Here is a 105,541-nt window from a genome sequence, read left to right as displayed (position 1 = left end):
TGGCAGCTTGATATTTGTACAATCTTCTCCACTCCAGTCTAAGCCCTTTCCTGAATCTTTCCCCAACAGAGAGAAATATCAGGAATCAGTGGCTGAACCTTGCACCTCTGCTCACAGTGCTCCCTTTTTTAATATCCACACCCTGGTCTTCTGCCCTTCCTCAACTGTACTCCCATTTGATTTACAGTCTTCTGTGTTGCTCTTTGTCGTTACTTGTCAAGGAGTCATGTTATTTTTCTGTTCTGGTACAAAAGGGCTGCCTTTTCATCTGATTCTCTTGGTGAATCGTATTCCATAAAATCGTTCTGTAAAAGTCTGCAAAAGCTGGGGTGTGAATTGGGAAAAGGTAGAGATACAAAGTTTTATTGAGCAGCATGGGGGTAATTGTGAAATGTTCACAGTTCCATCAGCGCTTGTTCACACATTTCTCCCGTAGATCAGATCCACCCTTGTTCTTGACATACCATCTGATAGATCTATTCCATTCACCCTTGATTTGTCCACGGGACAGCTCTTTGAACACCTCTTCGTATAGTGACCCACGAACAGCCAGCAGACAGAGGTCTCCCATCCCATAACACATCTCATCACTTTCCACAAAAACCACCAACCTGACAATTCCTCAAACTCATGCTGCTTGTTTCTATCTCAGATCTCCTGGAGTGGAAAGCCTCTTCTTGAGATGATTTCAAGATGAAGGTATCACAAAATGCTGGAGTAACTCAGCAGGTCAGGCAGCATCTCTGGAGAGAAGGAATGGGTAACGTTTCGGGTCAAGACCCTTCTTCAGACTGGATTTCAAGATGGGTGATATCCACTCTAGGAGATCTGGGATGTCCTCCTTTTAGAGGAAACCTTGTTGCCCCCCACACTCCACAACACCGTACAGTTGTGGATGATAAACCTGTGTCTCCTTGATTCGTACATCTCCCCCCCTTCCCCAGGCGGTACACATTTAGAGTTCCCCTGGCCCTTATCTTTTACCCCACCAGCCTCCACATCCACGATAACATTCTATGACATTTCCACCAACTTCAACACAATGCCCACCCCAGGTCTTATCTTCATATCGCCTCCCATTTCTGAATTGACAAGAGACCATTTGGCCCCTGCACCCAGGTGCACTCATCCCTCCACACTCACGTATCCCTTTCCACTGCCACTTTCCCCTGTAACCGTAAAATGGATTGGACGCAATTGCCCCAAATGTCTCATCTTCTGCAACGTTTCCTGAAGGTTGGCATGTGTCAAATGCAACAAATGGTGTTTGAGAGAAATAAACAAACTACACACCAGTTAGCCTCACACAATTAGCATTTATTTTGCTGGAATCTGTACATGTGATAACAGCACACTTTGAAAGTTTCAAGGGATTAGATAAAATCAATTCATATTATACTGAACATAGAACAGTACAGCCCAGGAACAGGCCCTTCGGCCCATCATGTCCCTACCAAAATTGATGGCAAGGTAAACTAATCTGCCTGCATGTGATCCACATTCCCCCCTTCCCTGCATATCCACGTGCTTATCTAATTGCCTGTTAGATGCCCTGTTGTATCTGATTCCACAAAACCCAGCAGGGCATTCCAGGCCCCATCACTCTATATAGAAAAAAACCTGCCCCTCATATTAAAACTATACCCTCTAGTCTTAGTCATTTCTACCTGGGGAAAAGGTTTTGACTGTCCACCTGATCTCTGCCTCTCATAGCTTTTCTATACTTTTTTTCAGATTTTCCCTCAATCTCCGAGTCTCCAGAGAAAACAATCCAAGTATGTCCAACCTCACCTCATAGCTCATACTTTCTAATCCAGGTAAACCTTCTCTGCACCCTCTCCAAAGAGCTTCCACATGCTTCCTGTACTGGGGCTATCAGAATTGCACACATTTTTATTTATTCAAGGTTTGACAACCCTGCTGGGAGTTTTTTTTCTAAGCATGTAATTGGTAGGAAAATATGAGCGGGTGCAGTGTATTTGGATGTTCAGATCTTTAATCAAATACCACATTCATGTAGGTATGCAAAAACCAAGCACTGATATTGGCGGAATGAAATCTAATAGGAACCAGTGGGCCGTAGAATGAGGGTGATGGAGTTAAGATGTGTGGAAGACAGTTAGGAAAAGGCTTGCAGTCACATACCAATCAAACTTGCCGTTTCATTTCCCCCTAAAATTGGGTACGTGCACATGAAACACAAGAGACTTGCGTGCAGGTATTGTAAGCAGTTGTAAAGACAAATGGAATGCTGTTTGTTATTGCACAAGATGAGTGTATAAAAGTAAGGATGTTTTAATGCAACATTACAGAGTACATTTCCCCCATCATACTAATTCAGCTAATGTTTTCCCCTCTCACTTAAACCATCTATATGTCTGTGCCGGCCCACTGTGCCTCATCACTTCCTAACCCACCTATCTTTGCATCATCAGATAGCGTCTCTGCAGGACCGTTGGTGCTTTCATCCATTGTTTGCTTTGGACACACTGTTCCTTTTATATACTTGCAGAAGCTCCTTGTATCTGTTTTATATTTACCAATTTTCTCCATTAATCCTGTTCTTATAATTTTTTAAGATGTTTACTTCTGTCTTACAATTTCCCAATCCTCTTATAAATATTCTTCACAACATTACTGTAGACATTTTCTTTCATTTTGAAACTACTTTAGCCAACTGCCATCTCACCATTGTATATGTCATTATTAAAGTTTAGCACACTGGCTTCAGACACAAGTGAACTGGGTACCAGATTCTTCAATGTATTCATCACTCTTTACCAGGAGATGTCATCTCGTGTCACAAGACGTGCCCAATCCTTGAACCCAACCACCAGTCCAATTTTGGATAAAGCCCATATTGCGGCTGTTCCGTTATTGGAAATTCTCCCTTGCAGAATTCACAAATCACCAGTGAAAAAATTGAGATGAAGAATAAAATATGCACTTTTGGAATTATTGTGAAAAAAATATTATATGGTTTCAGCATACACGCAACGCTCCATAATGCAGGGGACACCTGTGATCTGTGAAGGAAAAGGGAATGTCTCTCCAGAGTGCAGAGGATACACAACGGGTCAGGTGGCATCTGTGCAGAGAGAAAGAGTTCATGCTTCTGATTGAATAGCTGTGACAATAAATAAAGATTGTTGGTGCAGAAAGAAACATAGAAACATCGAAAATAGGTGCAGGAGTAGGCCATTCGGCCCTTCGAGCCTGCACCGCCATTCAATATGATCATGGCTGATCATCCAGCTCAGTAGCCTGTACCTGCCTTCTCTCCATACTCCCTGATCCCTTTAGCAAAAAGGGCCACATCTAACTCCCTCTTAAATATAGCCAATGAACTGGCCTCAACTACTTTCTGTGGCAGAGAATTCCACAGACTCACCACTCTCTGTGTGAAGAAATGTTTTCTCATCTCGGTCCTAAAAGACTTCCCCCTTATCCTTAAGCTGTGACCCCTGGTTCTGGACTCCCCCAACATCGGGAACAATCTTCCCGCATCTAGCCTCTCCAACCCCTTAAGAATTTTATATGTGTCTATAAGATCCCCCCTCAGTCTTCTAAATTCCAGCGAGTACAAGCCCAGTCTATCCAGTCTTTCCTCATATGAAAGTCCCGCCATCCCAGGGATCAATCTGGTGAACCTTCTCTGTACTCCCTCTAAGGCAAGAACGTCTTTCCTCAGGTTAGGAGACCAAAACTGCACACAATACTCCAGGTGCGGTCTCACCAAGGACCTGTACAACTGCAGCAGAACCTCCCTGCTCCTAAACTCAAATCCTCTTGCTATGAATGCCAACATACCATTCGCTTTCTTCACTGCCTGCTGCACCTGCATGCTTGCTTTTAATGACTGGTGCACCATGACACCCAGGTCACGTTGCATCTCCCCTTCTCCCAATCGGTCACCATTCAGGTAATACTCTGCTTTCCTGTTCTTGCCGCCAAAGTGGATAACCTCACGTTTATCCACATTATATTGCATCTGCCATGCATTTGCCCACTCGCCTAATCTATCCAAGTCACTCTGCAGCCTCCTAGCATCCTCCTCGCAGCTAACACTGCCACCCAGCTTCGTGTCATCCGCAAACTTAGAGATGTTGCATTCAATTCCCTCGTCCAAATCATTAAGTGAGATAGAGAGAGAGGGACAGCAATAAAAGAGTGTCTTATGGGGCGAGGCCGGGTTTCCATCGTAATAAGCGATTGACAAAGCTATCTGGGCATTTAGAAAGAGAACACAAAGGAACACGTAGAAGCTGCAAATGCAATCCAGAGCTACAGGAAATGGCCACAGACCAGGCCGTGCCCGCAGAGAGAAGAAAACGAGTTCATAATGCAGATGGATTATCTACAGCAGAGCTGACCAGCTTTGACACAAACAAACAAAGTGAGTAAACTGATATTGTTGATTGCAGAGTCTAGCCTGGAAAGCTACACCCATGCACAGTTCCGAGTAAATGGCGGAATGGCACGGAAGAGCAGATCATGGAGTCACAAAGGGAATGGTCCCCTCAGGATGCTGAAAGTGTAGGCAGGTGGAAGATGTGTCTGTTGGTGTACCCGCACTGATGGTAACAGAAGAAAAAAAGGTTGATCCACTGAATGCAGAGACCAGTGGGTGGGAAATGAGGATCAGGGAAAATCTATTCTTGCTCTGCCCAGGGGAAGGAATTAGCAAAGATGGTAATGAAATAGATTCAAAGCTGCCAAGGCCTCTGTCAGCTAAGTTTGAGAATAAGCCATGGTTTGGGAAAAAGGAAGACAGCTAGGAGGCATGTGAAATTTGAGTTCTATGTGGATGCAGGAATCAGCAGCAATGCAGTTGCAAATGCATCGGACGTACTGCTGAGTCGGACTGACCCGAGGACATCTCCACGTAACCCACAGACGCACGGTCAGAGCTGTGGGATATAGCATCGCCTCGCCCCAAAGTTACATTGCCTGATTCACATCACCTGAACCTGACACTGCCACTGGGGGGCGCAGCATCGCTCCTGTTGACACCGGCATTGGAGCTCAGATGGTGACGTTCACCTCTCTTCAACCAGCAGAAAGTGAAGCCAATCATAAGAAAATAGACCGCATAAATTGCAGCCCGAATGGCCAACGCTCTTAGTCCATCCTCGAATAGGTGGATCTCACGCGTGTCTCTCTGGTGTTCATTCACAGCCACACACGTGTATTTCCCTGGCATCCTGGGGTGAAGCAGCTCTCCCACAGTCAGTAGTTTCTCTGGATCATGTGTGACCCTCATCTCACTACTGTTCAGTGCGCTGTTCCCTGGGCCGATCCACGTGATGTTTGCAGGGGGCTTCCCTTCAGCCCTGCACACAAGGGTGTGTTCTCCAGTTCCATTGTCGCTCTCAACAAACAGCTCCAGGATGGTGGATGGGACTTGGAGAAGGAAGAAATTCAATTAAAACTCATTGAATTAATCATTATTGATGCTGTGTGAGGATAGAGTCCATCTGAATGAGGATTGGAAGAAGACACATAGGAGTTTACAGTGAAATATTTGCAGATTTGAGAAGCACGTGGATCTACGAGAAATGGAGGGATATGGATCATGTGTGGGCAGATGATATTAGTTTAACTTACCATTATGTTCTGCACAGACACTGTGGGCCAAAGGGGCTGTTTCTGTGCTGCACTGTTCTATGCTCTAATATTCAGTGAGAGAACAAACAGGATCCTGGAGTGGATGTGAATGAAAGAGACTGATGCAAATACCCCAGGACGGTCTGTGGATCTTTGCAACACAGACCCTGTCACAGATACAGGGTCTGGAGGTTCAGCAGGTGAATGAGGTTCTGAATCTCTGACCCTGCTGCAGGGAGCTCTGTGCATCCTGGCCGGAATCAGTACTGTCTTCCAACCACTAGGGGCAGTGCTGAGCGAGGGCAGCCCAGAGCAAGGAATGGATTGGGCCGATCTCGGCTCCACCTGTCACTGATCTCATGTCCTCTTACAGCTGATCATGTGATTTTATCGTTCACAGCACAATACAGACAGATCTTTCCTTACCCACAACCTCCAGTTTCGTCTCATCCTGAGTCACCGTCTCCTGTGTGGAATTCATGACCCAAACGTGACAGAAATAGTCACTGCTGTCGTTCAGTCTGAGCTCCTTCACTCTGATAGAGGCGTCTCCCTGGTCTAGTTTTCCCACCAGCTCATATCGACCTCCTCCCTTTATAGGGACATTGTAGGGAGGGTTCACAGAGTGATTAAAGACTGTGGACTCTTCCCGTGAACTCCCCTTCATCCAGCGGATCGTGATGGGGCTGGGATTCCTGATCGAGGGACTGAAGGAGCAGGGCAGTGTGGCAGTGCCATTCTTCCTCCCAATCACCATGGATGCTCTGACATTATCACCTTGCATAGAGAAGAGTTTTAAAGTGTGAATGTGATTTAGAAATTGAATACAATAACCACACAGTCTTTATCAATAGTTCATCCATACTTGTGACTTGGAATCTCCATCCCATTCCCACTCTGATCTAGCTGTTCGTGACGTCCTGCACCATTCTAATAAGGGCCAATCTCAAGTAAAGACACCTCAGCTTCAGTCTGGACACGATGGAGCCTTCAAGGCTCCCAGTGAGCCTTGACCTTGAAGACCGGGAACTGGAGAGGAGGATGGAATGAATGAACGAATGAATGAATGAATGAATGAATAGGTTTATTGGCCAAGTATGTGCATATACAAGCAATGTGCCATGGTGCTCTGCTCACAAATGACAACACAAACATACAGTTAACAATTAAGAAGAAAGCATAAACCCATCAAAACAATAAGGATACAACATTACGGTCTAAACATGTGGGTGAAAATAAACCAGAGCAAAAAAGAGGCTACATACTTTGGTTATTGAGTAGAACTACTAGTGGAAAAAAGCTGTTTTTATGTCTGGCTGTGGCTGCTTGGACAGTCCGGAGTTGCCTTACAGAGGGAAGTGCTTCAAAGATTTTGTGGCCAGGGTGAAAGGGGTCAGAGATGATCTTGCCCGCTCGCTTCCTGGCCCTTGCAGTGTACAGTTCATCAATGAGGGGAAGGTTGCAACCAACAACCTTCTCAGCTGTGCGAACGATCCGTTTCTAGCCTCCGGATGTTGTGCTTGGTGGCTGAGCCAAACCAGACCATGATGGAGAAGGTGAGGACAGACTCAATGATAGCAGTATAGAATTGGACCATCATTGCCTGTGGCAGATTGTGTTTCCTTAGTTGCCGCAGGAAGTACATCCTCTGTTGGGCCTTTTTGACTGGAGTCGATGGTGGCCCCCCATTTAAGGTTCCTGGAGATGATGGTTCCAAGGAACTTAAATGACTCCACAGATGTGACTGTGGTGTTGTTGATGGTGTGTGGGGGGAGGGGAGAGGGAGCTCTTCGAAAGTCTACAATTAGTTCCGCTGTCTTAAGAGCATTGAGCTCCAGGTTGTTACGATGGCACCAGGACGCCAGCTGTGTCACTTCCCGTATGTAGGCAGATTCCTCCCCATCCTGGATCAGTCCAATCAGGGTTGTGTCGTCCGCAAACCTGAGGAGCTTGACAGAGGAGTCTATGGAGGTGCAGTCGTTGGTGTAGAGAGAGTAAAGGAGGGAGAATAAAGGCACGGTTAACTGAATCAAGAGGGCTGGGGGCTGGAGTCTTATGGTCTGCACCCTAAGCTCATCTATGGGAGGCACGGTTCATAGGATCATATGTGATAGGTGTAGAATTAGACCATTCAGCCCATCAAGTCTACTCCGCCATTCAATCATGGCTGATCTATCTTTCCTAATCCCATTCTCCTGTCTTCTCATAACCTCTGACAACTGCACTAATCAGGAATTATGTACTAGGGGGGATTGTGCTTATTTATGAAAACTGATATTCTTGCTGATATGTATGCAAAAATGTATTTCACTGTACTTGGTACATGTGATAATAAAGAAACCATTGAACCGAAAATAGACACAAAATGCTGGAGTAGTTCAGCGGGCAGGCAGCATCTCTGGATAGAATGAATGGGTGATGTTTCGGGTTGAGACCCTTCTTCAGAAGAACTGAGACAGTATCGCAGATGTTGTAGAACTCGCCAGTTCTGATACAAACAGCGAGCAAGTCACCCAAAATTGTTCTATTCAAGTTGACCCAATGAACCATTGAGTCAACATTGAATACAACAATTTCTGGTAAATTTCTCGCAGTTTGTATCAGAAGTTCTACAGCAGGTTATTCATCTGCGATACTGACTCCTTTCTCCTCTCTCCACTGACACTGCCTCATCTGCTGGGTGTTTCTTGCATCTCTGACGTGCATTTTGCAGTTCTAATTTATATCTTTGTTTGTGTTCTCTGTCACCAATTTCCTTCCTTAATTTATCAACTAGATAATTTCATCAACAGCAAACCTAGACTCACTCTTTCAGAGATATTTCCTATTTCCGATCCACCGTCTGTCCACCCTCCTATTTCCGATACAACCTCTGAAACTTCAGCTAACTTATTGAAATTGCAATAATCGTTGAGAGAATAACTGATCAATATTCAATTTTTGCTTATCTTCAGTAGAACTGGTTAGTTCTGATAAAAGAGAGAAAAAGTATCATCCAGAATTCTTGAATTCAATGGAGTCTGGAATGAAGCTGTGAGCCCTGTTGTTCAAATTGCATCAGACTGGTTATAAGGAAGTCACAAAAAATAGTCAGAGGGGGAATTGCAATGAGGATTAAAATTACAAGCAACAGAAAGCTCAGGATTAACCATGCAGATTGAATAAAAGATTTTCCCTCGTTCCCCCACCCATCAACTGCATTTAGTATAAGAAAATAACTGCGGATGCTGGTACGAATCGATTTATTCACAAAATGCTGGAGTAACTCAGCAGGTCAGGCAGCATCTCAGGAGAGAAGGAATGGGTGACGTTGCGGGTCGAGACCCTTCTTCAGACTTCTTCATCAACTGCATTTACTCCTTGGGGAAGCAGCCAACATAATCAAGGATCACTCACACCCGAGTTACTCTCTCTCACCCCCTCCCCATTACCAGAACCAGAGGCTGACAATAATGTCACTGGTGGTCCCATGATTCTTCCATGAACACCAGCAATGGAGATTAGACATGATGTTCACCTATGTCCAACCACTAGAAAGTGAAGCCAATCACAAGAAAGTAGACCAGAAAAATGGCAGCTCCAATGATCAACCTGTCCATTCCCTCCGCACACACAGGTATCTCCCGATACATTATCACTCCCAACAGACAGCTCCAAGATGGTCATCCATTCCTTCTCTCCAGAGATGCTGTCTGTCCCGCTGAGTTACTCCAGCATTTTGTGTCTATCTTCGATTTCGACCAGCATCTACAGTTCCTTCCTACACAAGCTGAGATTAGTTTAGCTTGACATCATGTTTAGCACAGCCTTTTCCTGTGCTGTACTGCTGTATGTACTATATATCAAACAGCACTGAAACAGGCTCTTAGGCCCATTGAGATGTGTCAATTATCAAACATGAATTTAGACTAATCCTATGTGATTCTTCCCATCTTTCCATTGACCTCTATCTCCCTGCCCTGCAAGTCTATCCCTGACCTACACACCAGGGATAATTTACAGCAGCCAATACACCCACCAACCCACACATCAGTGGGACGTGGGAAGAAATTGGAGCACCAAGAGGAAACCAATATGGTCACAGGGAAAACATGCAAACTTCACATTGCTAGGACTGGAGGTTAGAGTCAAACGCTGGCAGCAGCTCGACTCCATCATTGTGCTGCCCTCAATCAAAGAGGGAATTTAGAAGAAAATGTTTTCCCCAGAGAGTGGCCGGGATGTGGAACTGGTTCCTAAAGGGAAAAACTGAGGGGAACAGCAGAGATGTGTTCAAGGTAAAATGCTGGAGGGAGAGGATGAAAATAGTGATCAGTCGTGATCTAAAGGGGAGTGAGGTTGGGCAAAGGAGAGACAATCTGGGCCGAATGGCCCATTCTGTGCTGTGCATTCTCAATTTCAAAGCTGGAATATATTTGGTGATGTAGAAAAATTGGAATTGATAGGTGATTAAGGAAATCAATAGATAATGAATTAGTACAGGAACATGCTGCAGGGAAGGGATCATTATTACATTGAGTAGATCAGCAGCCACAAGAGACTGAATGGCCTACTCATCCTAATTAAGACTTAATCTTTCTTCAATCATCCCAGACATCCATGACAAGCTGGAAAGTCTGATGAGAACATTTACAAGGCTGTTGCCAGGACCTTAGGGCCTGAGCTATAGGGAGAAATTGGGCAGCATTGGACTTTATTCCTTAGAGCACAGGAGGATGAGGGGGGGGATCATATAAAGATGTATAAGATGATAATGGAATAAACAGGGTAAATGCCGAGTCTTTTATCCGGAATTGGAGAATCATGGACCAGGGAATATGTTTAAGGTGAGAGGAGAAAGATTTAATGGGAACCTGAGAGACAACATTTCACACAGAGGGTGGTAAGTATATGGAACGAGCTGCCTGGGGTGGTGATTAAGGCAGAAACTATCACAACCTTTAAAGGGCATTTGACTGGTACATGGATAGGGAAAGTTGAGAATGACATGGGCTAAACGCAGGCCGATGGGACTAGCATCGATGGGGCATCTAGTTGGACTGAAGAACCTGTTTCTGTGCTGTATGAACCAATGTTAAGTTGCCAAGATCAGTAGGAAGACTGGAGAGAGGTAAAAGGTCTGTAAAAAGAATGCCTAATTGAAGTATTATGTGAAGGGAATAGTTCTTAGTCACACTGTGAGCCAGCAGTTGTTTCACATCCCTATTTGCCCTTGAATTGAATGGCTTGCTGAAGCATTTTCCCAAGTATGGATAAGAATCACCCTTCCTTTGACAATTCCTCCACCCTACACCTCCACCCAGACCTGCCGAGTTCCTCCAACAGATTGTTTGTTGTTCTGCGATCCACCCTTGCAGTGGGGCTGATCAGATGGAAAAACAGCTGATGTCCTTCCCCAAAAAGCAGATGTGTGCAATCTCACAACAAGATGATAGTTTCATGTTCTGAAGATGAGCAGGGGAAACGTTTCCCCAAATACCCGGGGTCCAGCATTAATTTTTCAATTATCCATTCATTACTATGCTTCAGAAGATTTTTGCTGTGCTTTGACTCCCTATCTTACGATAGTGACTGAACTTCAGAAGCAGCTCACTGGCAATGAATTGCTCTGGTCCGTCCTGGCTCCGTAACAGATGAGGATCTCAAATGCACAGAAGCCTCCGAAGTTTCACAGACGTCCTCTACAGTGGGGCTCCCCAGTCCCGAGTCTCAAGCGTTCCAATTCAACTCATGATCTGTGACTTCAACGTTATCCGAAATTACCAGGGAGGTTTGTCATGCGCAGGAGGTTTTATTTTCCACTTGCATCCTCGAGCTGTTCTTTTGGAGATACAACCGTTGCGTAAATGCAGCCTGAAGGATAAACAATTTCCATGTTATGATTTTATGCTATTATTGTAAGATTCTGCTGCTTTGATTCAAACCATAGTTATACAGCACGAAAACAGGCCCTTCAGCCCAACCTTCCAATGCCGACCAAGTTGCCCCATCTACTCTAATCCCACCTGCTTGTGCTTGGCCTCCAACCCTCTAAACCTTTCCAATCCGTGTACCTGTCCAAATGTCTTTTAAATGTTGTCATAGTATCTGCCTCAACTGCCTCCTCTGGCAGCTCGTTCCATATACCCACCACCCTCTGTGTGAAAAAGATGCCTCTCAGGTTCTTATTAAATCTTTCCCTTTGCATCTTAAACTTGTCTTAAATGAATCTGGCTCATACAATACGGAAACAGACCCTTCGGCCGAACTTGTTCCTACCTTCCAAGATGCTCATCTACACTAACCCCACTTGCCCAAATTTAGCCCATATGCCTCTAAACCTTTCCTTTCCATGTACCTGACCAAATGTCTTTTAAATGTTGTCATAGTACCTTCCTCAACTGCCCTCCCCTGCCCCCCCCCCTGACCATATACTCACCACCCTCAGTGTGAAAAAGTTGCCCCTCTTTTTCCTATTATATCTTTTAGCTCTCACGTTAAACCTAAATCCTCTGGTTCTTGAGTTAAACCTATGTCCTCTGGTTGACAGCAGACTACACAGAGCCAAGCTACTGTCTGAGGAATCTTGTCCGTAGAATGTAAGGAATGGGGGAGGAAGTAGGCCACTCAAGACTGTTCTGCTATTCAACATGATTGATGAAGGATATTGAGGCAATAGTCAAACAAAAGGGACATATGTCAGATATAGGCAGCTGGGAATCAAGCAAGCCTCTCAAGTATAAGGGATGGTGGTTTACAATTTAGAAGGAAATAATCAGGAGGATAAAAAGAGGACATGAGATTGATATGGCAGATAAGATACCGGAAAACTCAGAGAAATTCTCAAAGTATATTAAGAGCAAAAGGCTAACTAAAGAGAATAGGATCAACATGGTCATCCACGAGAGATGGATGTGGTTTTAAATGAACATTTCTCATCTGTATTTATTGTGGAGAAGGTCATGGAAGCCAAGGAATTAAGAGTAATGAATTGCAATACATTGGAACATATCTACATTACAAAAGAGGTGCTGGCAGTCTTAAGACATATTAGGGTAAATAAATGCCCAAGGCCTGATCAAGTGTATCCTAGGATATTGTGGGAAGCTAGGGAAGGAATTCCAGGTGCTCTGGCAGAGGCGTTTGCATCATCTTTAACCACATGTGTGGTACCGGAAGACTGGAGGGGGGCTAATGTTGTGCCCCTATTTAAGAAGGTCTGCAAGTTCAAGACAGGGAACTACAGACCGGTGAGCCTGTGGTGGTGAGGGGATTACCAGAGGGGATTTTGAGGGTGAGGATGAACCCGGATTTGGAAAGGTAACGACTGATGAGGGATAGTTAGCATGGTTAGCATGGTTTTGTGTGTGACTCATGAAATTGAGTGAGCTTTTGACGAGGTGACGAGTCTATTGACGAGGGTAGAGCTGGTACACATTGCCTGCATGGACGCTAACAAGGCCTTTGCCAAGTTCTCACGTGGCTTGCTAGTCTGGAAGATTAAATCACATGAGGTCCAGGGTGAATGAGCCAATTGGATATAAATTTGGCTTGGTAGAAGGTGGTGGTGATGGGTTATTTTTCACACCAGAGGCCTGTGACTAGTGGTGTATCACAGGGATCGGTGCTGGGTCCACTCAGTATGAAATGGGTTTGCTGTGTTCCCAAGGGATGTCCAGTATGAAATAGGTGTACTTTGTTCCCAAGGGGTGTCCACACAGATGTGTGTATTTTGTCACTCACCGTGTGTTCCGTGTGCCTTACCAGTCTCCTCCTCTTTGCAGGGAGGTCTTTGAATGTGCACATTGCTGTAGAGACTATTCTGAGAAACCGCGGGATCTGAAAAGAACACAGATTGTTATTGCACTCCAGCATCTCTCCCCCACTGTATTCTATCACTCAAACCACCCACTCCCATTTAAAAGACATTGGGACATGTACATGGATTGGAAAGGTTTATAGGGATAAGGGCCAAATGCAGGCAGGTGGGACTAGTGTGGATGGGGCATTTTCGTCGGCTTGAGCAAGTTGGACCAAAGACCTGTCTCCGTGCTGTGTGACTCTGCGAGTTCCCACCTCTGATAATCAACTTCTCGCCTGTTTCGATTGCCCCTCCTGTAGTGGTCCATCTTTTGCCAAGACTGTTCTTCACCCCTCATTATGACACTTGGCAAGCCCCGAGAGAACCCCTCGCTGCTTCTGAGGATACAGAACTGTACTGCAGAACAGACAGCATTGTAATTCCAGGTCTGATGCTTGGCCGTCCGATGGTGGGAAGCGGAAGATAAACAACACCAGGATCCCTAGTAACTATGTCCTGGGTCTTTGTTACTGCTTCCGCTATGTCTGGCCTTTGCAGCACCCTCCCTGAATGTTGGATATGGAGAGCTCTGTACCGCAGGCTTGATGGGAAGCCCAGTGGGTATTGTCAGTGCGAGTGGATGTTTCTAGTCAGTACATCAAGGGTATGCCTTCCAGCCCATCGTGGACACTATTTTGCATGGGGCGTCCACGTCACTACTGTTGTATCACAGCTCACCATGTGCTTACTGTTCCTTACCCATCTCTGCTCCTACTTGGGAACGTCTTCGAACGTGAACAATGCTGTAAATGAGGGGATCTGGAGAGTCACGAGGATCTGGAAAGAACACAAATTTACTGCACAACTTCATCGTCTTGCTTTCTTAACCTCACAATCCCAGCCCCTAAACTACTATCTACCTCTTTGGTGACTGTCCTTGATCGGACTTTGCTGGCTTTACTTTCACTAAACGCTATTCCCTTATCATGTATCTAGAAACTGTAAATTCCAAATGATAACCATCACTGCACTCACCAACATTCCTGTCCAATTCTCCTGGTGTTGGAACTGCCTGAGTGTCTGCCCTGTTTCTTGGCCATGTGTTTAAATGAACAACACTGTAAACAGGGTCCCCTTCAGGCTCCTGTGAACCTGTCAAAGGCACAAAAAAAGCAAAGCATATTTTAATGAAGAAATTAGAGCTCCAAAACTGTCCACCCATCCCCTCCCACAGCGTCAAAACTGTAGATAAAATGGAAGGGAATCACAAAATGTACAGCTTTCCAATCCTATCCTCAGGGGTGGTGGAGGCTTTCATAGATGAGGTTCTTTGTGCAAACCTAACAATAAACGGATCATGTATTGTTACTTTGGAAAGAGTAGGATCAATTCCGAATTACATTGGCCATTCAAGACCAAAGCTGGTGTATTAGAAATAACATTGGTCTCCTTACCCAAAAAGGCAATGCACAGGCAGTTCCACTATACCACACACACTGCATTCTTACGCAACATCTTATTATAGAAAATTACATTCTGAAAAGCATTGTGCCAATGAGAAAAAGGAGGTTAGAGGCTCGGGATTATGAGACTTGCAATAACAAAGATATTTCTCCCACTGGTTTTTCAAAAATAAAGATCTTTTCTATCGCTCCGTTTAGTTTTGTAGCTGTGATCTACAAATACTGATGGCTCAATGTTACATTTAATAGAGTATCACTGCTCAAATGTCAATTGAAATGACTGCTTGGCCACCCATGATTTGTATTCATCAGAGACTGTGGTAACTGATTACTGCAGGGCGGTTACATGAACATGTTTTTCCCCCCTAGGTTGTTTTTTATCCAAGATAGCTTTTTTTCTGCTTCCCAATTTCCAAAGTAACTTTTGACTGGATCTCTACTTCCTGATAGAGATTACTTTATAACCAATTCAGGCTGTATAATAGCATTACCTAATTCAGTAATCGTGTTGTAGCCAATTTGCGATTTCAAAACTTATGTTGAGCAGAACTACCTATACTTTCTTTGCAGGTTGTGCAGCAAAAGTTCATGAGGCTCGTTTCTGGGATTGCAAAGAGTTTAAATAGGTTGGACCTTCAATCTTTAGAGTTAAGGACAGGTGTCCAATACAAAATACTTCCAGTAGGTTCGACAGATCAGATTAATTAAAGGGCGGCACGGTGGCGCAGCAGTAGAGTTGCTGCCTTACAGCGAATGCAGTGTCGGAGACTCAGGTTCGATCCTGACTACGGGCGCCGTCTGTACGGAGTTTGTACATTCTCCCCGTGACCTGCTGGGGTGTTTTCTGAGATCTTCGGTTTCCTCCCACACTCCAAAGATATACAGGTATGTAGGTTAATTGGCTGGGCAAATGTAAAAATTGTCCCTAGGGTGTAGGATAGTGTTAATGTGCGGGGTTCGCTGGGCGGCATGGACACGGTAGGCCGAAGGGCCTGTTTCCGTGCTGTATCTCTAAATCTAAATCTAATTCCCATGACTGAGGAATCTGGAATCTTAGTGCGAGCCCTGGGCCTTGAGGCAAGTCTTTTAAGTATTAATAATCCACTTGAACACACAACCCGATCTGCTCTGAGAGGGATTGTCTTTGCTGATCTAATTAGGAAGCTATGGGAGGGAGGGAGGGAGAGTAGGTGGTAGCAACAATTGAAAGGCCAGTTATTAAATGTGGATTTGAGCTCAGCTTTTCCAAAGAATGTCCTCGATGTGAAAGGAAGTTTGGGCAGATTCCCCCATTACCTGGCTCTGGTCCTTGTGGTTCCCGACCATTGGCCACGCAGGCATCAACACCACACCAACGCTGCTGTGAGCCTGTCAAAGACACAGGAAAGTATTCTGTGAGAATCCCCTCTCGATACCTCTCCCACTCTGCTCCTTAAACATACCTCTACTGTCAGCTCTAACGCATCTGGGCCTCCTAATTCCCTGCTCGAGTTAGAAACATAGAAACATAGAAAATAGGTGCAGGAAGAGGCTATTTAGCCCTTCGAGCCAGCACCGCCATTCATTGTGATCATGGGTGATCATCTACAATCAGTAACCTGTGCCTGCCTTCTCCCCATATCCCTTGATTCCACGAGCCCCTAGAGCTCTATCTAACTCTCTCATAAATTCATCCAGTGAATTGGCCTCCACTGCCCTCTGTGGCAGAGAATTCCACAAATTCACAACTCTCTGGGTGAAAAAGTTTCTTCTCACCTCAGTTTTAAATGGCCTCCCCTTTATTCTTAGACTGTAACCCCTGGTTCTGGACTCCCCCAACATTGGGAACATTTTTCCTGCATCTAGCTTGTCTAGTCCTTTTATAATTTTATACGTCTCTATAAGATCCCCTCTCATCCTTCTAAACTCCAGTGAATACAAGCCTAGTCTTTCCAATCTTTCCTCATATGACAGTCCCTCCATCCCAGGGATTAACCTCGTGAACCTATGCTGCACCGCCTCAATAGCAAGGATGTCCTTCCTCAAATTAGGAGACCAAAACTGCACACAATACTCCAGATGTGGTCTCACCAGTGCCCTATACAACTGCAAAGAAGGACTTATTTGCTTCTGTACTCAAATCCTCTCATTATCAAGGCCAACATGCCATTAGCTTTCATCACTGCCTGCTGTACCTGCATGCCTACTTTTAGCGACTGGTGTACAAGGACACCAAGGTCTCGTTGCACTTCCCTTTACCTAATCTGACACCATTGAGATAATAATCTGCCTCCTCGTTTTTGCCACAAGTGGATAACCTCACATTTATCTACATTATACTGCATCTGCCATGCATCTGCCCACTCACTCAACCTGACTAAGTCACCCTGCAACCTCCTAACATCCTCTTCGCAGTTCACACTGCCACCCAGCTTTGTGTCATCCGCAAACTTGCTAGTATTACTTCTAATTCCATCATCCAAATCATTAATATATATTGTAAATAGTTGCGGCCCCAGCACCGAGACTCCACTCTCCACTGCCTGCCATTCTGAAAGTTCTTTCCTTTCATAATCTTCTTAAAGGCCCTGTCCAATTTCAGATCCTTAAACTTTGCATATGCTTCCTTTTCCTTCGAGTCTAAATTTACAACCTCTCATCATTAAGTCACTCTGACCTACTGATGCAAACTTCCCCAAAAGGCAGTTGCTCCCTAGCTACTTGCCCCAGTAAAAGAACAAAGTGCTATAGAAGTTCAGAGGGCCACACAGGCTCTGTGGAGAGAAATGGATCGATGATGTTTTGGGTCGGGATCTTTCATCAGATTGATAGAGGGGAGAAAGCTGGCGAGTAGAGTTGAAGGGGAACGGGTGTGGCAAAAACTGACAAATGTTGGTAGATTCAGGTGAAGAGGGTTGAGTGGCAGATGGGTGGAGTTTGTAACAAAGGATTGAGATAAAATGAAGACAAAGCTGTGTAGATGTGGAATCAGATAAGGAAGGAAGAAGACTGTCTAATATAAAACCAAAGGGAAGGATGTCGTTAGGCCTCCTTCTGCCCCAGTTTTGAACACTATTCAGTGCCTATCCTGCCCTACCTAGGGATGTTCTGTTGTATTAATCATGCCACATGCTTGCTCAGTAGACTAACAAAAAGTTTGGCATTTCTCCAACAACACTAGCCAATTTCTACAAATGCACCATTGAAAGCAAGATAAAGTGCTGGAGTAATTTAGCAAGTCAGGCAGCATCCCTGGAGAACATGGATAGGTGACGCTTCGGGTCGGGACCCTTCTTCAGACTGATCGGGATACTGTCAGGATGCTTCACAGCTTGGGAACCGCTCCCCAAGACCGTAAGACATTTCAGAGAGTTGTGGATGTAGTCGAGTCCATCACACAGACCACACTTCCCACTAATGACTCCATCTACACTTCACGCTGCCTTAGGCAAGCAGTCAACATAATCAAGGATCTTTTTCACCTCGGTCATCCCCTCTTCTCCCCTCTCCCGTTGGGCAGAAGATATATCAGCTTGAAAACACAATCCACCAGATTCAGGAACAGCTTCTTCCCCACTGTTGTCATGCTGCTGAATGGTTCTCCCACAAACTATGGTGTGGTCCCCATCTTCCAACTTGCTTTTTATCTGAACTTTTTCTGGAGCTGTAACACCGTAATGAAGTAATTACGGATGGCACAGTGGCACAGCAGTAGAGTTGCTGCTTTACTGTGCCAGAGACCCGAGTTCCATCCTGACTACGGGTGCTGTCTGTATGGAGTTTGTACTTTCTCCCTGTAACCACTTGGGTTTTCTCCGAGTGCTCAGGCTTTCTCCCACACACGATAGACATAAGTATTAATGATACGTGGTGATCGCTGGTCGGCACAGACATGGTGGGCCAAAGGACCTGTTTCCACGCTGTATCTCTAAAGTCTAGAACACAATATTATGTACTCCCGTACTTTTCTCTTTACACTACCTGTCGTACTTGTATATGGATTGATCGTACTCGTGTATTGTATGATTAGATTTGACCAAATAACATCCAAACAAAGATTTTCACTGTATCACAGTAGGTGACTATAATAATAAATTAATACAAGCTTTTATTGCTATTGTACAAATCTAAGGACCTAATCAAGAACCTATCAATCTCCGCTTTAAAATTTCCAATGACTTGACCTCCATTGTTGCCCGTGGCATTGAATTCCACAGATTCATCACCCTCTGGCTAAAAAAAAATTCTTCCTCATCTCCATTCTAAAGGTTCATCCTTATATTCTGGTCCTGGACTCTCTCACTGCTGGTAACTCCACGTCCACATGTCCGTTTGAAAGTATATAGACCATGGACCTATACATTTACACCTGAGTTCATATCTTCTTGCATTAAAGGCCAACATTACATTTGTTTTCCGAAATCCACACGTTTGGACATAAAGTGAGTCATCTATGAACATCAGTATTCTCCAATCCGTCACCACTGTAGCAGCACTGAAGTTTGCCAGCTTTTTTTACTGAAGTGGGTTATCTCACATTTTCCCACATTCCCATGTTGTTTCCCAACTCACTTGGCTTGTCTATAGATCCTCTTCAAAGCTTCAAACCATCACTTTCCCACTCAGTTTCACATCATCTGCAAACTGGTCCAGTATTGAATCGGAAAGCTCAGAACCTTTATCAAATGATACCCAAGCATTCGACGAACAGCGAGGATCAGAATCACAGCCGGACCTTCCCACAAATTCATCGGAGGGCAAGGGTAATGAATGCCTTATCTCAGGACTGTATTATTAAGAACAGGAAATTCTGACCCTGATATACCCAAGTCACCATGGACAAGGTCAGTCAGGGTGACAATGGTGAGGGCAGACTTGACCCTTCAAGGTGGAACAGGCCAGGTCCACCAGAACTGAAGATTTAACTTTGGCACACGATGTCTGTGCCGACCACAATGCCAAATTAAACTAATCACATCCCTCAGCACATGGTTGATCTCTTTCCATTTCCTGCAAAATTTACGTGTATAAATGCTCTTTAAACATTGCTATCGTGTCAGCTTCCACACCTCCCCTGGCTGCACGTTCCAGGCACATACCATTCTAAACAAATTGCACTTCTTAAATCTCCTTTAAAAAACATTCCTACTCTCAACTTAACCCATGCTCTCTAGTTTTTGATATCTCAACCCTGGGAAAAAAGACTATCTACTCTTTCTATGTGTCTCATAATTTGACATTCTTTGATCAGTTCGCCCCTCAGCATCAGATGTTCCAAAGAAAAACAATCCAACCTCTCCTTATAGCTAAAATCATCTAATCCAGGCAGTATTCTGTAACCCTCTGCTGCACCCTCTCCAAAGCATCCACATCCTTCCTGAAATGTGGTGACCGGAACTGGACATAATACCCCAAATGTGGCCTAACCAGGGATGACTGCCCTCCTGTTCACATTTCCGGCCTACAAAATGTGAAAAAGCCAACATTCCCAAGAACACCCAAAACAGCCCACAATGCAGTTGTTATTGGCAAACTTACCTTTTTTCAAAGACCTGAGAACAAATACCATCACAAGGAGGGCAATAGCCAATATGGACAATCCAAAGCAGAGGACCTGCATTAACCATTTCCTATCCATGTGTAAGCGGATCTCACGCGTGTCTCTCTGGTGTTCATTCACAGCCACACACGTGTAATTCCCTGGCATCCTGGGGTGAAGCAGCTCTCCCACAGTCAGTAGTTTCTCTGGATCATGTGTGACCCTCATCTCACTACTGTTCATGGGCAGTGTGCTGTTCCCTGGGCCGATCCATGTGATATTTGCAGGGGGCTTCCCTTCAGCCCTGCACACAAGGGTCTTTTCTCCAGTTACATTGCTGCTCCCAAAAAACAGCTCCAGGATGGTGGCTGGGACTTGGAGAAGGAAGAAATTCAATTAAAACTCATTGAATTAATCATTATTGATGCTGTGTGAGGATAGAGTCCATCTGAATGAGGATTGGAAGAAGACACCTAGGAGTCTGCAGTGAAATATTTGCAGATATGATAGTGTCTTTGAGAAGCACGTGGATCTACGGGAAATGGAGGGATATGGATCATGTGTCGGCAGATGATATTAGTTTAACTTACCATTATGTTCTGCACAGACACTGTGGGCCAAAGGGGCTGTTCCTGTGCTGCACTGTTCTATGCTCTAATATTCAGTGAGAGAACATACAGTATCCTGGAGTGGATGTGAATGAAAGAGACAGATGCAAATACCCCAGGACGGTCTGTGGATCTTTGCAACACAGACCCTGTCACAGATACAGGGTCTGGAGGTTCAGCAGGTGAATGTGGTTCTGAATCTCTGACCCTGCTGCAGGGAGCTCTGTGCATCCTGGCCGGAATCAGTACTGTCTTCCAATCACTAGGGGCGGTGCTGAGCGAGGGCAGCCCAGAGCAAGGAATGGATTGGGCCGATCTCGGCTCCACCTGTCACTGATCTCATGTCCTCTTACAGTTGATCATGTGATTTTATCGTTCACAGCACAATACAGACAGATCTTTCCTTACCCACAACCTCCAGTTTCGTCTCATCCTGAGTCACCGTCTCCTGTGTGGAATTCCTGACCCAAACGTGACAGAAATAGTCACTGCTGTCGTTCAGTCTGAGCTCCTTCACTCTGATAGAGGCGTCTCCCTGGTCTAGTTTTCCCACCAGCTCATATCGACCTCCTCCCTTTATAGGGACATTGTAGGGAGGGTTCACAGAGTGATTAAAGACTGTAGACTCTTCCCGTGGACTCCCTTTCATCCAGCGGATCGTGATGGGGCTGGGATTCTTGTTCAAGGGGTTGAAGGAGCAGGGCAGTGTGGCTGAATCACTTCTCTTCCCAATCACCATGGATGTCTTTATTTTTCCATCTTGTATAGAGAAAAGTTGTATTTAGCAATCTATTCCACATGGTTTATAAAAATACTTCATCCATGCCTGTGACTTTAATTCTCCATCCCACTCCCACTCTGATCTGCCTGTTTCAGACCTCCTGCACTGTTCTAACGAGGCCCAATCTCAAGCAACAGTACCTCATCATCTGTCTGTACAACATGAAGTGCCTTTGTGTTAACATTTAAAACAACAATTTCAATAACTTGCTTACTGTTTGTATAAGAACTGGCCAGAACTGCCTCAGAAGTCAATATTACCTGACCCATACCACCATAATCATAGCCTGACGACAATATCACTGGAGATGCCACAAGACTCCCATCAACACCAACATTGGAGATGAGACAGTGACAATAGACAATAGGTGCAGGAGGCGGCCATTCGGCCCTTCGAGCCAGCACCGCCATTCAATGTGATCATGGCTGATCATTCTCAATCAGTACCACGTTCCTGCCTTCTCCCCATACCCCCTGACTCCGCTATCCTTAAGAGCTCTATCTAGCTCTCTCTTGAATGCATTCGGAGAATTGGCCTCCACTGCCTTCTGAGGCAGAGAATTTCACAGATTCACAACTCTCTGACTGAAAAAGTTTTTCCTCATCTCAGTTCTAAAAGGCCTACCCCTTCTCATGTGACGTTCAAACATGAGAAAGTGAAGACAATCACAAGAGTGCAGTCCACATAAGTGGCAGCTTAAATATCAAACCCGCACACAGATACAGGCAGAGAAATGGCAGATGGAGTTTGATCCAAACATATGTGAAGTGTTGCATTTGGGAGATTGATTGCAAGTGGAAAGTATACAAGGATAAGACCATTAAAACCACTGATGTACAGAAACATATTGGGTTCCAAATCCATAACTCCCTGAAAATGGCAACACAAGTGAAAAAGGTGTACAGTATGCTTGCTTTCATTGGTCAAGGTACGGAATACAAGATGTGTAGGAAGGAACTGCAGATGCTGGTTAAACCGAAGATGGACACAAAAAGCTGGAGTAACTCAGCGGAACAGGCAGCATCTCTGGAGAGAAAGAAAGGGTCTCGTTTTGGGTCGAGAAGAAGGGACTCTTTGCGTCTATCTTCTGAATACAAGAGTCAGGAAGTCATGTTCGCAGCTCTCTCCAACTTTAGTTACGACACTGAGATTATTGCATCCAGTTTTATGTACAGTTCTCACCCATTATAAGGATGTGGAGACTTTGGAAAGGTTTCAGAAGAGGTTTACCAGAATGCTGCCTTTTCCCTGTGGTGGAAATGACAACGAATAGACAGCATTGTACTAAGGATAGAGGGGAAAAGATGAAAGGAGATACGTGGGGAAAGTTATTGTTTACACAGAGGGTGGTGGGTGCCAGGAAAATACTGCTAGGGGTGGAGGTTGAGGCAGCTACAATAGTTTTTTAGAGGCTTTTTGAAATGTAGGTAATGGAAGAAATGTATCACCTGTAGGTAGACAAGATTAACGCAGTATCATGTTCAGTACAGACATTGTGGGCCAGAGGGCCTGTTCCTGTGCTGTTCTACGCTGTCAGTGGGAGCTCATTCATCTTAAGGTTGTTCAATATGTTATTATCGTTTACAGCATAACATACGTTTTCTTACCCACAACCTGCAGTTTCAACTCATCCTGAGTCACAGTCGTCAACGTTGAATTACTGACAGAAACGTGACATGAATAATCACTGGTGTCACCCTGTCTGAGTCCCCTCACACTGATGGAGGCGTCTCCCTGCTCCAGGTTTCCCATCAGCTCATATCGACCTCCTCCCTTTATAGGGACATTGTAGGGAGGGTTCACAGAGTGATTAAAGACTGTGGACTCTTCCCGTGGACTCCCCTTCATCCAACGGATCGTGATGGAGCTGGGATTCCTGATCGAGGGACTGAAGGAGCAGGGCAGTGTGGCAGTGCCATTCTTCCTCCCAATCACCATGGATGCTCTGACATTATCACCTTGCATAGAGAAGAGTTTTAAAGTGTGAATATGATTTAGAAATTGAATACAATAACCACACAGTCTTTATCAATAGTTCATCCATACTTGTGACTTAGATTCTCCATCCCATTCCCACTCTGATCTAGCTGTTCCTGACCTCCTGCACTATTCTAATAAGGGCCAATCTCAAGTAAAGACACCTCAACTTCAGTCTGGACAAGATGGAGCCTTCAAGGCTCCCAGTGAGCCTTGACCTTGAAGACCGGGAACCGGAGAGGAGGATGGAATTAATGAATGAATGAATGAATGAATGAATGAATGAATGATTTTATGAATGAATGAATGAATAGGTTTATTGGCCAAGTATGTGCATATACAAGCAATGTGCCATGGTGCTCTGCTCACAAATGACAACACAAACATACAGTTAACAATTAAGAAGAAAGCATAAACCCATCAAAACAATAAGGATACAACATTACGGTCTAAACATGTGGGTGAAAATAAACCAGAGCAAAAAAGAGACTAGAGACTTTGGTTATTGAGTAGAAAAAGCTGTTTTATGTCTGGCTGTGGCTGCTTGGACAGTCCGGAGTTGCCTTACAGAAGGAAGTGCTTCAAAGATTTTGTGGCCAGGGTGAAAGGGGTCAGAGATGATCTTGCCCGCTCGCTTCCTGGCCCTTGCAGTGTACAGTTCATCAATGGGGGGAAGGTTGCAGCCAACAACCTTCTCAGCTGTGCGAACGATCTGTTGGAGCCTCCGGATGTCGTGCTTAGTTTCTGAGCCAAACCAGACCATGATGGAGAAGGTGAGGACGGACCCAATGATAGCAGTATAGAATTGAACCATCATTGCCTGTGGCAGATTGTGCCTCCTTAGATGCTGCAGGAAGTACATCCTCTGTTGGGCCTTTCTGACTGTGGAGTCGATGGTGGCCCCCCATTTAAGGTTCCTGGAGATGATGGTTCCAAGGAACTTAAATGACTCCACAGATGTGACTGTGGTGTTGTTGATGGTGAGTGGGGGGAGGGGAAGGGGAGCTCTTTGAAAGTCTACAATTAGTTCCACTGCCTTAAGAACATTGAGCTCCAGGTTGTTACGATGGCACCAGGACGCCAGTTGTGTCACTTCACCTCTGTAGGCAGATTCCTCCCCATCCTGGATCAGTCCAATCAGGGTTGTGTCGTCCGCAAACCTGAGGAGCTTGACAGAGGAGTCTATGGAGGTGCAGTCGTTGGTGTAGAGAGAGTAAAGGGGAGAGAATAAAGGCACGGTTAACTGAATCAGGAGGGCTGGGGGCTGGAGTCTTATGGTCTGCACCCTAAGCTCATCTGTGGGAGGCACGGTTCATAGGATCATAAGTGATAGGTGTAGAATTAGACCATTCAGCCCATCAAGTCTACTCCGCCATTCAATCATGGCTGATCTATCTTTCCTAATCCCATTCTCCTGTCTTCTCATAACCTCTGACAACTGTACTAATCAGGAATCTATTTACCTCTGCCTTAAATATAACCACTGACTTTGCCTCCACAGTCTTCTGTGGCAAAGAATTCCACAGATTCACCACCCTCCGAGCAAAGAAATTCCTCCTCATCTCCTTCCTAAAAGAGCGTCCTTTAATTCTGAGGCTAAAACCTCTCGCCCTAGTCTCTCCCACTAGTGGATACATCCTCTCCACATCCACTCTATCCAAACCTTTCACTATTCTGTCTGTTTCAATACGGTCCCCCCTCATTCCTCTGAACTCCAGTGAATATGGGCCCATGCTGTCAAAGGTTCATCTGATGTTAACCTACTCATTCCTGGGATGATTCTTGTAAACCTCCTCTGGTCCCTCTCCAGGGCCAACACATCCTTCCTCAGATATGGTGCCCAAAATTGCTCACAATGTTCCAAATGCGGCCTGACCAGCGCCTGAAAGAGTGTCAGCATTACAACCCTGCTTTTGTATATAAACCCTCTTGAAACAAATGCTAGCATTGCGTTTGCTTTCTTTACAACTGATTCGACTTGCAGATTAACTTTTTGGGAATCCTGCACCAGCATTCCCAAGTCTCTTTGCACCTCCGATTTCTGGATTCTCACCCCATTTAGAAAATAATCAAGGCTTTTATTCCTATTACCAAAATGCATGACTCCACACTTTTCTACAATATATTCCATCTGCCACTTCTCTGCCCACTCTCCAAACCTACACAAGTTCTTCTGCAGAGTCCTTGCTTTCTCTGCACTACCTCCCCCTCCACCTATTTTTGTATCATCCACAAACTTGGCCACAAAGCCTTCAATCCAAATCATTAATATACAACATGAAGAGCAGTGGCCCCAGCACCGAGCCCTGCAGAATTCTGCTAGTCACTGGCAGCCAAACAGAAAAGGCCTGGTTAACCGAATCAGGAGGGGTAGGGGGTTTTAACTTCTGCGCCCTAAACTCATCTGTGGGAGGTGCCCCCCACCCCCCCCCCCCCCCAAACTGCCCCTGGGGAAGAAGGGCTGAAGAGGGAGGGCTGTGCAAGGTGAGGGACAATGGTTCTCACGTCAAGTGAAGTCAAGTTAAATTTATTTATAAAAGCACATTTAAAAACAACCCACGTTGACCAAAGAGCTGTACATCAGAGCAGGCACTAAAACCACAATAAGAACAGACATCACAGCACACAGGCACAAAATAAACAGTTCAAATGGAGCAGCACAAAACAAAAATCAACCTCAACAGAAGGCTTCAAAACGCTAATGAATAAAAGTATGTTTTGAGCCTGGACTACAAACAGCGAGCAAGTCACCAGAAATTGTTCCATTCAAGTTGACCCAATGAACCATTGAGTCAACATTGAATACAACAATTTCTGGTAAATTTCTCGCTGTTTGTATCAGAAGTTCTGCAGCAGGTTATTCATCTGCGATACTGGCTCCTTTCTCCTCTCTCCACTGACACTGCCTCATCTGCTGGGTGTTTCTTGCATCTCTGACGTGCAATTTGCAGCTCTAGTTTATATCTTTGTTCGTGTTCTCTGTTACCAATTTCCTTCCTTAATTTACCAACTAGATAATTTCATCAACAGCAAACCTCGACTCACCGTTTCAGAGATATTTCCTATTTCCGATCCACCCCTCTATACAACCTCTGAATCTTCAGCTAACTTATTGAAATTGCAATAAGCGTTGAGAGAACAAATCGTTGAGAGAAGAAGGGTCTCGACCCGAAACGTCACCCATTCCTCAATCTGAAGAAGGGTCTCGACACGAAACGTCACCCATTCCTCAATCTGAAGAAGGGTCTCGACCCGAAACGTCACCCATTCCTTCTCTCCTGAGATGCTGCCTGACCTGCTGAGTTACTCCAGCATTTTGTGAATAAATATTGAGAGAATAAATGATCAATATTCCATTTTTGCTTATCTTCAGTAGAACTGGTTAGTTCTGATAAAAGAGAGAAAAAGTATCATCCAGAATTCTTGAATTCAATGGAGTCTGGAATGAAGCTGTGAGCCCTGTTCTTCAAATTGCATTAGACTGGTTATAAGGAAGTCACAAAAAAATAGTCAGAGGGGGAATTGCAATGAGGATTAAAATTACAAGCAACAGAAAGCTCAGGATTAACCATGCAGATTGAATAAAAGGTTTTCCCTCGTTCCCCCACCCATCAACTGCATTTACTCCTTGGGGAAGCAGCCAACATAATCAAGGATCACTCACACCCGGGTTACTCTCTCTCACCCCCTCCCCATTACCAGAACCAGAGGCTGACAATAATGTCACTGGTGGTCCCATGATTCTTCCATGAACACCAGCAATGGAGATTAGACATGATGTTCACCTATGTCCAACCACTAGAAAGTGAAGCCAATCACAAGAAAGTAGACCAGAAAAATGGCAGCTCCAATGATCAACCTGTCCATTCCCTCCGCACACACAGGTATCTCCCGATACATTATCACTCCCAACAGACAGCTCCAAGATGGTGCCTGAAGCCGTGAGAGGGATTAAAGTCAATTAAATTCACTGTTATTCATTCGCACATAGGGAGAAACTCCATCCATTAGCACCAGGAAGGGGTGAGGGGTTGTAAGTGACCCAGCAGGAGAATTGAGTGAAATATTCAGAGAGGAAACAGAACAAAGCTGAATCTTCTTACCGTTGTTCAATGTGATTTTATCATTTACTCCTCAACACTGACTGTTTCCTTACCCAAAACCTGTAGTCTCGCCTCATCCTGAGTCACGTGAATCCGTGTCTTGTGAGGGGAATTCCAGGTTGTCCAAACATGACAGAAATAGTCGTTGGTGTCATTCAACACGAGTCCCCTCACTCTGATGGAGGCATCTCCTTTGTCTAGCTTTCCCACCAGCTCATATCGACCTCCTCTATTTACAATGTCAGTGCCGTGACCACTTGTGGGGTAGGAACGGGTATGATTAAAGACAACGGACTCTTCCAATGGAGTCCCCTTCATCCAGAGGACAGTGTTCACCCTGCGCTTGACGCTCGGGTGGCTGAAGGTGCAGGGCAGTGTGGCAGAACGTTCTCTCTTCCCGATCACCATGGATGCTCTGACATCATCTTGGGTAGAGAAAGATTTAAAATATGGACATTATTCATTGGTCGAATGCATTAACCACATTTTCTTTATCAATTTCTTCACCTGTGTCTGTGACCATGTTGATAGACACAAAATGCTGGAGTAACTTATCGGATCAGGCAGCATCTCTGGAGAAAATGAGTAGATGATGTTTCAGAATGGAACCCTTCTTCAGACCTGAAGAAGAATCTATTCCATTGCTCCATAGATGTTGCCTTGCACGTTGTGTTACTCCAGCATTTTGTGTCTATCCTCAGTATAAATCAGCATCTACAGTTCATTCCTACACATCTGTGACCATGTTTCTCCATCCCACTCCCACTCTGACCCATCTGTCCCTGACCCTCCTGTGCTGCTCTAGAGCGGTGAAATGTAACTGTAAATGTAACTTCATCTTCTTTATAAATAATATGCAGAATTCTCAAATCAACTTGAATAAGTTGATTGCTGGTGTTCCGCAGGGAACAGTGCTAGCTCCATTCTTGTTCCCCCTGTACACTGTGGACTTCAGGCACAGCTCTGCACACTCCTATCTACAGAAGTTCTCTGACGACTCTGCCATCGTCGGCCTCATCACGGGCCATGAGGACAGGACGTACAGAGAACTGATCAAGGAGTTTGTAGACTGGTGCCAGCGGAACTGCCTCCGGATCAACGCGGGGAAAACCAGGGAGATGGTGGGAGATTTCTGCAGGCGCAGCCAGGTCCCCCCGACACTGGTGAACATCCAGGGAATGGACATCGAGAGGGTGGATTCTTATAAGTACCTGGGTGTCCACCTCAACAATAAACTGGACTGGACTGGACTGAAAACACCAGCAGCATCTCAGCGGCGGAAGGGAAGAGACTCAACAAGCTGGTCAGGAAGGCCAGCTCTGTCCTAGGTTGCCCCCTCGACAGTGCAGGTGGTGGGAGAGAGGATGATGATGCTGCTGTAACACTGTAAATTTCCCCGGTGTGGGACGAATAAAGGAATATATTATTATTATTATTATTATAAAGTAATTCCAGGTGACCTGCTTGTATTTTTATATAACCTACAATGCTGCTAAATCACACCTAAAACCCTGGAACATTGTGCTGTCAGTCCTGCCCCTCGCTCAACCAAAACTCTAATGGCCACAACATCATAGTTCCATGCACTAATCCAAACTTTACATTCATCTACCTTACACATAATACACATAGCATTGAAATAAACACATCAGTCCATCAGTTCCACTGTGTTCATTAACCTGGCCCTGCCAGCCCTTCTGATCAGTCTTAAGCTGAAGTCTACATCCCATTCAATACCTCCCTCTGCTCCAGTTCCCAACCTTCTGCCAAACTAGGTTAAACCCACCTGAGTAGCAGCAACACACCTTCCTACATGGATATTGTAGTCCCTCGAGTTGACTCTTCATTCAGACCTGATGAATTTTACTGCAATTTTTTATTTAATTCTTGATGAAGGGGAAGTTCTGTTGACAATTTATGTGGAGTTTATGGTTAGGGTGGACAATATATCTAGCAGGAATGATAAGGGAGGATCCAGTGGATGTATTACGCATCTACTACATTTTCTCCCATTTCTCCCATCATCCCAGTCACACTGCCCCTTGTTTCTCCCTTGTTCATCTCGCATCCTCGAATCCCATAATTCCTTCTATCCCAAGTCTATCCCCAGCCCATCTCCCGCCTTTATATTTTGTTTCCTTGTCTGACACATTTATGTCTCCTTTTCACCACTCGCCATTATCACTGTCTCCACCTATCTGATAAGCACCTCCTCCATGCCCCCCCCCCCTCCCCCCCACCTCTATCCACCTATCACTGGGCAACTGGAGGAAGACAGGCAAATTGTTTGTTTGCAGCATAATAATTCCTCACCTGATACTTTGATAGGCCCATGTGACCTTCCAAAGTTTGCTCCGCTTTTTCCCGTGAGCTCAACACGACAGTTGAGCTTCTTTCCTGTATCCTTCTTTTCCAGCTGATTAATGATTATGGAAGCATCGTTCTTCCGAGGGTTCCCCATTGGTTTGTAGCGAGATCCTTCATTACTCAGGATCTCATTTATATACTTGTCTCCTGATGGATAATTTATGTATTTGAAAAACGGCTCATTGGCATTCTTCTTACTCCAGATGATGCTGATGTTGCCTTTGTAATCATGGTGAGGGTGAATGAACTTGCAATACAGAACCACGGGCTTCCCCATCCTCCCCATCACCTGGTCCGGTGTCTCCATGGTCCAATTACCGACAGTGTAGCCTGTGAAGACACAGAGATGTAACGTTAAGACTGAACTGAGGGCCACAGTCACTGTAGGAGGTTGCACCCACCCTGGATCCTTGCCCTTGTGGGAGGCATTTGATCTGCGATGTTGCTGTGCTGTGTGTCACCCTCACCATGTGGTGAGCACTGGGAAACGGGAAAGGTGGGACTGTGGCACCAGCAGAGGTTCCCCTCCTCCGTCCGGGCTGTGCAGGCTCTTCACTGGAGCCACATCTCTCTCTCACAGCTATAAGCTGATGACCAGGAGGGGCCTTGCATTTACATCACTTCCCTCACAGTCAGGGGGTGGTGGTCCACAGAGCTTCACAGGTTTGAAGTGTTGGTGGTGAAGTAGCGCTGGGAATGCAACAGGCAAGTAGTGCACAGAAAGATCCCACCAAGAAAGTACCCTACCACTGATCGAAGATGTACACAGCTGGCACAGTGGAGCAGCTAGTCGAGCTGCTAACTCACAACTCTATGGATTCAGAATTTAATCCTGACCTCGGGTGCTGTGTGTAATTTGCACTTTCCACCGAAAACTGCATGGGTTTCTCTTTCTTAGGTTGTTTCCCACATCCCAAAGATACACATCATTAATTAGCAGAGTACTCTAAGTTGCTTTCAGCGTATAGGTGAGTGGTACAAACTGGGGCTGGGGAGCCATTTATTGATTTTTGAGCTGAAATACTGCTCAATTCTTGTGATATTCTAGTTGCTGTGCTAATCCATGAGAATTCTGGTTATTGCTCCAATGCTCAGGACATTTTAATTACTGCACTAATTTTCGTGACGTTCTCATTTCTGCTCTAAATTCTAGGGGCATTGGACCAGTTCTGCTTCAGGAAAGACCTCTCCAAGATCAATGGGTTGCACCTCAGCCACACTGGGACAATGTCGTAGCAGGGAGATTTATTGGTGCACGAGGAAGTGTTTGAGCCAAACAGGCAAAGTAATGGACTAGTATCCATTAGTATCCGTTACTAGTGTGTGGCAACAGAAAAGAGAAATAAGGTGCACCAAGATTGTGAGTGGCAGATAGCACTAAAGTAGTAAACATGTGAGTGAGCCTGGTTATTCATAGGTAGAAATATCTATAGGGGAAAATGATGTTACGGAGATAACTAAAGACTGGTACAGTCGGGGCAGGACCAGGCATTTAATGGTCCTGGCTACAAGATGTTGATAATGGAGACGGGAGGGACATTTTAGATGGGGCGGTAATACTGATTGAGGAAAATTAGTATTGTTTTATTATTTTCATGTATACTGAGATAACCGAAAAATTGTTTTGTGTGTTGTCCGGCTAAATCATACCATTCATGATTACATCACGTAGTGCATGAGAGAAAAGAGAGTAAAGAATATAGCATTACACATGCAGAGGAAGTGTTGTTTAAAAATAATGTTCGTGGCCACAACAAGGTATATTGGAAGATTGGGAATTCATTCCAAGCATATGAGATGTTATTTTGAGAAAGGTATTATCCCTGGTGCAGGTTTCCACTCTACCTCAGTACATGTGACAACAATAAACCAAAACCAATTTGATTAGGATCAGAATCAACAATGAGAGCAAAGACATTCAGAGCAACACAGGAAGACATTCGGTTGTTCAAGACTGGTCAACAGTCAATATGATTTTGGCTCTTAATCCCGAAGCAGCCAGAAAACCAACTGCTGCCCCTTGTTAAAGGATACTTACGATCAGCAGAGACAGGCAGTGCAAAGGCACAAAGCAGAATGAACAGCATTCTCTTCCCTCGCTGAGCTTTCAAATGTCGTTCAGTCTTTCCACTGGCCAAGTAGAACCAAGACTCCTTGTTGTTTCTGTAGTTTTCTGAATTTTACAGTTAACATTGAGTGTAAAAGGGCTCAATTAACATTGAGTGTAAAATGGCTCAGTTAACATTGAGAGTAAAAGGGCTCAAGAGGCATTTCAAGAATCGTCAGCCAGCTTCAAATGGAGGTCCATTTTGAGACTTTGCATTTCAAAGTCCTTGTCTTTGCAGAATCTGAGTGGAACTGGCAGCAGCAACAAGAGCTTCACACTCTGGCTGCTGAACCATCTGTGGTGCATTGCAAATTACACCAGCAACATTTCAAGTCCACACCGCACTTCACTTAAATCTTGATTAGAAAGAGTTTGCCGAATTCTCAGAAAGTAGACCAGGAAGGAAGAAGCAAACCTGTACGTCTTTGGAGTGTGGGAGGAAACTGAAGATCTTGGGGAAAAGCCACACGGTCACAAGGAGAACGTACAAACTCCTTACAGACAGCACCCGTAGTCAGGATTGAACAAGGGGCCTCTGGTGCTGCAAGCACTGTAAGGCAGCATCTCTACCGCTGTGCCACCGTACCGCCCGCTTCATCTCAATCCATCACCGTATCCGTCTCTTTTCCCCTCCTCCCTTTGTTCATTCCGCTTCTAAAACACAGTTCCGTGTTTCAGCTCGGCTTCTCCCTGTTGCAGCCAGTTCCCACTGGAACAGGTCAGAAGATTCTCAAGTCACTGCCTTGACTTCCTGGGCCAGGCTGACATGATGACTGCTGAGATAATATTCAAGACTTTCATGTGTACGGCTCTCCGTGGCTTGATCCAGCATCCGATATGTGATTAAATAAAAGATGCAGCATGGAAACAGGCCCTTCGGCTCACCGAGTTCATGCTGACCATCGATCATCAATTCACACAAGTTCTACGTTATCCCTCTTTCGTATCCACTCCCTACACAATGGTGGCAATTTACAGAGGACAATTTAACCCACAAACCCGCTTGTCTTTGGGATGTGGGAGGAAATCCACATGGTCATAGGGAGAACGTGCAAACTCCTCACAGACAGAATCCGAGTTCAGGATTGAAGCAGGTTCTCTCGTGCTGTGAAGCAGTAGCTCCACCAGATGCACCACTGTGCTGTCTTTCAAGAAGATATTTCTCATCCCTTTCCCCTGTTGAGAATAGAAGGAAAGAGAACAGTTTCATAAGTGGATTTGAGAATAGTGCAAGACAATGGAAGATCACGGATATGTTGATCAATGGTAGAGCAGGTTTGAGTCAGTAGTCTGGCTGTTAGTGTAACTCATAATTATTTTCTTATGTTTGTAATAGGAACGAAAAATTGTTGATGTGGAGAGATAAAGAACAATGAATGAACGATATGCAAAAAAGTAACGATGATAAAGTAACCAGGCCATTGTTAGCTGTTTGTAGGGTGAAAACGAGAAGCTACTGCAACTTGGGTGGGGGAAGGTGGTGTCGTGGTTACCGGTGTTCAAAATGAAGCAGATGACATGGAGAATTCTTCAAGAAGTTAAAAGCCTTTATTTGCAAACAACGGCTGGAACAATCAGGATGTCAACCATCTGACTGCCCTGACTGCCCTGACTGTCCACTTAGTACTTCGGGCAGTCTATGTTTATAGGATTATTCCAACCCTCATTTTCTTTACATTACCTCATACCCACACTCCTTTCTTCAGTCATTCATTTCTTTGCAGTCACCCGTCTGTCCCGTCACCATTAAATCCCATTCAGTAATTTATCTGTATCTCAATGCTCACATCCCTTCATACTTCGCCTCCCTTATTTCCCTGCTAGTCCATCCCTCACATCCATCCATCACCCCAAGGCCTATGTCTTTCCTTATCTCTTCTCTTACCACTATTATCTTTCATCCAAATGTGACAAGGCAAAGAGATAATGGTGTACAGGCAATCCCTAAGTCAAAGGTTACCAAAGTAGGAATGCCTAAGGAATAAGGGATCTAAGGACTGCTAACTGAGAAATAATGCCAGGCTAACTGAGGAATGCCTAAGAGTACACATGCTACACAGTTAACACTTGAATGTCTGAATAATTACAATGTGTAGGCTGCACAGTTACACTTGAATGTCTGAATTTCATGCACTATACAAAATATATACTCCCATAGTGGCGGAAATTTCAGAGGATTACGTGTTGTCTGCGACGGCTAACATGACAAATCATGCAGGAACAAAATTCTGCAACATAGAGACCAAACACTGTGTGATGCTTGTTTTTGTTTTATTTTCTGTACTATGGAAGGAATGTTACACCTGTACTATGGAGGAACGTTACACCGTTAATTGTATTGCAGCTTGGTTTGCGTACTGCTCTGGCCAAGTGTTCAAGACATTCCAGAGTTGTGGATGTAGCCCAGTCCATCGCACAGACTACCTTTCTCACCATCGATTTCATCTGCACTTCACACTGCTTTGGGAAAGCAGTCAATATGTTCAAAGTCCAGTTTCACTCTGGTCATTCTCTTCCCTGTTCCATTGGGCATGAGATATAAAAGCTTGAAAGCATGTACCACCAGATTTGAAGAACAGCTTCTTCATTGCTGCCATCAGAACTAAATGGTCCTCCTATGATGTGAAGTCCCAATCTTCCAAACTACCTCAAATACAGACCTTGCACTTATTCTCCATAACTGTAACACTACAATGCCATAATACTATATTCAACACTCTGGTACTTTTGCCCTTTGCATTACATGTTACACTTGTGTATGGCTTGATTGTAATCGTGTATGGTATGATTTGATTGGACAGCGCCCTATTTCAGTACACACACAATAATACACTAATGTCAAAACCTAATACAATGACCAGAAATCGAACAATACTCCATTTTGACACCACCACCTTTTCTTTTGTCTAATGGAGTAGTCTGACTGTTTGTGACTCGTGACTACTTTCCATCATGAAGGGGTTTGAATTGCAGGATTTGGTTGATGTGCTTTGGGTGAAAGATTATATTAATCAATACTTGGAAGTGTTAGAATGTGAGTTGAACCTGAGTGAGAGTGGGAACAGCTCATTCTAACATATCTTGAACTTGATTTCTGCATTGTTTCAATTTCCCTTTTGAAATTTTTTTTTCAGAATCTTTGCCCACCTCTAACTTCTCACAAGATGGTGATGGTGAGAACCTTCTTGAACCACTGCAATGAAGTTGCACCCACTGGGCTGTTGGCAAGTGAGTTGCAGGATACGGACCCAGTGAAGATGAAAGACAAAATAAATCGGAGTATCCACTCAGCCTCCCTTTCACTTTGATCATGGTCGATCTGCACCATGTCTCAAATCCTGTTCCATGGCAGTTCTCCATTCCCTGATCCTCTAAAGATTCATCAGTCTTCTCATTAAATATCTCTCATGGTCCAACCTCTGCAAAAGACGACTTCAGAGACTTGCAGATACTTCCAGATCAGGGTGGGGTGTGAATGATAAAATCTACAGGTGATGTTCCCGTGCACCTGCTACCTTTGTCCTTCAAGGTGGAGGTCACAGGTATTGATGGAGCAGGGTGAACGAGTAACTGCACTATACTTTGGAGATGGGTACACACAGCAGCCAAGGCCCAACACTGGAGGAAATGGGTATTTTGTACACGGGTTGGCTGTTGAGGTCCCAATCAAAGCAGCTGCTTTCTTCTTTTTAGTGTTGAGTTGTTGAACGCTGTGTTGTCGTCCAAGTAAATGAAAGTTCTTCATCACACTCCTGGCTTGTGCTGTGTAGATGGTGAGTATCAGCAGGCGATAAGTTGACTCAGACTGACCTGCTCTAATAGGCCCAGTATTTGCATGGCAGTTTAATTAAATGATGGTACCTCCCCCGTCCCACCCTGCCCCCTGCCCAGCCCCAAGAAGATGATGCAGACCTCCTAACATTTGATTTTACAAATTTATAATTTTGATGTACAAAATTCAGAATTTTACATGAAAATTCATAATATGGCGCGTAATGCAACTGTTCAGCAAAAAAAAGTATGCACGCCAAATGTGCTACATTCATGTGTGAAATGTAGCACATTTGCGTTGCGCTACATTCATGTGTGAAAAACGACTATTATTTCCAACAGTCAGTAGTTCTTGGACTACATGTACAATGTCTGGCCTATCATGAGCATATTCTGCTATTTATAGAAAGGTTATTGAACAGAGATACTTTTTGCAACACAAAGACATTTTTTGTTGTTTTGTCTTTCCTAGTTTGCTGTTTCCTTACCCATCCCAATTCTCTTGGTATTGAATAAAGGAACAATGGTCATAAAATGTATGACTAAGTTATGAAGAAAGATTTGATATATGCGACTCGACTAAGCATACAAAAGTACTTGTTGAAGTAAATTCGCACATTAATTGATAATCAGCCCAAAAAGGTGGTAATTGGCTTTTCTGCTGAGTTTTATATTTTAACCACGTCTTAATTAATTAATATACTTATATATTCTTGTACTTAAATTTAATATTTACTCATTACAGTTCCACCACTGATTTTCTGGCACTCTTGGTTCCAGAGCTTTGCTGGTTAATCCAGCTGGTCAAGGAAGTCAGCTATGGGTATAGATGTGCTGGCTCCAGCTGGGCTAGAGTTCCAGAGCCTCGGCCGCAGGTGGCAAATTCAACCCACCGATCGGCCATGGAAGTTCCGATGAGGTCGAGATTGGCTGCCTTGCCCAGCCTAGGTGCCACATTTTCGGGGAGACTTCCAGGGCGGGGGAATTTCTCGCGGAACCCCTAGCGACCTCTAGCGGCTGAATTGACAAATTGCCCATGGCAGTCCCGATGAGGTCGAGATTGGCTGCCTTTTTACACTTACAAAGTCAATTAACCTACATACCTGTACGTCTTTGGAGCGAAGAAGGAAACTGAAGATCTCGGAGGAAACCCACGCAGGTCATGGGGAGAACATACAAACTCCAGCACCCGTAGTCGGGATCGAACCCGGGTCTCTAGAGCTGCATTCACTGTAAGGCAGCAACTCTAACGCTGTGCCACCTTGCCTCCCTTGCCTGAATGTTATCCACATTTTGCTCTGTGCAGGCATGGGCTGTATTATTTGCCGAGGAATTACACATTGTGAAATCAATGATCATTTCCATGCGTGACCTGATGATGGAAAGAGGGTTAATGATAAAGCAACTTGATTGAGCCTAAGATATGGCAATATCTCAAGAATCACCACAACCTGGTTCGACATTCGAAGGTGGGTTCTCTGCAATGTGCAATCCTTTGTATGGTATTTCCACGCCATTAAAATGCCACACAACATGACGATTAATCTGACATTCCCACATTCCATGAACTCCAGGCAGACACGGACACACCTCTGTCCCCTCCTCTCACACCTATAATTAATGACTTTCCCTCATTGCACCATGAACCCATTTAGCTGGTGTATCAGAGAATCACTTAACAGAGCTCAGTCCAGATTGACCAGCCTCAGTTTCATCAGGCAATGCACAAAACTGAACTTTCTCGTCTCTGGGGGCAACTTACATAAATTACTTTGATATATTCCCCATCGTTCCTAAAATATTGGCAGGCAGACATTTATGGAAGGTTCATCAAGACTCCCTTATTATGAAGAATAAGTCTGAAGAAGGGTCTCGACCCGAAACGTCACCCATTCCTTCTCTCCAGAGATGCTGCCTGTCCCCGCTGAGTTACTCCAGCTTTTTGTGTCTATCTCCTTTATTCTTGTCCTCTTTTCAGATGCATATGTAGCCCAGAAGCACATCTGTATAAAAAAAATTTGCTCAGACTGAGCGGCTATTTTCAAGGAACAAGGTACAAGACTACCAAACGTAATTTCCTTTGTACTACAAGACAATGGTGTCCTCTCGTTCAAATTTCTGTCTTCAAAGGTATAATTGCTCAATATTAAATTCCACCTGATGCCTGCTCATTCTTTCTAACCCTGCATTTATCAGTTTGGATACAATTATTATTATCCTCACTCTTTACAGTACTTTCTTTGTCACATGCACCCAGATACACTGAAATTCATTTTTGTACACAATTCAGTATGTATCACTATAAATAAGCACTTAGATACATATTAATATGCATCTCAGATGCAGTTCAAATGTATAGCAATAGTACGCTAATATAGTGTACAGTCGTCAGTTCGGCCCCATTTTCAAGTCCCAGTTGTTGTAAATACAGGGATCTTGATCTGACCATGAAGGTCTGTTGTCCTGCTGGTGTTGCAGGGTCGGCCTCGCCAAAGCATAGCCGAGGTGTCCTCCACCGCTGCTCCAACATGATAAGCCATGTCTGGTCCACGTACTCGGCCTCTTGGAGCGGCGCCCGGACCAGCCAAGCCACAGGTAGCTACAGGGCATCCAAAGGCCCACAACCCCGTCGAGCCCGTGCACTCCCTCCTGCAGCCAGTCTGCTTACCGGCCCTCCAGGAGGGTTCCAGTGGGTCCTCGAGCCAAGGCAATCGAGCCAGGCCTTCCGGGCGTGTTCCAGTATACAACGAGGGTCGCGGTTCCACCATCCACGACAGGGCAAGTCCCAGGACTCCAGCGGGCGAGTTGGGCCTCCAGAGCGGTTTCTGTCCCCGGCGCGGGCCTTCAACGGGTGAGTGAGGCCCACCGGGCAGGTGAGTCCTCAGTCTACGGGCCGCGGCTCCCTGGGGTACACCCCTCCGCTGGGCGGCAACTCGGGATATTCTCCCACGCCCTCTTCCCAGTAACTTCAAGTTTGGTTCATCTGCAAGTTATTATTATATATCAAGAATTTAAAATGCATTTTACTTTTCGAAGATGCTTCCTTGGTAAAGACAATTTGAGAAAATTCTTATTTGATACCACAGCCACGTTTTTTTGCTTCCACAGGTACTTGGTTTCCAATGAGCTCCACTTCTCCTCTCAACCTTTCTCCCAGTCACAGTTTTGTGGAATATTTCTGGATTTGGGTGTAATCCCAATCTTTCAAACTATATCAAATGCAGACCTTTCAGTACACACAACAATAATAAACTAATGCCGTTACCTGACGCAACGACCAGAAATAGATATAGAGATAAAACGTGGAAACAGGCCCTTCTGCCCACCGGCTCCGCGCCAACCAGCAATCCCCGAATATTAACACTATCCCCCACATACACGGGACATTTTTTACATTTACCAAGCCAATTAACCTACAGACCTGTATGTCTTTGGAGTGTGGGAGTGTGGGAGGAAACCGAAGAACATGGAGTAAACCCAAGCAAGTCACAGGGAGAACGTGCAAACTCCATACAGACAGCACCCGTAGTCGGGATCGAACCCGGGTCTCCGGCACTGCATTCGCTCTAAAGGGCCCGTCCCACTTAGGCGAATTTTTAGGCGACTGCCGGCGAATGTCAAAGACAAGCTAAGACAACCTACCACATAGACGACGGCAAGCTGACAACAACCGGCGACTCAGTCTTCGCTACCTAGGACGTCCACTACGACAGGGACCACGGCAAGCAAGACAACCAACGAAAACCTGCACTGATATGGAGGTGTCACAAGCACTACTCACACGTGAACAAACCGACAGCAAGGTCCGACCAGTGAAATTTCTAGGTATATTTTGCATTCGTGTGAAGTGTGCGTTTAAAAAAAAGATTTTGGCATGCAGTTATCCATCTTTCATAGGAATATATTGTTTTTGAATAAAGTTGCTTTTGGTGATTATTTAAAAATTATGTGTCGAAATTTATTGAATTTGTAAGTACTTTATCATGACATCTCATTCAAAGATTCTAGTCGCATTCATTTTGACCATTAAAATCAAACGCTTACACACGCGCTGCGCTATGAGAACACTTTTCATTCATTCATTTAGATCAGAGGCAAGTACATACACAGGCATTTCACTACGTTTATTAAAGGCCAAAGCTCACACAAAGACAGACACTGCTAACACAAAGATAAACTGAGTTTTACTGCTATGCTGTTTGTAGGGGGTATGCACACCTGACCATTTCACACGTCACTGTCGCAGAGAAATTTCACACCGGACGATTTCTCAGCGACACGCCGAGATCCACTATGATTCTTTGACGACTCCTCAGGATCATGCCAGCAACACCCCGGTGAACTGTCGGCGACAGCCTAGTCGCTGGCAGTCGCCTTAAAATCACCCAAGTGGGACAGGCCCTTAAGGCAGCAACTCTACCTCTGCGCGACCATGCTGCCCTTGCCTGAATGTTATCCACATTTTGCTCTGTGCAGGCATGGGCTGCATTATTTGGCGGGGAATTACACATTGTGAAATCATGATCATTTCCATGCGTGACCTGATGATGGAAAGAGGGTTATTGATAAAGCAACTTAAAGTGATTGAGCTTAAGATATGGCAATACCTCAAAAATCACCACAACCTGGTTGGAATGCAAAGGAGAGTCCTCTGCAATGTGCAATCCTTTGTATGGTATTTCCACGCCATTAAAATGCCACACAACATGACGATTAATCCGACATTCCCACATTCCATGAACTCCAGGCACACACGGACACACCTCTGTCCCCTCCTCTCACACCTATAATTAATGACTTTCCCTCATTGCACCATGGAATCATTTAGCTGGTGTATCAGAGAATCACAGTCCAGATTGAACAGCCTCAGTTTCTCCAGTCAATCCACATAACTGAACTTTCTCATCTCGAGAGGCATTTTAGATATATTGCTTTGCTATACGTCCCATCTTTCATAAAATATTGGCAGGCAGACATTTATGGAAGGTTCATCAAGATTCCCTTATTCTGAAGAATAAGTCTGAAGAAGGGTCTTGACTTGAAACGTCACCCATTCCTTCTCTCCAGAGATGCTGCCTGTCCCGCTGTTACTCCAGCTTTTTGTGTCTATCTCCCTTATTCTTGTCCTCTTTGCAGATGCATATGTAGCCCAGAAGCACATATGTTTAAAAAAAACTCTTGCTCAGACTGAGCGGCCACTTTCAAGGAACCATGTACAAGACTACCAAACGTAATTTCCTTTTGTACTACTAGACAATGGTGTCCTCTCGTTCAAATTTCAGCCTTCAAATGTATAATTGCTCAATATTAAATTCCACTTGGTACCTGCTCATCCTTTCTAACCCTGCATTTATCCTCACTCTTTGCGGTACTTTAGTAGGGTTGCGGTAGAGTTGCTGCCTTACAGCGAATGCAGCGCCGGAGACTCACGTTCCATCCTGACTACGGGCGCCGTCTGTACGCAGTTTGTACGTTCTCCCCGTGACCTGCGTGGGTTTTCTCCGAGATCTTCGGTTTCCTCCCAAACTCCAAAGACGTGCAGGTATGTAGGTTAATTGGCTGGGCAAATGTAAAAATTGTCCCTAGTGGGTGTAGGATTGTGTTAGTGTGCGGGGATCGCTGGGCGGCGCGGACACGGTGGGCCGAAGGGCCTGTTTCTGCGCTGTATCTCTAAATCTAAATCTACAAGAAAATTATTCGTCACATGCACCCAAGTACAGTGAAATTCATTTTTGTACACAGTTCAGTACAAGTATCACTATACATAAGCACTTAGATACGTACGCCATGTCTGGTCCATGTGCTCGGTTTCTTGGAGCGTTGCCTGGACCCAGGTAGCTGCAGGGCATCCAAAGGCCCACACTCCCTCCAGTCCGTGCTCTCCCTCCCGCAGCCGGTCTGCTTACTGGTCCTCCAGGTGGGTTCCAGTGGGTCCTCGATCTGAGGCAATTGAGCCAGGCCTTCCGGGCGGGTTCCAGTCTACGCCAAGTGTTGCAGTTCCACCATCCGCGAAGGGCAAGTCCCCGGACTTTGGCAGGCAAATTGGGCCTACCGAGCGGTTTCCATCCCCGGCGTGGTCCTTCAGCGGGTTAGTCAGGCCCACCGGGCAGGCGAGTCCTCAGTCTACGGGCCGCGGCTCCCTGGGGTACTCCCACCGCCGTGCAGCACCTCGGGAAATTATCCCCCACCATGCGCTCGTTCTTCCCTGCAACTTCAAGTTTAGTTCTTCTGTATGTTATTATTATATATCAAGAATTTCAAATGCATTTTCCTTTTGAAAGATGCTTCCATGGTAAAGACAATTTGAAAAGATTCTTATTTGATACCACAGCCACGCTTTCTGCTTCCACTGGTACTTGGTCTCCAATGAGCTCCACTTCTCCTCTCAACCTTTCTCCCAGTCACATTTTTGTGGAATATTTCCGGATTTCCTTTCGTTGGTTTTGATGTTCTGAATGACATTTAATTGATGGGGCTCTTTTTAAATCTTCTTTCCCTCCGACTCACCTATTTCCAGCCAATACTCGCTCTCACTGCTTCTGGCTGCTGCTTCTCTCCGACCTTCACGGAAAACACTTAAACCGGGCTTTTGGCACTCTTTTTAAATCTCATTCTCGTTGCTTCTGGCTGCTTTTGCTATTCTATTTTGTCTAATTTTTAATTGAATGTTTTTTGTTTGTTATATTATCTGTTGAGTGCAGTGTTTGCAAACCTGTTATGCTACAAGTAAGAATTTAATTGTTCTTTTTCGGTACATATGACAATAAAACATTCTTAATCCTCTTGAATTGTCCATAAGGCGATGAATCTGGGGGAAATTCAATGGGAATGCACAAGGAACAGGATCAGTCAACATGGCTCACAGAGTGCTGGAGGAACTCAACGGGTCAGGCAGCATCTCTGGACAACATGGATAGCTGTTGGTTTGGGTCGAAACCCTTCTTCTGAAAACTGCAGTTCTTCTTCTGAGTTGTCTCAATCCAAAAAGGATGCATATCCCTGTTCTCCAGAGATGCTGCCTGGTCCTCTGAGTTACTCCAGCACATCGTGTCCTTTTGTGTATAAACCAGCATCTGCAATGCCTTTCTTTCGCATTGCTATTTACACGTGAACCAATATAAAGTTAAATGATTTTTTGATTGTACGTTATCCAGTCATAAGGTCATAGAAACATAGAAACATAGAAAGTAGGTGCAGGAGGAGGCCATTTGGCCCATCGAGCCAACACCGCCATTCATTGTGATCATGGCTGATCATCTACAATCAGTAACCTGTGCCTGCCTTCTACCCATATACCTTGACTCCACTAGCCCCTAGAGCTCTGTCTAACACTCTCTTAAATTCATCCAGAGGGCAGTGGAGGCCAAATCACTGGATGGATTTAAGAGAGAGTTAGATAGAGCTCTAGGGGCTAGTGGAATCAAGGGATATGGGAAAAAGACAGGCACGGGTTACTGATTGTGGATGATCAGCCATGATCACAATGAATGGCTGTGCTGGCTCGAAGGAGGCGAATGGCCTCCTCCTGCATCTATTTTCTATGTTTCTATGTTTTTATTCTTCCTGCATCTAGCTTATCGAGTCCTTTTATAATTTTATACGTCTCTATAAGATCCCCTCTCATCCTTCTAAACTCCAGTGAATACAAGCCTAGTCTTTCCAATCTTTCCTCATATGGCAGTCTCTCCATCCCAGGGATTAACCTTGTGAACCTACGCTGCACTGCCTCAATAGCAAGACGTCCTTCCTCAAATTAGGAGACCAAAACTGCACACTATTCTCCACATGTGGCCACACGAGGGCCCTATACAACTGCAGAAGGACTTCTTTGCTCCTGTACTCAAATCCTTTCGTTATGAACACCAACATGCCATTAGCTTTCTTCACTGCCTGCTGTACCTGCACGCTTACTTTCAGTGACCAGTGTACAAGGACACTAAGGTCTCATTGCACTTCCCCTTTACCTAACCTGACACCATTGAGATAATAATCTGCCTCCTTATTTTTGCCACCAAAGTGGATAACCTCACATTTATCTACATTATACTGCATCTGCCATGCATCTGCCCACTCACTCAACCTGTCCAAGTCACCCTGCAACCTCCTAACATCCTCTTCGCAGTTTACACTGCCACCCAGCTTTGTGCCATCCGCAAACTTGCTAGTGTTACTTCTAATTCCATCATATCATCATATCATATCATATCTATACAGCCGGAAACAGGCCTTTTCGGCCCTCCAAGTCTGTGCCGCCCAGCGATCCCCGTACATTAACACTATCCTACACCCACTAGGGACAATTTTTACATTTACCCAGCCAATTAACCTACATACCTGTACGTCTTTGGAGTCATCCAAATCATTCATATATATTGTAAATAGTTGTGGGATAGGACCTGAATTAGACCATTCAGCCAATCAAGTCTACTCCACCATTCAATCATAGCTGACCTATCTCTCCCTGCTCACCCCATTCTCCTGCCTTCTCTCCATAACCTCTGACACCCGTACTAAACAAGAATCTATCTATCTCGTCCTTAAAAATATCAATTGACTTGGCCTCCACAGCCGCCTGTGGCAAATAATTCCACAGATTCACCACCCTCTGTCCAAAGAAATTCCTCCTCATCTCCTTCCTAAAGGATCGTCCTTTAATTCTGAGGCTATGATCTCTAGTCCTAGACTCTCTCATGTATTGGAAACATGCTCTCCACATCCACTCTGTCCAAGCCTTTCACTATTCTGTTTGTTTCAATGATGGTTCCTCTCTCATTCTTCTAAACTCCAGCGAGAACAGGCCCAGTGCCAACAAAGGCTCATCATATGTTAACCTACTTATTCCTGGGATCATTCTTGTAAACCTATCACATGTTAAGCAAAAAAGCAGTCAGCAAAACTGACTATACATGATCACATTCAAGCCGTCCACAGAGTACAAATGGAGGATAAAGGGAATGACCTTTAGTGCAAGATAAAGTCCAGTAGTCCAATTGAATATAGTCCGAGAGTCTCCAATGAGATTGATGGTAGGTCAAGACCGCTCCCTTGTTTGCGATATTTCTACACACAATATACATCGTTGCCTGATGGTCAGTATGGACTCAGTGGGCCGAAGGGCCTGTTTCTGCCAGGCATTACCGCAGAGATCATTGATGACAGTGAGCCATCGACTCACATCTGGGGGAGGGAAGTGGAGATCGTTGCCGGGGAGAAGGTTGCGAGCTTCACACCGACAGTGCGGGTAGGCCGGTACCCGACCCCGGGGTCCCCGGGTCTGAGAGGCGGCGCCTCTACTCGCAGTGCTTCGGCCCATTGCCGGTGACCGGCCCTGCTCACCGCCTCACCGGCCATCGCCCGACCCCCTCGGGTGAAACCCACCGGCTCACCCCCATCCACCCTCCTTCCCGCCGAGGCCGATTGTCCCCATCACCTCCGCCGGTACTTCTCTGCGGTCCGGGGTAGCGGCACCCCGCTGCGCCCTTGGTCACGCGTACAAAATGGCACCGGTGGCTTCGCGCCCAGAACCTTCTCAGGGGAGGGGAGGGGAGGGGAGGGGAGGGGAGGGGAGGGGAGGGGAGGGGAGGGGAGGGGAGGGGAGGGGAGGGGAGGGGAGGGGAGGGGAGGAGAGGAGAGGAGAGGAGAGGAGAGGAGAGGAGAGGAGAGGAGAGGAGAGGAGAGGAGAGGAGAGGAGAGGAGAGGAGAGGAGAGGAGAGGAGAGGAGAGGAGAGGAGAGGAGAGGAGAGGAGAGGAGAGGAGAGGAGAGGAGAGGAGAGGAGAGGAGAGGAGAGGAGAGGAGAGGAGAGGAGAGGAGAGGAGAGGAGAGGAGAGGAGAGGAGAGGAGAGGAGAGGAGAGGAGAGGAGAGGAGAGGAGAGGAGAGGAGAGGAGAGGGGAGGGGAGGGGAGGGGAGGAGAGGGGAGGAGAGGGGAGGAGAGGGGAGGAGAGGGGAGGAGAGGGGAGGAGAGGGGAGGAGAGGAGAGGAGAGGGGAGGAGAGGGGAGGAGAGGAGAGGAGAATTCTTGTTCTATGTCTGCATAAAGCTCAGTCTTCAAGATACAACAGAAATCGTTATTACATTAACTCAATGCTGGCAGTAAGACAACTAAAAAATGGCTGCATCCACACGGTCTGACTGTACACTCACACACTGTGTACAGACAGAGATAACCATCCTATCCTCAAGCACATCCTGACTCAGAGAAGTTACTATCCCCTCTACCCGCCTGCAGAAGAGATGAACATGGACTATGAATGTTTTCAGATGTATGCAGAGCTTCCCGTCACCCCTGACATCCTTATTGTACCCTCTGAGCTGCGGTACTTTGTCAAGGATGTCCTGGGCTGCGTCTGCGTCAACCCCGGGAGGTTAACGAAGGGTCAGGTTGGCGGCTCCTACAGACGTCTGTTTGTGTAGAAGCAGCGGAGCGGGGAGACGGAGAAGGAGAGGCAGACTCCGTGCCCGGCTGCCCAGGTGCTGAAAATCTGACCCTTCCACTCAACACCTCTGGACGGATGCGTCTGATGGCTGACCCTGGATGAGACAACACCTAGAACTGCCTGGGACATCCAGAGAGATGCCCTGCAGGGGTAAGACCAGGCATTCCCACTGTGACCCCTCTCCCGTTCCTCATTCCCACTCTCCACTCCGAACCGAGTCGACCAGAAGCGAGTGGTCTGGCCCGAGGCGCAGCACATGCTGCAGCAAGCTGTCCACACTTCTGGCACCTTCCATCTGCTCTCTCATCATCCCTCTCTGTACCTGAGAATGGGACACTATGGTTTTTCCATGTAAATAAAATTATTTGAGATTGTGAGAAAAAAAAATCAAAAAATAGGCTGTTATCTGTGTCTTTGGATACAATCGGAAGTCTCCCACTCCTGACCCACCTGGAACTGTAGATCGACGTTCCAGACCCGCAGCTCTGGGTCAATCAAATGGTTTCTGGCGTTGCGGACGAGTCTGACAAACTGTGTGCACATCTTGAGGGAGCTTCGACGTTGTATCGCCGGCCATTTTGTGCAGTTCTTTACTTAGCAGCTCGGCCATCTTAGCACACTGCAGCACATTCTTCAATGAGGCGTCCGATTCCTTGAGAACCGCCTGCTGGATGAATGAGTGCCAGCAGCCCATGACCATACGGCGATGCATCGGCGGCCAGCGAGATCGGCTTCGATGGGTCATTGTGGACCAAACGCATCTTTTGGGCGAGCATCTCCGTCAACCTGGTGAATGCATGGTCACACTCTGTGAACAGACAGAGATAACCATCCATTTGTTCTGTGCAGCGCCACCTACTGCAAGGGAGGAGCAACAGGTCCTCCCACCCCACACGGTCCATCAAACATCACGAGAGGGGAGGGGGGAGAGAGGGGAGAGGGGAGGGGGGAGGGGAGGGGAGAGAGGGGAGGGGAGGGGAGGGGAGGTTAGTATTATGAGGAGAGGAGATGGATGGTATTATGATGGGAGAGCTCCCGTGAGCTACAGGGAGAGGTTAAGTTTATTCCTTGGAGCGCAGGAGGGTGAGGGATGATCTTATAGAGGTGTGCAAAATTTTGAGAGGAATAGATCAGGTAGAAGCACAGAGTATCTTGCCCAGAGTAGGGGAATCAAGGACCAGAGGGCACAGGTTTAAAGTGAATGGGAAAAGATTTCATAGGAATCTGAGGGGTAGCTTTTTCACACAAAGTGTGGAACGAGCTGTCAGAGGAGGTAGTTGAGGCAGCGACTGTCCTAGCATTTAAGAAACAGTTAAACACATGGAAAGGACAGGTTTGGGGGGGATATGTTCCAAACGCTGGCAGGTGGGACGAGTGCAGCTGGGACATGTTGGCAAGTTGGGCCAAAGGGCCTGTTTCTACACTGTGGGGAAAATGAACCTGAGGAAGATGGAGTGGTCTTGAGTGAGAGGGGGAGAGATCCTGAGGGAGAGGAAGAGATCCAAAGGGATAAGGGGAGATCCAGAGGGATAGGGAGTGATCCGGAGAAAACATACCCTGCTGGTCTGACCGTGTGGTGTGATGGAAGCTGAGTGTCTGTGGAAGTTTCTAGAATGCGAGTGAATGCACCCACCGCCTCCCCTTCCCCTTCGTGGACAAACTGCAGGTAAGTAGGATCAGTACTGGAGGGCATTAGATGGTCAGAATGGACGTAATGGGCCTAGTGCCAGTTCCTGTGCTCTGTGTATTCCATGTCTATGAATCATTCAACAATTTCTGTTGGCAGCTTGATATTTGTACAATCTTCTCCACTCCAGTCTAAGCCCTTTCCTGAATGTTTCCCCAACAGAGAGAAATATCAGGAATCAGTGGCTGAACCTTGCACCTCTGCTCACAGTGCTCCCTTTTTTAATATCCACACCCTGGTCTTCTGCCCTTCCTCAACTTTACTCCCATTTGATTTACAGTCTTCTGTGTTGCTCTTTGTCGTTATTTGTCAAGGAGTCATGTTATTTTTCTGTCCTGGTACAAAAGGGCTGCCTTTTCGTCTGATTCTCTTGGTGAATCGTATTCCATAAAATCGTCCTGTAAAAGTCTGCAAAAGTTGGGGTGTGAATAGGGAAAAGGTAGAGATACAAAGTTTTATTGAGCAGCATGGGGGTAATTGTGAAATGTTCACAGTTCCATCAGCGCTTGTTCACACATTTCTCCCATAGATCAGATCCACCCTTGTTCTTGACATACCATCTGATAGATCTATTCCATTCACCCTTGATTTGTCCACGGGACAGCTCTTTGAACGCCTCTTCGTATAGTGACCCATGAACAGCCAGCAGACAGAGGTCTCCCATCCCATAACACATCTCATCACTTTCCACAAAAACCACCAACCTGACAATTCCTCAAACTCATGCTGCTTGTTTCTATCTCAGATCTCCTGGAGTGGAAAGCCTCTTCATGAGATGATTTCAAGATGAAGGTATCAAAAAATGCTGGAGTAACTCAGCAGGTCAGGCAGCATCTCTGGAGAGAAGGAATGGGTGACGTTTCAGGTCGAGACACTTGTTCAGACTGGATTTCAAGATGGGTGATATCCACTCTAGGAGATCTGGGATGTCCTCCTTTTAGAGGAAACGTGGTTGCCCCCCACACTCCACAACACCGTACAGTTGTGGATGATAAACCTGTGTCTCCTTCATTCGTACAGCTCCTCCCCTTCCCCAGGCGGAACACATTTAGAGTTCCCCTGGCCCTTATCTTTTACCCCACCAGCCTCCACATCCACGATAACATTCTGTGACATTTCCACTAACTTCAACACAATGCCCACCCCAGGTCTTATCTTCATCTCGCCTCCCATTTCTGAATTGACAAGAGACCATTTGGCCCCTGCACCCAGGTGCGCTCATCCCTCCACACTCACGTCTCCCTTTCCACTGCCACTTTCCCCTGTAACCGTAAAATGCACTGGACGCAATTGCCCCAAATGTCTCATCTTCTGCAACGTTTCCTGAATGGTGGCATGTGTCAAATGCAACAAATGGTGTTTGAGAGAAATAAACAAACTACACACCAGTTAGCCTCACACAATTAGCATTTATTTTGCTGGAATCTGTACATGTGATAACAGCACACTTTGAAAGTTTCAAGGGATTAGATAAAATCAATTCATATTATACTGAACATATAACAGTACAGCCCAGGAACAGGCCCTTCGGCCCATCATGTCCCTACCAAAATTGATGGCAAGGTAAACTAATCTGCCTGCATGTGATCCACATTCCCCCCTTCCCTGCATATCCACGTGCCTATCTAATTACCTCTTAGATGCCCTGTTGTAACTGATTCCACAAAACCTGGCAGGGCATTCCAGGCCCCATCACTCGATGTAGAAAAAAACCTGCCCCTCGTATTAAAACTATACCCTCTAGGAGAAGGCAGGAACGGGGTACTGATTGAGAGTGATCAGCCATGATCGCATTGAATGGCGGTGCTGGCTCGAAGGGCTGAATGGCCTACTCCTGCACCTATTGTCTATTGTCTATTGTCTTAGTCATTTCTACCCGGGGAAAAGGTTTTGACTGTCCACCTGATCTCTGCCTCTCATAGCTCTTCTATCAGATTTTCCCTCAATCTCCGAGTCTCCAAAGAAAACAATCCAAGTATGTCCAACCTCACCTCATAGCTCATACTTTCTAATCCAGGTAAACCTTCTCTGCGCCCTCTCCAAAGAGCTTCCACATGCTTCCTGTACTGGGGCTATCAGAATTGCACACATTTTTATTTATTCAAGGTTTGACAACCCTGCTGGGAGTTTTTTTCTAAGCATGTAATTGGTAGGAAAATATGAGCGGGTGCAGTGTATTTGTATGTTCAGAAGATCTTTAATCAAATACCACATTCAGGTAGGTATGCAAAAATCAAGCACTGATATTGGGGGAATGAAATCTAATAGGAACCAGTGGGCCGTAGAACGAGGGTGATGGTGTTAAGATTTGTGGAAGACAGTTAGGAAAAGGCTTGCAGTCACATACCAATCAAACTTGCCGTTTCATTTTCCCCTAAAATTGGGCACGTGTACATGAAACACAAGAGACTTGCGTGCAGGTATTGTAAGCAGTTGTAAAGACAAATGGAATGCTGTTTTTTATTGCACAAGATGAGTGTATAAAAGTAAGAATGTTTTAATGCAACATTACAGAGTACATTTCCCCCCATCATACTAATTCAGCTAATGTTTTCCCTTCTCACTTAAACCATCTATATGTCTGTGCCGGCCCACTGTGCCTCATCACTTCCTAACCCACCTATCTTTGCATCATCAGATAGCGTCTCTGCAGGACCTTTGGTGCTTTCATCCATTGTTTGCTTTGGACACACTGTTCCTTTTATATACTTGCAGAAGCTCTTTGTATCTGTTTTATATTTACCAATTTTCTCCATTAATCCTGTTCTTATAATTTTTTAAGATGTTCACTTCTGTCTTATAATTTCCCAATCCTCATAAATAATCTTCACAACATTACTGTAGACATTTACTTTCATTTTGAAACTACTTCAGCCAACTGCCATCTCACCATTGTATATGTCATTATTAAAGTTTAGCACACTGGCTTCAGACACAAGTGAACTGGGTACCAGATTCTTCAATGTAATCATCACTCTTCACCAGGAGATGTCATCTCGTGTCACAAGACGTGCCCAATCCTTGACTCCAACCACCAGTCCAATTTTGGTAAAGCCCATATTCCGGCTGTTCCGGTATTGGAAATTCTCCCTTGCAGAATTCACAAAACACCAGTGAAAAAATTGAGATGAAGAATAAAATATGCACTTTTGGAATTAGTGAGAAAAAAATATCATGTGGTTTCAGCATACACACAACGCTCCATAATGCAGGGGACACCTGTGATCTGTGAAGGAAAAGGGAATGTCTCTCCAGAGTGCAGAGGATACTCAACGGGTCAGGCAGCATCTGTGCAGAGAGAAAGAGTTCATGCTCCTGATTGAATAGCTGCGACAATAAATAAAGATTGTTGGTGCAGAAAGAGTGAGATAGAGAGAGAGGGACAGCGATAAAAGAATGTCTTATGGGGCGAGGCCGGGTTTCCATCGTAATAAGCGATTGACAAAGCTATCTGGGCATTTAGAAAGAGAACACAAAGGAACACGTAGAAGCTGCAAATGCAAGCCAGAGCTACAGGAAATGGCCACAGACCAGGCCGTGCCCGCAGAGAGAAGAAAACGAGTTCATAATGCAGATGGATTATCTACAGCAGAGCTGACCAGCTTTGACACAAACAGAGAAAGTGAGTAAACTGATATTGTTGATTGCAGAGTGTAGCCTGGAAAGCTACACCCATGCACAGTTGCGAGTAAATGGAGGAATGGCACGGAAGAGAAGATCATGGAGTCGCAAAGGGAATGGTCCCCTCAGGATGCTGAAAGTGTAGGCAGGTTGAAGATGTGTCTGTTGGTGTACCCGCACTGATGGTAACAGAAGAAAAAAAGGTTGATCCACTGAATGCAGAGACCAGTGGGTGGGAAATGAGGATCAGGGAAAATGTATTCTTGCTCTGCCCAGGGGAAGGAATTAGCAAAGATGGTAATGAAATAGATTCAAAGCTGCCAAGGCCTCTGTCAGCTAAGTTTGAGAATAAGCCATGGTTTAGGAAGAAGGAAGACAGCTAGGAGGCATATGAAATTTGAGTTCTATGTGGATGCAGGAATCAGCAGCAATGCAGTTGCAAATGTATCGGACGCACTGCTGAGTCGGACTGACCCGAGGACAGCTCCACGTAACCCACAGACGCACGGTCATAGCTGTGGGATATAGCATCGCCTCGCCCCAAAGTTACATTGCCTGATTCACATCACCTGAACCTGACACTGCCACTGGGGGGCGCAGCATCGCTCCTGTTGACACCGGCATTGGAGCTCAGATGGTGACGTTCACCTCTCTTCAACCAGCAGAAAGTGAAGCCAATCATAAGGAAATAGACCGCGTAAATGGCAGGCCGAATGGCCAACGTTCTTAGTCCATCCTCGAATAGGTGGATCTCACGCATGTCTCTCTGGTGTTCATTCACAGCCACACACGTGTAATTCCCTGGCATCCTGGGGTGAAGCAGCTCTCCCACAGTCAGTAGTTTCTCTGGATCATGTGTGACTCTCATCTCACTACTGTTCAGTGTGCTGTTCCCTGGGCCGATCCACGTGATGTTTGCAGGGGGCTTCCCTTCAGCCCTGCACACAAGGGTGTGTTCTCCAGTTCCATTGTTGCTCTCAACAAATAGCTCCAGGATGGTGGCTGGGACTTGGAGAAGGAAGAAATTCAATTAAAATTCATTGAATTAATCATTATTGATGCTGTGTGAGGATAGAGTCCATCTGAATGAGGATTGGAAGAAGACACCTAGGAGTCTGCAGTGAAATATTTGCAGATATGATAGTGTCTTTGAGAAGCACGTGGATCTATGGGAAATGGAGGGATATGGATCATGTGTGGGCAGATGATATTAGTTTAACTTACCATTATGTTCTGCACAGACACTGTGGGCCAAAGGGGCTGTTTCTGTGCTGCACTGTTCTATGCTCTAATATTCAGTGAGAGAACATACAGGATCCTGGAGTGGATGTGAATGAAAGAGACAGATGCAAATACCCAAGGACGGTCTGTGGATCTTTGCAACACAGACCCTGTCACAGATACAGGGTCTGGAGGTTCAGCAGGTGAATGTGGTTCTGAATCTCTGACCCTGCTGCAGGGAGCTCTGTGCATCCTGGCCGGAATCAGTACTGTCTTCCAATCACTAGGGGCGGTGCTGAGCGAGGGCAGCCCAGAGCAAGGAATGGATTGGGCCGATCTCGGCTCCACCTGTCACTGATCTCATGTCCTCTTACAGTTGATCATGTGATTTTATCGTTCACAGCACAATACAGACAGATCTTTCCTTACCCACAACCTCCAGTTTGGTCTCATCCTGAGTCACCGTCTCCTGTGTGGAATTCCTGACCCAAACGTGACAGAAATAGTCACTGCTGTCGTTCAGTCTGAGCTCCTTCACTCTGATAGAGGCTTCTCCCTGGTCTAGTTTTCCCACCAGCTCATATCGACCTCCTCCCTTTATAGGGACATGGTAGGGAGGGTTCACAGAGTGATTAAAGACTGTGGACTCTTCCCGTGGACTCCCCTTCATCCAGCGGATCGTGATGGGGCTGGGATTCTTGTTCAAGGGGCTGAAGGAGCAGGGCAGTGTGGCTGAATCACTTCTCTTCCCAATCACCATGGATGCTCTGACATTATCACCTTGCATAGAGATGAGTTTTAAAGTGTGAATATGATTTAGAAATTGAATACAATAACCACACAGTCTTTATTAATAGTTCATCCATACTTGTGACTTGGATTCTCCATCCCATTCCCACTCTGATCTAGCTGTTCCTGACCTCCTGCACTATTCTAATAAGGGCCAATCTCATGTAAAGGCATCTCAGCTTCAGTCTGGACACGATGGAGCCTTCAAGGCTCCCAGTGAGACTTGACCTTGAAGACCGGCGAACCAGAGAGGAGGATGGAATGAATGAATGAATGAATGAATGAATGAATGAATGAATGAATAGGTTTATTGGCCAAGTATGTGCATATACAAGCAATGTGCCATGGTGCTCTGCTCACAAATGAGAACACAAAAATACAGTTAACAATTAAGAAGAAAGCATAAACCCATCAAAACAATAAGGATACAACATTACGGTCTAAACATGTGGGTGAAAATAAACCAGAGCAAAAAAGAGACTCCATACTTTGGTTATTGAGTAGAACTACTAGTGGAAAAAAGCTGTTTTTATGTCTGGCTGTGGCTGCTTGGACAGTCTGGAGTTGCCTTACAGAGGGAAGTGCTTCAAAGATTTTGTGGCCAGGGTGAAAGGGGTCAGAGATGATCTTGCCCGCTCGCTTCCTGGCCCTTGCAGTGTACAGTTCATCAATGGGGGGAAGGTTGCAGCCAACAACCTTCTCAGCTGTGCGAACAATCCGTTGCAGTGTCCGGATGTTGTGCTTGGTGGCTGAGCCAAACCAGACCATGATGGAGAAGGTGCGGACGGACTCAATGATAGCAGTATAGAATTGGACCATCATTGCCTGTGGCAGATTGTGCTTCCTTAGATGCCGCAGGAAGTACATCCTCTGTTGGGCCTTTTTGACTGTGGAGTCGATGGTGGCCCCCCCATTTAAGGTTCCTGGAGATGATGGTTCCAAGGAACTTAAATGACTCCACAGATGTGACTGTGGTGTTGTTGATGGTGAGTGGGGGGAGGGAAAGGCAGCTCTTCGAAAGTCTACAATTAGTTCCACTGTCTTAAGAGCATTGAGCTCCAGGTTGTTACGATGGCACCAGGACGCCAGCTGTGTCACTTCCCGTCTGTAGGCAGATTCCTCCCCATCCTGGATCAGTCCAATCAGGGTTGTGTCGTCCGCAAACCTGATGAGCTTGACAGAGGAGTCTATGGAGAGGCAGTCGTTGGTGTAGAGAGAGTAAAGGAGGGAGAATAAAGGCACGGTTAACTGAATCAGGAGGGCTGGGGGCTGGAGTCTTATGGTCTGCACCCTAAGCTCATCTGTGGGAGGCACGGTTCATAGGATCATAAGTGATAGGTGTAGAATTAGACCATTCAGCCCATCAAGTCTACTCCGCCATTCAATCATGGCTGATCTATCTTTCCTAATCCCATTCTCCTGTCTTCTCATAACCTCTGACAACTGTACTAATCAGGAATTATGTACGAGGGGGGATTGTGCTTATTTATGAAAACTGATATTCTTGCTGATATGTCTGCAAAAAAGTATTTCACTGTACTTGGTACATGTGATAATAAAGAAACCATTGAACCGAAAATAGACACAAAATGCTGGAGTAGTTCAGCGGGCAGGCAGCATCTCTGGATAGAATGAATGGGTGATGTTTCGGGTTGAGACCCTTCTTCAGAAGAACTGAGACAGTATCGCAGATGCTGTAGAACTCGCCAGTTCTGATACAAACAGCGAGCAAGGCACCAGAAATTGTTCCATTCAAGTTGACCCAATGAACCATTGAGTCAACATTGAATACAACAATTTCTGGGAAATTTCTCGCTGTTTGTATCAGAAGTTCTGCAGCAGGTTATTCATCTGCGATACTGACTCCTTTCTCCTCTCTCCACTGACACGGCCTCATCTGCTGGGTGTTTCTTGCATCTCTAACGTGCAATTTGCAGCTCTAGGTTATATCTTTGTTTGTGTTCTCTGTCACCAATTTCCTTCCTTAATTTACCTAGATAATTTCATCAACAGCAAACCTAGACTCACTCTTTCAGAGATATTTCCTATTTCCGATCCACCCTCTATCCACCCTCCTATTTCCGATACAACCTCTGAAACTTCAGCTAACTTATTGAAATTGCAATAATCGTTGAGAGAATAACTGATCAATATTCCATTTTTGCTTATCTTCAGTAGAACTGGTTAGTTCTGATAAAAGAGAGAAAAAGTATCATCCAGAATTCTTGAATTCAATGGAGTCTGGAATGAAGCTGTGAGCCCTGTTCTTCAAATTGCATTAGACTGGTTATAAGGAAGTCACAAAAAATAGTCAGAGGGGGAATTGCAATGAGGATTAAAATTACAAGCAACAGAAAGCTCAGGATTAACCATGCAGATTGAATAAAAGGTTTCCCCTCGTTCCCCCACCCATCAACTGCATTTACTCCTTGGGGAAGCAGCCAACATAATTAAGGATCACTCACACCCGAGTTACTCTCTCTCACCCCCTCCCCATTACCAGAACCAGAGGCTGACAATAATGTCACTGGTGGTCCCACGATTCTTCCATGAACACCAGCAATGGAGATTAGACATGATGTTCACCTATGTCCAACCACTAGAAAGTGAAGCCAATCACAAGAAAGTAGACCAGAAAAATGGCAGCTCCAATGATCAACCTGTCCATTCCCTCCGCACACACAGGTATCTCCCGATACATTATCACTCCCAACAGACAGCTCCAAGATGGTCATCCATTCCTTCTCTCCAGAGATGCTGTCTGTCCCGCTGAGTTACTCCAGCATTTTGTGTCTATCTTCGATTTCGACCAGCATCTACAGTTCCTTCCTACACAAGCTGAGATTAGTTTTGCTTGACATCATGTTTAGCACAGCCTTTTCTTTGCTGTACTGCCGTATGTACTATATATCAAACAGCACTGAAACAGGCTCTTAGGCCCATTGAGCTGTGTCAATTATCAAACATGAATTTAGACCAATCCTATGTGATTCTTCCCATCTTTCCATTGACCTCTATCTCCCTGCCCTGCAATTCTATCCCTGACCTACACACCAGGGATAATTTACAGCAGCCAATACACCCACCAACCCACACATCAGTGGGACGTGGGAAGAAATTGGAGCACCAAGAGGAAACCAATATGGTCACAGGGAAAACATGCAAACTTCACATTGCTAGGACTGGAGGTTAGAGTCAAACGCTGGCAGCAGCTCGACTCCATCATTGTGCTGCCCTCAATCAAAGAGGGAATTTAGAAGAAAATGTTTTCCCCAGAGAGTGGCCGGGATGTGGAACTGTTTCGTAAAGGGAAAAACTGAGGAGAACAGCAGAGATGTGTTCAAGGTGTTCAAGATGTGTTCAACGCGAGACTGAACAGGGCCCGGTGCGGCCGCGGGGCCTTCTATCGCCCGGTGCGGCACGGCCGCGGGGCCTTCCATCGCCCGATGCGGCGCGGCCGCTGGACTGAACAGCGCCCGGTGCGGCCGCGGGGCCTTCCATCGCCCGGTGCGGCTCGGCCGCGGGGCCTTCCATCGCCCGGTGCGGCTCGGCCGCGGGGCCTTCCATCGCCTGGTGCGGCGCGGCCGCTGGACTGAACAGCGCCCGGTGCGGCTCGGCCGCGTGGACTTTCCATCTCCTTGCGGGGGCTGTGCGGGTCGGTCGCCTCGGTAGGGGTCGAGTTGTCTGTACGTGGGAGGGGCATGGGGGAAGAGAGAGGGGAAGTTTTTGGCCTCCATCACAGTGAGGGGGTGTTTGGAGTCACTGTGATGGATGTTTGTGTTGGGGTTGTGTCTTGTGTTTTTGTACTGCTGGCTAAGTAATCTCGTTCTGAACGAATGACAAATAAAGCTATTTTGGATTTTTGGATTTTGGAAGGTAAAATGCTGGAGGGAGAGGATGAAAATAGTGATCAGTCGTGATCTAAAGGGGAGTGAGGTTGGGCAAAGGAGATACAATCTGGGCCAAATGGCCCATTCTGTGCTGTGCATTCTCAATTTCAAAGCTGGAATATATTTGGTGATGTAGAAAAATTGGAAATTGATAGGTGATTAAGGAAATCAATAGATAATGAATTAGTGCAGGAACATGCTGCAGGGAAGGGATCATTATTACATTGAGTAGATCAGCAGCCACAAGAGACTGAATGGCCTACTCATCCTAATTAAGACTTAATCTTTCTTCTATCATCCCAGACATCCATGACAAGCTGGAAAGTCTGATGAGAACATTTACAAGGCTGTTGCCAGGACCTTAGGGCTTGAGTTATAGGGAGAAATTGGGCAGCATTGGACTTTATTCCTTAGAGCACAGGAGGATGAGGGGGGGATCATAGTAAGATGTATAAGATGATAATGGAATAAACAGGGTAAATGCCGAGTCTTTTATCCGGAATTGGAGAATCATGAACCAGGGAATATGTTTAAGGTGAGAGGAGAAAGATTTAATGGGAACCTGAGAGACAACATTTCACACAGAGGGTGGTAAGTATATGGAACGAGCTGCCTGGGGTGGTGAATGAGGCAGAAACTATCACAACCTTTAAAGGGCATTTGACAGGTACATGGATAGGGAAAGTTGAGAATGACATGGGCTAAACGCAGGCCGATGGGACTAGCATCGATGGGGCATCTAGTTGCACTGAAGAACCTGTTTTTGTGCTGTATGAACCAATGTTAAGTTGCCAAGATCAGTAGGAAGACTGGAGAGAGGTAAAAGGTCTGTAAAAAGAATGCCTAATTGAAGTATTATGTGAAGGGAATAGTTCTTAGTCACACTGTGAGCCAGCAGTTGTTTCACATCCCTATTTGCCCTTGAATTGAATGGCTTGCTGAAGCATTTTCCCAAGTATGTATAAGAATCACCCTTCCTTTGACAATTCCTCCACCCTACACCTCCACCCAGACCTGCCGAGTTCCTCCAACAGATTGTTTGTTGTTCTGCGATCCACCCTTGCAGTGGGGCTGAACAGATGGAAAAACAGCTGATGTCCTTCCCCAAAAAGCAGACGTGTGCAATCTCACAACAAGATGATAGTTTCATGTTCTGAAGATGAGCAGGGGAAACGTTTCCCCAAATACCCGGGGTCCAACATTAATTTTTCAATTATCCATTCATTACTATGCTTCAGAAGATTTTTGCTGTGCTTTGACTCCCTATCTTACGATAGTGACTGAACTTCGGAAGCAGCTCACTGGCAATGAATTGCTCTGGTTCGTCCTGGCACTGTAACAGACGAGGATCTTAAATGCACAGAAGCCTCCGAAGTTTCACAGATGTCCTCTACAGTGGGGCTCCCCAGTCCTGAGTCTCAAACGTTCCAATTCAACTCATGATCTGTGACTTCAATGTTATCCGAAATTACCAGGGAGGTTTGTCATGCGCAGGAGGTTTTATTTTCCACTTGCACCCTCGAGCTGTTCTTTTGGAGATACAACCGTTGCGTAAATGCAGCCTGAAGGATAAACAATTTCCATGTTATGATTTTATGCTATTATTGTAAGATTCTGCTGCTTTGATTCAAACCATAGTTATACAGCACCAAAAACAGGCCCTTCAGCCCAACCTTCCAATGCCGACCAAGTTGCCCCATCTACTCTAATCCCACCTGCTTGTGCTTGGCCTCGAACCCTCTAAACCTTTCCAATCCATGTACCTGTCCAAATGTCTTTTAAATGTTGTCATAGTATCTGCCTCAACTGCCTCCTCTGGCAGCTCGTTCCATATACCCACCACCCTCTGTGTGAAAAAGATGCCTCTCAGGTTCCTATTAAATCTTTCCCTTTGCATCTTAAACTTGTCCTCTAGCATTTGATTGCCCTACTCTTGGAACAGATAGGTATGCAATCAACCTATCTATTCTTCTCGTGAGAGGAAAACTTCTAATCTCTCAACCTCAGACCCTATCCAGAACTGGAGCCCTCTCTGCAAATTCAGTCAGCCTTCCACCACAGACCCCACATCCCCTCTCCACTCTCCCCAGACATTTTCCAATGTTCAATAGATTCAGGATCAGTTCCTGTGGATTGGAGGGTAGGTAATGTTATCCCACTTTTCAAGAAAGGAGCGAGAGAGAAAACGGGGAATTATAACCAGTTAGCTTGACATCGGTGGTGGGGAAGATGCTGGAGTCAATTATTAAAGAGGCAATAATGGCGCATTTGGACAGCAATAAAAAGATTGGTCCAAGTCAGCATGGATTTATGAAGGGGAAATCCTGCTTGACTAATCTTCTGGAATTTTTTGAGGATGTGCCAAGTAAAATGGATGAAGCAGAGCCAGTGGATGTAGTGTATCTAGACATTCAGAAAGCCTTTGATAAGGTCCCACATGGGAGATTGGTGAGCAAAATTAGAGCACATGGTATTGGGGGTAGGGTATTGACATGGATAGAGAAAGCAAATGGCATGTTGGCCTTGATAACGAGAGGATTTGAGTACAGGAGCAAAGAGGTCCTTCTGCAGTTGTACAGGGCCCTGGTGAGACCACATCTGGAGTATTGTGTGTAGTTTTGGTCTCCTAATTTGAGGAAGAACGTCCTTGCTATTGAGGCAGTGCAGCGTAGGTTCACGAGGTTAATCGCTAGGATGGAGGGACTGTCATATGAGGAAAGATTGGAAAGACTGGACTTGTATTCACTGGAGTTTAAAAAGATGAGAGGGGATCTTATAGAGACATATAAAATTATAAAAGGATTGGACAAGCTCGATGCAGGAAAAATGTTCCCAATGTTGGGGGAGTCCAGAACCAGGAGACACAATCTAAGAATAAAGAGGAAGCCATTTAAAACTGAGGTGAGAAGAAACTTTTTCACCCTGAGAGTTGTGAATTTGTGGAATTCTCTGCCACAGAAGGCAGTAGAGGCCAATTCACTGGATGAATTTAAAAGAGAGTTAGATGTAGGCTAGTGGAATCAAAGGCTATGGGGAGAAGGCAGGCACCGGTTACTGATTGTGGATGATCAGCCATGATCACAATGAATGGCGGTGCTGGCTGGAAGGGCCAAATGGCCTCCTTATGCACCTATTTTCTATGTTTCTATGTCTTTCACTCAACTGCTGGTTCGACAGGTTTAGATAAACCGATAACATGGTCGTCCTGTAGATTTAGGCTCCTTGTTTTCTGATCCTTCCCACAACTTCAATTGTGCCTGGCTTTCCCTGGACCTGCTCCCTCAATATTAGATAATGGCTTGAATTCAACCCAGCTTGAGTAAGGCCAGGCCCTCTCACCCATCAGAGAACCAGCTTGTCAGAGAGTCTCTGCTCTTTATTGCAGGTGCTCTTAGTCCTCTCATTGCCAGAGGGAACTTGCCCCATTTCCAAGATCTTTGCTCCCATACTGACCCCTTTCCCCCAATCATCCATCCAACCCCTGAGACTGGGATCATCAGCTGTTTATAGAGTCTGGCTCATACAATACGGAAACAGGCCCTTCGGCTCAACTTGTCCCTACCTTCCAAGATGCTCATCTACACTAACCCCACTTGCCCAAATTTAGCGCATATGCCTCTAAACCTTTCCTTTCCATGTACCTGACCAAATGTCTTTTAAATGTTGTCATAGTACCTTCCTCAACTGCCCTCCCCTACCCCCCCCTGACCATATACCCACCACCCTCAGTGTGAAAACGTTGTCCCTCTTTTTCCTATTATATCTTTTAGCTCTCACGTTAAACCTAAATCCTCTGGTTCTTGAGTTAAACCTATGTCCTCTGGTTGACAGCAGACTACACAGAGTCAAGCTACTGTCTGAGGAATGTAAGGAATGGGGGAGGAAGTAGGCCACTCAAGACTGTTCTGCTATTCAACGTGATTGATGAAGGATATTGAGGCAATAGTCAAACAAAAGGGACATATGTCAGATATAGGCAGCTGGGAATCAAGCAAGCCTCTCAAGTATAAGGGATGGTGGTTTACAATTTAGAAGGAAATAATCAGGAGGATAAAAAGAGGACATGAGATTGATATGGCAGATAAGATACCGGAAAACTCAGAGAAATTCTCGAAGTATATTAAGAGCAAAAGGCTAACTAAAGAGAATAGGATCAACATGGTCATCCACAAGAGATGGATGTGGTTTTAAATGAACATTTCTCATCTGTATTTATCGTGGAGAAGGTCATGGAAGTCAAGGAATTAAGAGTAATGAATTGCAATACATTGGAACATATCTACATTACAAAAGAGGTGTTGGCAGTCTTAAGACATATTAGGGTAAATAAATGCCCAAGGCCTGATCAAGTGTATCCTAGGATATTGTGGGAAGCTAGGGAAGGAATTCCAGGTGCTCTGGCAGAGGCGTTTGCATCATCTTTAACCACATGTGTGGTACCGGAAGACTGGAGGGTGGCTAATGTTGTGCCCCTATTTAAGAAGGTCTGCAAGTACAAGACAGGGAACTACAGACCGGTGAGCCTGTGGTGGTGAGGGAATTACCAGAGGGGATTTTGAGGGTCAGGATGTACCCGGATTTGGAAAGGTAACGACTGATGAGGGATAGTTAGCATGGTTTTGTGTGAGGAATTTGTGTGTGACTCATGAAATTGAGTGAGCTTTTGACGAGGTGACGAGTCTATTGACGAGGGTAGAGCTGGTACACATTGCCTGCATGGACGCTAACAAGGCCTTTGCCAAGTTCTCTCGTGGCTTGCTAGTCTGGAAGATTAAATCACATGAGGTTCAGGGTGAATGAGCCAATTGGATATAAATTTGGCTTGGTGGAAGGTGGTGGTGATGGGTTATTATTCACACCAGAGGCCTGTGACTAGTGGTGTATCACAGGAATCGGTGCTGGGTCCACTCAGTATGAAATGGGTTTGCTGTGTTCCCAAGGGGTGTCCAGTATGAAATAGGTGTACTTTGTTCCCAAGGGGTGTCCACACAGATGTGTGTATTTTGTCGCTCACCGTGTGTTCCGTGTGCCTTACCAGTCTCCTCCTCTTTGCAGGGAGGTCTTTGAATGTGCACATTGCTGTAGAGACTATTCTGAGAATCCGCGGGATCTGAAAAGAACACAGATTGTTATTGCACTCCAGCATCTCTCCCCCACTGTATTATATCCCCCACTGTATTATATTTTCGTCGGCTTGAGCAAGTTGGACCATAGACCTGTCTCCGTGCTGTGTGACTCTGCGAGTTCCCACCTCTGATAATCACCTTCTCTTGCCTGTTTCGATTGCCCCTCCTGTAGTGGTCCATCTTTTGCCAAGTATGTTCTTCACCCCTCATTATGACACTTGGCAAGCCCCGAGAGAACCCCTCGCTGCTTCTGAGGATACAGAACTGTACTGCAGAACAGACAGCATTGTGCTTCCAGGTCTGATGCTTGGCCGTCCGATGGTGGGAAGCGGAAGATAAACACCAGCAGGATCCCTAGTAACTATGTCCTGGGTCTTTGTTACTGCTTCCGCTATGTCTGGCCTTTGCAGCACCCTCCCTGAATGTTGGATATGGAGAGCTCTGTACCGCAGGCTTGATGGGAAGCCCAGTGGGTATTGTCAGTGCGAGTGGATGTTTCTAGTCAGTACATCAAGGGTATGCCTTCCAGCCCATCGTGGACATTATTTTGCATGGGGCGTCCACGTCACTACTGTTGTATCACAGCTCACCGTGTGCTTACTGTTCCTTACCCATCTCTGCTCCTACTTGGGAACGTCTTTGAACGTGAACAATGCTGTAAATGAGGGGATCTGGAGAGTCACGAGGATCTGGAAAGAACACAAATTTAATGCACAACTTCATCGTCTTGCTTTCTTAACCTCACAATCCCAGCCCCTAAACTACTATCTACCTCTTTGATGACTGTCCTTGATCGGACTTTGCTGGCTTTACTTTCACTAAACGCTATTCCTTTATCATGTATCTAGAAACTGTAAATTCCAAATGATAACCATCACTGCACTCACCAACATTCCTGTCCAATTCTCCTGGTGTTGGAACTGCCTGAGTGTCTGCCCTGTTTCTTGGCCATGTGTTTAAATGAACAACACTGTAAACAGGGTCCCCTTCAGGCTCCTGTGAACCTGTCAAAGGCACAAAAAAAGCAAAGCATATTTTAATGAAGAAATTAGAGCTCCAAAACTGTCCACCCATCCCCTCCCACAGCGTCAAAACTGTAGATAAAATGGAAGGGAATCACAAAATGTACAGCTTTCCAATCCTATCCTCAGGGGGTGTTGGAGGCTTTCATAGATGAGGTTCTTTGTGCAAACCTAACAATAAACGGATCATGTATTGTTACTTTGGAAAGAATAGGATCAATTCCGAATTACATTGGCCATTCAAGACCAAAGCTGGTGTATTAGATATAACATTGGTCTCCTTACCCATAAAGGCAATGTACAGGCAGTTCCACTATACCACACACACTGCATTCTTACGCAACATCTTATTATAGAAAATTACATTCTGAAAAGAATTGTGCCAATGAGAAAAAGGAGGTTAGAGGCTCGGGATTATGAGACTTATGAGACTTATGAGACTTCTCCCACTGGTTTTTCAAAAATAAAGATCTTTTCTATCACTCCGTTTAGTTTTGTAGCTGCGATCTACAAATACTGATGGCTCAATGTTACATTTAATAGAGTATCACTGCTCAAATGTCAATTGAAATGAGTGCTTGGCCACCCATGATTTGTATTCACCAGAGACAGTGGTAACTGATTACTGCAGGGAGGTTACATGAACAGTTATTAAAGATGTGATAGCATTACATTTGGAAAGTGGTGAAATCATCGGACAAAGTCAGCATGGATTTACCAAAGGCAAATCATGTCTAACGAATCTTATAGAATTTGTCGAGGATGTAACTAGTAGAGTGGATAAGGGAGAACCAGTCGATGTGTTATATCTGGACTTTCAGAAGGCCTTCGACAAGGTCCCACATAGGAGATTGGTGTACAAACTTAAAGCACACAGTATTGAGGGTTCAGTGTTGAGGTGGATAGAAAATTGGTTGGCGGACAGGAAGCAAAGAGTAGGAATAAACGGGTCCTTTTCGGAATGGCAGGCAGTGACTAGTGGGGTACCGCAAGGCTCAGTGCTGGGACCCCAGTTATTTACAGTGTATATTAATTATTTGGACGAGGGAATTGCATGCAACATCTCTAAGTTTGCGGATGACACGAAGCTGGGTGGCAGTGTTAGCTGCGAGGAGGATGCTAGGAGGCTGCAGAGTGACTTGGATAGATTAGGTGTGTGGGCAAATGCATGGCAGATGCAATATAATGTGGATAAATGTGAGGTTATCCACTTTGGCGGCAAGAACAGGAAAGCAGAGTATTACCTGAATGGTGACCGATTGGGAGAAGGGGAGATGCAACGTGACCTGGGTGTCATGGTGCACCAGTCATTGAAAGCAAGCATGCAGGTGCAGCAGGCAGTGAAGAAAGCGAATGGTATGTTGGCATTCATAGCAAGAGGATTTGAGTTTAGGAGCAGGGAGGTTCTGCTGCAGTTGTACAGGGTCTTGGTGAGACCGCACCTGGAGTACTGTGTGCAGTTTTGGTCTCCTAACCTGAGGAAAGACGTTCTTGCCTTAGAGGGAGTACAGAGAAGGTTCACCAGATTGATCCCTGGGATGGCGGGACTTACATATGAGGAAAGACTAGATAGACTGGGCTTGTACTCGCTGGAATTTAGAAGACTGAGGGGGGATCTTATAGAAACATATAAAATTCTTAAGGGGTTGGAGAGGCTAGATGCGGGAAGATTGTTCCCGATGTTGGGGGAGTCCAGAACCAGGGGTCACAGCTTAAGGATAAGGGGGAAGTCTTTTAGGACCGAGATGAGAAAACATTTCTTCACACAGAGAGTGGTGAGTCTGTGGAATTCTCTGCGACAGAAGGTGGTTGAGGCCAGTTCATTGGCTATATTTAAGAGGGAGTTAGATGTGGCCCTTTTTGCTAAAGGGATCAGGGGGTATGGAGAGAAGGCAGGTACAGGCTACTGAGCTGAATGATCAGCCATGATCATATTGAATGGCGGTGCAGGCTCGAAGGGCCGAATGGCCTACTCCTGCACCTATTTTCTATGTTTCTATGTTTCTGTTTCTAACATGTTTTTCCCCCCCAGGTTTTTTTTATCCAAGATAGCTTTTTTTCTGCTTCCCAATTTCCAAAGTAACTTTTAACTGGATCTCTACTTCCTGATAGAGATTACTTTATAACCAATTCAGGCTGTATAATAGCATTACCTAATTCAGTAATCGTGTTGTAGCCAATTTGCGATTTCAAAACTTATGTTGAGCAGAACTACCTATACTTTCTTTGCAGGTTGTGCAGCAAAAGTTCATGAGGCTCGTTTCTGGGATTGCAAAGAGATTAAATAGGTTGGACCTTCAATCTTTAGAGTTAAGGACAGGTGTCCAATACAAAATACTTCCAGTAGGTTCGACAGATCAGATTAATTAAAGGGCGGCACGGTGGCGCAGCGGTAGAGTTGCTGCCTTACAGCGAATGCAGTGCCGGAGATTCAGGTTCGATCCTGACTACGGGCGCCGTCTGTACGGAGTTTGTACGTTCTCCCTGTGACCTGCTGGGGTGTTTTCCGAGATCTTCGGTTTCCTCCCACACTCCAAAGACATACAGGTATGTAGGTTAATTGGCTGGGCAAATGTAAAAATTGTCCCTAGGGTGTAGGATAGTGTTAATGTGCAGGGATTGCTGGGCGGCATGGACACGGTAGGCCGAAGGGCCTGTTTCCGTGCTGTATCTCTAAATCTAAATCTAATTCCCATGACTGAGGAATCTGGAATCTTAGTGCGAGCCCTGGGCCTTGAGGCAAGTCTTTTAAGTATTAATAATCCACTTGAACACACAACCCGATCTGCTCTGAGAGGGATTGTCTTTGCTGATCTAATTAGGAAGCTATGGGAGGGAGGGGGGGAGAGTAGGTGGTAGAGACAATTGAAAGGCCAGTTATTAAATGTGGATTTGAGCTCAGCTTTTCCAAAGAATGTCCTCGATGTGAAAGGAAGTTTGGGCAGATTCCCCCATTACCTGGCTCTGGTCCTTGTGGTTCCCGACCATTGGCCACGCTGGCATCAACACCACACCCACGCTGCTGTGAGCCTGTCAAAGACACAGGAAAGTATTCTGTGAGAATCCCCTCTCGATACCTCTCCCACTCTACTCCTTAAACACATCTCTACTCTCAGCTCTAATGCATCTGGGCCTCCTAATTCCCTGCTCGAGTTAGAAACATAGAAACATAGAAAATAGGTGCAGGAAGAGGCTATTTGGCCCTTCGAGCCAGCACCGCCATTCATTGTGATCATGGGAGATCATCTACAATCAGTAACCTGTGCCTGCCTTCTCCCCATATCCCTTGATTCCACGAGCCCCTAGAGCTCTATCTAACTCTCTCATAAATTCATCCAGTGAATTGGCCTCCACTGCCCTCTGTGGCAGAGAATTCCACAAATTCACAACTCTCTGGGTGAAAAAGTTTCTTCTCACCTCAGTTTTAAATGGCCTCCCCTTTATTCTTAGACTGTAACCCCTGGTTCTGGACTCCCCCAACATTGGGAACATTTTTCCTGCATCTAGCTTGTCTAGTCCTTTTATAATTTTATACGTCTCTATAAGATCCCCTCTCATCCTTCTAAACTCCAGTGAATACAAGCCTAGTCTTTCCAATCTTTCCTCATATGACAGTCCCTCCATCCCAGGGATTAACCTCGTGAACCTACACTGCACTGCCTCAATAGCAAGGATGTCCTTCCTCAAATTAGGAGACCAAAACTGTACACAATACTCCAGATGTGGTCTCACCAGTGCCCTATACAACTGCAAATTCTGTACTCAAATCCTCTCATTATCAAGGCCAACATGCCATTAGCTTTCATCACTGCCTGCTGTACCTGCATGCCTACTTTCAGCGACTGGTGTACAAGGACACCAAGGTCTCGTTGCACTTCCCTTTACCTAATCTGACACCATTGAGATAATAATCTGCCTCCTTGTTTTTGCCACAAGTGGATAACCTCACATTTATCTACATTATACTGCATCTGCCATGCATCTGCCCACTCACTCAACCTGTCTAAGTCACCCTGCAACCTCCTAACATCCTCTTCGCAGTTCACACTGCCACCCAGCTTTGTGTCATCCGCAAACTTGCTAGTATTACTTCTAATTCCATCATCCAAATCATTAATATATATTGTAAATAGTTGCGGCCCCAGCACCGAGACTCCACTCTCCACTGCCTGCCATTCTGAAAGTTCTTTCCTTTCATAATCTTCTTAAAGGCCCTGTCCAATTTCAGATCCTTAAACTTTGCATATGCTTCCTTTTCCTTCGAGTCTAAATTTACAACCTCTCATCATTAAATCACTCTGACCTACTGATGCAAACTTCCCCAAAAGGCAGCTGCTCCCTAGCTACTTGCCCCAGTAAAAGAACAAAGTGCTAGAGAAGTTCAGAGGGCCACACAGGCTCTGTGGAGAGAAATGGATCGATGATGTTTTGGGTCGGGATCCTTCATCAGATTGATAGAGGGGAGAAAGCTGGCGAGTAGAGTTGAAGGGGAACGGGTGTGGCAAAAACTGACAAATGTTGGTAGATTCAGGTGAAGAGGGTTGAGTGGCAGATGGGTGGAGTTTGTAACAAAGGATTGAGATAAAATGAAGACAAGGCTGTGTAGATGTGGAATCAGATAAGGAAGGAAGAAGACTGTCTAATATAAAACCAAAGGGAAGGATGTCGTTAGGCCTCCTTCTGCCCCAGTTTTGAACACTATTCAGTGCCTATCCTGCCCTGCCTAGGGATGTTCTGTTGTATTAATCATGCCACATGCTTGCTCAGTAGACTAACAAAAAGTTTGGCATTTCTCCAACAACACTAGCCAATTTCTACAAATGCACCATTGAAAGCAAGACAAAGTGCTGGAGTAATTTAGCAAGTCAGGCAGCATCCCTGGAGAACATGGATAGGTGACGCTCCGGGTCGGGACCCTTCTTCAGACTGATCGGGATACTGTCAGGATGCTTCACAGCTTGGGAACCGCTCCCCAAGACCGTAAGAAATTTCAGAGAGTTGTGGATGTAGTCGAGTCCATCACACAGACCACACTTCCCACTAATGACTCCATCTACACTTCACGCTGCCTTAGGCAAGCAGTCAACATAATCAAGGATCTTTTTCACCTCGGTCATCCCCTCTTCTCCCCTCTCCCGTTGGGCAGAAGATATATCAGCTTGAAAACACAATCCACCAGATTCAGGAACAGCTTCTTCCCCACTGTTGTCATGCTGCTGAATGGTCCTCCCACAAACTATGGTGTGGTCCCCATCTTCCAACTTGCTTTTTATCTGAACTTTTTCTGGAGCTGTAACACCGTAATGAAGTAATTACGGATGGCACAGTGGCACAGCAGTAGAGTTGCTGCTTTACTGTGCCAGAGACCCGAGTTCCATCCTGACTACGGGTGCTGTCTGTATGGAGTTTGTACTTTCTCCCTGTAACCACTTGGGTTTTCTCCGAGTGCTCTGGCTTTCTCCCACACACGATAGACATAGGTATTAATGATATGTGGTGATCGCTGGTCGGCACAGACATGGTGGGCCAAAGGGCCTGTTTCCACGCTGTATCTCTAAAGTCTAGAACACAATATTATGTACTCCCGTACTTTTCTCTTTACACTACCTGTTGTACTTGTATATGGATTGATTGTACTCATGTATAGTATGATTAGACAATAGACAATAGACAATAGACAATAGGTGCAGGAGTAGGCCATTCAGCCCTTCGAGCCAGCACCGCCATTCAATGCGATCATGGCTGATCACTCTCAATCAGTACCCCGTTCCTGCCTTCTCCCCATACCCCCTCACTCCGCTATCCTTAAGAGCTCTATCCAGCTCTCTCTTGAAAGCATCCAACGAACTGGCCTCCACTGCCTTCTGAGGCAGAGAATTCCACACCTTCACCACTCTCTGACTGAAAAAGTTCTTCCTCATCTCCGTTCTAAATGGCCTACCCCTTATTCTTAAACTGTGGCCCCTTGTTCTGGACTCCCCCAAAATTAATACATGAATGCAAGCTTTTGTTGCTATTGTACAAATCTAAGGACCTAATCAAGAACCTATCAATCTCCGCTTTAAAATTTCCAATGACTTGTCCTCCATTGTTGCCCGTGGCATTGAATTCCACAGATTCATCACCCTCTGGCTAAAAAAAAAACTTCCTCATCTCCATTCTAAAGATTCATCCTTTTATTCTGAGGCTGTGCCCTCTGGTCCTGGACTCTCTCACTGCTGGTAACTCCACGTCGACATGTCCGTTTGAAAGTATAGAGACCAAGGACCTATACATTTACACCTGAGTTCATATCTTCTTGCATTAAAGGCCAACATTACATTTGTTTTCCGAAATCCACACGTTTGGACATAAAGTGAGTCATCTGTGAACATCAGTATTCCCCAATCCATCACCACTGTAGCAGCACTGAAGTTTGCCAGCTTTTTTTACTGAAGTGGGTTATCTCACATTTTAACCCATGCTCTCTAGTTTTTGATATCTCAACCCTGGGAAAAAAGACTATCTACTCTTTCTATGTGTCTCATAATTTGACATTCTTTGATCAGTTCGCCCCTCAGCATCAGATGTTCCAAAGAAAAACAATCCAACCTCTCCTTATAGCTAAAATCTTCTAATCCAGGCAGTATTCTGTAACCCTCTGCTGCACCCTCTCCAAAGCGTCCACATCCTTCCTGAAATGTGGTGACCAGAACTGGACATAATACTCCAAATGTGGCCTAACCTGGGATGACTGTCCTCCTGTTCGCATTTCCGGCCTACAAAATTTGAAAAAGCAACCATTCCCAAGAACACCCAAAACAGCCCACAATGCAGTTGTTATTGGCAAACTTACCTATTTTCAAAGACCTGAGAACAAATACCATCACAAGGAGGGCAATAGCCAATATGGACAATCCAAACCAGAGGAACTGCATTAACCATTTCCCTTCGTCGAAAAGGTGGATCTCACGCGTGTCTCTCTGGTGTTCATTCACAGCCACACACGTGTATTTCCCTGGCATCCTGGGGTGAAGCAGCTCTCCCACAGTCAGTAGTTTCTCTGAATCATGTGTGACCCTCATCTCACTACTGTTCAAGTGCAGTGTGCTGTTCCCTGGGCCGATCCACGTGATGTTTGCAGGGGGCTTCCCTTCAGCCCTGCACACAAGGGTCTTTTCTCCAGTTACATTGCCGCTCTCAACTAACAGCTCCAGGATGGTGGCTGGGACTTGGAGAAGGAAGAAATTCAATTAAAACTCATTGAATTAATCATTATTGGTGCTGTGTGAGGATAGAGTCCATCTGAATGAGGATTGGAAGAAGACACCTAGGAATCTGCAGTGAAATATTTGCAGATATGATAGTGTCTTTGAGAAGCACATGAATCTACGGGAAATGGAGGGATATGGATCATGTGTCGGCAGATGATATTAGTTTAACTTACCATTATGTTCTGCACGGACACTGTGGGCCAAAGGGGCTGTTTCTGTGCTGCACTGTTCTATGCTCTAATATTCAGTGAGAGAACATACAGGATCCTGGAGTGGATGTGAATGAAAGAGACTGATACAAATACCCCAGGACGGTCTGTGAATCTTTGCAACACAGACCCTGTCACAGATACAGGGTCTGGAGGTTCAGCAGGTGAATGTGGTTCTGAATCTCTGACCCTGCTGCAGGGAGCTCTGTGCATCCTGGCCGGAATCAGTACTGTCTTCCAACCACTAGGGGCGGTGCTGAGCGAGGGCAGCCCAGAGCAAGGAATGGATTGGGCCGATCTCGGCTCCACCTGTCACTGATCTCATGTCCTCTTACAGTTGATCATGTGATTTTATCGTTCACAGCACAATACAGACAGATCTTTCCTTACCCACAACCTCCAGTTTCGTCTCATCCTGAGTCACCGTCTCCTGTGTGGAATTCATGACCCAAACGTGACAGAAATAGTCACTGCTGTCGTTCAGTCTGAGCTCCTTCACTCTGATAGAGGCTTCTCCCTGGTCTAGTTTTCCCACCAGCTCATATCGACCTCCTCCCTTTATAGGGACATTGTAGGGAGGGTTCACAGAGTGATTAAAGACTGTGGACTCTTCCCGTGGACTCCCCTTCATCCAGCGGATCGTGATGGGGCTGGGATTCCTGATCGAGGGGCTGAAGGAGCAGGGCAGTGTGGCTGAATCACTTCTCTTCCCAATCACCAAGGATGTCTTGTTCTTTCCATCTTGTATAGAGAAAAGTTGTATTTAGCAATCTTTTCCACATGGTTTATAAAAATACTTCATCCATGCCTGTGACTTTAATTCTCCATCCCACTCCCACTTTGATCTGCCTGTTTCAGACCTCCTGCACTGTTCTAACGAGGCCCAATCTCAAGCAACAGTACCTCATCTTCTGTCTGTACAACATGAAGTGCCTTTGTGTTAACATTTAAAACAACAATTTCAATAACTTGCTTACTGTTTGTATAAGAACTGGCCAGAACTGCCTCAGAAGTCAATATTACCTGACCCATACCACCATAATCATAGCCTGACGACAATATCACTGGAGATGCCACAAGACTCCCATCAACACCAACATTGGAGATGAGAGAGTGACAATAGACAATAGACAATAGGTGCAGGAGGAGGCCATTCGGCCCTTCGAGCCAGCACCGCCATTCAATGTGATCATCGCTGAACTTCCTTAATCAGTACCACGTTCCTGCCTTCTCCCCATACCCCCTGACTCCGCTATCCTTACGAGCTCTATCTAGCTCTCTTTTGAATGCATTCAGAGAATTGGCCTCCACTGCCTTCTGAGGCAGAGAATTCCACAGATTCACAACTCTCTGACTGAAAAGGTTTTTCCTCATCTCAGTTCTAAATGGCCTACCCCTTCTCATGTGACGTTCAAACATGAGAAAGTGAAGACAATCACAAGAGTGCAGCCCGCATAAGTGGCAGCTTAAATATCAAACATGCACATGGGTTGTGGTGTGCTTATTTAAAATGCAAGAGTATCATGAGGAAGGCAGATGAAAGATACTGCAATTTTTTATCTAATACAGATATAGGCAGAGAAATGGCAGATGGAGTTTGATCCAAACATATGTGAAGTGTTGCATTTGGGAGATTGATTGCAAGTGGAAAGTATACAAGGGTAAGACCCTTAAAACCACTGATGTACAGAAAAATATTGGGTTCTAATCCAAAACTACCTGAAAATGGCAACACAAGGGAAAAAGGTGTGCATTATGCATACTCGTACAGTATGCTTGCTTTCATTGGTCAAGGTACGGAATACAAGATGTGTAGGAAGGAACTGCAGATGCTGGTTAAACCGAAGATGGACACAAAAAGCTGGAGTAACTCAGCGGAACAGGCAGCATCTCTGGAGAGAAAGAAAGGGTCTCGTTTTGGGTCGAGAAGAAGGGGCTTTTTTGCGTCTATCTTCTGAATACAAGAGTCAGGAAGTCATGTTCGCAGCTCTCTCCAACTTTAGTTACGACACTGAGATTATTGCATCCAGTTTTATGTACAGTTCTCACCCATTATAAGGATGTGGAGACTTTGGAAAGGTTTCAGAAGAGGTTTACCAGAATGCTGCCTGGATTAGAGGTTATTAGTTATAAGAAAAGGTCGGACATACTTGAACTACTTTCTCCGGACTGTTGAAAGTTTATAAAAATGTGAAAGACATGGATAGGGGGGAGAGTCAGAACCTTTTCCCTGTGGTGGAAATGACAACGAATAGACAGCATTGTACTAAGGATAGAGGGGAAAAGATGAAAGGAGATACGTGGGGAAAGTTATTGTTTACACAGAGGGTGGTGGGTGCCAGGAAAATACTGCTAGGGGTGGAGGTTGAGGCAGCTACGATAGTTTTTTAGAGGCTTTTTGAAATGCAGGTAATGGAAGAAATGTATCACCTGTCGGTAGACAAGATTAACGCAGTATCATGTTCAGTACAGACATTGTGGGCCAGAGGGCCTGTTCCTGTGCTGTTCTACGCTGTCAGTGGGAGCTCATTCCTCTTAAGGTTGTTCAATATGTTATTATCGTTTACAGCATAACATACGTTTCCTTACCCACAACCTGCAGTTTCAACTCATCCTGAGTCACAGTCGTCAACGTTGAATTCCTGACAGAAACGTGACATGAATAATCACTGGCGTCACCCTGTCTGAGTCCCCTCACACTGATGGAGGCGTCTCCCTGCTCCAGGTTTCCCATCAGCTCATATCGATCTCCTTCATTTACATTTCCAGGAATGCTCTGGGCTGTGGGGCGGTGAGGAGGGTGACGAAAGACATCAGACCAATTTGGTGGACTCCCCTTCATCCAGCTGATAGTGATGGAGCTGGGACTCCTGATCGAGGGACTGAAGGAGCAGGGCAGTGTGGCAGTGCCATCCTTCCTCCCAATCACCATGGATGCTCTGACATTATCACCTTGCATAGAGAAGAGTTTTAAAGTGTGAATATGATTTAGAAATTGAATACAATAACCACACAGTCTATATCAATAGTTCATCCATACTTGTGACTTGGATTCTCCATCCCATTCCCACTCTGATCTAGCTGTTCCTGACCTCCTGCACTATTCTAATAAGGGCCAATCTCAAGTAAAGACACCTCAGCTTCTGTCTGGACAAGATGGAGCCTTCAAGGCTCCCAGTGAGCCTTGACCTTGAAGACCGGGAACCGGAGAGGAGGATGGAATGAATGAATGAATGAATGAATGAATGAATAGGTTTATTGGCCAAGTATGTGCATATACAAGCAATGTGCCATGGTGCTCTGCTCACAAATGATAACACAAACATACAGTTAACAATTAAGAAGAAAGCATAAACCCATCAAAACAATAAGGATACAACATTACGGTCTAAACATGTGGGTGAAAATAAACCAGAGCAAAAAAGAGGCTACATACTTTGGTTATTGAGTAGAACTACTAGTGGAAAAAAGCTGTTTTTATGTCTGGCTGTGGCTGCTTGGACAGTCCGGAGTTGCCTTACAGAGGGAAGTGCTTCAACGATTTTGTGGCCAGGGTGAAAGGGGTCAGAGATGATCTTGCCCGCTCGCTTCCTGGCCCTTGCAGTGTACAGTTCATCAATGAGGGGAAGGTTGCAACCAACAACCTTCTCAGCTGTGCGAACGATCCGTTGGAGCCTCCGGATGTCGTGCTTGGTGGCTGAGCCAAACCATACCATGATGGAAAAGGTGAGGACAGACTCAATGATAGCAGTATAGAATTGGACCATCATTGCCTGTGGCAGATTGTGTTTCTTCAGTTGCCGCAAGAAGTAAATCCTCTGTTGGGCGTTTTTGACTGTGGAGTCGATGGTGGCCCCCCCATTTAAGGTTCCTGGAGATGATGGTTCCAAGGAACTTAAATGACTCCGCAGATGTGACTGTGGTGTTGTTGATGGTGAGTGGGGGCAGGGAAAGGGAGCTCTTCGAAAGTCTACAATCAGTTCCACTGTCTTAAGAGCATTGAGCTCCAGGTTGTTACGATGGCACCAGGACGCCAGCTGTGTCACTTCCCATATGTAGGCAGATTCCTCCCCATCCTGGATCAGTCCAATCAGGGTTGTGTCATCCGCAAACCTGAAGAGCTTGACAGAGGAGTCTATGGAGGTGCAGTCGTTGGTGTAGAGAGAGTAAAGGAGGGAGAATAAAGGCACGGTTAACTGAATCAGGAGGGCTGGGGGCTGGAGACTTATGGTCTGCACCCTAAGCTCATCTATGTGAGGCACGGTTCATAGGATCATAAGTGATAGGTGTAGAATTAGACCATTCAGCCCATCAAGTCTACTCCGCCATTCAATCATGGCTGATCTATCTTTCCTAATCCCATTCTCCTGTCTTCTCAAAACCTCTGACAACTGCACTAATCAGGAATCTATTTACCTCTGCCTTAAATATATCCACTGACTTTGCCTCCACAGCCTTCTGTGGCAAAGAATTCCACAGATTCACCACCCTCCGAGCAAAGAAATTCCTCCTCATCTCCTTCCTAATAGAACGTCCTTTAATTCTGAGGCTAAACCCTCTCGCCCTAGTCTCTCCCACTAGTGGATACATCCTCTCCACATCCACTCTATCCAAACCTTTCACTATTCTGTCGGTTTCAATACGGTCCCCCCTCATTCCTCTGAACTCCAGTGAATATGGGCCCATGCTGTCAAACATTCATCTGATGTTAACCTACTCATTCCTGGGATGATTCTTGTAAACCTCCTCTGGTCCCTCTCCAGGGCCAACACATCCTTCCTCATATATGGTGCCCAAAATTGCTCACAATGTTCCAAATGCGGCCTGACCAGTGCCTGAAAGAGTGTCAGCATTACAACCCTGCTTTTGTATATAAACCCTCTTGAAACAAATGCTAGCATTGCGTTTGCTTTCTTTACAACTGATTCGACTTGCAGATTAACTTTTTGGGAATCAGAAAAGGCCTGGTTAACCGAATCAGGAGGGGTAGGGGGTTTTAACTTCTGCGCCCTAAACTCATCTGTGGGAGGTGCCCCCCCCCCCCACCCCCCCAAACCGCCCCTGGGGAAGAAGGGCTGAAGAGGGAGGGCTGTGCAAGGTGAGGGACAATGGTTCTCAAGTCAAGTCAAGTCAAGTCAAATTTATTTATAAAAGCACATTTAAAAACAACCCACGTTGACCAAAGTGCTGTACATCAGAGCAGGCACTAAAAACACAATAAGAACAGACATCACAGCACACAGGCACAAAATAAACAGTTCAAATGGAGCAGCACAAAACAAAAATCAACCTCAACAGAAGGCTTCAAAACGCTAAAGAATAAAAGTATGTTTTGAGCCTGGACTTAAAAGAGCCAATGGAGGGGGCAGATCTGATGGGAGGGCGATGCTGTTCCACAGTCTCGGAGCTGCAACCGCAAAAGCGCGATCCAAACGTTCTCAGGACAACTGGAATGGAGGCGACGGCTGCAATGGGCCTTTCTGGCCACTGTAACTAGGACTGTAAAATGGTGCAAAATGGCAACAGTTGCACAGACACAGTGGGCACTTCTGTACATTATGTACTAGCCGGGGAGATTGTGCTTATTTATGAAAACTGATATTCTTGCTGATATGTATGCAAAAAAGTATTTCACTGTACTTGGTACATGTGATAATAAAGAAACCATTGAACCGAAAATAGACACAAAATGCTGGAGTAGTTCAGCGGGCAGGCAGCATCTCTGGATAGAATGAATGGGTGATGTTTCGGGTTGAGACCCTTCTTCAGAAGAACTGAGACAGTATCGCAGATGTTGTAGAACTCGCCAGTTCTGATACAAACAGCGAGCAAGTCACCAGAAATTGTTCCATTCAAGTTGACCCAATGAACCATTGAGTTAACATTGAATACAACAATTTCTGGTAAATTTCTCGCTGTTTGTATCAGAAGTTCCGCAGCAGGTTATTCATCTGCGATACTGACTCCTTTCTCCTCTCTCCACTGACACTGCCTCATCTGCTGGGTGTTTCTTGCATCTCTGACGTGCAATTTGCAGCTCTAGATTATATCTTTGTTTGTGTTCTGTCACCAATTTCCTTCCTTAATTTACCAACTAGATAATTTCATCAACAGCAAACCTCGACTCACCCTTTCAGAGATATATCCTATTTCCGATCCACCCCTCTATACAACCTCTGAATCTTCAGCTAACTTATTGAAATTGCAATAAGCGTTGAGAGAACAAATCGTTGAGAGAAGAAGTGTCTCGACCCGAAACGTCACCCATTCCTCAGTCTGAAGAAGGGTCTCGACCCGAAACGTCACCCATTCCTTCTCTCCTGAGATGCTGCCTGACCTGCTGAGTTACTCCAGCATTTTGTGAATAAATATTGAGAGAATAAATGATCAATATTCCATTTTTGCTTATCTTCAGTAGAACTGGTTAGTTCTGATAAAAGAGAGAAAAAGTATCATCCAGAATTCTTGAATTCAATGGAGTCTGGAATGAAGCTGTGAGCCCTGTTCTTCAAATTGCATTAGACTGGTTATAAGGAAGTCACAAAAAATAGTCAGAGGGGGAATTGCAATGAGGATTAAAATTACAAGCAACAGAAAGCACAGGATTAACCATGCAGATTGAATAAAAGGTTTCCCCTCGTTCCCCCACCCATCAACTGCATTTACTCCTTGGGGAAGCAGCCAACATAATCAAGGATCACTCACACCCGAGTTACTCTCTCTCACCCCCTCCCCATTACCAGAACCAGAGGCTGACAATAATGTCACTGGTGGTCCCATGATTCTTCCATGAACACCAGCAATGGAGATTAGACATGATGTTCACCTATGTCCAACCACTAGAAAGTGAAGCCAATCACAAGAAAGTAGACCAGAAAAATGGCAGCTCCAATGATCAACCTGTCCATTCCCTCCGCACACACAGGTATCTCCCGATACATTATCACTCCCAACAGACAGCTCCAAGATGGTGCCTAAAGCCGAGAGAGGGATAAAAGTCAATTAAATTCACTGTTATTCATTCGCACATAGGGAGAAACTCCATCCAGTAGCACCAGGAAGGGGTGAGGGGTTGTAAGTGACCCAGCAGGAGAATTGAGTGAAATATTCAGAGAGGAAACAGAACAAAGCTGATTCTTCTTACCGTTGTTCAATGTGATTTTATCATTTACTCCTCAACACTGACTGTTTCCTTACCCAAAACCTATAGTCTCGTCTCATCCTGAGTCACCTAAATCCATGTCTTGTGAGGGGAATTCCAGGTTGTCCAAACATGACAGAAATAGTCGTTGGTGTCATTCAACGCGAGTCTCCTCACTCTGATGGAGGCGTCTCCTTTGTCTAGCTTTCCCACCAGCTCATATCGACCTCGTCTATTTACAATGTTAGTGCCGTGACCACTTGTGGGGTAGGAACGGTTGTGATTAAAGACATCGGACTCTTCCAATGGAGTCCCCTTCATCCAGAGGACAGTGATCACCCTGTGATTCACGCTCGGGGGGCTGAAAGTGCAGGGCAGTGTGGCAGAACTGTAGAAAAGGTTGGGCAAAGGAGAGACAATCTGGGCTGAATGGCCCATTCTGTGCTGGGAATTCTCAATTTCAAAGCTGGAATATATTTGGTGATGTAGAAAAATTGGAAATTGATAGGCGATTAAGGAAATCAATAGATAATGAATTAGTGCAGGAACATGCTGCAGGGATGGGATCATTATTACATTGAGTAGATCAGCAGCCACAAGAGGCTGAATGGCCTACTCATCCTAATTAAAACTTAATCTTTCTTCTATCATCCCAGACATCCATGACAAGCTGGAAAGTCTGATGAGAACATTTACAAGGCTGTTGCCAGGACCTTAGGGCCTGAGCTATAGGGAGAAATTGGGCAGCATTGGACTTTATTCCTTAGAGCACAGGAGGATGAGGGGGGATCATATAAAGATGTATAAGATGATAATGGAATAAACAGGGTAAATGCCGAGTCTTTTATCCGGAATTGGAGAATCATGAACCAGGGAATATGTTTAAGGTGAGAGGAGAAAGATTTAATGGGAACCTGAGAGACAACATTTCACACAGAGGGTGGTAAGTATATGGAACGAGTTGCCTGGGGTGGTGATTGAGGCAGAAACTATCACAACCTTTAAAGGGCATTTGACAGGTACATGGATTGGGAAAGTTGAGAATGACATGGGCTAAACGCAGGCCGATGGGACTTGCATCGATGGGGCATCTAGTTGGACTGAAGAACCTGTTTCTGTGCTGTATGAACCAATGTTAAGTTGCCAAGATCAGTAGGAAGACTGGAGAGAGGTAAAAGGTCTGTAAAAAGAATGACTAATTGAAGTATTATGTGAAGGGAATAGTTCTTAGTCACACTGTGAGCCAGCAGTTGTTTCACATCCCTATTTGCCCTTGAATTGAATGGCTTGCTGAAGCATTTTCCCAAGTATGTATAAGAATCACCCTTCCTTTGACAATTCCTCCACCCTACACCTCCACCCAGACCTGCCGAGTTCCTCCAACAGATTGTTTGTTGTTCTGCGATCCACCCTTGCAGTGGGGCTGAACAGATGGAAAAACAGCTGATGTCCTTCCCCAAAAAGGAAACGTGTGCAATCTCACAACAAGATGATAGTTTCATGTTCTGAAGATGAGCAGGGGAAACGTTTCCCCAAATACCCGGGGTCCAACATTAATTTTTCAATTATCCATTCATTACTATGCTTCAGAAGATTTTTGCTGTGCTTTGACTCCCTATCTTACGATAGTGACTGAACTTCAGAAGCAGCTCACTGGCAATGAATTGCTCTGGTCCGTCCTGGCACTATAACAGATGAGGATCTCAAATGCACAGAAGCCTCCGAAGTTTCACAGATGTCCTCTACAGTGGGGCTCCCCAGTCCCGAGTCTCAAGCGTTCCAATTCAACTCAAGATCTGTGACTTCAACGTTATCCGAAATTACCAGGGAGGTTTGTCATGCGCAGGAGGTTTTATTTTCCACTTGCATCCTCGAGCTGTTCTTTTGGAGATACAACCGTTGCGTAAATGCAGCCTGAAGGATAAACAATTTCCATGTTATGATTTTATGCTATTATTGTAAGATTCTGCTGCTTTGATTCAAACCATAGTTATACAGCACGAAAACAGGCCCTTCAGCCCAACCTTCCAATGCCGACCAAGTTGCCCCATCTACTCTAATCCCACCTGCTTGTGCTTGGCCTCCAACCCTCTAAACCTTTCCAATACATGTACCTGTCCAAATGTCTTTTAAATGTTGTCATAGTATCTGCCTCCTCTGGCAGCTCGTTCCATATACCCACCACCCTCTGTGTGAAAAAGTTGCCTCTCAGGTTCTTATTAAATCTTTCCCTTCGCATCTTAAACTTGTCTTAAATGAATCTGGCTCATAAAATACGGAAACAGACCCTTCGGCCGAACTTGTTCCTACCTTCCAAGATGCTCATCTACACTAACCCCACTTGCCCAAATTTAGCCCATATGCCTCTAAACCTTTCCTTTCCATGTACCTGACCAAATGTCTTTTAAATGTTGTCATAGTACCTTCCTCAACTGCCCTCCCCTGCCCTCCCCTGACCATATACCCACCACCCTCAGTGTGAAAACGTTGCCCCTCTTTTTCCTATTATATCTTTTAGCTCTCACGTTAAACCTAAATCCTCTGGTTCTTGAGTTAAACCTATGTCCTCTGGTTGACGGCAGACTACACAGAGTCAAGCTACTGTCTGAGGAATCTTGTCCGTAGAATGTAAGGAATGGGGGAGGAAGTAGGCCACTCAAGACTGTTCTGCTATTCAACATGATTGATGAAGGATATTGAGGCAATAGTCAAACAAAAGGGACATATGTCAGATATAGGCAGCTGGGAATCAAGCAAGCCTCTCAAGTATAAGGGATGGTGGTTTACAATTTAGAAGGAAATAATCAGGAGGATAAAAAGAGGACATGAGATTGATATGGCAGATAAGATACCGGAAAACTCAGAGAAATTCTCAAAGTATATTAAGAGCAAAAGGCTAACTAAAGAGAATAGGATCAACATGGTCATCCATGAGAGATGGATGTGGTTTTAAATGAACATTTCTCATCTGTATTTATTGTGGAGAAGGTCATGGAAGTCAAGGAATTAAGAGTAATGAATTGCAATACATTGGAACATATCTACATTACAAAAGAGGTGCTGGCAGTCTTAAGACATATTAGGGTAAATAAATGCCCAAGGCCTGATCAAGTGTATCCTAGGATATTGTGGGAAGCTAGGGAAGGAATTCCAGGTGCTCTGGCAGAGGCGTTTGCATCATCTTTAACCACATGTGTGGTACCGGAAGACTGGTGGGTGGCTAATGTTGTGCCCCTATTTAAGAAGGTCTGCAAGTACAAGACAGGGAACTACAGACCGGTGAGCCTGTGGTGGTGAGGGGATTACCAGAGGGGATTTTGAGGGTCAGGATGTACCCGGATTTGGAAAGGTAACGACTGATGAGGGATAGTTAGCATGGTTTTGTGTGAGGAATTTGTGTGTGACTCATGAAATTGAGTGAGCTTTTGACGAGGTGACGAGTCTATTGACGAGGGTAGAGCTGGTACACATTGCCTGCATGGACGCTAACAAGGCCTTTGCCAAGTTCTCACATGGCTTGCTAGTCTGGAAGATTAAATCACATGAGGTCCAGGGTGAATGAGCCAATTGGATATAAATTTGGCTTGGTGGAAGGTGGTGGTGATGGGTTATTATTCACACCAGAGGCCTGTGACTAGTGGTGTAACACAGGGATCGGTGCTGGGTCCACTCAGTATGAAATGGGTTTGCTGTGTTCCCAAGGGGTGTCCAGTATGAAATAGGTGTACTTTGTTCCCAAGAGGTGTCCACACAGATGTGTGTATTTTGTCACTCACCGTGTGTTCCGTGTGCCTTACCAGTCTCCTCCTCTTTGCAGGGAGGTCTTTGAATGTGCACATTGCTGTAGAGACTATTCTGAGAATCCGCGGGATCTGAAAAGAACACAGATTGTTATTGCACTCCAGCATCTCTCCCCCACTGTATTCTATCACTCAAACCACCCACTCCCATTTAAAAGACATTGGGACATGTACATGGATTGGAAAGGTTTATAGGGATAAGGGCCAAATGCAGGCAGGTGGGACTAGTGTGGATGGGGCATTTTCATCGGCTTGAGCAAGTTGGACCAAAGACCTGTCTCCGTGCTGTGTGACTCTGCGAGTTCCCACCTCTGATAATCACCTTCTCTTGCCTGTTTCGATTGCCCCTCCTGTAGTGGTCCATCTTTTGCCAAGACTGTTCTTCACCCCTCATTATGACACTTGGCAAGCCCCGAGAGAACCCCTCGCTGCTTCTGAGGATACAGAACTGTACTGCAGAACAGACAGCATTGTGCTTCCAGGTCTGATGCTTGGCCGTCCGATGGTGGGAAGCGGAAGATAAACAACACCAGGATCCCTAGTAACTATGTCCTGGGTCTTTGTTACTGCTTCCGCTATGTCTGGCCTTTGCAGCACCCTCCCTGAATGTTGGATATGGAGAGCTCTGAACCGCAGGCTTGATGGGAAGCCCAGTGGGTATTGTCAGTGCGAGTGGATGTTTCTAGTCAGTACATCAAGGGTATGCCTTCCAGCCCATCGTGGACACTATTTTGCATGGGGCGTCCACGTCACTACTGTGGTATCACAGCTCACCGTGTGCTTACTGTTCCTTACCCATCTCTGCTCCTACTTGGGAACGTCTTCGAACGTGAACAATGCTGTAAATGACGGGATCTGGAGAGTCACGAGGATCTGGAAAGAACACAAATTTACTGCACAACTTCATCGTCTTGCTTTCTTAACCTCACAATCCCAGTCCCTAAACTACTATCTACCTCTTTGGTGACTGTCCTTGATTGGACTTTGCTGGCTTTACTTTCACGAAACGCTATTCCTTTATCATGTATCTAGAAACTGTAAATTCCAAATGATAACCATCACTGCACTCACCAACATTCCTGTCCAATTCTCCTGGTGTTGGAACTGCCTGAGTGTCTGCCCTGTTTCTTGGCCATGTGTTTAAATGAACAACACTGTAAACAGGGTCCCCTTCAGGCTCCTGTGAACCTGTCAAAGGCACAAAAAAAGCAAAGCATATTTTAATGAAGAAATTAGAGCTCCAAAACTGTCCACCCATCCCCTCCCACAGCGTCAAAACTGTAGATAAAATGGAAGGGAATCACAAAATGTACAGCTTTCCAATCCTATCCTCAGGGGTGGTGGAGGCTTTCATAGATGAGGTTCTTTGTGCAAACCTAACAATAAACGGATCATGTATTGTTACTTTTTGAAAGAATAGGATCAATTCCGAATTACATTGGCCATTCAAGACCAAAGCTGGTGTATTAGATCTAACATTGGTCTCCTTACCCAAAAAGGCAATGCACAGGCAGTTCCACTATACCACACACGCTGCATTCTTACGCAACATCTTATTATAGAAAATTACATTCTGAAAAGTATTGTGCCAATGAGAAAAAGGAGGTTAGAGGCTCGGGATTATGAAACTTGCAATAACAAAGTTATTTCTCCCACTGGTTTTTCAAAAATAAAGATATTTTCTATCGCTCCGTTTAATTTTGTAGCTGCGATCTACAAATTTTGATGGCTCAATGTTACATTTAATAGAGTATCACTGCTCAAATGTCAATTGAAATGACTGCTTGGCCACCCATGATTTGTATTCATCAGAGACATGATTACTGCAGGGAGGTTACATGAACATGTTTTTCCCCCCAGGTTGTTTTTATCCAAGATAGCTTTTTTTCTGCTTCCCAATTTCCAAAGTAACTTTTAACTGGATCTCTACTTCCTGATAGAGATTACTTTATAACCAATTCAGGCTGTATAATAGCATTACCTAATTCAGTAATCGTGTTGTAGCCAATTTGCGATTTCAAATCTTATGTTGAGCAGAACTACCTATACTTTCTTTGCAGGTTGTGCAGCAAAAGTTCATGAGGCTCGTTTCTGGGATTGCAAAGAGATTAAATAGGTTGGACCTTCAATCTTTAGAGTTAAGGACAGGTGTCCAATACAAAATACTTCCAGTAGGTTCGACAGATCAGATTAATTAAAGGGCGACACGGTGGCGCAGCGGTAGAGTTGCAGCCTTACAGCGAATGCAGTGCCGGAGACTCAGGTTCGATCCTGACTACGGGCGCCGTCTGTACGGAGTTTGTACATTCTCCCCTTGACCTGCTGTGGTGTTTTCTGAGATCTTCGGTTTCCTCCCACACTCCAAAGACATACAGGTATGTAGGTTAATTGGCTGGGCAAATGTAAAAATTGTCCCTAGGGTGTAGGATAGTGTTAATGTGCAGGGATTGCTGGGCGGCGCGGACACGGTAGGCCAAAGTGCCTGTTTCCGTGCTGTATCTCTAAATCTAAATCTAATTCCCATGACTGAGGAATCTGGAATCTTAGTGCGAGCCCTGGGCCTTGAGGCAAGTCTTTTAAGTATTAATAATCCACTTGAACACACAACCCGATCTGCTCTGAGAGGGATTGTCTTTGCTGATCTAATTAGGAAGCGATGGGAGGGAGGGAGGGAGAGTAGGTGGTAGAGACAATTGAAAGGCCAGTTATTAAATGTGGATTTGAGCTCAGCTTTTCCAAAGAATGTCCTCGATGTGAAAGGAAGTTTGGGCAGATTCCCCCATTACCTGGCTCTGGTCCTTGTGGTTCCCGACCATTGGCCACGCAGGCATCAACACCACACCAACGCTGCTGTGAGCCTGTCAAAGACACAGGAAAGTATTCTGTGAGAATCCCCTCTCGATACCTCTCCCACTCTGCTCCTTAAACACACCTCTACTCTCAGCTCTAACGCATCTGGGCCTCCTAATTCCCTGCTTGAGTTAGAAACATAGAAACATAGAAAATAGGTGCAGAAAGAGGCTATTTGGCCCTTCGAGCCAGCACCGCCATTCATTGTGATCATGGGTGATCATCTACAATCAGTAACCTGTGCCTGCCTTCTCCCCATATCCCTTGATTCCACGAGCCCCTAGAGCTCTATCTAACTCTCTCATAAATTCATCCAGTGAATTGGCCTCCACTGCCCTCTGTGGCAGAGAATTCCACAAATTCACAACTCTCTGGGTGAAAAAGTTTCTTCTCACCTCAGTTTTAAACGGCCTCCCCTTTATTCTTAGACTGTAACCCCTGGATCTGGACTCCCCCAACATTGGGAACATATTTCCTGCATCTAGCTTGTCTAGTCCTTTTATAATTTTATACGCCTCTATAAGATCCCCTCTCATCCTTCTAAACTCCAGTGAATACAAGCCTAGTCTTTCCAATCTTTCCTCATATGACAGTCCCTCCATCCCAGGGATTAACCTCGTGAACCTACACTGCACTGCCTCAATAGCAAGGATGTCCTTCCTCAAATTAGGAGACCAAAACTGCACACAATACTCCAGATGTGGTCTCACCAGTGCCCTATACAACTGCAAAGAAGGACTTCTTTGCTCCTGTACTCAAATCCTCTCTTTATCAAGGCCAACATGCCATTAGCTTTCATCACTGCCTGCTGTACCTGCATGCCTACTCTCAGCGACTGGTGTACAAGGACACCAAGGTCTCGTTGCACTTCCCTTTACCTAATCTGACACCATTGAGATAATAATCTGCCTCCTTTTTTTTGCCACCAGTGGATAACCTCACATTTATCTACATTATACTGCATCTGCCATGCATCTGCCCACTCACTCAACCTGTCTAAGTCACCCTGCAACCTCTTAACATCCTCTTGGCAGTACAAACTGCCACCCAGCTTTGTGTCATCCGCAAACTTGCTAGTGTTACTTCTAATTCCATCATCCAAATCATTAATATATATTGTAAATAGTTGCGGCCCCAGCACCGAGACTCCACTCTCCACTCCCTGCCATTCTGAAAGTTCTTTCCTTTCATCATCTTCTTAAAGGCCCTGTCCAATTTCAGTTCCTTAAACTTTGCATATGCTTCCTTTTCCTTCGAGTCTAAATTTACAACCTCTCATCATTAAATCACTCTGACCTACTGATGCAAACTTCCCCAAAAGGCAGCTGCTCCCTAGCTACTTGCCCCAGTAAAAGAACAAAGTGCTAGAGAAGTTCAGAGGGCCACACAGGCTCTGTGGAGAGAAATGGATCGATGATGTTTTGGGTCGGGATCCTTCATCAGATTGATAGAGGGGAGAAAGCTGGCGAGTAGAGTTGAAGGGGAACGGGTGTGGCAAAAACTGACAAATGTTGGTAGATTCAGGTGAAGAGGGTTGAGTGGCAGATGGGTGGAGTTTGTAACAAAGGATTGAGATAAAATGAAGACAAAGCTGTGTAGATGTGGAATCAGATAAGGAAGGAAGAAGACGGTCTAATATAAAACCAAAGGGAAGGATGTCGTTAGGCCTCCTTATGCCCCAGTTTTGAACACTATTCAGTGCCTATCCTGCCCTACCTAGGGATGTTCTGTTGTATTAATCATGCCACATGCTTGCTCAGTAGACCAACAAAAAGTTTGGCATTTCTCCAAAGACGTACAGGTATGTAGGTTAATTGGCTGGGTAAATGTAAAAATTGTCCCTAGTGGGTGTAGGATAGTGTTAATGTACGGGGATCGCTGGGCGGCACGGACTTGGTGGGCCGAAAAGGCCTGTTTCCCGGCTGTGTATATATGATATGATATGATATGATAACACTAGCCAATTTCTACAAATGCACCATTGAAAGCAAGACAAAGTGCTGGAGTAATTTAGCAAGTCAGGCAGCATCCCTGGAAAACATGGATAGGTGACACTTCGGGTCGGGACCCTTCTTCAGACTGATCGGGATACTGTCAGGATGCTTCACAGCTTGGGAACCGCTCCCCAAGACCGTAAGAAATTTCAGAGAGTTGTGGATGTAGTCGAGTCCATCACACAGACCACATTTCCCACTATTGACTCCATCGACACTTCACGCTGCACTTCACGCTGCCTTTCTCCCTGTAACCACTTGGGTTTTCTCCGAGTGCTCTGGCTTCCTCCCACACACGATAGACATAAGTATTAATGATACGTGGTGATCGCTGGTCGGCACAGACATGGTGGGCCAAAGGGCCTGTTTCCATGCTGTATCTCTAAAGTCTAAAACACACTATTATGTACTCCCGTACTTTTCTCTTTACACTACCTGTCGTACTTGTATATGGATTGATTGGACTCGTGTATTGTATGATTAGATTTGACCAAATAACATCCAAACAAAGATTTTCACTGTATCACAGTAGGTGACTATAATAATAAATTAATACATGAATGCAAGCTTTTGTTGCTGTTGTACAAATCTAAGGACCTAATCAAGAACCTATCAATCTCCGCTTTAAAATTTCCAATGACTTGTCCTCCATTGTTGCCCGTGGCATTGAATTCCACAGATTCATCACCCTCTGGCTAAAAAAAAAACTTCCTCATCTCCATTCTAAAGATTCATCCTTTTATTCTGAGGCTGTGCCCTCTGGTCCTGGAATCTCTCACTGCTGGTAACTCCACGTCCACATGTCCTTTTGAAAGTATATAGACCAAGGACCTATACATTTACACCTGAGTTCATATCTTCTTGCATTAAAGGCCAACATTACATTTGTTTTCCGAAATCCGCACGTTTGGACATAAAGTATATATATATAATTATTTGGATAATCAAGGCCTGATTAGAAACAGTCAACATGGATTTGTGCCTGGAAGGTCATGTTTGACTAATCTTCTTGAATTTTTTGAAGAGGTTACCAGGGAAATTGATAAGGGCAAGGCTGTGGATGTTGTCTATATGGACTTCAGTAAGGCATTTGACAAGGTTCCACATGGAAGGTTGATTAAGAAGGTTAAATCATTGGGTATTAATAGTGAGGTTGCAAGATGGATTCAACAATGGCTGAATGGGAGATACCAGAGGGTAATGGTTGACAATTGTATGTCAGGTTGGAGGCCAGTGTCTAGTGGAGTGCCCCAAGGATCTGTGTTGGGTCCACTGTTGTTTGTCATTTACATTAATGATCTGGATGATGGTGTGGCAAATTGGATTAGTAAATATGCAGATGATACTAAGATAGGTGGAGTAGTTGATAGTGAGGTAGATTTTCAAAGTCTACAGAGAGACTTGGGCCTTTTGGAAGGGTGGGCTGAAAGATGGCAGATGGAGTTTAATGCTGATAAGTGTGAGGTGCTGCATTTTGGTAGGACAAATCAAAATAGGACGTACAGGGTAAATGGTAGGGAATTGAGGAATGCAGTGGAACAGAGGGATCTGGGAATAACTGTGCATTGTTCCCTGAAGGTGGAATCTCATGTGGATAGGGTGGTGAAGAAGGCGTTTGGTATGCTTGCCTTTATAAATCAGAGCATCGAGTATAGAAGTTGGGATGTAATGTTGAAATTGTACAGGGCATTGGTGAGGCCGAATCTGGAGTATGGTGTGCAGTTCTGGTCGCCAAATTATAGGAAGGATGTCGACAAAATGGAGAGGGTACAGAGGAGATTTACTAGAATGTTGCCTGGGTTTCAGCACTTAGGCTACAGAGAGAGGTTGAATAGGTTGGGTCTTTATTCTTTGGAGCGTAGAAGGTTGAGGGGGGACTTGATAGAGGTTTTTTAAATTTTGAGAGGGACAGACAGAGTTGATGTGGGTAGGCTTTTCCCTTTGAGAGTGGGGAAGATTCCAACAAGGGGACATAGCTTCAGAATTGAGGGACAAAGGTTTAGGGGTAACATGAGGGGGAACTTCTTTACTCAGAGGGTTGTGGCTGTATGGAATGGGCTTCCGGTGGAAGTGGTGGAGGCTGGCTCGATTTTATTATTTAAGAGTAAATTGGATAGGTATATGGATAGGAGGGGATTGGAGGGTTATGGTCTGAGTGCAGGTAGATGAGACTAGGGGGGTCAGGGAGAATGGTCGGCGTGGACTGGTAGGGCCGGACAGGCCTGTTTCCATGCTGTATTTGTTATATATAAGTGAGTCATCTGTGAACATCAGTATTCCCCAATCCGTCACCACTGTAGCAGCACTGAAGTTTGCCCTCATATTTTCCCACATTCCCATGTTGTTTCCCAACTCACTTGGCTTGTCTATAGATCCTCTTCAAAGCTTCAAGCCATCACTTTCCCACTCAGTTTCACATCATCTGCAAACTGGTCCAGTATTGAATCGGAAAGCTCAGAACCTTTATCAAATGATACCCAAGCATTCGACGAACAGCGAGGATCTAAGGACAGAATCACAGCCGGACCTTCCCACAAATTCATCTGAGGGCAAGGGCAATGAATGCCTTATCTCAGGACTGTATTATTAAGAATGGAAATTCTGACCCTGATATACCCAAGTCACCATGGACAAGGTCAGTCAGGGTGACAATGGTGAGGGCAGACTTGACCCTTCAAGGTGGAACAAGCCAGGTCCACCAGAACTGAAGATTTAACTTTGGCACACGATGTCTGTGCCGACCACAATGCCAAATTAAACTAATCACATCCCTCAGCACATGGTTGATCTCTTTCCATTTCCTGCAAAATTTACGTGTATAAATGCTCTTTAAACATTGCTATCGTGTCAGCTTCCACACCTCCCCTGGCTGCACGTTCCAGGCACAAACCATTCTAAACAAATTGCACTTCTTAAATCTCCTTTAAAAACATTCCTACTCTCAACTTAACCCATGCTCTCTAGTTTTTGATATCTCAACCCTGGGAAAAAAGACTATCTACTCTTTGTATGTGTCTCATAATTTGACATTCTTTGATCAGTTCGCCCCTCAGCATCAGATGTTCCAAAGAAAAACAATCCAACCTCTCCTTATAGCTAAAATCTTCTAATCCAGGCAGTATTCTGTAACCCTCTGCTGCACCCTCTCCAAAGCGTCCACATCCTTCCTGAAATGTGGTGACCGGAACTGGACATAATACCCCAAATGTGGCCTAACCAGGGATGACTGCCCTCCTGTTCACATTTCCGGCCTACAAAATGTGAAAAAGCCAACATTCCCAAGAACACCCAAAACAGCCCACAATGCAGTTGTTATTGGCAAACTTACCTTTTTTCAAAGACCTGAGAACAAATACCATCACAAGGAGGGCAATAGCCAATATGGACAATCCAAAGCAGAGGACCTGCATTAACCATTTCCTATCCATGTGTAAGCGGATCTCACGCGTGTCTCTCTGGTGTTCATTCACAGCCACACACGTGTATTTCCCTGGCATCCTGGGGTGAAGCAGCTCTCCCACAGTCAGTAGTTTCTCTGGATCATGTGTGACCCTCATCTCACTACTGTTCAAGTGCAGTGTGCTGTTCCCTGGGCCGATCCACGTGATGTTTGCAGGGGGCTTCCCTTCAGCCCTGCACAAAAGGGTCTTTTCTCCAGTTACATTGCTGCTCCCAAAAAACAGCTCCAGGATGGTGGCTGGGACTTGGAGAAGGAAGAAATTCAATTAAAACTCATTGAATTAATCATTATTGATGCTGTGTGAGGATAGAGTCCTTCTGAATGAGGATTGGAAGAAGACACCTAGGAGTCTGCAGTGAAATATTTGCAGATATGATAGTGTCTTTGAGAAGCACATGAATCTACGGGAAATGGAGGGATATGGATCATGTGTGGGCAGATGATGTTAGTTTAACTTACCATTATGTTCTGCACAGACACTGTGGGCCAAAGGGGCTGTTCCTGTGCTGCACTGTTCTATGCTCTAATATTCAGTGAGAGAACATACAGTATCCTGGAGTGGATGTGAATGAAAGAGACTGATGCAAATACCCCAGGACGGTCTGTGGATCTTTGCAACACAGACCCTGTCACAGATACACGGTCTGGAGGTTCAGCAGGTGAATGTGGTTCTGAATCTCTGACCCTGCTGCAGGGAGCTCTGTGCATCCTGGCCGGAATCAGTACTGTCTTCCAATCACTAGGGGCAGTGCTGAGCGAGGGCAGCCCAGAGCAAGGAATGGATTGGGCCGATCTCGGCTCCACCTGTCACTGATCTCATGTCCTCTTACAGTTGATCATGTGATTTTATCGTTCACAGCACAATACAGACAGATCTTTCCTTACCCACAACCTCCAGTTTCGTCTCATCCTGAGTCACCGTCTCCTGTGTGGAATTCCTGACCCAAACGTGACAGAAATAGTCACTGCTGTCGTTCAGTCTGAGCTCCTTCACTCTGATAGAGGCTTCTCCCTGGTCTAGTTTTCCCACCAGCTCATATCGACCTCCTCCCTTTATAGGGACATTGTAGGGAGGGTTCACAGAGTGATTAAAGACTGTAGACTCTTCCCGTGGACTCCCCTTCATCCAGCGGATCGTGATGGGGCTGGGATTCTTGTTCAAGGGGTTGAAGGAGCAGGGCAGTGTGGCTGAATCACTTCTCTTCCCAATCACCATGGATGTCTTTATCTTTCCATCTTGTATAGAGAAAAGTTGTATTTAGCAATCTATTCCACATGGTTTATAAAAATACTTCATCCATGCCTGTGACTTTGATTCTCCATCCCACTCCCACTCTGATCTGCCTGTTTCAGACCTCCTGCACTGTTCTAACGAGGCCCAATCTCAAGCAACAGTACCTCATCATCTGTCTGCACAGCATGAAGCGCCTTTGTGTTAACATTTAAAACAACAATTTCAATAACTTGCTTACTGTTTGTATAAGAACTGGCCAGAACTGCCTCAGAAGTCAATATTACCTGACCCATTCCACCATAATCATAGCCTGACGACAATATCACTGGAGATGCCACAAGACTCCCATCAACACCAACATTGGAGATGAGACAGTGACAATAGACAATAGGTGCAGGAGGCGGCCATTCGGCCCTTCGAGCCAGCACCGCCATTCAATGTGATCATGGCTGATCATTCTCAATCAGTACCACGTTCCTGCCTTCTCCCCATACCCCCTGACTCCGCTATCCTTAAGAGCTCTATCTAGCTCTCTCTTGAATGCATTCGGAGAATTGGCCTCCACTGCCTTCTGAGGCAGAGAATTCCACAGATTCACAACTCTCTGACTGAAAAAGTTTTTCCTCATCTCAGTTCTAAAAGGCCTACCCCTTCTCATGTGACGTTCAAACATGAGAAAGTGAAGACAATCACAAGAGTGCAGTCCACATAAGTGGCAGCTTAAATATCAAACCCGCACACAGATACAGGCAGAGAAATGGCAGATGGAGTTTGATCCAAACATATGTGAAGTGTTGCATTTGGGAGATTGATTGCAAGTGGAAAGTATACAAGGATAAGACCATTAAAACCACTGATGTACAGAAACATATTGGGTTCCAAATCCATAACTCCCTGAAAATGGCAACACAAGTGAAAAAGGTGTACAGTATGCTTGCTTTCATTGGTCAAGGTACGGAATACAAGATGTGTAGGAAGGAACTGCAGATGCTGGTTAAACCGAAGATGGACACAAAAAGCTGGAGTAACTCAGCGGAACAGGCAGCATCTCTGGAGAGAAAGAAAGGGTCTCGTTTTGGGTCGAGAAGAAGGGACTTTTTTGCGTCTATCTTCTGAATACAAGAGTCAGGAAGTCATGTTGCAGCTCTCTCCAACTTTAGTTACGACACTGAGATTATTGCATCCAGTTTTATGTACAGTTCTCACCCATTATAAGGATGTGGAGACTTTGGAAAGGTTTCAGAAGAGGTTTACCAGAATGCTGCCTGGATTAGAGGTTATTAGTTATAAGAAAAGGTCGGACATACTTGAACTACTTTCTCTGGACTTTTGAAAGTTTATAAAAATGTGAAAGACATGGATCGGGGAGAGAGTCAGAACCTTTTACCTATGGCGGAAATGTCAACGAATAGACAGCATTGTACTAAGGATAGAGGGGAAAAGATGAAAGGAGATATGTGGGGAAAGATATTGTTTACACAGAGGGTGGTGGGTGCCAGGAAAATACTGCTAGGGGTGGAGGTTGAGGCAGCTACGATAGTTTTTTAGAGGATTTTTGAAATGCAGGTAATGGAAGAAATGTATCACCTGTAGGTAGACAAGATTAACGCAGTATCATGTTCAGTACAGACATTGTGGGCCAGAGGGCCTGTTCCTGTGCTGTTCTACGCTGTCAGTGGGAGCTCATTCCTCTTAAGGTTGTTCAATATGTTATTATCGTTTACAGCATAACATACGTTTCCTTACCCACAACCTGCAGTTTCAACTCATCCTGAGTCACAGTCGTCAACGTTGAATTCCTGACAGAAACGTGACATGAATAATCACTGGTGTCACCCTGTCTGAGTCCCCTCACACTGATGGAGGCGTCTCCCTGCTCCAGGGTTCCCACCAGCTCATATCGACCTCCTCCCTTTATAGGGACATTGTAGAGAGGGTTCACAGAGTGATTAAAGACTGTGGACTCTTCCCGTGGACTCCCCTTCATCCAACGGATCGTGATGGAGCTGGGATTCCTGATCGAGGGACTGAAGGAGCAGGGCAGTGTGGCAGTGCCATTCTTCCTCCCAATCACCATGGATGCTCTGACATTATCACCTTGCATAGAGAAGAGTTTTAAAGGGTGAATATGATTTAGAAATTGAATACAATAACCACACAGTCTTTATCAATAGTTCATCCATACTTGTGACTTAGATTCTCCATCCCATTCCCACTCTGATCGAGCTGTTCCTGACCTCCTGCACTATTCTAATAAGGGCCAATCTCAAGTAAAGACACCTCAACTTCAGTCTGGACAAGATGGAGCCTTCAAGGCTCCCAGTGAGCCTTGACCTTGAAGACCGGGAACCGGAGAGGAGGATGGAATTAATGAATGAATGAATGAATGAATGAATGAATGAATGAATGAATGAATGAATGAATGAATGATTTTATGAATGAATGAATGAATAGGTTTATTGGCCAAGTATGTGCATATACAAGCAATGTGCCATGGTGCTCTGCTCACAAATGACAACACAAACATACAGTTAACAATTAAGAAGAAAGCATAAACCCATCAAAACAATAAGGATACAACATTACGGTCTAAACATGTGGGTGAAAATAAACCAGAGCAAAAAAGAGACTAGAGACTTTGGTTATTGAGTAGAAAAAGCTGTTTTATGTCTGGCTGTGGCTGCTTGGACAGTCCGGAGTTGCCTTACAGAAGGAAGTGCTTCAAAGATTTTGTGGCCAGGGAGAAAGGGGTCAGAGATGATCTTGCCCGCTCGCTTCCTGGCCCTTGCAGTGTACAGTTCATCAATGGGGGGAAGGTTGCAGCCAACAACCTTCTCAGCTGTGCGAACGATCTGTTGGAGCCTCCGGATGTCGTGCTTAGTTTCTGAGCCAAACCAGACCATGATGGAGAAGGTGAGGACGGACTCAATGATAGCAGTATAGAATTGAACCATCATTGCCTGTGGCAGATTGTGCCTCCTTAGATGCTGCAGGAAGTACATCCTCTGTTGGGCCTTTCTGACTGTGGAGTCGATGGTGGCCCCCCATTTAAGGTTCCTGGAGATGATGGTTCCAAGGAACTTAAATGACTCCACAGATGTGACTGTGGTGTTGTTGATGGTGAGTGGGGGGAGGGGAAGGGGAGCTCTTTGAAAGTCTACAATTAGTTCCACTGCCTTAAGAACATTGAGCTCCAGGTTGTTACGATGGCACCAGGATGCCAGTTGTGTCACTTCACCTCTGTAGGCAGATTCCTCCCCATCCTGGATCAGTCCAATCAGGGTTGTGTCATCCGCAAACCTGAAGAGCTTGACAGAGGAGTCTATGGAGGTGCAGTCGTTGGTGTAGAGAGAGTAAAGGAGGGAGAATAAAGGCACGGTTAACTGAATCAGGAGGGCTGGGGGCTGGAGTCTTATGGTCTGCACCCTAAGCTCATCTGTGGGAGGCACGGTTCATAGGATCATAAGTGATAGGTGTAGAATTAGACCATTCAGCCCATCAAGTCTACTCCGCCATTCAATCATGGCTGATCTATCTTTCCTAATCCCATTCTCCTGTCTTCTCATAACCTCTGACAACTGTACTAATCAGGAATCTATTTACCTCTGCCTTAAATATATCCACTGACTTTGCCTCCACAGTCTTCTGTGGCAAAGAAATCCACAGATTCACCACCCTCCGAGCAAAGAAATTCCTCCTCATCTCCTTCCTAAAAGAACGTCCTTTAATTCTGAGGCTAAACCCTCTCGCCCTAGTCTCTCCCACTAGTGGATACATCCTCTCCACATCCACTCTATCCAAACCTTTCACTATTCTGTCTGTTTCAATGCGGTCCCCCCTCATTCCTCTGAACTCCAGTGAATATGGGCCCATGCTGTCAAAGGTTCATCTGATGTTAACCTACTCATTCCTGGGATGATTCTTGTAAACCTCCTCTGGTCCCTCTCCAGGGCCAACACATCCTTCCTCAGATATGGTGCCCAAAATTGCTCACAATGTTCCAAATGCGGCCTGACCAGCGCCTGAAAGAGAGTCAGCATTACAACCCTGCTTTTGTATATAAACCCTCTTGAAACAAATGCTAGCATTGCGTTTGCTTTCTTTACAACTGATTCGACTTGCAGATTAACTTTTTGGGAATCCTGCACCAGCATTCCCAAGTCTCTTTGCACCTCCGATTTCTGGATTCTCACCCCATTTAGAAAATAATCAAGGCTTTTATTCCTATTACCAAAATGCATGACTCCACACTTTTCTACAATATATTCCATCTGCCACTTCTCTGCCCACTCTCCCAACCTACACAAGTTATTCTGCAGAGTCCTTGCTTTCTCTGCACTACCTCCCCCTCCACCTATTTTTGTATCATCCACAAACTTGGCCACAAAGCCTTCAATCCAAATCATTAATATACAACATGAAGAGCAGTGGCCCCAGCACCGAGCCCTGCAGAATTCTGCTAGTCACTGGCAGCCAACCAGAAAAGGCCTGGTTAACCGAATTAGGAGGGGTAGGGGGTTTTAACTTCTGTGCCCTAAACTCATCTGTGGGAGGTGCCCCCTCACCCCCCCTCCCCCCCAAACTGCCCCTGGGGAAGAAGGGCTGAAGAGGGAGGGCTGTGCAAGGTGAGGGACAATGGTTCTCACGTCAAGTGAAGTCAAGTCCAATTTATTTATAAAAGCACATTTTAAAACAACCCACGTTGACCAAAGTGCTGTACATCAGAGCAGGCACTAAAACCACAATAAGAACAGACATCACAGCACACAGGCACAAAATAAACAGTTCAAATGGAGCAGCACAAAACAAAAATCAACCTCAACAGAAGGCTTCCAAACGCTAATAAATAAAAGTATGTTTTGAGCCTGGACTACAAACAGCGAGCAAGTCACCAGAAATTGTTCTATTCAAGTTGACCCAATGAACCATTGAGTCAACATTGAATACAACAATTTCTGGTAAATTTCTCGCTGTTTGTATCAGAAGTTCTGCAGCAGGTTATTCATCTGCGATACTGACTCCTTTCACCTCTCTCCACTGACACTGCCTCATCTGCTGGGTGTTTCTTGCATCTCTGACGTGCAATTTGCAGCTCTAGATTATATCTTTGTTCGTGTTCTCTGTCACCAATTTCCTTCCTTAATTTACCAACTAGATAATTTCATCAACAGCAAACCTCGACTCACCCTTTCAGAGATATTTCCTATTTCCGATCCACCCCTCTATACAACCTCTGAATCTTCAGCTAACTTATTGAAATTGCAATAAGCGTTGAGAGAAGAAGGGTCTCGACCCGAAACGCCACCCATTCCTCAATCTGAAGAAGGGTCTCGACCCGAAACGTCACCCATTCCTCAGTCTGAAGAAGGGTCTCGACCCGAAACGTCACCCATTCCTTCTCTCCTGAGATGCTGCCTGACCTGCTGAGTTACTCCAGCATTTTGTGAATAAATATTGAGAGAATAAATGATCAATATTCCATTTTTGCTTATCTTCAGTAGAACTGGTTAGTTCTGATAAAAGAGAGAAAAAGTATCATCCAGAATTTTTGAATTCAATGGAGTCGGGAATGAAGCTGTGAGCCCTGTTCTTCAAATTGCATTAGACTGGTTATAAGGAAGTCACAAAAAAATAGTCAGAGGGGGAATTGCAATGAGGATTAAAATTACAAGCAACAGAAAGCTCAGGATTAACCATGCAGATTGAATAAAAGGTTTTCCCTCGTTCCCCCACCCATCAACTGCATTTACTCCTTGGGGAAGCAGCCAACATAATCAAGGATCACTCACACCCGGGTTACTCTCTCTCACCCCCTCCCCATTACCAGAACCAGAGGCTGACAATAATGTCACTGGTGGTCCCATGATTCTTCCATGAACACCAGCAATGGAGATTAGACATGATGTTCACCTATGTCCAACCACTAGAAAGTGAAGCCAATCACAAGAAAGTAGACAGAAAAATGGCAGCTCCAATGATCAACCTGTCCATTCCCTCCGCACACACAGGTATCTCCCGATACATTATCACTCCCAACAGACAGCTCCAAGATGGTGCCTGAAGCCGAGAGAGGGATTAAAGTCAATTAAATTCACTGTTATTCATTCGCACATAGGGAGAAACTCCATCCAGTAGCACCAGGAAGGGGTGAGGGGTTGTAAGTGACCCAGCAGGAGAATTGAGTGAAATATTCAGAGAGGAAACAGAACAAAGCTGATTCTTCTTACCGTTGTTCAATGTGATTTTATCATTTACTCCTCAACACTGACTGTTTCCTTACCCAAAACCTGTAGTCTCGTCTCATCCTGAGTCACCTGAATCCGTGTCTTGTGAGGGGAATTCCAGGTCCAAACATGACAGAAATAGTCGTTGGTGTCATTCAACGCGAGTCCCCTCACTCTGATGGAGGCGTCTCTGTTGTCTAGCTTTCCCACCAGCTCATATCGACCTCCTCTATTTACAATGTTAGTGCCGTGACCACTTGTGGGGTAGGAACGGGCATGATTAAAGACAACGGACTCTTCCAATGGACTCCCCTTCATCCAGAAGACAGAGATCACCCTGCGATTCACGCTCAGCGGGCTGAAGGTGCAGGGCAGTGTGGCAGAACGTTCCCTCTTCCCGATCACCATGGATGCTCTGACATCATCTTGGGTAGAGAAAGATTTAAAACATGGACATTATTCATTGGTCGAATGCATTAATCACATTTTCTTTATCAATACTTCACCTCTGACCATGTTGATAGACACAAAATGCTGGAGTAACTTAGCGGATCAGGCAGCATCTCTGGAGAAAAGGAGTAGGTAATGTTTCAGAATGGAACCCTTCTTCAGACCTGAAGAAGAATCTATTCCATTGCTCCATAGATGCTGCCTTGCACGTTGTGTTACTTCAGCATTTTGTGTCTATCCTCAGTATAAATCAGCATCTGCAGTTCATTCCTACACATCTGTGACCATGATTCTCCATCCCACTCCCACTCTGACCCATCTGTCCCTGACCCTCCTGTGCTGCTCTAGAGCGGTGAAATGTAGCTGTAAATGTAACTTCACCTTCTTTATAAATAATATGCAGAATTCTCAAATCAAATAGAGTAATTGCAGGTGACCTGCTTGTATTTTTATATAACCTACAATGCTGCTAAATCACACCTAAAACCCTGGAACATTGTGCTGTCAGTCCTGCTCAACCAAAACTCTAATTTTATTTTTTTTAAATTCTCATATTTTTGGCCACAACATCATAGTTCCATACACTAATCCAAACTTTACATTCATCTACCTTACACATAATACACATAGCATTGAAATAAACACACTTCAGTCCATCAGTTCCACTGTGTTCATTAATCTGGCCCTGCCAGCCCTTTCTGATCAGTCTTAAGCTGAAGTCTACATCCCATTCAATACCTCCCCCTGCTCCAGTTCCCAACCTTCTGCCAAACTAGGTTAAACCCACCTGAGTAGCAGCAACACACCTTCCTACATGGATATTGTAGCCCCTCGAGTTGACTCTGCATTCAGACCTGATTAATTTTACAGCAATTTTTTATTTAATTCTTGATGAAGGGGAAGTTCTGTTGACAATTTAAGTGGAGTTTAGAGTTAGGGTGGACAATATATCTAGCAGGAATGATAAGGGAGGATCCAGTGGATGTAGTGCAGCTCTACTACATTTTATACTGCATGTTATACTGGGCGGCACGGTAGCGCAGCGGTAGAGTTGCTGCTTTACAGCGAATGCAGCGCCGGAGACTCAGGTTCGATCCTGACTACGGGTGCTGCACTGTAAGGAGTTTGTACGTTCTCCCCGTGACCTGCGTGGGTTTTCTCCGAGATCTTCGGTTTCCTCCCACACTCCAAAGACGTACAGGTATGTAGGTTAATTGGCTGGGTAAATGTAAAAATTGTCCCTAGTGGGTGTAGGATAGTGTTAATGTACGGGGATCGCTGGGCGGCACGGACTTGGAGGGCCGAAAAGGCCTGTTTCCGGCTGTATGTATATGATATGATATGATATGTTCTACTACATGTTCATTTTCCATTGAATTGTAAGAAGGTTGCAAGTGGAATATGAAGAAGTGGAGAAGGTGTGCGAGATAAAAATTAACAGAGACACACACCAAGTGATAATACCTACACAGAAATGAGAGATAAGATAGATTAAACAGAACAATGCTAACGGGTGCCAAGGAACTCCTTACGAGACAGTTAAAAAACTCCTAAATGTGACACATTGAGGGAATGGTTAGTGAAGTGTGAGACGTGGGGCTCAATGACGAAAGCATTAAGTACAAGATTAGGACAGCTTCACTGCTATAAAACAGGAGAGATACAAATGATTGTCAGGTTGATGATCAGAACTGGGAATAGTTACAACAAAAGAAATGTCTTTTATGTTGCAGAGAAGCAGGAATCTATGATAGCTTAGGGACAGGATTGCCCTGGTGATCAGCTGTTGTGAAGTCACTTGATTGGTAAGTGAATAAGAGTAAATATAGGGGTGAAGGCTGTGTTGAACCTCCTCAACTGGAAGAGATTTGTTTCCAATTCCAGTCATTACTCTCCAGGATGTCAAGGATGAGAGAGGATGCATTCACAGTCACCTCCAGGGTTAGACTAGAAAAGCTGATTCAGTCTTCTTGGAAAGTTGAGACGAGATTCGATTGAAGTGGACATAGTAACAACTAGTTTCGAAGACAAGGAGACAGATTTAAATTGTCATGAACGTAAGCAAAAACGATACAAAGTACATTTCATTAATCCAGGGCCCAGGCATTCACTGCCTGTGAGGTTGGTAGATTCAAAAAATGCTTCAGATAGAGAGACGATTCACTGCCGACACTGCTGTTGTTGAATGAATAAAAGATAATGATGAGTCAATGTACAGGAGGGAGATCAATGGTCTGGTTGAGTGCTGCCAAAACAATGATCTTGCTGTGAACTTTAGCCAAACCAAGGAGCTCATTGTTGACCTGGGGAAGGGAAAACCTAGATTCCATGAACCTGTTAATCTTTGGGGGCTTCAAGTTCCTGGACATGCACTTCACTGAGTTTTTCAGGGCCCAGTGCATTGATGCGATCAATCACAAAGAAAGCTCATCAGCTCTTCCAATTCCTCAGATGTTTGAGGCACATCGCTGAATGCACTACAACTTCTACAGGACCATACTGACTGGCTACTTCACAGCCTCCTTTGGTAACCAGAATGCCCCAAAGCCAAGGAGGCTGCAGAAAAAACATTCCCCGGTCCATCATGGATTTCAACTTCCACAACATCAACAGGACTTACAGGTGTTGCCTCAAGAGTTCAGCCAATATCCCAGTTGCACAGAACACGACTTTGTATAAAGTTGCACTACTTACTTCAAATGTTATTCAAATGCTTGTACTATAATGGTCTGGTTTACCATGTATAACTGATACTTTACTGTATTGGTGTTTGTTGTATATTTATTATTATGTTGCATTAATGTGCCTGCAAAGTTGCAGCAATGAATAATTGTATTGTTCTAATCCCAGTGCATACGACTATTAAACACGCTTGACTGGAGTAATTTGGGGGATTGTATGGAAGGAATGGGGGAATGGGGCTGATGGATGTTGATGGACAGAGAGCTCTGGGGAATAGATAGATTTCCCAAGTACTTGTGGAAAGTTTCTTTCCTTCTGCTTATGATTCAAAAACCACTGGTCAGGGACTTGGAAAAAGCAGTCAGACATTCAGACCGAGGTCAAGAAATTCCCTGCAAGAATGTTTGTGAACCTTCTGAATTTTCCATCCCAGAGTTTAGTTTATTGTCACCTGAACCGAGGTACAGTGAAAAACTTTTATTGCATGCTAACCAGTCAACGAAAAAACTATACATGATTATAATCAAGCAATCCACAGGGTGCAGAAGCTGTGGATAAAAAGTAGTTTATTTATTTATTTTCTCTTTCACAGTGCCTGATGCACACATCTAAGGTATGATTCTTCCAACCTCATCCCTTGCATTCTGTGTCCCCAATGTTATGAATACTTGTGTTCAGTCCGCCAAGGCCTGCTGGAGCTCCTGGTTACTAAGCTTTTTAACTCCTCTTTCTGTTCCCACACCGACCTGACTGTCGCTGGCTTTGTGGATTATCAGTGAGAGAGCACAAGCAAACTAGAAGAACAGCACCTCAGAGTCAGCTTGAGTAGCTTATAACCTAAACCATATGAACACTGAACTCTCAAATTTCAAGTTATGCCCCTCACCCCCCCCCCCCCCCCCACCCCCACTGTGCAAACATTTCTCCCATATCCCAGTCACACTGCTCCTTGTGTCTCAGCTTGTTCATCTCGCATCCTCAAATCCCATAATTCCTTCTATCCCAAGTCTATCCCCAGCCCATCTCCCGCCTTTATATTTTGTTTCCTTGTCTGACACCTTTTATGTCTCCTTTTCACCACTCGCCATTATCACTGTCTCCACCCATCTGATAAGCATCTCCTCCATGCCACCCCCCCCCCCTTCCCCCCCCCCCCCCCCACCCCCACTTCTATCCACCTATCACTGGGCAACTGGAGGAAGACAGGCAAATTGTTTGTTTGCAGCACAATAATTCCTCACCTGATACTATGATAGGCCCATGTGAACTTCCAAACTTTGCTCCGCGTTTCCCCGTGAGCTCAACACGACAGTTGAGCTTCTTTCGTGTATCCTTCTTTTCCAGCTGATTAATGATTATGGAAGCATCGTTCTTCCGAGGGTTCCCCATTGGTTTGTAGCGACCTCCTTCATTACTCAGGATCTCATTTTTATACTTGTCTCCTGATGGATAATTTGTGTATTTGAAAAACGGCTCATTGGCATTCTTCTCCCTCCAGATGATGCTGATGTTGTCTTTGTAACCATGGTGAGGGTGAATGAACTTGCAATATAGAACCATGGGCTTCCCCTCCCTCCCCATCACCAGGCCCGGTGTCTCCATGGTCCATTTACCGGCAGTGAAGCCTGTGAAGACACAGAGATGTAACGTTAAGACTGAACTGAGGGCCACAGTCACTGTAGGAGGTTGCACCCACCCTGGATCCTTGCCCTTGTGGGAGGCATTTGATCTGCGATGTTGCTGTGCTGTGTGTCACCCTCACCACGTGGTGAGCACTGGGAAACGGGAAAGGTGGGACTGTGGCACCAGCAGTGGTTCCCCTCCTCCGTCCGGGCTGTGCCGGCTCTTCACTGGAGCCACATCTCTCTTTCACAGCTATAAGCTGATGATCAGGAGGGGCCTTGTATTTACATCACTCCCCTCACAGTCAGGGGGTGGTGGTCCACAGAGCTTCACAGGTTTGAAGTGTTGGTGGTGAAGTAGCGCTGGGAATGCAACAGGCAAGTAGTGCACAGAAAGATCCCACCAAGTAAGTACCCTACCACTGATCGAAGATGTACACAGCTGGCACAGTGGAGCAGCTAGTGGAGCTGCTAACTCACAACTCTATGGATTCAGAGTTTAATCCTGACCTCGGGTGCTGTGTGTAATTTGCACTTTCCACCGAAAACTGCATGGGTTTCTCTTTCTTAGGTTGTTTCCCACATCCCACTGATGCACATCATTAATTAGCAGCCTACTCTAAATTGCTTTCAGCATATAGGTGAGTGGTACAAACTGGGGCTGGGGAGCCATTTGTTGATTTTTGAGCTGAAATACTGCTCAATTCTTGTGATAATCCAGTTGCTGTGCTAATCCATGAGAATTCTGGTTACTGTTCCAATGCTTGGGACATTTTAATTACTGCACTAATTTTCGTGACTTTCTCATTTTCTGCTCTAAATTCTAGGGGCATTGGACCAGTTCTGCTTCAGGAAAGACCTCTCCAAGATCAATGGGTTGCACCTCAGCCACACTGGGACAATGTCGTAGCAGGGAGATTTATTGGTGCACGAGGAAAAGTTTGAGCCAAACAGGCAAAGTAATGGACTAGTATCCATTAGTATCCGTTACTAGTGTGTGGCAACAGAAAAGAGAAATAAGGTGCACCAAGATTGTGAGTGGCAGATAGCACTAAAGTAGTAAACATGTGAGTGAGCCTGGTTATTCATAGGTAGAAATGTCTATAGGGGAAAATTATGTTACGGAGATAACTAAAGACTGGCACAGTCGGGGCAGGACCAGGCATTTAATGGTCCTGGCTACAAGATGTTGATAATGGAGACGGGAGGGACATTTTAGATGGGGCGGTAATACTGATTGAGGAAAATTAGTATTGTTTTATTATTTTCATGTATACTGAGATAACCGACAAATTGTTTTGTGTGTTGTCCGGCTAAATCATACCATTCATGATTACATCACGTAGTGCATGAGAGAAAAGAGAATAAAGAATATAGCATTACACATGCAGAGGAAGTGTTGTTTAAAAATAATGTTCGTGGCCACAACAAGGTATATTGGAAGATTGGGAATTCATTCCTAGCATATGAGATGTTATTGTGAGAAAGGTATTATCCCTGGTGCAGGTTTCCACTCCACCTCAGTACATGTGACAACAATAAACCAAAACCAATTTGATTAGGATCAGAATCAACAATGAGAGCAAAGACATTCAGAGCAACACAGGAAAACATTCGGCTGTTCAAGACTGGTCAACAATCAATATGATTTTGGCTCTTAATCCCGAATCAATACAGAATTGAACTTTGTCCCCATTCCCCTTGATTTCTCCGGCCTGAGAAAATATTCAGCTCCTTGCTGAAGACAAGAAGTGGCTTGGCTTGAACTACATTGAATTTGATAATTCTCTAGGTGCATTACTCTCAGAGAAGATATTTCGCATCGTCTTAGCCTTCCTCACCTTTAAACTATGCCAAGGACACAGTGCCCCTCAGCCCCACTCACGGGCTAATATCTTCATCCAGAAACGTGGGGTCGACAACTAAACACAACCTCCCCAGCTGCTCTGACTCCAGCATTATAATCTGTTCTTTCTCAAACCAATCCTTTACTGTATTTTTAAAGTGTTTGTATTAAAGGTCTTCTCACACACACATATTCCCTTTCTGGAAGACTGGCCTAACACATTAAGTACAGCATTTTCACGGACACACAAGTCTATCATATAATTAATCATTTCATTCACAGTGAAGCAGCCAGAAAACCAACTGCTGCCCCTTGTTAAAGGATACTTACGATCAGCAGAGACAGGCAGTGCAAAGGCACAAAGCAGAATGAACAGCATTCTCTTCCCTCGCTGAGCTTTCAAATGTCGTTCAGTCTTTCCACTGGTCGAGAAGAACCAAGACTCCTTGCTGTTTCCTGTAGTTTTCTGAATTTTACAGTTAACATTGAGTGTAAAAGGGCTCAGTTAACATTGAGTGTAAAAGGGCTCAAGAGACTTTTCAAGAATCGTCAGACAGCTTCAAATGGAGAAGTCCATTTTGAGACTTTGCATTTCAAAGTCCTTGTCTTTGCAGAATCTGAGTGGAACTGGCAGCAGCAACAAGGGCTTCACCCTCTAGCTGCTGAACCATCTGTGGTGCATTGCAAAATACACCAGCAACATTTCAAGTCCACACCGCACTTCACTTAAATCTTGATTAGAAAGAGTTTGCCGAATTCTCAGAAAGTGGACCGGGAAGGAAGAAGCAAGATTGTTCCCTGTTTATAACCTGAAGCAAAATATGAAAAGGATTGCAAAATACATTTGTGCTGTGTAATGATGAAATTATATGTTATCAAGTGTTTGGCATTTTGTAGCTTTGAT

General features: G+C 45.2%; 4 protein-coding genes and 1 pseudogene across 4 annotated transcripts; all 5 read right to left on the bottom strand.

Annotated features, from left to right (window-relative positions):
* Positions 1-4,960: 4,960 nt before the first annotated feature.
* LOC144611574 (sialic acid-binding Ig-like lectin 15) lies at positions 4,961-6,391 on the bottom strand. Its single transcript, XM_078430740.1, has 2 exons — positions 6,034-6,391; positions 4,961-5,403 (listed from the first exon to the last, which is right to left on the bottom strand). Exons 1-2 carry the CDS (start codon positions 6,389-6,391, stop codon positions 4,961-4,963), a joined length of 801 nt encoding a protein of 266 aa, XP_078286866.1.
* Positions 6,392-11,398: 5,007 nt separating this feature from the next.
* On the bottom strand, positions 11,399-50,878 carry LOC144611565 (uncharacterized). Its single transcript, XM_078430728.1, has 16 exons — positions 50,824-50,878; positions 49,440-49,526; positions 47,137-47,324; positions 46,967-47,047; positions 41,867-42,022; positions 33,361-33,487; positions 32,243-32,377; positions 30,172-30,534; positions 23,561-23,730; positions 21,385-21,601; positions 20,368-20,742; positions 16,147-16,218; positions 14,423-14,539; positions 14,147-14,224; positions 13,330-13,425; positions 11,399-11,460 (listed from the first exon to the last, which is right to left on the bottom strand). The coding sequence occupies exons 1-16, from the start codon at positions 50,876-50,878 to the stop codon at positions 11,399-11,401; spliced, it is 2,379 nt and encodes a 792-aa protein (XP_078286854.1).
* Positions 50,879-52,389: 1,511 nt separating this feature from the next.
* Positions 52,390-63,030, bottom strand: LOC144611558 (sialic acid-binding Ig-like lectin 15). The gene is made up of 6 exons (XM_078430715.1): positions 62,941-63,030; positions 62,437-62,487; positions 58,997-59,057; positions 58,739-58,823; positions 53,475-53,890; positions 52,390-52,832 (listed from the first exon to the last, which is right to left on the bottom strand). The coding sequence occupies exons 1-6, from the start codon at positions 63,028-63,030 to the stop codon at positions 52,390-52,392; spliced, it is 1,146 nt and encodes a 381-aa protein (XP_078286841.1).
* Positions 63,031-63,938: 908 nt separating this feature from the next.
* On the bottom strand, positions 63,939-74,266 carry LOC144611550 (CD276 antigen homolog). The gene is made up of 6 exons (XM_078430703.1): positions 73,924-74,266; positions 71,725-72,075; positions 70,708-71,082; positions 69,110-69,162; positions 66,831-66,902; positions 63,939-63,944 (listed from the first exon to the last, which is right to left on the bottom strand). The coding sequence occupies exons 1-6, from the start codon at positions 74,264-74,266 to the stop codon at positions 63,939-63,941; spliced, it is 1,200 nt and encodes a 399-aa protein (XP_078286829.1).
* A 5,797-nt stretch (positions 74,267-80,063) lies between these two features.
* On the bottom strand, positions 80,064-105,135 carry LOC144592322 (sialic acid-binding Ig-like lectin 12; annotated as a pseudogene).
* Between the last annotated feature and the right edge of the window lie 406 nt (positions 105,136-105,541).

This window comes from Rhinoraja longicauda, chromosome 3 (genome assembly GCF_053455715.1).
Source record: "Rhinoraja longicauda isolate Sanriku21f chromosome 3, sRhiLon1.1, whole genome shotgun sequence".
NCBI classification, from domain to species: Eukaryota; Metazoa; Chordata; class Chondrichthyes; order Rajiformes; family Arhynchobatidae; genus Rhinoraja; species Rhinoraja longicauda.
The sequence above is the reverse complement of the archived record's forward strand: the minus strand, read 5'-3'. Positions and strand labels throughout refer to the sequence as shown.

Bases quoted from the DNA above. Each gene is read 5' to 3' on its own strand.
- LOC144611574 (XM_078430740.1), bottom strand. From the start codon at position 6,391: ATGCAAGGTGATAATGTCAGAGCATCCATGGTGATTGGGAGGAAGAAT. The intron at 5,404-6,033 runs GTAAGGAAAGAT...TCCTTCTCCAAG, and splicing joins GACGAAACTGGAGGTTGTGG to TCCCATCCACCATCCTGGAG.
- LOC144611565 (XM_078430728.1), bottom strand. From the start codon at position 50,878: ATGGATGAAAGCACCAAAGGTCCTGCAGAGACGCTATCTGATGATGCA. The intron at 30,535-32,242 runs GTAAGTATCCTT...GTGTCTTCACAG, and splicing joins ACTGCCTGTCTCTGCTGATC to GCTACACTGTCGGTAATTGG. The intron at 14,540-16,146 runs GTAATGGGGGAA...TGCCTTTGACAG, and splicing joins ACCACAAGGACCAGAGCCAG to GTTCACAGGAGCCTGAAGGG.
- LOC144611558 (XM_078430715.1), bottom strand. From the start codon at position 63,030: ATGGACCACTACAGGAGGGGCAATCGAAACAGGCAAGAGAAGGTGATT. The intron at 62,488-62,940 runs GTCTATGGTCCA...TTAATCTTCCAG, and splicing joins GTCACACAGCACGGAGACAG to ACTAGCAAGCCACGAGAGAA. The intron at 59,058-62,436 runs GCAATGTGTACC...CGTCTGTTACAG, and splicing joins CCTTGTTAGCGTCCATGCAG to TGCCAGGACGAACCAGAGCA.
- LOC144611550 (XM_078430703.1), bottom strand. From the start codon at position 74,266: ATGGTGATTGGGAGGAAGGATGGCACTGCCACACTGCCCTGCTCCTTC. The intron at 71,083-71,724 runs GTAAGGAAAGAT...TCCTTCTCCAAG, and splicing joins GACGAAACTGGAGGTTGTGG to TCCCAGCCACCATCCTGGAG. The intron at 66,903-69,109 runs GTTTGTGGGAGG...TGTCTTTGACAG, and splicing joins AAGATGGGGACCACACCATA to GCTCACAGCAGCGTGGGTGT.